The 144,179-nt window shown below is 42.0% G+C and overlaps 3 protein-coding genes and 2 long non-coding RNA genes across 21 annotated transcripts in view; 3 read left to right on the forward strand and 2 right to left on the reverse strand.

Moving 5' to 3' along the window:
* Positions 1 to 6,070: 6,070 nt before the first annotated feature.
* On the forward strand, positions 6,071 to 31,666 carry si:ch211-71n6.4 (para-nitrobenzyl esterase). 2 transcript variants are annotated; one of them, XM_061758282.1, is made up of 10 exons: positions 6,071 to 6,197; positions 7,803 to 8,073; positions 11,442 to 11,862; positions 12,176 to 12,283; positions 15,808 to 16,004; positions 16,362 to 16,561; positions 16,634 to 16,692; positions 22,293 to 22,460; positions 26,988 to 27,215; positions 27,428 to 31,666. In XM_061758282.1, the coding sequence occupies exons 2-10, from the start codon at positions 7,810 to 7,812 to the stop codon at positions 27,568 to 27,570; spliced, it is 1,788 nt and encodes a 595-aa protein (XP_061614266.1). In that variant the 5' UTR covers positions 6,071 to 6,197; positions 7,803 to 7,809; the 3' UTR covers positions 27,571 to 31,666. The 2 variants fall into 2 exon arrangements, with proteins under 2 accessions (XP_061614266.1, XP_061614257.1); XM_061758273.1 differs by having other exon boundaries at positions 6,087 to 6,197; positions 7,778 to 8,073.
* Positions 31,667 to 36,287: 4,621 nt separating this feature from the next.
* LOC133470207 (USP6 N-terminal-like protein) lies at positions 36,288 to 63,579 on the forward strand. 4 transcript variants are annotated; one of them, XM_061758316.1, is made up of 15 exons: positions 36,289 to 36,515; positions 43,273 to 43,346; positions 47,863 to 48,067; positions 48,265 to 48,350; positions 48,434 to 48,473; positions 48,866 to 48,946; positions 49,351 to 49,458; positions 50,254 to 50,363; positions 53,486 to 53,534; positions 56,506 to 56,626; positions 56,865 to 56,959; positions 57,068 to 57,133; positions 57,832 to 57,931; positions 60,324 to 60,476; positions 60,713 to 63,579. In XM_061758316.1, exons 4-15 carry the CDS (start codon positions 48,346 to 48,348, stop codon positions 61,315 to 61,317), a joined length of 1,533 nt encoding a protein of 510 aa, XP_061614300.1. In that variant the 5' UTR covers positions 36,289 to 36,515; positions 43,273 to 43,346; positions 47,863 to 48,067; positions 48,265 to 48,345; the 3' UTR covers positions 61,318 to 63,579. The 4 variants fall into 4 exon arrangements, with proteins under 4 accessions (XP_061614279.1, XP_061614300.1, XP_061614292.1 ...); XM_061758308.1 differs by having other exon boundaries at positions 47,863 to 48,061; XM_061758295.1 differs by lacking the exon at positions 47,863 to 48,067 and having other exon boundaries at positions 36,288 to 36,515.
* Positions 63,580 to 64,640: 1,061 nt separating this feature from the next.
* On the reverse strand, positions 64,641 to 69,269 carry LOC133470225 (uncharacterized). The gene is made up of 3 exons (XR_009785913.1): positions 69,133 to 69,269; positions 66,883 to 67,211; positions 64,641 to 64,769 (listed from the first exon to the last, which is right to left on the reverse strand). It is a non-coding gene; the product is annotated as an uncharacterized LOC133470225 (long non-coding RNA).
* Positions 69,270 to 87,069: 17,800 nt separating this feature from the next.
* LOC133470229 (serine/threonine-protein kinase BRSK2-like) overlaps positions 87,070 to 144,179 on the reverse strand; it is a 145,363-nt gene continuing 88,253 nt past the window's right edge. For 2 of the 12 annotated variants that reach the window (XM_061758333.1, XM_061758430.1), the window contains 12 exons: positions 139,778 to 139,924; positions 133,425 to 133,456; positions 133,137 to 133,301; positions 132,900 to 132,997; positions 129,901 to 130,054; positions 123,026 to 123,086; positions 112,822 to 113,479; positions 109,089 to 109,137; positions 108,729 to 108,852; positions 106,823 to 107,003; positions 101,522 to 101,614; positions 87,070 to 89,511 (listed from right to left, as the gene is read on the reverse strand). In XM_061758333.1, the coding sequence (XP_061614317.1) occupies positions 89,291 to 89,511; positions 101,522 to 101,614; positions 106,823 to 107,003; positions 108,729 to 108,852; positions 109,089 to 109,137; positions 112,822 to 113,479; positions 123,026 to 123,086; positions 129,901 to 130,054; positions 132,900 to 132,997; positions 133,137 to 133,301; positions 133,425 to 133,456; positions 139,778 to 139,924 (1,983 nt within the window). In that variant the 3' untranslated portion in view covers positions 87,070 to 89,290. The other 10 variants (XM_061758338.1, XM_061758358.1, XM_061758387.1 and 7 more) reach the window with 10 other exon arrangements.
* LOC133470268 (uncharacterized) overlaps positions 131,765 to 144,179 on the forward strand; it is a 61,448-nt gene continuing 49,033 nt past the window's right edge. Inside the window, exons 1-2 of one of the 2 annotated variants that reach the window (XR_009785934.1) lie at positions 131,765 to 132,080; positions 144,003 to 144,137. This is a non-coding gene — a long non-coding RNA (uncharacterized LOC133470268). The remainder of the gene's footprint in view (positions 132,081 to 144,002; positions 144,138 to 144,179) is intronic. The other variant, XR_009785933.1, reaches the window with a different exon arrangement.

The raw sequence follows: 144,179 nt of genomic DNA on the forward strand, positions 1-144,179 counted from the left end.
AAATCTATGGTGATATGATTGGCTTTCCACTTATGTTTTATGGCCCCAACCGTGCTCACTTAGATATGCGCCTGTAAAGTTATGTTTTGCAACAATTACTTTGCGATAGTCTTGAGACAGCTCTTTGCTCATGAGATGTGTCTTGACACACACCTTGGCAATGAGACCTTTTTGTAGGCCATCAACTGGGACTGAACCAGTTGATATTCATTTGCACTGACAAGAGGCTGGATTGCTGTTTGATTATTGATAGATTTTAGGTGTTGTCTTGGCATTCCCTGCCTTTTTGTACCTCCCTTTCTTCATATGTTCAATACTTTTTCCCTGTGTCATTTCACATTATTACACACAATTTAATTTCTGATCTTATTTGCTCTACTTTCTTTGAATGTATGGATTACTTGGATTGTTCCCAACACCTGGTGAAAATTTCATGTCAATAGCACCTTTGTAAATATTCTTCGTGAGAAAAAGGGTGACGTGTTAAATACTTATTTCGGCCGCTGAACATAACACATGGTGACAATAAAACCTCATTTATGTGACAATCAATCACCCTCATTCCTGTATCTGGAAGAAATATTTTTTTATAGGTGTTTTTTGAATGTATGTGTGTGTGTGTATGTATATATATATCCATCCATTTTCTGAGCCGCTTCCCCTTACTAGGGTCGCGGGCGTGCTGGAGCCTATCCTAGCTGTCATCGGGCAGGAGGCGGGGTACACCCTGAACTGGTTGCCAGCCAATCGGAGGTCACATACAAACAAACAACCATTCGCACTCACATTTACACCTACGGGCTAATTAGCTATATATATATATATCCTATATGTTTCCGACTCGGTAAAAGGTCTCATATATATGTATATCACAGGGCACCAGTTTAATATTTGTTGCGTTCGGCAAGAGAAAATACAAAATATGAATACTTCTCAGTCCAATCCCCCTGGAATTTTCAACATCCACTTTATGTTTTTTACCTTTAAGAGAGACATTTTGAAGCCCGTCTTGTTTCTTAATGTTTGTAGCGAAAAGAGATGTAGTCTAATTTTGTTTAGTTCATTTTTTTATGTTTGAATTTTGGTGAGAGTCAGTAGATCCTTTGTGATGACAATGTGCAAGCAGCTATTTACAGCAAGTCCACTTGGAAGAACTTGTCATCATATGGCTTTTTGTGTCGCCATGATTTTATTAATCACTGCAAACACACACGTGACAACACGTTACATGAAATTAAAATAGTAAAGTCTGGCAGGCAGAAGTTGTGGAGTGTGTGGTGTGTACGCAGAGCGGATACATAAGCACCACATGTGCTGCTGCATACCTCTCGCAGTCAGATGCACGTGCTACTATTGATTCTCACAAAACACTCGTGTGTAGTAGTACCTTTCTTTCGCCCCGTACTAGTTGGTACAATACTGCAGCGGGAGTATAAGTTTTGTTAGACATGTCCAAATGAAACGATAGTTTATAGTTAGGAAGTGCCAAAGCAATGTGAGGCGCAGAAAATGGCATTTTGAACCAAGGCAATAAATCCGTCTGTCATGAACGAAACAGAGGATAGGACCCACAAATGCACGAATCCAAAACAAATGGACAGTTTCAAAAAGAGAGGTTTAATATACGGGCAGAGGTCGGTACACAGGTAGGCAATCCAAAAAAGGCAACAGTATCCAAAAACGTGAGGCAAAAAGGTGAGGTCGATAATCGGAACAGGGTCTAGTCCGACTGTGAGTCTGTGACGTGGAAACAAGGAATGCCGGAACGCGATGACAAGGTACAACGTACGGGCGACTAGAAAGAATGAGACATGAGGTTAAATGCAAGGGTTAATTAGGGTGAACGAGGCACAGGTGGTGAAGATGCTCTCAGGAGCAGGTGTGTATGAGACAGGGGGAAGACAACAACCGGAACACACGCCCACTGGCTGCATGTAAACAATTTGCGCAACAGAAAGCACTCCAAGGCTCGAGCTTAGAGATGTCCCAATAAATGTGGGGGTTATGCATCTTTATTCACGTAAGAGCCAACCTACCGGTGCCAAACCGGATGACATAATGAGAAAACGTATTGTCTTGTAATGGTTCCTCGACAATTTCAAAGACATTGCATCACTGAAGTGTGTCACAGTAGCTAACAGTCCCCCATTGAGATTCTGCACCTCCCTCGGCTCATCTAACTGAATAATGGCACCGTTCAACGACTTGACCATGGAAGAGTCCACAAAACAGTCATCTGCCTGCGAGTCAATCAACCAGTTACTTCCACACTTCCTCTATTGTACAAAATGACCCCTGGAAGCGCCATTCTTTTTTTTTTTTTTTACCAAGGACAGTTCTTTCACAGGTGTAGCTCCTCATGGCTCAGATGAGCACTCACAGATATGGGAACCTCCAGCCAGTGTAGCTATGCAGGCTCTTTGTGGGTTGATGCTCACAAGGGTAGACGGTTATGATGTACCAGAAGACTTAAAACAGTTGTTCACCTGATGCCCTGGCAAACCGCAGTAGAGGCATCCTCCTAGTGCGTTCGGCTGTGGTAAGTGGGATACCGCCCCACTTGCATCTGCCCGTTCTAGACTGCAACCTCGTAGAAGATGCGTGCTCCAGGCCCATCCACGAAGACGATTTCACTGCCCCAGCTCCTCCAACAGGAACACCTTGCTGCTCAGCTGCTTGCGCTCGGTCCCGCAGATGGTTGTCCACTCGTATGGCGAGTCCGATTAGTTTTTCCTAGATTGAGTGTCTCGTCATGTGCAGGCAGTTCACATTTTGTCCTTTCCAAAAAATACTCCGTAACGCAGCATCATCCACCCTGCTCTCGGTAGCCAGGATGCGAAAAGTAAGAATAATCTGCCACCGAGAGTCTATATTTGGGGAAAAATATCCAGTAGGCGGCTGCCCGCTTCCTGACCTTTAATAGGATGATCAAAAACCTTTCATCTCCGCGAGAAAGGTAGACAAAGACGTATGCACAGCTGGACACCGGTTGCTTATTGTCATAGCCCATGCCATTTTGTCGTTTAGCAGGCTCATTATAAACATAATTTTAGAAGAATCATGCACGTAAGTAAGGGATTGCTGATCAAAAACGAGTGAGCACTGGTGCAAACATTGTGCACACCTACCCTCTTCGCTGGAATTACGAGCGGGATGAAGATAATTGGTCTCACGCACCCCTGACTGTGTGGCAGACAAAGGTACACTATTCATCATGATACGAGTAATTATTTCATTTGTGTTAGAGAACGCCGAACCCTGATCAAGACGCAACCCGATGTTATCAACACGAGAGGCCTCCGAATTAATGGCTTTCATGAAAAGAGCGGTCATTCTGACCTACTAGGGTCAAAACAAAAATCTATCATTACAAAAACTCCCTACTGAAAATCACAGAAGTACTGAAAGAGAAAACCAATTAAAGTACTTCTGGTAAACCAAATATACTTTACAAAACGGAAACACAAAATCACAGTAGTTCTTACACAAACCTTAAGTACCACTAGAAACTGTGAGACTGGACGCGACAGAAACAGAGCAGGAGACTCAATTATGGCAGATAAGCAAAACAACAGCACAAGTAATTCCTCCAGCATGGGCCACCCTTGAATACACCCGATAGCAAGTTGCTGGCATGTGGACCTGGTGACTCTGCCCACATCTCCTTCCTAGGCAACGCTGCATGCAGCGAAATGAACCCAGGTAGCAAAATCTAACTGGCCCCGGATGTGGGGCGGATGTGCTTCAAAATTCGGGCCAAATCCGCATCCAGTGTGTTTTTGAACAATGGGCCGGATGCGGTATAGACTCATTTCCTGGATCTTGGCTAACTTTGGGCCAGAACTGGCCCCGGAGCAAGAACAAAAATCTTCATGTATGGCCCAAATACGGCCCACATGCGTTACCCAGAAATTAGATCCTGATCAGCTCTGAAAACACAGTGGAGTCTGGTATGTACGGTCCCACAACGAGCATGTGGCATTGTTGAATTGAGCTTCATAGAGCTCCAGACGTCACGTGACTAGTCAGTACCTCACCAATCATGAACCTCATGTCACAATATATATATATATATATATATATATACATTGCACACATTATCATGATAATTATTTATATATATATATATATATATCCCGGCCCCGCCTGTGTGGAGTTTGCATGTTCTCACCGTGCCTGCGTGGGTTTTCTGCGGTCACTCCGGTTTCCTCCCACACCCCCAAAACATGGTAGGTTAATTGAAGACTCTAAATTGCCCATAGGTGTGAATGTGCGTGCGAATGGTTGTTTATTTTCTATGTGTCCTGCAATTGGCTGGCGACCAGTTCAGGGTGTACCCCGCCTCTCGCCCGAAGATAGCTGGGATAGGCTCCAGCACGCCCGCGACCCTCGTGAGGATAAGCGGTACAGAAAATGGATGGATGGAGGATGGATATATTGCAATATTAGTCTTTCAAACTGCTCTAAGTGCTAGAGGACTCTGCATCTTTTTGCACAATTGTAAAAAAAAAATATGTATATATATATATACCGGCATTACCAGATAACTAGCAACCCTTTATTGCTCAGTGACTGTTTTTTGTCAATGTCTTTATGTCTCAAAAGTGTTCTCTGTCAATTGACTGTCTGTTGTCGTACTAGAGCGGCTCCAACTACCGGAGACAAATTCCCTGTGTGTTTTTGGACATACTTGGCAAATAAAGATGATTCTGATATGTGTGTGTGAGTGTGCCATACTTTAATATATCTAGTCAATATATTCAAACAGTAACAATACTTCATTGAAGTTTCATTAAAGTGACATTTATTTACAACAGTATCATTACATTGCACACATTATCATGATAAATGCTAAAACCTGTATACAGCAAATTTGAAGAATACGATATTTTAATAGTAACAAAAGGTTGAACATTTTAATTTGTAAACATGAAAAGTGGTTAAAGTAAGCTCAATTTTGCATGCACTCATTGCAAAAACTAAAATCTTGCCAAGAATATTTGTCCTTGTTCCGTTGGGCAAGTGTTTTTTTGTTGTTATTCCAAGCAAAGACTAAAATAAAAATAAAATAAAAAAACACCACAGGTTTTATGTCTTAAGTAAAAACTTGCCTGAGACAAGTGAAATTAATCATGAAAACAGGTTTTTAGATAGTAATGAATCTTATTTTAAATGTAATGAGAAAACTTTCTTGGAATGAGACTTTTAGACTATAAAACAAATATTCCCCCCAGAAATAACGCACTTGCGTTAAAATTAAAATGGACTGTTCCCAAACAAGACAGACACACCATTTTTGAATCATGTGAACAACGAGCCTTTTATTGTTAGCAAGGGCGTAAATGTCATGATTTAGCTTCCGCGAGCGAGCAATGCTAAATACGCCCAACATTTTAGATAACTGAGCCCAAACACTACTCCGAATGAAAGTTAACTGTAAAACGTGCCGATAACTATTTATAGCAAGAGTATTGTATTAAATAAAGCAATTTTAAGATATGCTGCTTCCCGATGCTCTAATGTCGCCAAAAGTCGAGTGCTTGTATTTACTGAACCGACTCGTACTTGCGACTTCATGCGACGAACGAAGTGCTAATGCCATTAGCAACGCCGTCAATTTGTGTGGAGTATTTACTTTTCAGGTTAGTTTACGTGAGCAATGCTTAATCGTAGGCCCGGCATTTTAGATAACTGAGCCGAAAAGTCTACTCCGAATGAAAATTACCCGTATTTTGTTTTTTATATGGACCTCTTTGTTATCTATCACAGAACCAATTTTGTATGTCACTTGCCAGCCGTAATTACATGATTACATGGACTTTTGTTTTGAAATGAAACATCCGCTCTTAATGAGACCATTCTGCTATAATCAAGTAGCCTATCTTTCAGAAGTGGAATGGTTGTATAATAACAGATGGAGTTTTTTTTCATCATTATTTTCACTCTACGGAGGCTCCATGAATTTTATTTTTCTCATACATTGGCACCAGGGGGGCTCCGTATAAATCAAAGGCATCAATGTTTATTTTTATTTATTTTTTAGCTTTTATTTTGAAATTGGCCCTTGTACCGCGTTGGCAACGCAGAGTGTAAACAGATTTAGACAATGGCTTGACTTTTCTTTTCAAGTGGAAGCTTGCCTGACCGAGTCTTTATTTGGAGTTTACTTGTGTTTGTCTTGTCTTTTTCAGCACATGGTAAGCAACAGAAACCGCAGATTCAAATGTTTTTCTTTCGTGAACTAATGTTAGACGTAGCTACATGCGCTGGAAGTTGATGCTTACGATATGAAGTGGCGACTTAATAAACATGGGTTCACGTGATATAGCTGTGACTGTCTAGCTCTACGCACACATTATATCTAATATCTACTGGACACGTTAGTTGTCTTTTTTTTACGCCATATATTGTGACATAAAGGTGTTTGACAATATGTGCAGAAACTGTGCGTTTACACGACGTATCACAAACAACTATTGTGCCCTTTTTTTTTTTCAGATAGTGCGCACATGCGCGTGCAATTATACTATAGCGTAATTTTCACATCTGTGAACAATATTCCATAGTTTTGGTTCATCGGTAACCATACTTAGTTTGCACTTTTTCCAGTCCTCCAGGAAATTACTGTCAGTGTGCAGAACAAGCCATAAATGGGATCGCACTGTCGCACAACAGTTTCAGTTCACAATCTGCCTGACACAGCAGAGAATGAATACTGCACTTAGTTTGCAAGAATGCACTTTGTTGACAGTGGTGCGTAGTAAGATGCTTATGTGACCTCTCTCCATACAAGCAGACACTGGATCTTAATATTTTATGTATCGTATTATTTATCATATTGTTTGTTTTTAATTACTTAACCACACAACAAGTGACTACATCCTATTCCATCCTGCTTTAACATTTCTTGACCGATTCAAACCATTACAACTACTAAATAGTTTTCTGATTCCCCAAATTTCCACATTACTCAAATTCCAGTTTTCACCCACATTTTAAACTTGCTCACTATAAAATACCCACATTTTTCCCATATTAAGACAAATTCTACATTTTTCATTCCTTCCACATTTTTTGTCCTCTTTTAATGGTCTGTTTTTTTGTTCCAGTTTTTATTTACATAATTGTTTTACTTTGTTTGTCTTAATTTCGTTTTACATGTTGGTATTGTACCTGTTCTGTTTACTTATCCGTACAACACTTTTTTTGAAAGTACTCTATAAATAATAATAATTGTTGTTGTTATTATTATTATTATTTCCTAAAAAGTGTGATTCTATAATCATGCAGATTTATTTATATATTTATTTTATTTTGTGCAAAACCAGGTCAAGTGTCTTTGATATATGTCTGAATTAGTTTTGGATCAAGTTGACTGCAAAAGGAGCTCTGTAAATATTCCCAAATGTTAGTGTCATATATTGGGAACATTTATCCAATGAAAGAAATCTCTACCTGGTTGATCTAAAGAGAGCTGATATCCTGGCTGAATGATGAAAGTTAGAAGCTCAAATTTGACTGTTCTCATTGTAAATGTTTAAAGTTGTGTCAATTGGGCTTAAAAAAAAAATGTTCGCTGGACCAATAAAAGTGGAACTGGACATTTCCTAATGTACTCTGATATCTCGTAAGGTATGCAAAAACTGTAGTACTTTTGAAGATATATCCAGGCCATGTTACTAAATTTAAGATATTAATGCACAAACCCAACTCCCTTGACCTTTATCAAGCCATTGTAAGCCATAGTACGTTATATGGAATGTAACATATTGCACAGTTTTGTTTTATGTGTCTCCTCCTAGATAGAAGATGAGCGAGGACGCATTTGAGGTCCCAGAAAGGACAGAGTACCGTTACCTGGTACAGGAGGAGGAGGAAGAGGAGGTGCAGTATGTTCGACACAGACATTACATCAGCCCCTTCCTGGTGCTCTCCAGGCGCTGCATTTTGCTCATCTGCCTTGGGGTGCTCGCTCTCCTTGTTTTGGCCACTTACCTGGGCTATGTAGCCCAGACACTCCCACCCGGCCTTGTCCAAGTGACCACTGACTGTGGCGAATACAGAGGAAGACATGTGAGTTTCAGTTATTTGATGATTACTTTATTAATGGAATTATTAATATAAAACAAATATTTGATCTATCCTCTTAACCTGGCGATCATATCAATAAATCAAACCTCTATTTGTATAGCAACTTTCATATTTAAAAAGCAACACAAAGTGCTTCAGAAGGCAAATCATAAGACACAAACAAAGCTTTCACTCACCCGCAGTCTCTTGAGGCCCTGCGACACCAAACATCCGTGAGTAAAAATAGTTACAGTAAGAAAAGATTATTAAATACATAACATAGCTATTAAAACATGGTTCAGCACAGAGTGGAGTGAAGAAGCACCGTCTTCGGGGGCTGTCAGCAAGCAATAACATACTGTATATCCATTGGTGGGTAGTAACATGCTACATTTACTCCATTACATTTACTCAAGTAACATTTTGGATAAATTGTACTTGTCAGAGTAGTTTGAATGTACCATCGACGTCCCGTTCGCTACTTTTATTTATCCATTATTGCGTGTGCAATCTTTTTTTAGACTTCTTGTACGACTTGTGCATAGGCCCCCGTTGCGCCAATCCAAAGTAATCACTAGTGTCATTTGACTACAATTCACCAGTCAGACAGCACAAGGCCCATGACACATGACCACACACTATGCATTTGCAGGCTAATCAAAATGACTCCTTTTGGGAAATGAAACAGGCGCGCGAGCTGTTTACTCTACAGACTCCGAAAAACAACAGCTTTAGTCTTGCGTCCGCTGAAACGTGGACATTTCAGCCCACTTCTAACAAAAACCTTGCAGTAAGTTGCAGATGTTTCTATTGTTTTGGCAGTGCATTTAGCAACATTAGCCCTATTGTATTTATTTATTCATAAGACACTAAAACATGCATTTTGGGGATATGTACCATGCTGTAATCTTAATCTCTCTCTCTCTCTCTCTCTCTCTCTCTCACACACACACAGACACGCACACACACACTATCAATAAGTCAGTAAACAGCTTCTTCATGAAGTCTTCATGAAGTCGTTTATGCGAATAAAGCAAATACTGTTTATGTGGGGCCCAATGCATGTGTTGTTGGTTTCTGGGCACTTAAAAATTGAAATGGTGGCAGGCGTCTGTGGACTCCAATATATTATTGATTTTTATTTTATTTGAAAACTGTGCTCTGATTTAAAAAAATAAAATTAAAATAAATAAATAAATAGCTTTACTAGTTACAAATCAGTTACTCTTGACTTGAATAGTTTCTTCACTGGGTACTTTCTTACTCACACTCAAGTAAATATTTGGAGGACTACTTTTTACTTGAGTTATATTATATTAAAGTAAAAGTACTCTTACTTCAGTACCATATTTGGCTACTCTACCCACCTCTGCATATAACATCTCACACATAAAATCAGGGCACAGTAGCTGCTTCCAAAGGAACATACTGGGAAAAGCATTTTCCCACAGGTACAGTGGGTACGGAAAGTATTCAGACCCCATTTGGTGAAATTTTCATGTCAGTAGCACCTTTGGACATATATTTAGTGAGAAAATGGTGACGTGTGAAATACTTATTTCAGCCGCTGTAAATAGCACCTACACAATGGGTACGGAAAGTTTTCAGACCCCCTTAAATTTTGCACTTTTTTATATTGCAGCCATTTGCTAAAATCATTTAAGTTCATTTTTTTCCACATTAATGTACACACAGCACCCCATATTGACAAAAAAAACTGAATTGTTGAAATGTTTGCAGATTTATTAAAAAAGAAATCTGACACAGCCGTAATTATTCAGACCATTTTCTCAGTATTTAGTAGAAGCACCCTTTTGAGCTAATGCAGCCATGATTCTTTTTGGGAATGATGCAACAAGTTTTTCCACACCTGGATTTAGGAATCATTTGCCATTCCTCCTTGCAGATCCTCTCCAGTTCTGTCAGGTTGGATGGCCAACGTTGGTAGGCAGCCATTTTCAGGTGTTTCCAGTGATGCTCAATTGGGTTTAAATCAGGGCTCTGTCTGGGCCATTCATAAACAGTCACATAGTTGTTCTGAAGCCATTCCTTTGTTATTTTAGCTGTGTGCTTTGGGTCATTGTCTTGTTGGAAGGTGAACCTTCGGCCCAGTCTGAGCTCCTGAGCACTCTGGAGAATATATATATATATATATATATATATATATGAGACGGGAGAAACATCTAGAAAGTCAACCATAACTGCAGCCCTCCACCAGTCGGGGCTTTATGGCAGAGTGGCCTGACGGAAGCCACTCCTCAATGCAAGACACACGAAAGCCCGCATGGAGTTTGCAAAAAAAAACACCTGAAGGACTCCAAGATGGTGGGAAATAAGATTCTCCGGTCTGATGAGACCAAGATAGAACTTTTTGGCCTTAATTCGAAGTAGCCTGTGTGGAGAAATCCAGGCAAAAAAAAAAAAAAACCTTCTCCAGAGTGCTCAGGAGCTCAGACTAGGCCGAAGGTTCACCTTCCAACAAGGTATATATATATATATATATACATACATACATATATGTATATATATATATAATCACATGATATATATGTATATATATATATAATCACATGATAAATCGCAATATTTGTTTCAAAGGCTCACATCGTGTATGTGTGTATGTGTATGTGTATAGGTGGCACGGTGGGCGACTGGTGAGAGCGTCAACCTCACAGTTCTGATGACCCGGGTTCAATCCCTGGCCCCGCCTGTGTGGAGTTTGCATGTTCTCCCCGTGCCTGCGTGGGTTTTCTCCGGGCACTCCGGTTTCCTCCCACATCCCAAAAACATGCAAGAATTGGAGACTCTAAATTGCCCGTAGGCATGACTGTGAGTGCGAATGGTTGTTTGTTCCTATGTGCCCTGCGATTGGCTGGCAACCAGTTCAGGGTGTACCCCGCCTCCTGCCCGATGACAGCTGGGATAGGCTCCAGCACGCCCGCGACCCTAAGTGAGGAGAAGCGGCTCAGAAAATGGATGGATGGATATATATATATTATGTATATATAAATTGTCTTTTTTTAATATTTTATTTGCGGGCTCATATCCGGCCTTCTTGTGTGGAGTTTTCATGTTCTCCCCCGTGCCTATGTGGGTTTTCTCCAGGTACTCCGGTTTCCTCCCACATCCCAAAAACATGCATGGTGGGTTTCCTCCAGCCTACCCCCAGTATTCAATTTACATTTAGGGTTACATGTAGGGTTTATAAAGCTTGCACTTGATGAAGTGATACGATTATACAGTCTTAAAATGTAAGTAATTTACAATTAATGCAATTGGGACATGCTTCCTCTGCCAAAATATCCTCAATAAACTGTTTTGGGACCATAAATTCACAATGACATACTGTAAATGTAATTCTCACTTTACAGAAAAATGGGGCCTACTCCTTTAAGGGTATGCCATATGCTGCTCCGCCAGTTGGTAACCTGCGTTGGGCACCTCCTGCCGACCCAGTGTGTCGGGAGGGGGTTACCGATGCTAGCCACTTCCGCAGCATGTGTCCTCAAGTGCGACCGTTGTCAAGTACAGGCAAGCTGATGGGCCAAGAGGACTGCCTCTTTGTCAACGTGTGGACACCAACGCTCAAGACCAACTCAAAGCTGCCCGTCATGGTCTGGATCCATGGAGGCTACCTACACATGTTCAGTGGTGGAGAGCAAGGCTACTCACCCACAGAGAAGCTTGCCGCAGAAACTGGGATGGTGTACGTCAGCTTCAACTACAGACTAAATGCATTTGGCTTCATGGCTCTGGAGATACTAAGGGAAGGCTCTCTCAAAAACACTTCAGGTCAGTTTTGTTTATTTTATTTAAAGTATGGGTTTCTGATTCCATGCACATAGTTTGAAAGATGTCTTGTCAGAAAGCCTTCAATATTGTATGTCACTATTTTACATTGTGTTGGATTAATGAAGCAATGTAATTGTCAGGCATTTTACATTAAAAACATAATATAAATATGCACTTGTGTATGGTGTTGACAGAGAAATTCTTGTCTGAGCCACTCTTAGCTTGAAAGGAACAGCTAAATTTTGTTCAAAATGATTTTTATTTCTGACTTGAAAAATGGGACACTGGAAAGAATCTGCCTCTTTCTCAATAGGGAATTATGGCTTCATGGATCAGATTGCTGCATTAAAATGGGTACAAAGAAACATCCACATTTTTGGAGGAGATCCTGGAAAAGTTACCATCTTTGGGCAGAGTTCAGGTATGAAAACAATACATTTAGATTTTTTTTTCATTGACCAGTCTTATTGATTTATTGTCCAAAAAAGATGCACAATGTCTTGAAAAATATTTTGCCCCTTCCTGATTTCAGATTTTATTTTAGTTTTTGTTTTGGACATTTATCGAATTTATCAGTGTTTCGGATCATCAATTTTAATATCTCACAAAGACAACTCAAGTAAATACAAAATGCAGTTTCTAAAAAAAAATTTTTATTTATTAAAGGTGAAATAATCCAAACCTATCTGTCCTCATGTGAAAAGGTGATTGCCCCCACCCCTTTGTTTTAAGATAAGATAATTGTGATTAACCACAGTTTTGGAAAAGCTGAATTAAATTTCTTTGGCCACACTTTGGCCTAATTACCGGAAGATTTGTTGAATGAAGAAGTTACTTAATTCAATAGTACATGTCAGACAAAGTGCCCTAGGCTAATGGTCAAGATCTAAAAAAGAAATGCATCATGCCACAAACCAAAGAAGTTCATGAACAAATGAGAATGCTTTTGGAGTCCAGTGAACCACGATCAGAGCCCTAATCCACAATAGAAGAAAACTGGGCGCGGTGGTGCACTCACAACCATTAAAGAGACCAGAAGTCATAGACAGCGAAGAAGGATGATTATCATCAATGAATCATCGATTATCATCAATGAATCATCAATCCTCATCAATCATCAATAAATGTGTCAAGCACTGTGTATACAGTAAAAACATGAGCACACACTGCAAACACCACACAGAAATGATTGAATACAATTGGATGAAACTAGATTAATATAATAGGATAACAGACGTACACTATATTGTCAAAAGTATTTGCTCACCGACCTTGACACATATATCAATGTAAGTGACATCCCATTCCTAATCCATAAGGTTCAATGTGACGTCGCTTCACCCTTTGCAGCTATAACAGCTTCAACTCTTCTGGGAAGGCTGTCCACAAGGTTTAAGAGTGTCTTTATGGGAATTTTTGACCATTCTTCCAGAAGCGCATTTGTGAGGTCACACCCTGATGTTGGATGAGAAGGCCTGCCTCACAGTCTCCACTCTAATTCATCCCAAAGGTGTCCTATCGGGTTGAGGTCAGGAATCTGTGCAGGCCAGCCAAGTTCATCAACAACAGACTCTGTCATTCATTTCTTTATGGACCTTGCTCTGTGCACTGGTGCACAGTCCTGTTGGAAGAGGAAGTGGCCAGCTCCAAACTCTTCCCACAAAGTTGGGAGGATGGAATTGTCCAAAATTTCTTGTGATGCTGGAGCATTCAGAGTTCCTTTCACTGAAACTAAGGGCCCAAGCCCAGCTCCGGAAAAGCAACCCCACACCATAATACCCCCTCCACCAAACTTTACACTTGACACAATGCAGTCAGACAAAGACTGCATTGCTCCTGAGAGCGACGCATTCTTTCACAAATGTTTGTAAAAACAGTCTGAATGCCTTGGTGCTTGATTTTATACACCTGTGGCCATGGAAGTGATTGGAACACCTGATTCCGATTATTTGGATGGGTGAGCAAATACTTTTGGCAATATAGTGTAAGTGCTTTCTTAAATATTATGTGTAAGGTTCCTGATTCCAAACACATTACACAACTCTCCACCAAGGCTGAAAAATCTTACATATGTTCATCTGACATGACCATAATATCCCACTCAAGTCTTATCTGGTCTACCATAACGTCTGGTGGATCTCTGCCATGGAACATCACTTACGCAAGCATGCGGCATTGGGAAATGTTGAAATCTTTGATCTGCACCTTTATCCTCGTCAGCAAATTTAGTTAATTGTTATTTGCTCATGCACCACTGTCTCTAGCAGGTTTTTTTGGAACTTGGTCATGTAGTTTGATTTTGAGCGTAAAAACAAACTAAATGTGACAATCAAGACTCATAGTAGGGCCGATTTAGAGTTTGATTCTATCCATCCAAAGTCAACAAAGGTCAGATTATCTGACGATTTCTAAAATATTATCTATACTCCAACCATTTAGGAACGGTTGGGGCAGACAATCTTAAATGTTTTTTTTTGGTTTTTTTAACCTGTCCTGTTCAGCTGCATGGCCTTGCAGAATGGTGGATCTGGATGCCTTTTGTGCTGGAACAGTTTTGCCGTGCAACAGGGGAGTTTGAAATACTCCCTCTGCTTATTTTGTTTTAATTATTCTAATGTTTATTTAAAACACAGACAGACAGCCAGAAAACGGTTTAACTAGGGGACAGACAGAGGGACAAGGGGACTAGTGGTGAGAACCACAGCAGAACAATAGTTAGACCGTCTAGATATTTGAGCACATGTAACTTTACAACAGTCAAATCGTGTTCTTATTTGTGGATGGGGGTGGGACACCCGGTGAGGACATGCAATAACTAACCAAGAGAACAAGATGAGAGAGGATGAAAAAGGGCAGGACAGGATGTGGGAAATAAGCAAGGCAGTGCTACTGACGAGTGGTGCTGTGGGATTCTTATTAGTGTTTATACATCTGTAAGAACCTTTGAGTTAATAACATATATAATTAATATAACGTTATTAACATTATTATTGAATAACGTGTTGTTATTAGTGGTCCCAGCCCAAGCAATTAAAAGCTATAGCTGGTCTATTATTAGTGAATGAACACCATCTCACATGCATGTTAGTCAACTGGTGTATGGAATTGCTGAGCCGGCACATTAAAGGAAGGCTGGGCCCGGCCCGCTCCACCCAAAAGGGGGGGCCAAGCCAGCGAGCCCGTCCAGCGGGGGACCCAACCAGGGGGACTCCACCTACTCCGCAGGACCCAGGGCGGTCCGCAGCCCAACCGAAGCGGCCCGACCAGTCACAAAGGGAGGGGCACAGACAGCGGACCACCGCCCCCCACGCCCAATCTCCCCCGACGTAGTGCGCCCCCACCAGTCCGGAGAGCATGGTGGCAATCTTAAATGTTAAGCATCCTTAATAGTTACTATTGAAAATCCTTCTGTGTGGTCGGCACAGAGGTCAGCCGATCCGCAGACTCTGTGATTGTCACGTGAAAGGGAACCGCAGCCAATTATGAAAGGACCTGAAGCTGGTGCTGTTTCTGTAATTTACAAATGGAGGAGCATATGCTTGTGTCTCCCAAGTCATTCACCACAATCAAAATGACAGGAAGAGTTTTCCTCTGAAATGTAGTCACCAGATAAGTTAACAGCCTAGTTGTTCCCATTTCTTCTTCTTCTACTTTTTCTTCTTCTTCTTTGTATTTTCTGTCAGTCTGGCTGCACCAAGCTTCCCCTCACAGGTCAGTGCAGGTATCACGCCAGATTTCTAGTTTGGGTGAGGAGACTCGTGATCGTCAGGGGAATATTATTATGTGTGTGGGTCTCGAGTACCCCTTGTACACACTATAGGAGCAGTTTCAGCATCATAAATGAACCCTTGTCACTGTATTTTATCAGTTTTTAACAAATTTCCTCCCGAAAACCAACCACTCAATTCAGGTTTACTGTTATGACATGTTTTTCTTCTCTGTAAGGTGGAACCTCTGTATGGACCTTGATGATGTCACCTCTTGCAAAGGATCTCTTCCGTGCGGCAGTGGATATGAGTGGCTCATATGTATATAATGCCACGCTGGAACAGGCTGAGTCGGGCAATCTGGTCTTTCTGAAAAACACAGGCTGCAAGGACCTTTCATGCCTTAGAAGTCTCTCGATTAAACAGATATTACAGGTAGAATTTTTGTTTTATTATTTTCTAAATTTAGCAGGTGACAGACATTCAGCGAGAAGCATTTTTTAAATTATTTCTTAGTACCATAGCTTTTGTATCTGATATTAAATAACGTGGTCTACTCGTTTCTTTTAAATGTTTGAAAAAATAAAAGTAAAGTAAGTAAAATAAGGTCATACGGTATGTCCGTATGTATGTCCATGACTGAACATACAGTATGTAAATCTCTCTCTGGGTAACAAATGTTTGACTGAAATTGAAAATGTGAAAATCCATTTACATCCAGCCACAAATTACCAGATGCAATTATCTCTTAACACTGTAAAAATAAAAGTGTACTACTCACTTTTTTGACAGGCTGTCCCATGGCAGCAATACCCGTCTTGGGGTGCCGATGAGCTGACTGACCTTCCAACCAGGGGGCACTTCTGTGGCCCTGTTGCAGTGGTGGACGGGTATGTCCTTGAAGCGGCACCCTTTGAGATATGGGAAAAGAAAGGAGCCTACAATGATGTTGCCTTTGTCATTGGGACAACAGAGCAAGAAGTGGACTTCAGGTGAAGTTTAATCTTGTTGAGGTTCAGCATTTGTCTCTTGTAACTGTGATCAAACTACTGTTTCCTCTGCAGTCCGCCAGCAGAAAACATCTCCATGTGGACATGGGGCGACTACACGTGGTTTGTGACAGGTAACTACACCCACAGAGCAGCTTGCTAGCTTGAATATGCAGTCAGTATCGTAATTTCTTGTGGATAATAGACTGTTAGGTATAATGCGCATCCCCACAGTTGACCCCAGAAATCAAGAAAAGTCTTCTGGCAATACATAATGTGCACAAAGACTTTCTATCCAATCATATCAAATTAGTGTTTATCCTCTTTTGCTTTAGATGTCTAATGAACATTTCAATATGCATTCAGTTGTGAGAATAGTAATAAAGTTATGATTCATTTACATCTAAATATTGTGTTCAATATTGAGGCGGTGGAGCACCTGAATTTTATATTACCGTAATTTCTCGTGTATAATGCGCACCCATGTACAACCCCAATTCCAATGACGTTGTGTTAAACATAAATAAAAACAGAATACAAAGATTTGCAAATCATGTTCAACCTATATTTAATTGAATACACTACAAAGACAAGATAGAACTGATAAACTTGATTGTTTTTAGCAAATAATCATTAACATAGAATTTTATGGCAGCAACACGTTCCAAAAAAGCTGGGACAGGTGGCAAAAAAGACTGAGAAAGTTGAGGAATGCTCATCAAATACCTGTTTGGAACATCCCAGGTGAACAGGCTAATTGGGAACAGGTGGGTGCCATGATTGGGTATAAAAGGAGCTTCCCTGAATTGCTCAGTCATTCACAAGCAAAGATGGGGCGAGGTTCAACTCTTTGTTAACAAGTGTGTGAGGAAATAGTCGAACAATTTAAGGACAATGTTCCTCAACGTACAATTGCAAGGAATTTATGGATTTCATCATCTACGGTCCATAATATCATCAAAAGGTTCAGAGAATCTGAAGAAATCGCTGTATGTAAGCGGCAAGGCCGAAAACCAAAATTAAATGCCCGTGACCTTCGATCCCTCAGGCGGCACTGCAGAAAAGGTGATGAAACACAGTGGTAAGCATGACCCTGTCCCAGCTTTTTTGGAACGTGTTGCAGCCATAACATTCTAAGTTAATGATTATTTGCTAAAATTTTAAATTTAATTTTAAGTAAGCGACCGGGGAAGACTAGCGATTAGTGGAGGACCCGTTGACGTTGAATGTGCAGAGGAGCTAATAAAGGCATTAACGCAGCAAATCGTTGCTTCGTGCCTTTATTGTTGCCGCCACCCAGCTCAGCTGTGCAACAAGAGAAGGGAGTTAACCCCTGCGTCTCCCGAGCAGGTGACGCAGGTGCGTCAGGGTGCGTCAGGTGACCGTAGCAGGAAAGTTTAACACTTCGTATAAAGAAACTAAAATACATTAAAATAAAAAAATAAGATGCTGTACTTACCATTACTGCTGAGAGTGTGAAAAAAGGAGGGCGAAAAAGGCAAAGATAGTCCCGGCGCACAAACATAGTCAAGCACTATGCACTAGCTAAGCAGAAACACAAGGGTGCTGGGACAAAATGGGGGACCAGGCACGGGCGTCGTAAGGTTGAAGCGTCGTAGGTCGAGTGCGTCGTAACTCGAGGACTTCCTGTATTCAATTAAATATAGATTGAACATGATTTGCAAATCATTGTATTTTGTTTTTATTTATGTTTAACACAACGTCCCAACTTCATTGGAATTGGGGTTGTATAATGCGCACCCACAAAGTTTACCTCAAAATTCTGGAAAATCCTTCTACCTATGTATAATGTATTTTTACAATGCATGATTTTACTTCTACCCATATGATCAAAACATGAAGTATTATCTGTATTTTGTTAGTTTTTTCAAATAATTATTCTGAAGGTAAACACCTTATTTGAACACACAATACTTTCTTTTATTTACTTGCTCTTATTTTGAAATTCACAGCCCTATTTTTTTTTCGTAAATGAGAAAACACACAGTTGTTCTCTTATGTTTGATTACCCAGGCAGGATTTTTAAGATGTGTCCAATTCTTTTAAGAAAACATGAAGGACCAGGCAAAACACATTTAATTTTATTTTAATGGGTTTCAAATTAAACTGTTAAGCATTTCAGAAAAGCATTCTCATTAAACAAAACATAACCATAAAGAAATTAATGATGGTTGTTGTTCATTCATCAGTCGTATTAAAAAACAAAAACAAAACAATAATATTTCACAAATTCTGCCAGGGTATGTAAAGTTATGAGCACAACTGTACAAATATGCAGTCATACGTACCCCTGTCATATTGGAATGAAAGTGTAGGCTACACCTTTTTCATAACCACTAGGTGGCATACTCGAATGAAGGTGTACAACTTTTTCATAACCTCTAGGGAGCGCTGTCATAGTGGAATGAAAGTGTACAGCTTTTTCATAACCTCTAGATGGCGGCATACATTGATAAAGTGTTAGTCTTTTTCCTTTTCTCCTATACCCATGTATAATGTGCACTATTGACTTTTGACAATTTTTGGGGGGTGAAAAATGCGCATTATACACTTAATACGGACATACAGGCAAGAACTTAAATGTGCAAAGCCTACAGTGAAAACAGTGAAAAAGTGGACCAATGAAGCAAAGATGGAACTTCAAAGCTGTTCAGACTGCACAGACTGGAATGTCTTTGAAAATTCAGCTGGCAGCCTGGATGAATATACGGACAGTGTCACATCCTTTATCAGTTTCTGTGAAGAGGTTTGTGTACCAACAAAGTCATTTCGCACTTTCAACAACAACAAGCCGTTGTTCACTGCCAAACTTAATTAACTTCGCCAAGCTAAGGATGACGCATATCAAAGCGGGGACAGGGCCCTATATAATCGAGCTAGAAACCAGCTGAGTAAAGAAATTAACATTGCAAAGAGGAACTATGCAGCAAAGTTGGAAAAACAGTTTAGCGCTAACGACTCTAAATCAGTCTGGCATGCATTCCAAAAGCTGACAAATTACAAGCGACGATCCCCCCAAACTGAGAACAATGGCACACTAGCCAACGACTTCAATACCTTCTACTGTAGATTTGAAAAGGACACTTTCACACCCCACATCCACCCCACCTCACCACCGACCACAATCACACCTCTGACTTCTGCGTTAACCATCCACGAACAGGATGTGAGATGCATCTTCAAACAAGAAAAGATTAATAAAGCGGCAGGCCCAGACCATGTGTCCCCATCCTGCTTCAAAGTCTGTGCGGACCAGCTCGCTCCAGTCATCACTCAGATCTTCAATGGATCTCTGGAACTGTGCGAAGTACCATCCTGTTTCAAATGCTCCACCATCATTCCAGTCCCCAAGAAACCTACAATCTCGGGTCTAAATCAGAATCAGAATCAGAGTCATCTTTATTTGCCAATTATATCCAAAACAACACACAAGGAATTTGTGTGTTGTCACAGGTTGTAGACTGCTTTTTGCCTGTACTCAGATGGGATAGGCTCTGGCATCCCGTGACCCTGAACAGGATAAAGCGGTATTGAGAATGGAAGGATGGCTCATACCAACAGTCAAACATGGTGGTGGTAGTGTGATGGTCTGGGGCTGCTTTGCTACTTGACATGGAAGTAGGCCTGGTGGATATATCGATTGCAACAAAAGATACTGTAGCAGCACAGCAAACCTATTCCTGCATCGAAAACATCCGCATCCAGCCGAGTGGGAGAAATGTCAATGTCTTAACAAGGGGAATGGAAACGCTACAACGAACAAACTCCCGCTAAAAAGCAGCTTACTTTGGTGGAATCATTTATCGAAGGCATCGCGTATGATATGAAAATGGGCACGGTGAGCGCAATCACTCAAGCAACCGCTTTGCACAAAGTTATGGCCCACATCTACGACAGCGGAAAGACTGTGTTTTTCCACTTGCTGAAAACTGTAGATCCCAGGTATGTCCTAAAAAACTATTCACGCTGACCTGCATATTTTTTTGCTCTTTAGTTTAAGGTCCCAAGATGCCACCCAAATGCTACAAGTGGCACTCAAAAAAGTTGTTACTTTGCACATTATGAATTAGTGTTGGAGTGGATTTATTATTTCTTTGCATAAAATGTGCTATGCTACATTTATGTTTTCAGAAGTATTTTATTCAAAGACAGATGTTTTGCACTTTAATTCCAGAAGAGAAATAGGGTTTAGTTTTTCATGAAATAAAAGCAAAACATTTAGGGTCATTTGCACTTACTGCTTTCTTAACAAAAAGTAAACTCGGGAGGAAAAATAAGTCACAAAAAAGTTAGCAAATCACAATTGGAAAAAAACATGAATCGAATTTTTGGGGAAAAAAAGTATGAGATTTTATTTTTACCCTTCCTGGACTTGGACTACCTGGACAGACTTGCTGTGATTATTGGAACCATGAATTCTGCTCTTTGCTCAGAAAATCATGAAGGAGAATGTTCCACCACCAGTTCTTGACCTCAAGCTGAAGTGCACTGTGTGTTCTGCAGCTGGACAACGATCCAAACCACACCAGCAATTCAACTTCTGAATGGCTTTCAAAAACAAAATGAAGGCTTTAGGGTGGCCTAGTCAAATCCCGGACTTGAATATGATTGAAATGCTGCGGCATGACCTTAAAAGGCTGTTCATGCTCGAAAAACCTGTAGTGTTGCTGAATTAAAACAGTTCTGCGAGGAAAAGTAGGCCATAATACCTCCACAGAGAGGTGAGACTCATTGCCATTTATAGAAAACGCTTTATTTCAGTTGATGCTGCTGCGTGTGGCCCAACCAGTTATTAGGTTTACGGGGCAATTGCTTTTTCACACAGGGCCAGGTAGCTTTGGAATATTTTTTCCCCGTAATAATTAAAATCACCATTTAAAAACTGCATTGCATGTTTACTTGGGTTATCTTCATCTGACATTTACATTTGTTTAATGATCTTAAACATTGAAGGGGAGATATTTTGCCAAACGAACTTTTTATAGTATTTGGGATGTAATATTGTCTTTATAGTACCTCAGTAAACATGTGAAACATGAATCCATATCGTCCACGCATTCCTGAGTCCCAGACGTTTTATTGACGATAGGCCTGAAATCAGGTCACTTGAATTTCTCGAGCTTATCTACGTCACAAGAGAAAATGTCCACCTAGCTCTCTACTCCCGAGCCAGCACTGTCAACATGACAAACACTTGTACTCTCACAAGTGGGTCGTCTACACGGAGGCAACCAATCAGAGTAAAGGGGGTGGTCTGAGCCAAATATTGACAAAGCGGATACAAAACTGGGTTAAACAGAAGTAGCTGTCCGAGAGGCCTTTTCTGGACACACGTATGACAAAACCAGTGTTTTTTAAAATGAAATTGACACTTATACTAAGTCCATGTTCGAGAGTCACTCTATGGAGGTCTAAATAGCCAAAATACGGGAGGGACATTTAAAGTAGAATGTATGGCAAAAATGTATGTAAAAAAAATAATTTGAGAAGGGAACACATAATTTTTCACAGCTCTGTAGTTTTGAGTCACACATTCTATACACCATCGCCTCTGAAATGTACAACATACATGGCAAAACATTATCTTTTACTATTTGTGTTGACTGCTTTCTTTTGTTTCAGTGAAGGGTGGAGGATACCTCAATTTGAGTAGGAACTAGAACTGAGTCGGAAATTGAGTTATTTGTTATGTGTATTACATGTCTCCTTTCAGAGAAACTGAAGTCTTTTAGTGAGAATCTTCCGAAAGCGGCATTGGCGCTTTATCCCTCCTCCGACCCCTGCCCCACCACAGACCGCTGTCCAGAGAGAGCATACACGACCATGGTTTCTGACATCAGAGTGACATGCCCCAACAATGATCTAGCCCAGAGGGCTGCAGGTAAATTCTCTTCCTTGAAAATTGGTCTTCAAACTAAACTTAAAAGCATAAATATTGAGGCCATCCAAGATGGCGCCTACCCGTGTGGACGCCTCGGTTACGTGCTCTCTAGTATTGTCTATGTTTTTGTGTTTTTCGTTCGTATTTGGAGACATTACGTGACTCACTTACACAAGGGAAGACTTGTTAATCATCAGGAAGTCTACCCTGGACTTTCTTTCACAAACGTTCGCAAATCCGCTCAGTTTTTTCCCCGAGTTACTCACCGGGGCAGCTACTGCGGTCTTTGGCGCATGGAGGCGAAGGCGACACCACAGAGGGAAACGACCCAGCATCCAAGTTAAGCTCCGCAAGAGAGAATACAGATTGGCGTTCCCGTCGATCCACCTCGCGAATCTACCCTCCCAACCCAACAAAATCGATGAGCTTCATCTTCTGATAAAGACCAGTAAAAACTTTAGACGTTCCACCGCCCTGTAGTTTACGGAGACTTGGCTTTGTGAGGCTGTCCCCGACGGCGCCGTAATGCTTCCCGGCTTTCATCTTCACCGGGCAGACCGCGTCATGGAGTTGTCGGGGAAAACAAAAGGCGGCGAGATATGGTTCTATATCAATAAAAAATGGTGTACGGACATCACGGAGCTCAGCACACACTGCAGCCCACATATAGAGTTGCTGTGTTTGAACTGTAAGACATTCTACTCGCCGCGTGAATTTGCATCTTTCATTCTCGCCGGTGTTTACATTCCACTTCAGGCTAACACGAACGCCACACTGCTGACGCTCGCTGAACAAGTAAACGAAATTGGAAAAAAAACACCCAGACTCACCCCTCATTATTCTCGGGGACTTTTAACAAATCTAAACTCAACCACAAACTCCAGAAATACAAGCAGCACATTGACTGTCCTACCAGGGAAAATAACATTTTAAACCACTGCTATGCCATGGTAAATAACGCATACCGTGCCATACCTCGTGCAGCCCTGGGCTCCTCTGATCACTGCTTAATTCACTTAACACCAACATACAGGAAAGAACTTAAATGTGCAAAGCCTACAGTGAAAACAGTGAAAAAGTGGACCAATGAAGCAGTGATAGAACTTCAAAGCTGTTTAGACTGCACAGACTGGATTGTCTTTTGAAAAGTCCGCTGGCAGCCTGGATGAATATACGGACACTGTCACATCCTATATCAGTTTCTGTGAAGAGGTCTGTGTACCAATAAAATCTTTTCGCACATTCAATAACAACAAACCGTGGTTCACTGCCAAACTTAAGCAACTTCGCCAGGCTAAAGAGGACGCATATCAAAGTGGGGACAGAAACCAGTTGACTAAAGAAATTAACATTGCAAAGAGAAACTATGCAGTAATATTCGAAGAAGAGTTTAGAGCTAACGACTCTAAATCAGTCTGGTATGCATTACAATCGCTAACCAATTACAAGCGACAGTCCCCCCCAAGCTGAGAACAATAGTAGACTACCCGACGACTTGAACTCCTTCTCCTGCATATTTGAAAAGGACACTGTCACACCCCACACCCAGACAGCCGCACCACCGACCACAATCACTCCTGCGTTGACCATCCACGAACAGGATTTAGGGTTAACAAAAGATTAACAAAGTGGCAGGCCCAGACCTTGTGTCCCCATCCTGCCTCAAAGGTCTGCACGGACCACCTCGCTCAAGTCTTCACACAGATCTTCAATAGATCTCTGGAACTGTGCGAAGTACCATCCTGTTTCAAACGCTCCACCATCATCCCAGTCCCCAAGAAACCTGCAACCTCGGGTCTGAATGACTACAGGCCTGTCACCTTGACATCTGTGGTCATGAAGTCCTTTGAACGCCTCGTGCTGGACCACCTCAAACTGCAGGGGGTCCAGCACGAGGCGTTCAAATGACTTCATGACCACAGATGTCAAGGTGATAGGCCTGTAGTCATTTAGACCCGAGATTGTAGGTTTTTTGGGGCACTGGAATGATAGTGGAGCGTTTGAAACGGGATGGTACTTTGCACAGTTCCAGAGATCTATTGAAGATCTCTGAAGACTTAAGCGAGCTGGTCCGCGCAGACTTTGAGGCAGGATGGGGACACATGGTCTGGGCCTGCCACTTTGTTAATCTTTTGTTGTTTGAAGATGTGTCTCACATCCTGTTCCTGGATGGTTAACGCAGAAGTCAGAGGTGTGATTGTGGTCGGTGGTGCGGCTGGGTGGGTGTGGGGTGTGAAAGTGTCCTTTTCAAATCTGCAGTGGTCGGTATTCAAGTTGTTGGCTAGTGTGCTATTGTTCTCAGCTTGGGGTCCTCGTCGCTTGTAATTGGTCAGCGATTGGAATGCATGCCAGACTGATTTAGAGTCGTTAGCCCTAAACTGTTTTTCGAACATTACTGCATAGTTTCTCTTTGCGATGTTAATTTCTTTAGTCAACTGGTTTCTAGTGCGATTATACAGGGCCCTGTCCCCGCTCTGATATGCGCCCTCCTCAGCTTGGCGAATTTGCTTCGGTTTGGCAGTGAACCACGTCTTGTTGTTATTGAATCTGGCACACACACATCTTTACCGAAAGTAATATAAGATGTGACAGTATCCGTATAATAATCCAGACTGCCAGCTGAATTTTCAAAGACACTCCAGTCTGTGCAGTCTAAAGAGCTTTGAAGTTCTTTGCTTCATTGGTCCACTTTTTCACTGTAGGCTTTGCACATTTAAGTTGTTGTATGTTGGTATTAAGTGAATTAAGCAGTGATCAGACGAGCCCAGAGCTGCACGAGGTATGGCACGGTATGTGTTATTTAGCGTAGTATAGCGGTGGTCTAAAATGTTATTTTCCCTGGTAGGACAGTCGATGTGCTGCTTGTATTTCGGGAGTTTGTGGTTGAGTTCAGATTTGTTAAAAGTCCCCAAGAATAATGAGGGGGTGAGTCTGGGTGTTTTTTTTCCAATTTCGTTTACTTGTTCAGCGAGCGTCAGCAGTGCGGCGTTCGTGTTAGCCTGAAGTGGAATGTAAACACCGGCGAGACTGAAAGTTGCAAATTCACGCGTAGATTCGCGAGGTGGATCGACGGAAACACCAATCTGTATCCTCTCTTGCGGAGCTTCAATTAGATGCCGGCTCGCTTCCCTCTGTGGCGCCGCCTCCGTCTCCATGCCCCAAAAACCGGGGTGGCTGCTCTGGTGAGTAACTCAGGGAAAAAAACTGAGCGGATTTGCGAAAGTTGGTGAAAGATGGTTTCCTTGATGGTTAGCAAGTCTCCCCTTGTGTAGTGAGTCATGTAATGTCTCCAAAGACGAACGAAAAACACAAAAACAATACTAGAGCACGCATAACCGAGGCGTCCACACAGGTAGGCGCCATCTTGAATTAAATAAATGAATCAATAAATAAAACAGAAGTAATGTTTGGTATATATGAAACAAACATTTTACAACTCAATTATTTTTCCACACAGACTGTTACTGCTGACTCGCATAGCATAAGCGTGAGCTAGGAGTAAAAGAATGCTTTAAAGACAGACAAAGTTTGGAATAATTTCACACAATAAGCTAAAGTGCAATGTGCCAATTCCAAAGTACAACTGGCTTAAGCTACACAACTGCAGGTCTGCGGGAAAGTAAACATCATGAGCCAATTGAATATGGCCTACCACTGCTAGTTAGAATACATTGTAATCCATAACAGGTGGTTTGGATAGAGGGATGATGGAAACAGCGCTCTTTCAATTGCTTGACTGAACAAACGGTAACAAAATACAGTAAACACAAGCATATTCTTTGCCGACCTGTGACGGCCACAACTGAGGCCGTCAACCTGTGACGGCCACAACTGAGGCTGTCAATCTGCAAACAAAGTGGCTAAGGCTAAAGATAGTAAACAGCCGACCATCTGTATGTCCTCATACGCTCATTTTCACGTCACTCAACAGGCCAGGCCCGCCTCTTAAAGGCAGGTACACACTGAACCTAAATGTAGTGTAAATGATTGGTCGCTACGTCGTGGATTTCGTCTGTTGTGGGTGTGGTCTGGAATGTGACCCCCACGATAAATGTGGGATTACTGTAGTCATAATTTGGCAGCATCTTTTACCACACTTTAAGGAGCTCTTGGCCTCTGAAATACTTTTAAACATTTGAATTTCCACAGGTACCTGACAAATTTAGAGGAAAGCATACAAAAAGTCTGAAAGTCCTCCGTTTTATACATTTCACTGCAAATACCTTGTCTTTTGATTAGTTTATTTATCAACAAATTATCTAATGGAACATCATTTAAACTTAAAAAGCCAGTATGCATCCAATGTCACAAAGTAGAATAATTATAATTATAATAACTATAATTTTTAGAATAGTTTTGATTTTGTGTTTATGAAACTAGTATTCTCTGGAGTGCATAATTTATCATTATCATGTGAACTCTGTAAAGACTATCATTTTTTGGGTCGGTGTATCACTTAATAATGGCATTTTTTGGTGTAGGATTCTTGTCTCGCATTAACTCTTAGATGAATTATGGTTTCTGCAGATGCCCTTCAGAGTCCCGTGTATCGCTATGTGGTGACACACACACCTTCTGGAGCCGTCAACACGACAAGTTCTCAGATGCCGTTTCACAGCCGCTTCTCTTTCCACTGTTTGGATATCATGGCTTTCTTTGGGGGACTGGAGCTACTTTTGGAGGGACCACTCTCTGATCAGGACAAGAGTTTCCAGGATCTCCTAACACAACATCTTGTGTACTTTGCCAAAACAGGTCAATGTTATTCTTTGTCAATGTCTTAAACCAGAATCACATTATTCACGGTGTAGAGTAGATCACCATTACCAAGGACAAGAGAATAAGCGATTTAAACATTTTATGGAGTTTTATGGAAATATGGATTCGGAAATCGATTGTAGATAATACTGTATGTTTATTCTTTCATGGAGACTGGGAAATAATGTTCAAATGTGTGTTTCTTACAGGTAAGATGGTGGAGGAGTGGTCACCTTACCCATCATCCATTGCCCTCCTGTCCAGCAAGCTTTTGGTTGTCAACAAATACTCATCTGCTCGCTGCCAGTTGTGGAAAGAGAACGGCCTACATGCCTATGCATGGATAAACTGATCATACGTTAGCATTCATTTGACCAAAGACTTTTGAAAAGCCGTTCAGCTGTCATTTGCTTGGCCATGGGTTTAAAAACTTGCTGTGAAGGGAATATACTGTATTGTATTTGATTTACACTTAAGATATGTCGCTATATTTTTTTTGTTAACATCTATTTTTGGGCATCTATCCATTCTCTCCGTGGTGTTGGAGCCGATCCCAGCTTACTTCAGGTGAAGGGCGAAGTCCACCCTGAGCTGGTTGTCGCAGGGCACATATAGACAGACAACCATTCAGATGTGTTGAATGTCTTACACTTTGAAACAGGTTGCTAAAACAACAAGAAAACATCAAATTTAGGATTAACCCAACGTTTTCAGCCCCAGACCCAAATTGGAAAATGTCTTTTGTCAATGTGGTTGTCATGTCTGCCTCTGGCATCAGATATCGACTCCAGCCTTTCTGTGGCTTTTCGGTGGAACTCTGGCATTCAATAAACTTACCTGCTAAGTTAATTGAAGGCTCTAAATTGCCGTTAAGTTTGAATGTGAGTGTAAATTGTTGCTTGTCTATGTGTATCCTGTGATTGACTTGACAAATCAAGGGTATACCCTGTCTATTACCCAAAAGTCAATTGGGTTGGGCTTCAGTTTTTCATGGCTCTAAGTAGGATAAATTGTATAGAAAATGGGTGGATGGATGGTCCCAAAAATGTAAAAAATAAAAAAATAATGTATATTGCTCAGACCATGTCTAAGTCCAGTCGCAAGGGTGACCGCTGGTCTGACACGATTTTGGTGAATTTGAAGGGGGCACAGGCAGACAGATACTGAGGTCAGAGGTTATATTTATTTCGCCAGTGTTTATCACCAGCTCATTGTGTATTTAATAAGGGTATTGTCTGTTGCTACACCATGGCCAGAGCCGTGACAATCTTCCACTCATGCACGGATTGCTGCATCGTCCTCTTACGCACAGTATCAATGTATCCATGCGAGAATGTCATTGCGTCGCATTTAAAGGGAATAAGAGGGCTGTAGACAAACCCACAGCGGTGCAGCCCACCCACTCCCAGATCCGCCGGGGTGCGCTGGTGTGCAAAATGGCCAACACTGGTCTAACCCGCCGCTGGCACACAGTTGTGCCGCCCGCCGTTCCGGATTTATGCCATTCATGAAAATAGGGCCCTGTATGTTTATTATGCTGCGATCGGCTGGCGACCGGTTCAGGGTGTACCCCGTCTCCCGCCCGAAGATAGCTGGGATAGGCTCCAGCAGCCCACGACTCTAGTGAGGATAAGCGGTCAAGAAAATGGTTGGATGGATGTTTATTATTTCATGAAGACAAAGTTGAAATGTCTGTCTCTTACAGGTAAGATGGTGGATGAGTGGTCATCTTACCCATCAGCCTCCATATATATAAATTCAGAGCTAACCCAGCACACTTCAAGCGAAAAGTCAGCTGAGTTAGTCTCCGTTTTTCATGGCTCCAAGCAGGATAATTTAATAGAAAATGAGTGAATGGATGGTCCCTAAAATGTAAAAAAATAATATTTCTTTCCATACATTGACTTTCCTGCAATATCTTGACACATAGCATTTTATTCTGGGTTCCCACCTTAGTTTGAGATCGGCAGACAGGTAGGCAGGTAGTTGTATACATATAGTATTTTTCCTTCCCCCTCATAACGTACTTTAAAGTAGCGGTCCCTGCCTTTTTTTTTTTTGCCCCAGAGACCGGTTTCATGTAAAGACCTATTTTGACGGAACGGCGTAGAAAAAACAAATAATGTCATTAAATATGCAGGATCACGCGGAATGTCGTATTTAGTGTGAATCCTGCGCTTGTTTCTTTTCAATGAGCTGGTCCCATCTTGGGATAACCTTTTTTCCTCTCTCAGTAAACTTCCACAGGGGTTGTCTTTTAATGCCAGGTGTTTGGGCTCCATGTGCCGAGGCAGTTTCGATGGCTTCATTGCCTCAAGTTACATAGAGCAGGTTTGGTGCAAGAGTCAACTGGGTCAACTAGTAATAAACCCGTACCTGCCAATTTTGTCTCCGAATTCCAGCATTTTTTCCTATTGGAAGTTGCTGGCTTTTCTTCTGTCTCATTATTTGGCCTGTTTCCCTTTTCGAATAAGTTTTTCAAAATCCATCCATCCATTTTCTGTACCGCTTATCATCTCTAGGGTCGCGGGCGTACTGGTGCCTATCCCAGCTATCTTTGGGCGAGAGGCGGGGTACGCCCTGAACTGGTCGCCAGCCAATCACAGGGCACACACAAAACAATTTTTTTAAACTATTTTTGCTATCGTATCACGTGACCGAGATGAGCGATTTGATGGCGGCACAGGCAGAGTTTCAAATTATCATTTCTTTAAGACTCTGTTGAAAAATAAAAGATTTGTTTTCTATTTATTGTGCAGCCTGGTAGTAGGAGACTCCTGGCTTAATATTCAAAGACGGCCAAAGAGGGGTCTCGCAGATCACAGAGATCATGTAAATTCCACACCGGAATGGCAACATAGAGTTGAGCGGAGAACCTTCTTATTGAAATGCACTAAATTCAACTGATAATCAATCAATTTTCTATGCTGCTTATCCTCTTCAGCGTTGCGGCAAGCTGGAGTTTATCCCAGCTGACTTTGGGCAAAAGGTTGACTACACTCTGAAGTGGTTGCCAGTCAGTAGTCGGCCATAAAAACACAACTATTCACTCTCAGGATCATCTTTATTTGCCAAGTATGTCAAAAACACAAAATGAATTTTTCGTTGGTAGTTGGAGCCGCTCTAGTATGACTAAAGACACCCATTTGACAGAAAATACTTTTGAGACATAAAAACACTGAGCAATGAAAGGTTACCGGTAACATTTAAACCGTCAATGAGTGGGAACTGAACCCATGCTACCTGCGTTGAATTCAGGCAAATGGGACACTACACCATCAGTGACTCAACTGAGAATATGTGGTGTAACTAATTCCTTAAGGGAATTTGGCACTTGAGGTTGGGTTTATGATTGTGGATTTTTATTTAAAAAAAAATTTTTTACAGTTGTATATAAAAATTGGATCTACAATTTTTTTTTTTGTTACAATATTGCCCTCATTAACAAATGTCCATGTAACAAGAACAAGACCACTGAGACGCTTTAAACTTTTTTCCACGCGCTTGCATTTTTTTTTCTTTTTTCTTTTTGTTTTACATTTTCTGTGATGTGTTGTTTTTGTAGACGTGATATGTTTTCACAGATTGGGTGATTTGCTGATAGAGCATGGGGGATTTTGAGTGGCACTAACCATGTATCCCCTTATATAACCAGTCTCTATTGACGAGAAGTGAGGAATTTTAACGTTTTATGCTTAAATCTTAATTGTTTCGGAGTTTAAAATTACTGCATCAAATGAAGGATTTGTGCTGACGGGGAAATCATAAGATTGCAGGTTTCATTTTATTTTTCCATTTTAAATGAGACATGCATTTTTTTCACAATTGAAAACAGATTCCAGGTTGAAAACAGATCCCAGGTGTCGTCACTGTTTTTTTTTTTTTGAAGCAATGACCCTCCTCATACACGAAATAAAAATCAACCACACCCGACATGAGCACTTGGCAATGGAGGCAAGCAAAAGCTCCCTCTCAAGAAGTTAAGCCAGGTCTTTTTTTTGTGTGTGTTTGCATTTGAGTGTGTATTTTCACTGGTGACGTCAGCACTTCATCACCAAGCTCAGATGTTATATGGCAGATGCTGTAGACTCATATGGCAGATGCTGTAGACTCATTCTCAATCGTTTAGTCAGGACTTTTTCATCAAGCTCTGATGTATCCGGCACATGGTGCAGACACGTTGCCAAACGCTACCGAGACCCAATTACATTAGCATATAAGAAACGAAAAAGTACAATTTTCAAAATATGTCCCCTTTAAAGAAATGATTGACCCACGAGACAACACAAAGCTGTTTGCACTAATTCCTAACTTTGTTTCTTGTGTATCATTCTTTGCACTTTCCTGTGAATAGATGTCATTGTACATGTATTGGATTCTATTAGCATAAACAAGTGAGTGAAGTGTGCTATGAAGCTGTTATTACCAAATAAAACAATTTCATAGTATATGGTGTATTTTTTCATGGAAACAGGGATTTAATTGTATTGATGCTATTCCACAGGTATACATCATATCTGATTTTCAGTTCACTGATAAGTGCTATTGCAGTGTTTGACAATGAATACTAAATGTGAGATGTACTCAATTTTCATCCACACAGATTGACATAAAGAAAATATTGCACTGCACAAAAAACAACCTGTAGAATTTACCCAGTAAATGTACAACCCCAATTCCAATGAAGTTGGGACGTTGTGTTAAACATAAATAAAAACAGAATACAATGATTTCCAAATCATATTTGACCTATATTTAATTGAATACACTACAAAGACAAGATATTTCATGTTCAAACTGATAAACTTGATTGTTTTTAGCAAATAATCATTAACTTGGAATTATATGGCTGCAACACGTTCCAAAAAAGCTGGGACAGGGTATTGTTTACCACTGCTACATCACCTTTTATTTTAACAACATTCAATAAACATTTATGAACTGAGGACACTAATTGTTGAAGCTTTGTAGGGGGAATTCTTTCCGATCCTTGCTTGATGTACAGCTTCAGCTGTTCAACAGTCCGGGGTCTCCGTTGTCATATTTTACGCTTCATAATGCGCCACACATTTTCATTGGGAGACAGGTCTAGACTGCAGGCAGGCCAGTCTAGTACCAGCATTCTTTTACTACGAACCCACGCTGTTGTAACACATGGAGAATGTGGTTTGGCATTGTCTTGCTGAAATAAACAGGGGCGTCCATGAAAAAGACGTTGCTTGGATGGCAGCATATGTTTCTCCAAAACCTGTACATACCTTTCAGCATTAATGGTGCCTTCACAGATGTGTAAGTTACCCATGTCATTGGCACTAACACAGCCCCATACCATCACAGATGCTGGCTTTTGAACTTTGCGTCCATAACAGTCCGGATGGTTTCCAAAAACAATTTGAAATGTGGACTCGTCGGACCACAGAACACTTTTCGACTTTGCATCAGTTCATCTTAGATGAGCTCGGGCCCAGAGAAGCCGGCGGCGTTTCTGGGTGTTGTTGATAAATGTCTTTTGCTTTGCATAGTAGAGTTTCAAGTTGCACTTACGGATGTAGAGCCGAACTGTATTTACTGACATTGGTTTTCTGAAGTGTTCCTAGGCCTATGTGGTGATATCCTTTAAACATTGATCTCGGTTTTTGATGCAGTGCCACCTGAGGGAGCGAAGGTCACGGGCATTCAATGTTGGTTTTCGGCGTTGCCGCTTACATGCAGTGATTTCTCCAGATTCTCTGAACCTTTTGCTGATATTATGAACCGTAGATGATGAAATCCCTAAATTCCTTGCAATTGTACGTTGAGGAACATTGTCCTTAAACTGTTCGACCATTTTCTCACGCACTTGTTCACAAAGTGGTGAACCTCGCCCCATCTTTGCTTGTGAATGACTGAGCAATTCAGAGAAGCTCCTGTTATACCCACTCATGGCACCCACCTGTTCTCAATTAGCCTGTTCACCTGTGGGATGTTCCAAACAGGTGTTTGATGAGCATTCCTCAACTTTCTTAGTCTTTTTTGCCACCTGTCCCAGCTGTTTTGGAACGTGTTGCAGCCATAAAATTTTAAGTTAATGATTATTTCCTAAAAACAATAAAGTTTATCAGTTTGAACATTAAATATCTTATATTTATAGTGTATTCAATTAAATATAGTTCAAACATGATTTGCAAATCATTGTATTCTGTTTTTATTTATGTTTAACACAACGTCCCAACTTCATTGGAATTGGGGTTGTCGTATAACAATTTGCAGCCACTTTAATTGGATAAATTGAAATAGTATCTTAAGTCAACAGCTGTGAAATACTGACATAAATTGGATAATGTTTACCTTATATTTCTGATTACATCACTGTCCAAAACCCAATTTTACAGTGATGTCGAGTGGTCACCCCTGACCATGCAATTGTCTGTAAGGCACGAAATGCTTTTAGGGTATTTTTAGGACAACATTTTGTGCAGTAACGCACTACTAATTAAAGATAATTATATAATGTCTAGTACAGCTAAATGTGCTTTGGAGTTGCTTATCACTGACCTTGAATGTGACTCCACCACTAACTAATACAGTGGAACACAATCTGTTCCATTTTCCAGTCAATCACAGATTTGATACAAAACTATAATGTAACAAGGTATTATGTAAGTTGAAAATTTCTGTCCCGTTGGGGGGGGGGTTCTTCGTGGTGGAGTGGCAAAATGCAGGTGGATCCAGTGATGCTTTTCCATTACAAGTTCCAGAACAGCCTGGCCAATCTCTGCCCAGGCCTCGCTTGGCCTGGCCTCGCCTGGCCTGGCCTGGCCTCCGTTGCTTTTCCATTACAACAGCCACCACATTTGATGCTGTGTATTCAGTATCTTGTACTTCATCACATTTCATAAAAAGATAGATTACTAGTTAAGGAAGAAGCAGGTTGCTAAAGAGAGAGGGTGTTGGCGAGAATAAAAGCGAGAGTGTGGCTATTTGAAAGGAGGTTTGTTGGCTCCATTCATTTGAACATACCAAGCGTGTATGTAGGTTCGCGTACATTCCGGTCACCAGCTTTGCTTTTTCATCCACAGGCACATTATACATTATGAATATAGTTTTATATATATATATATATATATATATGTTTCTCTTAGTGAATTTTGTGCATCATCTGTCCCCTTTTTGGTGGGGTACACCCTGAACGGGTCGCCAGCCAATCACAGGGCACATATAGACAAACAACCATTCGCACTCACATTCACACCCACGGGCAATTTAGAGTCTCCAATTAATGCATGTTTTTGGGATGTGGGAGGAAACCGGAGTGCCCGGAGAAAACCCACGCAGGCACGGGGAGAACTATTAAATACATAATATAAAAAATATTTTCTGCTCATTAACTTCAACTAAGGAGGGGAAAGAGAAGGAGGATTATAACTACTCGTTGAAGAAGAGCCTTCTTCCACAGTAACACGGGGGAAGTCTGATCCAGGTGTTTTCTCTGAACCGCTTTCTTTTCTAATTCATTGGTTGATTGTGGAACAACAAACCGATCCAGGGGAACTTTTTTTTCTGTTCAGAAAAAAATAAGAAAGTGGGGTGTCATAATGTCATTTAAAAGATTACTTGCTGTTTTGTCCAATTTGCTTTTGATATTTTTTTTTTATTATTATTGCCTCGCTCACGCTATCACCAGGAAACGCCTTCTCTTTTTTTGTCAGTCTAATAAAGAGCAGAGCAAAACAACAACAACAATAACAAAGCTACAGTGGTTATATTAGTTGCATTGCGGGACGCACTGTCAATGACGGTTGCAAAGCGCACAGATCGTTCTGCTCATCTATGAAAGGTTCTTCATAACACTATCTTTAGCAGTTTCCCTTTTTATCTTGGGTACCATTCTGATTGTTTAGCCCTTTGATTACTTTTCCAAGAAAATGTTCCGCGCAATGTGAGCACACCTCGTTCAGTCGTCATTCATAATGTGGCAGCTCCTGCTCGCATCTGATTGGCTGAATGTGCGTATAGGCGGAACTTCCGCCGAGTGAACGCCTCGGTCGAGAGCTATTTTGGCGTGATTACGCCAACGCTGTATGCCCTGCGACTGACTGGCGACCAGTGCAGGGTGTAGTCCGCTGGAATAGGCTCCAGCGTCCCGCGACCCTAACCGGGATAAGCGGTGTTGAACATGGGTGGATGGACGCCAACACTAACCGCTTGTTGGTTTAATTAAAGAGATGCTACAATTCAATAAATAACATACATTCTGTGAATTGCATTTTTGATGAAAATAAAATGATTTCCAGACTTTTTTTTTTTTTTTGCCACGTTATAATATTAAAGAGCAATAAGAACATGTAAATACATTAACTATTTAATGCTAAACAAAAAAAGTTAATACAACAGTGACAGCCTTACTTGATGTGGAGACAATTGAAAATTGAATACATCTAAGGCTAGAGCTTGATGTTATAGAACTGACAAATGTGTCCATTATGTTTCATGTTTTACTATGAAACATATTTTTCTTAAAAAAGTAAGGAAACTTTTTGATGAACTGTCAAACTACTGAATGCTCAAATCAAATGAGACAAAAGGCAAATGCTGCTTGGTCATTGAGTAAAATCCAGATGAAATCTTCCGTCGCTAAATCAATCTCTTTCAAGAGGCGAAGCGGCACATATTTGCAATAACTTACTAACTTTAACATGGAAAACAGATTCAAATTTAAAGAAATGCACAGTTAATATTATTACAAATGAGAATACCAAGTACTCCCAACCCTTGATACTGTTGCGGGAGGGGCAAATGTATTGATGTGACTCCAGAGAACACTGGAAAATGTCAAAACGACCAAATCTGGAAAAAACGAGGAAAATGGGAGAATGGGAGATGAAATTGTTGCTACTTTTGGTTTGTCCCATTAGGTGTCGGCAGTGACGATCTCAAATGAAGAAAATGAAAATGTTCTATTTTAGATTTGAAATGGTGTGGCATGTTATTTTACAAAAGACAGGCGATGTTTAAAACTACTGCTAAAGGAAATCTGGATTTGGACGGCTCCCGCGCAATGTCCAATGGTGCCAGGCGGCGGCGCTGTTCTCAGCACCTTTCCTTTTTCTCGTTTGTTCGCCTATGGCGCGCGTGTGTGTGTGACAATGCGCCTGTGCTGTCGATCGAAACCTATGGTTTGAAAAAAAAAAAAAAAAAAGACGCGAGGCTATTGTTGTCAGCCACTCAGCCAGGTGCTCACTCTCATCGAAGAATGCCCAGAGAAGTCGGAGTTGTGTTGTTTGCACGGATAGCGCAGAATTCCAACACAAAAAGACGGTAATGACTCCACTCGTTTTCTCCCCCTGTGTATATCTACAAATGTTATTAAACTACTCCCGACAAGATTGAAAGGATACGTTTTCCATCGCTCCGGTTTGCATCGGATGCTGCGGGTTTGTTTACCATCAGAATGCTCTGCATGCTCGTACGTAGCTGACTATAGGAATCTATTTTAAACCAAGCATCAAGAAGATGTGAGAGAAAATGAAGGGGGGGGGGGGGGGGGGGGGGGGGGAATCTAATCACAATCAAAAAAAATGTGGCAAACTGGATGTTAATGTTTATTCTTACTGAAAGGGTGAAGCTGCTGCTGGGCCTGCTGTGCTGTTATGTTATGTTACAGTACTGTACAGTACAGTCGCTCATATATGTCAAGATGGGAGAGGTTACAGTATCTTCAATTTTTGGTCAGTTTTGTTTGTAAAAAGGATGGGGTGGGAAAGACGTTCTACTGATTTATTCACGATTTGATTGTTTACAATTGTGTTGTGTGGCCACTTAAAAATCTAAATCGGTAGCTTGAACAAAGGGAAGATAGGAATGTTTTAGACTACAAAAAAAAAATCAGAGAATGTGCATCTGCATCGAGAGTTCCATCATGTATGTTTTGTGTTATTCCTCAAATCCTTTAAAAATGATCAGATGATGAAATGCGGGCTGACGTTCAAGATGTGGTCTTAAGCAGTGTTGTGAGGTCCCCAGAAAGTGGGTAGATTCTGTCCTGATCTTGACAGACACTGAGCCTCCACACACATTCCACTAACCGCTCTCCATTGCACACATTTCTGTCTGTCAAAGTCAGAAAGGTTAACCGAGAAGTAATATTAAGTAAACCTCGGCCTTTTGTCCAAAACGTGGAAATGCATTGGTAGGAAACTATATTTGTGGATGAAAAATGTTTATTGCAGTCAGCAGTCTCAGTTTCTCAATTCAGTCTCAGCTGGTTCCACCTAAACGAAGAACAACATGACCTGAGCTAGCGTATATCCACACTGACTGACACTATGGCATCTCCTGCGGGCAGCATTATTCCGCTCAATGCAAAAAACTGGCACCAAAACAGGAGTTCAGAACATCCTGACGGCAATCCTTCCAACACCAACCATCCAGCCATTTTCTGTACCGCTTATCCTCACGAGGGTCGCGGGCTGCTGGAGCCTATTCCAGCTATCTTCGGGCGGGAGGCGAGTTACACCCTGAACCGGTCGCCAGCCAAGATATTTAATGTTCAAACTGATCAACTTGATGGTTTTTAGAAAATAATAATTCACTTAGAATTTTATGGCTGCAACACATTCCAAAAAAGCTGGGACAGGTAACAAAAAAGACTGAGAAAGTTGAGGAATGCTCATCAAACGCCTGTTTGGAACATCCCACAGGTGGACAGGCTAATTGGGAACAGGTGGGTGCCATGATTGGGTATAACAGGAGCTTCCCTGAATTGCTCAGTCATTCACAAGCAAAGATGGGGCGAGGTTCACCTCTTTGTGAACAAGTGCGTGAGAAAATAGTCCAACAGTTTAAGGACAATGTTCCTCAACGTACAATTGCAAGGAATTTAGGGATTTCATCATCTACGGTCCATAATATCATCAAAAATTTCAGAGAATCTGGAGAAATCACTACATCTAAGCGGCAATGCCGTAAACCAACATTGAATGCCCGTGACCTTCGATCCGTCAGGCGGCGCTGCATCGAAAACCGACATCAATGTGAAAAGGATATCACCACATGGGCTCAGGAACACTTCAGAAAACCAATGTCAGTGAATACAGTTCGATGCTACATCCGTAAGTGCAACTTGAAACTCTACTATGCAAAGCAAAAGCCATTTATCAACAACACCCAGAAAGGCCGCCGGCTTCTCTGGGCCCGAGCTCATCTAAGATGGACTGATGCAAAGTGGAAACATTTCCACATTTCAAATTGTTTTGGGAAATTGTGGACGTCGTGTCCTCCGGGCCAAAGAGAAAAGAACCATCCGGACTGTTGTGGACGCAAAGTTCAAAAGCCAGCATCTGTGATGGTATGGGGCTGTGTTAGTGCCAATGGCATGGGTAACTTACACATCTGTGAAGGCACCAATAATGCTGAAAGGTACATACAGGTTTTGGAGAAACATATGCTGCCATCCAAGCAACGTCTTTTTCATGGACGCCCCTGCTTATTTCAGCAAGACAATGCCAAACCACATTCTGCAAATGTTACAGCAACGTGGCTTCGTAGTAAAAGTGTGGGGGTACTAGACTGGCCTGCCTGGAGTCCAGACCTGTCTCCCATTGAAAATGTGTGGCGCATTAAGAAGCGTAAAATATGACAGCGGAGACCCTGGACTGTTGAACAGCTGAAGCTGTACATCAAGCAAGAAAGCTTCAACAATTTGTGTCCTCAGTTCCCAAAAGTTTATTGAATGTTGTTAAAAGAAAAGGTGATGTAACACAGTGTTAAACATCACCCTGTCCCAGCTTTTTGGGAACGTGTTGCAGCCATAAAATTATAAGTTAATGATTATTTGCTAAAAACAATAAAGTTTATCACTTTGAAGATTAGATATCTTGTATTTGTAGTGTATTCAATTAAATATAGGTGGAACATGATTTGCAAATCATTGTATTTTGTTTTTATTTATGTTTAACACAACGTCCCAACTTCATTGGAATTGGGGTTGTACAAATCAGGATGGCTGAAAATCCTTTTAGATATTTGGTAATTATGTGAGGGAGTTTGACGTGTCAAATTCTATGATAATGCAGATTAACTTCAGATTTTATATAGTCACGTTAAAATATCTTGCACAATTGGTCAAACCCACAGACAAGGAAAAGATGAGCAATGGAGTTCATGCAAACATTATGAATATGTGATGCAAGAGAAAAGAAAAATTAAATGCTACAACATTGCATGCAAATGTGTGCAACAAATAACAAAGAAGCTGAAGCAAATTTGAGAGAACAAGGCAGGCGAATGAGGTAACTGAACAATGAACAAAGCATCTGACAGGCTTGAACAATGGATAAAGAACAAAGTGTTGAGAAGTAAACGTAAGTACACATAATAAATAATATAAATAAAAATAATATGAATACAAATAATAAATTATAATAATACGAATAAAAATAAATTGGAGACTCTAATTTGCCCATAGGTGTGAATGTGAGTGCGGATGGTTGTTTGTTTGTGTGTGCCCTGCGATTGGCTGGCAACCAGTTCAGGGTGTACCCCGCCTCCTGCCCGATGATAGCTGGGATAGGCTCCAGCACGCCCGCGACCCGAGTGAGGAGAAGCGGCTCGGAAAATGGATGGATGGATAATAAAAATAATAAACAAAGCAAGTAAACAAAATACAAATATAACCAAACATGTTAATAATCTAACCCTAACCCTAATATACAGTATTGGGCAAAACCAAAGTTTTCAAGAAATCTCTTCTGTATCCCATAGGAATGTTACAATTTTCATAACAAACAAATAACACCCATGTTTAAGTAGACATCAGGAAAACAGCACCTCGAGAGTAGCCAGGATGTAGACCAGCATTTCTCCGACTCCATCCACGAGTATCCATTTATTTTTTTGTCCTCAGCGTGTTTACAAAGATAAGTAATCAAACTGAAAGACAGTGCGTGAAGACATTTCTGTGCAGATTTTTTTCAACCCCTGAATTTTTATTCAGAGAACTTTCCAGCTGGTGACTGAATTATGTAGTTGTTTTTTTTTTGTGTGTGTCAGTTGTAAAGCCAGCGTTTCACTGAAATTCATAAGTGTTAATGTCAAACTGCTGTCTTCTGCTCTCTCTCAAAGTGGGCGTCCACCCTTTTTCGTGGAATTAATGCCAGAGTTCTGCTCTGATTTAGTGCTTATACCGAATGCAGATGGTTCTAATATATGCTTCAGAAGAAAGCTACAGCATCATTTTAAAGTTGGTGGAAGATTGGCCTGCTTTAAGTTGTTTTATATACAGTACTATGTTCAGTTGATTTTCTTTAACATATGAGGAGTATGCTTCCGGACCTGCTCATATGGCTGGGCCGTCGGATAAGGGCCTTTAGTGAATTAGTTTCATGTATGTAAGTAACATTTAATTTAATGTAATGTGAGCAGGATTGGAACGTGCCAAATGTGAGCTGAATCAAAACATTACCCATAATTAAAAATAAATGTTTGTCAGGTTTCTGCAGTTTTTCTCTTGGGTTCCAATCCCAGTTCGGCAACTGAGCAAAACCTTCTGAATTCCAGGTGCTAACCAAATCCAGTAAAAACTGGTAAACGGTCTGTCCCAATAAACGCACCCAGACTAATACAAGGGTGAAAAGAAAAATGAATAACACCCCAATGTTTTTAACATTTAGGTTACCTTCCTTAACTGTAGGTAATGAGCAACAAACAACACAGTTGACTATGATGGAATGTGATTGTATAGCTCTGTAAACAACCACCATAAACAAAATTAAAAATATGTACAGGTAATAGATGAGTACCCCTGGCAGAACCGTATCCGCAGTGCTTTTCACAGCCAGTCTGCCAATGCCCCCTCTGCCAGTCAGTCACGGCCACCTATTCAGAGTTTTGCTGATGACTCACTCATTCCCCGATTGTTAGTTACGTGCCAATGCAAGCCTCTCTGACACTTTTCCCTGGATTGTACTTCTATTCCCGACCCTGTCTGCCATTGACCCTCAAACCTCGTTGTTTTTCCAGAAATTCCGTTAGTCATTTTCCTGTCCCTGTGATTGTTTGGCGTTTTGCTACAATGACAACGAATTGTGAGTTTCCTCATCTTGTGGATTATGGAGCCTTACGTGACCTGTCTCCAAACCCCTTACCAAATTTTGGAAACTTTGTCAGGGCTTTGAAGTTTACTGCCTCCAAAAACCCTTCCCAATCTTCTTCTGGACATTGACATTAACTACTTGCTCTTTATCTGGACTTTGAAGTTAACTGCATTGCGACTTACCCATTTGTTGCTGGACTAGTTGCAGTGATTATTTGGATAAGTTTGGATTCAGCACATCAAAATTGTCCTCAATCGGCTAAAAAAAAATCTTAGACAACAATTTGTCATAGACCAGTATAATAAATTCCGATTAAGTTTCTATTCAGTTTCCATGGCGAAATGCATTTTGATAACTTACAAATCATACCATTGACCATTCTGTTTCATCACAGAAATGTGATTGTTTTTCAGAAAAATCAACTGTTATTTCACTTTCACACACAAATATATCTATATAGATATCTATATCTATATCTATATCTATCTATATATATATATAGATGTGCGCGTATGTGATCTGTATATATAGATAGATATATATATATATTTTTTTTTTGTCCTGTGTTGTTGCATGTCAAGATTGGCACTGATGGTACTGCCATAAGTGGAAAGCTGCACACAGAATGCAGATTAAGCAGGGTTAATACCCTGATTCTATTGTTTGGGGATGATTTTGCATGATCCATTTGGTTGTGGCTGGGATTTGTTTGATCGGGAAAGTGGGCCCCAGATAGATGTTGAGCTTTCAGCTTTCACATCACGCTATGAATGGCTGTTTTCTTTGCTGGGGACCAACAACGCAGCTAATTCGCAGCCCATTTTTCTTGTCTGTTCCATTCCCTACTCTATGCCAAGAAAACAATTACCGGCTCTTCTTATTGTTCTGAGTAAAACAACTGCCAACATGCTACATCTAACTGTTTTGAAGAACATATGGTAGTGAGATTTTTGAGGGCTTTTTCAAGGGTGTGTGTGTGTGTGTGGGGGGGGGGGGTACTATAATGTATTGTTATTTTCCTTAAAATGCATAATAGACTATTATAAGACAACCCACATGTACAGCCAGAACTCTTCTGCAAACACAGTTACATTCGAGGTGTCTCAGAAAAGTTCCACGACTAGCGTCACATAATAAATATTTCAAACCCAAACTACATTTGACCCTTCACTGTGGGCCAGATGATCAAACATCACATCTCCAAAGAGATTCTGTGGCATTTGCTTCATTCAGTGTGTGAGGAAAGGGCAGAGTTGTGGCAAGACAACTCATGGTTGCTTCACAATGGCAACACGCCGGCTCACATTGCCCTGAGCATTCGACAGTTCCTGGCCGAGAAGAATATTGCCATGCTGGAGCAACCCTCCAACTCACCCGACCTTGCTCCATGTGATATTTTTTCTTTCCCAAGCTCAAGGGGGTCAACATGCTGACCCGTTTTGGGGACATGGACAACATTAAGGTGATCGTGATCATGGATGAAGAATCCTTCCAGGAGTGCATGAAGGCATGGCAGGAAATGCTTAGGGGATTGATTCGACTCTAGGGATTGCTTCGAAGGGGAAAACTTGTAGTTTGTATTTGAAATTTGTCTTTCCCCTGGTATGTTTGTTTCTACTTAGAAATAAACTGACACACTCAAGAGTATGGGCCCAAAGTGCTTTTCATTGTTTAAATGTGGTCTTAGGTGTCTTAAGTGCTGTTAAAATTGGTAGATCCAAATTTAGTTCACTGATAAAGCTGAAACACTTTTCAAATGACAGGCATGGTGCCCTTTCTTTGGTTTAGTGAGTCATAATACAGTATGTAGAATAATAATGCTAAACGCCTTAAACCACCAAAGTTACTCTGAAAGACAAAATTGACAGTTATAGAATAATTGCTTTTGAGCTTTTTCTCTTAATACATGGAGTCTAATACTCTAAGGTTTTGCTTTCGCTTTTTATGTCTGTCTCTTACTGATTTTGCTCTCTTCTTTACAGATATTGACATGAGGAAAGACATTGAGACATTAATAGCTGAGGAAAGAGCTGACATCATTTTGAAATATGCTACGGTGAGTCGATGCCTTAAAGCATAACATAAATTCAATTCTGTATTTGGTTCACATGAAATACAGATCTAACCCAACATTTTCTATAGTATTTCACTTAAGACCATTTTAAAGTTATGGATAAACTACAGTGGAACCCTTCCTTGAGCCGTCATCTCATTGTGGTGGAGGGATTTGTGCGTCCCAATGATCCTTGGAGCTAAGTTGTTAGGGGCTTTATGCCTCGGGAAGGGTCACCCAGGGCAAACAGGTCCTAGGTGGGGGACCAGAAAAAGAATGCTCAAAAACCCTCTATGACAATGACAATAAATGGACGTGGTTTTCCTCTGGAGCCAGGCCTGGAGGTGGGGCTCGATGGAGAGCGCCTATTGTCCGGGCCTGCACCCATGGCGCCCGGCCTGGCAAAGCCCGAAGAGGTAACGTGGGTCCACCCTCTCATGGGCTCACCACCTGTGGGAGGGGCCAAGGGGATTGGGTGTGGATAGAGCTGGGTGGCAGCCGAAGGCAGGGAGCTTGGCGATCCGATTCCCGGCAACAAAAACCGGCTCTCGAGACATGGAATGTCACCATTTGCACACACATTCACACCTACGGACAATTTACTCTTCAATTAACCTACCATGCATGTTTTTGGAATGTGGGAGGAAACCAGACTACCTGGCGAAAACCCACACAGGCACGGGGAGAACATGCAAACTCTACACAGGAAGGCCGGATTTTAACCCGGATCCTCAATACTGTGAGGCAGATTTGCTAACTGGTCATCCACCGTATTTGCAAAGGATTCCGCTGTGAACAAGAAGTTTGTCCGCAACAAGCAGTGGCAGACAAAACAGGTCAAAGGAATAAAAAAAACCCAAAACAAAGGCTTTACTGAGAGTATATTTGATAATTTGTTCAACTCAGAGGGGCCAGCAGCCAGCTTTTATAGTGAGGGCTTCTAACCTTCTTCCCCTGGGAAAACCACTTATTTGTTAGCGTTACCACAACCAAATGATTGACATACATATAAAAACACTGGAATAAGTCTACCACCACCATACAAAAGTATCGTTTATGATTATTCACACTCTTTTTCTAATCATTTACTAGCAAAACAAATCAATTTACCGATTTAAAATCATAGTCCAAAACAGAACATGAATAAATAATTACTACTGCAATTACTGCACTTTATTTTAATGATAGTTTGTTTTCCTAGGCGGAACGGTGCCCGACTGGTTAGAGCCTCTGCCTCACAGTTCTGCGGACCGGGGTTCAAATCCCAGCCCCGCCTGTGTGGAGTTTGCATGTTCTCCCCGTGCCTGGGTGGGTTTTCTCTGGGCACTCTGGTTTCCACCCACATCTCAAAAACTTGCGTGGTAGGTTAATTGAAGACTCTAAATTGCCCATCGGTTTGAATGTGAGTGCGAATGGTTGTTTGAGTCTATGTGCCCTGCGATTGGCTGGCAACCAGTTCAGGGTGTACCCCGCCTCCTGCCCGAAGATAGCTGGGATAGGCTCCGGCACTCCCGTGACCCTACTGAGGAGAAGCGGCTCAGGAAATGGATGGAAGGATTTTTTCCTATACAATACTCTTTAGATAGATAGATAGATAGATAGATAGATAGATAGGTAGAATGTTGTGTATAAAAATAATAGCTGGAGCGGGAGGCGTTTACGGGCTTGCTGGTCTTCAAAAGGTAGGTCCGGGCTAGCTAGCTTGCTGCCTCCAGATGAGTTCACAATTGTCATTTAAAATGAATAAGTGGCGGGCCAGCGTTAATATACTGTAGGTACGTAGTGGCCACTCCACTGGCCAGACACAATGTCGTACTAGCCTGTCTATGATGCGCGTATGTGATCTGTATGTACGCAATGGTGTTGTTGATAATAGCGTCTCCTATCTGGAAGAAGCAGTCAATTATGTTGCAGCAGGCAGCCAATCACATTGCAGTGGGTCGCTTTTAACTCCAAATGGAATTCATAACAATGATTGAGACGCTTGTGACGCTTGGATGAGATGAGAACAAACTAGTGTGGGCGTGCGCAGGTGGATGCATTTGTTTCCAGAAGGCATTTACAGTAGTTGTATAATATGTTGTGCATCTGATGGGAGAATGAGGACCAAGAGTATTAGTTAAAATGACATATGAAACAGATAAAAAATAAATGATTAGGCTATATGTGACTATTCAACGAGGTAAAACAACCTTCTTTATGTGTTCAGATGATGCTGGTCCTGCACCAATGTTTCAACAAACTGAACAATGGTCAATCAGCCATAAATCACATCAACGCTCATTTTTATCCTCAGTATACTAGAGTGACAACAGTATCCTCTCGTATTTGTTTCAGAACAAATAGATAGATACAGTAAGCAGACAGACAGACAAGCTTAGAGATGAATAGATCAATTAGTAACTATTTTAAAAAAAAAAAGTTGGATTGCTCATCAGGGTGCTTGGTGGTTTTACAGAAGCTAATGTAGAGATGAAAGATGGGGAGTGAGGTTAAATTTAGCTCAATGTCTGACTTGTGAGGGGGGTGTGGTGGAGGGCTCTGCTCTGTCTAGCCATAGCAACAGCTGTGACACACTTTACACTGATTGACTTTCACAGATTTCTGGCTAAATTCCCAGTGAGAGAGATTTATACATTCTAATGCAGGTATCCAGTTGGAGCACAGCTGGAACAAAATAAAGCTCACAGCATGTGACTGTGTTCGTCTAAACTAACTGCTAACCTTCTTTTGCATGTCTCCCTCTGATACATCCCGCTCAATAGATACTTCTATCCATCCATCCGTTCTCAATACCGCTTATCATGCTCAGGGTCGCGGGGCGCTGGAGCCTATCCCAGCTGACTCCGAGTGAAAGGCAGACTACACCCTGAGCTGGTCGCCAGTCAGTGGCAGGGCACATATAGACACGGAGAACCATTCGCACTCACATTCACATCATCACTGAGTCGGAACTGAACCCATGCTGCCCACACAAAAGTCAGGTGAATGTACCACTACACCATCAGACACTTAGATATCTGTAATGCCATAAAAATACTCCTGACAAAACTAAAAATGAATATATTTTAATTCATCCACCATGAGTGTTGACTGCATAATATCAGAATATAATTGCAAGAAAAACCCTATTCCTTTTTGCATTTTTACAGAATGTGTTTGACCTTTATTTTGTTTTTTTTCAGAAAATTAGGCCTGGGATGCACAGAAATGTAAATTAACATTGTAAATATGACTGACACAACTTCTTACTTGGATGGACATTGGCTTCTTCACGTGATATGTATTACTGGATATATTACATGTATGTTCTTTATTAACCTTTTGAGGTAAATTAAGGCAAATTTGTATCCTGGTATTAGTCAACATGGCTATTTTAAGGTTGCCAGCACAAATTTCTTTATTTCTTTATTTTAAACCAAAACAGACAATTCCACTGTGTGACAGACCTGGAGAGTGCTTGTGAATAGAGTTGACATAGTTTCATTTTGGCAATTTATTGTTGAAAGTAGCGATTGTAAATGTAATTTACTATAGTAAAGCCCTCGGCCGAAATGCCCGAAATCACTCATTAACCACTATATATTGCACTGTACAGTGGTTACGCCATTTTATAGAGGTGTCCGAATGCTGAGTGATCAAATTCAGAGCACTATGTGTAGCGCACTCAACATTTCCCACAAAGCATCGCAAAAAGTAGTGACCAACCGATGGTCCCTCACCATAATGCATTGCCTCTTCAGAGAAGAAGTAGAAGAATGGCAGGACTAGATGCGTCGCAGACGGAAGGAGTGAAGTGAATTTTTCGTATTAATGTAACTTTTCAACAAGGCTTCGATTGTTGGGATTTTTATAGCAACGTACAGTAACAGTTCGTTTTAATAATGTGCAGCAATCTTGTTTTTTTTTTTTACCCACCGCAACAGCCTACTACTTTGTTATTGTGTGACAGCTGTAACATCTTTAACTGAGCGTCGCGTAGTGTCCAAAACTTTTATGAGAGGGAATCAGATTTGTGAGCTCACTACATAGTCCACAATATAGTAGAACAGGTTCTAGGTGAGGGACCAGACAAAGCACGGCTCAAATAACCCCTTATGATGATAAAAATAAATGGACCTAGTTTTCAGCTGGGATGAAAATCAGCACCTCCAAAGACCTGAGACCTGAGGCCATGGTCCTCAGTTAGAAAAGGGTGGAGTCCCCTCTCCGGCTCAGGGAGGAGAGCCTGCCCCAAGTGGAGGAGTTCAAGTATCTCGGGGTCTTGCTAGGGAAAAATGGAGCGGGAGATTGACAGGCAGATCGGTGCAGTGTCTGCAGTTATGCAGACTCGGTAACTATCTGTCGTGGTAAAGAAAGAGCTGAGCCGAAAGTCAAAGAACTCGATTTACCTGTCGATCTACTTTCCCACCCTCGCCTATTGTCAGGAGCTGTGGGTCATGACCGAAAGAACAAAATTGGGGATACAAGGGGCCGAAATTAGTTTCCTCCAATGAGGCCTGTCCGGTCTCTCCCTTAGAGATAGGGTAAGACGGGGACGACGCAGAACACGCCGGAGAGACGACGTATCTTGGCTGGCCTGGGAACACCTCGGGATCGCCCCGGAAGAGCTCGATGAAGTGGATTGGCAGAGGGAAGTCTGGGCTTCCCTGCCTAAGCTGCTGCCTCCATAACCCGACCTTGGATAAGCAGAGGAAAATGGATGGATTGATCGAGATGTACATGTATATATGTGTGTGTGTGTGTGTGTGTATATATCCATCCATCTGAGCCGCTTCTCCTCACTATATATGCACACACACACCAAAATATATATTTTTGATTCCATGTGACATGAATCAAGTAATAATACATATATTTTTTTTCAGGCTTAGTTTGATATATGACATAAACCTGGAGGTATGCATGTTTGTGTCTCTAGGGCAGACGGGGTGGGGTCGAGATTGACCCCTGGGAAGATGCTGACTACAACCTCTATAAAGTTATCGATCGCCTCGGCTTCATGCAGTAAGTCCATTTTTAATGGATTTTTAATATCTTTCTGTTACATGGTTGAAATAATCTCTTCCTCCTATTTCTTTTTTTCACAGTGAAGATGAGCTCCCCGCACCAACTGCAAATGAAGAAAAGGTACAATGTTGTGCAAGTTATCATGTATCAAGTTGAAGTCGCCCTGTGAAATATCGAGCTTCTGACATAGTATCAGAGGCAGGTACCAGAGGCAGAAGGGTGTCTGTGTGTAAGGAATGTGCGAAGTTTAACCCCCGAGACTCACTGCTTTGTGTTGATAGTTGGCACCGATGTCCCCACCCATCGAATTATCTGAATGTGCAAATCCGCAATGGGTGTGTGAACATGCACATACTGTAGCTCTTTGGTCAGTTGTGTCTGCAAATAAAAGCTAGCTTTACTGTTATAACCCCCCTGCTGTGGAAATTTACTGGCGAAAGGCAGTTTGAGTAGTACCAGAAAAAGTCATTCCTTATGTTGAGTTGTTTATTGTATTGGGGTTTTTTTCACAGGTGAAGCAACTGGAGGTAGAGAGAGCAAAGAAATGGCTGAAGATGGTAAAGAAGTGGGATAAATACAAAACCAGTGACAGGGTGAGTAGCAATGAACACGTCCAAAAGAGGAATGATGAGAGAAAAGTATGTCTAACCCTGAAAGACAATGGGCTCACATTATAGACTGAATATACATAAAAACTAGCGCTAAATGCTGATTATCATGGTAAGACATAGTTTATTTAGAGATGCTTTGTGCTATGTTCAGCAGGTTGTTTCTCTTTTAATATTTTTGACATGATCCATGAGTTATTTACTCTTGTCTGGTAATCTTGGCTAATCACAGATCCCTTAATACAGTACATCTGTTAAGATTGCTTAACTTTATTGCTGTGGACCCTTTCAAAACATTGACAGTTCAGTTATGAAGTTATTCATGTCTCACTAGAACTTTTGGCTTTGTATTTGCTATATTTTTACGATCCTCACCTCCATGCTGTCAGATGGTGAAACGGGTGTACAAAGGCATTCCTGTGCAGCTTAGAGGTCGTGTCTGGTCTCTGATGTTGGATGTGGAGAAGACTAAAAAGGACAATGAGGGCAAATATGAGGTAAACGTAATCATAATGTGAATATGCAAAAGTGTGCGTGTGCGGTCTATATATTGGTAATACACTCCACAAAAGAGGACACAAATATTTCTTTATTGTTGGCAATGACTGTAGTAGTGAAAGCAACAGCAGAACATTTTACCTTTTTAAAATTATGGAAAAAAATAGGCATTGATACGTTAAAGAAAACAATTATTTAGTGGATCAATAGATCGTAAACACCAGTAGGACACCTGTCTTTTTTTGTTTCATCAATATTTATCTGTTCCCCATAAGAGACATTCAATAGGTGCTGTACTGTGACAATGTTTGGACATTTCATTTGTGTGGATGCCTATATTCAAGCCAGTATTGTTTCTGTAAATATTATGCTTAATGTTTAGGTCACAATTAAATAGGATGCAGTCAAGGCTGTTCACCATTTTATAGGAATTACTGGCTCTTGCATAATCAAACTGGAACGACTTAGAGGTGTGGCATTCATGTACAGTGTCATTACTTGATTCATATCACATGGAATCCCAAACATACAGGTATGAACATTTTCCCAATGGTGTTGACAACGAATTTGTGGGCTTGCAGTGCTTGCGCAAGATTTCGTCTGATTGCAAAATCACTCATTCACCATGCCAGCATTATTTGTCAGGGACTTGCTTGTCTAAGGCTTGTCATAAATTAGCAACAATTTGGACAATACAATGTCCGTTGTCTATGCTGAAAAGGTGTGATGGAACAGTTTGTAAACATTTGAGTATTTTAACCTACCCGGAATGTCCTAACTGCTTGTTATCCCAGAAAATGAAGGAGCAAGCAAAACAGTACTCATCGGAGATCAAACAGATTGACCTTGACATCAACAGGACCTTTCGCAATCATATCATGTTCATGGATCGCTTTGGAGTCAAGTAAGTGTCAAAATTACTTTAATTAACAAACAGATAAATCAACAAAAGGATAACCTAAAAAGACAACTCATCACAAAATGTTAAAGTAAATAGTCTGCCATATTTGTTGCGTTTGTTTTTAATTTGACCATCATCAGAACTTATTTTTCAAAGATATACCTTTATTGTAATATTCTTTCACACTTACTAGCTTTAGATGCATGATTTCATGCAGTTTCATGTGTTATTATTATTATTATTATGTGGAATTACAGGCACTCAATGTGTCTAGCGAGTGATCCCGAGTGCTACTTCGGTGGTACAAACTTTCAGGTCATCCAGTGTTGCAGGAAGTGGGAGTCCACAACGCTTGTATCTAGAAAGGAAGACGTCACAAGCCATTAGGTCCGCTGACATTGCAGGCCACTTACACAACACCTGATTGTTTTACCCAGCACAGCCCATCCATCTGTTTGCCAGGTGCTCATTGAGAAATCTCCTTACAGGAATGTGTGTGGCAGTGCGTCATCTCGCAGAAAAAGGTAGTTGCCACCACCAGCAGGTAGTTGTGAAAACGTCCAATTGATTAGCATCTCTCAGTAACTTACGTTTTCTTTTCATTTCAACGCTATATAAGGAACCGATGCTACAACAGACAATTGAGGAACAAATCTCTAATGTACAGCATCACAGTATTTATAGCTAATGCTAATTTCCAATGCCTGTCCCTAGAAGGGCTTTTAAAGTCATATCAAAACTGTTGGAACAGTCAAATTAGAAGTATACACATTTAAACTTGGCCAGTTCATTCCTCAAATAAGAAGAGGCCATAAATTGTATCAAGGTCTGATAGACTAAAAATAAAAAGTAAAGAAGCAGGAGTTGAGACGGCATCGAGGGACTCCATATTTACCAATTCATTTGAATTTGTTTAGATATCATTGCGGTCTGTGACTCTTTTGGTAATTGTATATAACGTTTGAAGACATATCATAAAAAAAACCAAAAAAAAACCCACTGGCTATTTGATTTGCGGTTTAAAATAAAAATAACAAAATAGAAAAACATTTCATTTCTAAAACGAAAATAGCATATAGCATGGGACACAAATAGAAAAATGACCTGTATATTTGTTTTGGATTGGCAGTGCTCATGCTAGCTTGGGTGACAGCGTGGTACCTGCACATGCCAACCGTTAAAAAACAATGAAAAAGAACGAGGGGGCGCAATTATCTTTGTGGAGCAGTTGTGGAATGAATCAAATTAGTGGTGGAGATGGAACATATTGTCTTCATTTGACTTACCGTATTTTCACGACCACAAGGCGCACTTAAAAGTCATAAATTTTCTCCAAAATGGACGTGGGCGCCTTATAATGCGGCGCGCCTTATGTGTGCCCCGAGTTCCAAAATGTGTAAATGTTGTTGTGTGACTTTGATGAGCGCTCCGCTTGACTGACTGGGAGCATTTCCTGCCGACACGCTGCTTATAAAGAGGAAGGCGGACGTGACTGACGACAGCATGCGGACGTTAAAGGGGGAATTTAAAATTGAAAATCAATCCCTTATTCAACTTTTCCTTACTCGCTTCAGACAGGTTTTTCTATTTTAAAACAAAAATCAAATAACCAGTTGTTTTTCCATTTTTATTATCTGTCTCCAAAAGTTATATCCAATTTCCAAAAGAGACACGGTCCCATTCCATCATGAAATCAGGGAGTGGTTTTTTTTGTTGTTTTTTTTTTTTTGTGGTCACCTTGTACATTTGAAACCTCACCATGAGCTAAGACGGAGAGCGAAAAGCAGGCTATGTTTTGCACAGCAGGTTTGAGTGGAATCTGTTGCTCTAACAAAGTGCAGTCATTGTAATAGATCGCAGCCCTATTTGGAAGAGGCACTGGAAAATAAGGAGCAGCAAATAGTCACTGTATTTAACTGTGTAATGTACATTTCAATCATAAAAGTGCAGTGTTAGAGAGCGAAGGCTTGTCCTCTGTGGCCACTTTGTAGTTCATCGATTAAGGTCGCCTCACTGTAGGTTTGGGCGGCGAGGGTTAGTCTGATGTCCCAATTTATGGTTTAGAATCTCTATATTGCAGATACAGATGTCATCTGTTCTGCAATAAAATGAATTCCACAGTGAAGTAAGTGCGAAAGAAGGAGCAGTGGTTTGCAGCCTTGAGGTATTTCTGATTGTGAAATTACAAAGTACCTGAAAGGAAACAAGTACAAAGAAAAGCAGAAGCTGTTACTGAGAGCTCACCTTGCCATCTTGCCTTGCTCTTTTTAAAAAAATTTTTTTTTAATGCTTTGCTCAGATTGGCTGGGTTACCGACTTGCACAGTCTTTTGAGGTTGAACACAATGTTTCTGGGATGTGGTCAACCTCCCATATGTTTGCACTTTAAAGCATTTTTTAAAATTTAGCATTGATTTATCCATGTAAGACAATTGAGAACAGATTCTCATTTGCAATGCTGACCTGGCAGTAGAAGGCAGAGTAAAACAAAGCAAAATTGTGAATTTATCTGAGAAATCTATACATCTCTTTATTAATATATATATATATATATATATATATATATATATATATATATTAATTGGAAAAAAGTTATCAGCTGTATAATAACATTAAAAAAAGGAAAGGTTGCTCAAAGTGAGGCGACCTCAGGCAGTTGTCATACAAATGTCAAAAATACTGCTGAATAATAAACATAAAAACAATAAATTGTGTTCTTATCCCTTAATTTGATGACATGAGGCAGGAGGTGAGGTTCATGTGTAGAGGGTCGTTAGTGTTTGACATAATACATTTGGTCGAATTCCAGATTTTATGACTGTACAAGGCTCCACTGGACTGTAACACTAATTGCGGAGATTGCTCTGAAATGTGCCGATTCATCATTTGGAAGACTTCATTCTAAGTCAGCCATCATCATAACTTCTTAGCAAAGAATAATGATGCCAGTTGTTATTGCTGTTTGTATGTTTGAATCTGAAAGGAGGATTTAGGTGTGCAGTTTTGGCTTCCAGGCAATGGGCACAAGCTTATTATGTGCACAGAACAATACAAGGTAAAAGTACTGGTAACTGACATTTTTCTATCCCGATTCTTCCTTTGCACTTGTCTTCCTTTTTTTTGCAGACAGCAGTCTCTCTTCAATGTTCTGTCAGCATATTCAGCCTACAACACAGTAAGTGGCCGCTTTGCCTACTATACATCACAAAAACCACTCATGTAGAAGTTGAACTCATTAAACTTGAAATAAGATGATTAAAATCTCTATGAATTTCATATCGACAGTATTTCCTGAGTGGGATTATTAGACACACACTGAAATTGTATGTAACCCGAAAATGACGAGATACATTACAGTAGTATATCACCACATAAGACAAACTTGATGTTGGACTTTCCTAAAAAACAATGACGGTGCTACACATTATTCAACATTTCATTATTATAGTGTTTGCATTATTTTGCTGTCCTGAGAATGTTTCCATCCATTTTCTGAGCCGCTTCTCCTCACTAGGGTCGCGGGCGTGCTGGAGCCTATCCCAGCTGTCATCGGGCAGGAGGCGGGGTACACCCTGAACTGCTTGCCAGCCAATCGCAGGGCACATAGAAACAAACAACCATCCGCACTCACAGTCACGCCGACGGGAAATTTAGAGTCTCCAATTAATGCATGTTTTTGGGATGTGGGAGGAAACCGGAGTGCCCGGAGAAAACCCACGCAGGCACGGGGAGAACATGCAAACTCCACACAGGCGGGGACGGGGATTGAACCCCGCACCTCAGAACTGTGAGGCTGACGCTCCAACCAGCCGGCCACCGCGCCGCCCTGAGAATGTTGAATTCATAGTAAAAATTTACAGCTGGCTGTTTACAGTTATGTTTATTTTTAAAATAATTAAATTGATTTATTTTTATAAAAGAAAAGCAGGTTTATTATGTTTTTAACATTCATTTACGGTGGAAACTTTAGCCACATGCTTTGGAGGTCTTTAAAACACAGAGAAGAAAAATGTGCACCCAGACTGCATGGCCATGGTTATACACATAAATGTTTGAAGTCTTCAATGAAAAAAAAATCTCTTTTTTTATAACCACTCTTTTTCTGGAAGGCTGTCGGGTGGTATACAGTAACGGGGCTGGCTGAAGGAGTAATGGACCTATAAGGGATGTCAAGAAATGTGAAAATTTAGCTTGATGAACAGAGAAAGGCGGTACGGTGAACGACTGGTTAGAGCGTTTGCCTCACAGTTCTGAGGACCAGGGTTTAATCCCTGGCCATGCCTGTGTGGAGTTTCCATGTTCTCCCCGTACCTGCGTGGGTTTTCTCCGGGCACTCCGGTTTCCTCCCACATCCCAAAAACATGCATGGTAGGTTAATTGACAACTCTAAATTACCCATAGGTGTGAATGTGAGTGCAATGGTTGTTTGTTTATATGTGCCCTGCGATTGGCTGGCAACCAGTTCAGGGTGTACCCCGCTTCCTGCCCGATGACGGCTGGGATAGGCTCCAGCACGCCTGTGACCCTAGTGAGGAGAAGCGGCTCAGAAAATGGATGGATGGATGGATGAACAGAGAAAATTGATAGAGTAAATTATACACAGTAAATGTTATTCTATCCCACACTTTCACAATGAAATTTGCAAATTACAAGGTATTTTACCTCCTGTCACATTTCTTCATCAATCCATACTAGACTTTAGATACTAGACTAGATCGGCTTCATCTGTATCGGTAATTAGCATTTTATGCTGATCGACCGATCGGCTTTAATGTCATAATTCACCATTCATAATTTGATCGGCTCTGCGGCCGATAATTAGCATTTTATGATGATCGACTGATCGGCTTTAATGTCATAATTCACCATCCTAATTTGATTGGCTCCGCAAAAGACATTTACTCCGCGTCGCCATCGTGTACAGTATATTTGAATCCAAAAGCTAGTATATTTTTAGCCTTGTCACGTCTCTTTTGATGTACTACTGTAAAAATCTGACAGCGAATAAAGTTATTATTTATACAACACGTCTGAGACAGACAACATGTAATGCGTGGATTAGACTACAAGACAAATTTGGTGTTACATGATTGTACTATGTAAGACTACTGCAGGCATGCACTGGAAAGGAGAGGAATGAAGATTAGCCAAAGTAAAACAGAATATATGTGCATTAATGAGAGACGTGGAGGGGGAAGAGTGAGGCTACATGGAGAAGAGATAGCGAGGGTGGAGGACTTTAAACACTTGGGGTCAACAGTCCAGAGCAATGGTGAGTGTGGTCAGGAAGTGAAGAAACGAGTCCAACCAGGTTGGAACGGGTGGTGCAAGGTGTCACGTGTGTTATGTGACAGAAGTGTCTCTGCTAGGATGAAGGGCACAGTTTATAAGACAGTTGTGAGATGATGTACGGAGTAGAGACAGTGGCACTGAAGAGACAACAGGAACCAGAGCTGGAGGTGGCAGAAATGAAGATGTTGAGGTTCTCTCTAGGAGTGACCAGGTTGGATAAAATTAGAAATGAGCTCATCAGAGGGACAGCCAAGGTTCGATGTTTTGGAGACAAAGTTAGAGAGAGCAGACTTGGATGGTTTGGACACATCCAGAGGAGAGACAGTGAGTATATTGGTAGAAGGGTGATGAGGATGGAGCTGCCAGGCAAGAGAGCTCGAGGAAGACCAAAGAGAAGGTTGATGGATGTAGTGAGGGCAGTTGGTGTTAGAGAGGAGGATGCAGGAGATGGAAAAGGATGACACAGGGGACAACGGGACAAGCCGAAAGGAAAAGAAGAAGAAAGACTGAATTATGAGTTTCAGTTCATTGTTCATTTCTCCAGACATTTCATTATCTAGTTATTTTATTATTATTATTATTATTATGAAGGGGGGTTTGTAAGCATTGTTATGATGCCATTCCTGTATAGTGTAAATTAGTAACAGATGTTGGAAAGTGTAAGCAAGGAAGGAGAGGGGATGTTTGAAATTAGGTTCACTTCAGCTGTTGGCTGCAACTACTGTGCGCAATGCCACAAAAACACGTTGGATTTGGTCATCCTGAAGCTGTGCTGCACCATCAGGCTTGTCATGAGCCAAAAGCTGTGGAAAGCCCACTATGTAATTGTTTTCACTTTGTCCTCTGGTCTGCAGGAAGTGAGCTATTGCCAGGGCATGAGTCAGATCGCTGCACTGCTGCTCATGTACATGAATGAGGAAGATGCCTTCTGGGCTCTGACACAGTTGCTGACCAACCAGAAACATGCCATGCATGGTGAGACGATGTTTTGACGTTGACGCATGCGTGTTGTGATGATGTGCTCCCAAGAATAATAGGAAATAGTCATTTTGAAGTCTGTTGTATGTTGCTCTTGAGGTGTGCAGGGCAGTGCAACTTCCTGCCGGGTGTGCTGCTATTGCTCTTTCAAACATGGTTGGATGTAATTAAACAGTTTCTCTACTGTCTTGCCTTACCCACAACTCACCCCATCCCCATTACCCTCTTCGTCAAGGATTTTTTGTTCCCGGGTTCCCCAAACTTCAGCGATTCCAGGCACATCATGATCAGATCATTTCCAAACTGATTCCCAAACTAAAGAAACATATGGTGAGATGTGAGAGTGTTATGTAACAGTACAGACACAGTGGAGTGTACAATGTTTCCATGCTATAAATGATAAGATTACTGGTTTAACATTCGCGTGTTTCTCTGCAGGATAAGGAACAGATGTCTGCAGGAATTTACAGTACTAAATGGTTCTTACAATGTTTCATTGACAGGGTGAGTAAACTGACCAAAATACGTTATAGTGAAGAAATTATCCAGACAAGCTTAATTAACCCATTCATTCATCAAACAAGAGTTTGTCTTTACCCTTTTTCCTCCCCATAATCTTAATACTTGAGTCTTTTTGAATTCTTCAAGATGTTTTGGACAATTTGATGCTTACATCATTGTGGGAACAGTTTGGGCAAGACCTTTTTCTGTTCCAGCATGACAGCAAAATTTGTCCATAACCTTGACCTCAAGCCCATCAAATACCTTTAGTTGAATTACATCTTCTGATTCTGAACAAGAACAGAGATAGTGAGACATCTGGCACTTTTCACCTATTAATTGATAAGTGTACATTTTCCAGTGGTCCATTGCAAATCCGTAGTCAGAGTAGCTTTTAAAAAGGTGGTATCCTTACAGCAAAACCCCGGTGATTAGTTTTTTTTAAATCTCTGGAATATTGCATCATAAGCAATATGAACTGTTCAACTAGCCCAAACCAATTCAGGCCCAGAATCCTGCGGTGGTGGTTTGGCACCGTTGGGCCACTGTCAGCACTTCTCTTTCCCACTGAGTCGTCTCTCTGCTTAGATTGAGTCTGCGGGCCTCTGAGGTTTGAAGCAAAACCAAAGAAATCGCCTGATTTTGGCCAGAAGGAGAACCCACAAATTCAATAACTCTTAGTGATGATGTGATTTTTGCAGACACCGTTTACTTTGACCCTTCGCCTATGGGATGTTTTCATACTGGAGGGAGAGAGGCTCCTCACTGCCATGTCTTACGCCATCTTGAAGATACACAAGAGTAAGATGTCAAACAGCTTGCCATTATTATTGTCAGCATTTTACCACACCCTTAAATGTAGCTGATTATTTTATCTTCACCTCTTATTTATTTCTCTAACTACAGTATTTTAAGAAAATAACTTTAACTAATTAACAGTATGACGAATTGAGATATTATTAGCCAAATAAAGCAGCATAATAAACAGCTTCGTATTTGATTGCACATACTGTAGCAGCCAATCACCAGGATTAGTTTGGATTATTATCACAAAATGAAGATGTGATGGAGTTTAGGAAGAAAGTTGTAATCACATTGTAACCTGAGTACAGATTTGACTTTAATGATAATAATGAAATTAGAAGTTATTCATATGCAGTCCAATATATTCTAGGTATTCAAAAATACAGTTCCATGTAAGTGAATCACAACAGTCACGCTAACATAGCCAAGCTTCATTATTACAAACATGCAAACACCAAAGGCATGACAAAGGTGACAAATAAAAAATACATTTTAGGGCGGGGGTCTGGGGGGGGGATCCCATTTTCTTTTTTCTTTTTTTTTCTTTTTTACATAAGCAATCTGGAAGACTGAAGAGTACAATAAGGCAAAAAAAGAATCACGCAGAAAAACTTATTTACACCGCTGAAGTCCATGTTGATAGCATCCTCCTCTTTAAGCACTCTCATTCTGGAAAAGGAATGACAAAAATCATTGTCTGTTTCACTTCATTTTTCACTATTACCAACTTCAAAGGCTAATCCCAAATGCATCCTCCAGGAAAATATTAAGTACAATATGTTTCTGTTTTTATTGGCCATTTCTGAATTTGATGTTAATTCATTCAGTGTTGTGACATAATCCTTAACATCGCTCCGTCGCTTAATACATTTAACATTAACATCCGTAAACTAATTCGATAATTGTAGGCGCGTTTCCGAATTAATACAAGATGTACTAGCGGATCAAATCTTGTCGCAGATGTTACGTGTGTTTCGCAGTTCTGCTGGGACCCCAACCACGGCCACGACCCGCAGCACCTCAACGCAAAAATGCAAAAGACTAGTGCAACAAATACGACACTGGCTGATCTGATGAGCAAAAATGTTGCTTAAACATAAAATTAGCAACAGAGGATGTCCAGTCCAGGGGGCGGTAGAGTAGCCAAATATTGTACTCAAGTAAGAGTACTGTTACTTGACAATAATGTAACTCAAGCAAAAGTAAATAGTAGTCCTGCAACAAATTACTTGAGTAAGAGTAAAGGGTACACAGTGAAATTATTACTCAAGTACGGAGTAAATAGTGAGTAACTTCTTTTTTTTACCACAGCAAGAAAATCAATTAAAAAAAAAAAAAAAAATAAAAAAAAACAAAAGTGAATGTACAAATTCTGATGTTGTTGTGTGTGTGTGTGTGTGTATATGCACAGTCAAAACTACAACAACATAATCTGCAATTTACTGCATGGTGTTTTCTAAAGTTATAAGTGAGCTGAAATATCCACGTTTGGCCAGACAGTGCCAGACAAATACTACAATACATGGAAGCTTTTTGTTGTTGTTCGTCTAAATGTAAACAAGAGTAGCGTGCCGTTGCCTTCATGGTGACGATGACCTTTCCAACATGGCCGCCACGTACGCACGACAGTCAGCGGGGCAGGCTTATCTAGTGTTAACATATGCACGGGAAGCCCAATGGAAGACGCTGTGTGCGGTCATGTGACTTTCTTGTGTCGTTTGATTGGTGAACTAGACTTAAATAATTCTGATGGCTTTTTTGTCGCTTAAAGGTTGGGTAAGTGTTGGTTTTACACGTGTTGCCCCATATTTCCACACAATGAATCATATTTGGCAGTAACAGTGTACAATGTGTATAATGACTTCTTATTCAAGACATCCTTGGTTTTATGAAGAATAACTATGGTTTTTGACATGTTGGATTTCATGTTACATACATGAGACTTCCAACGTAGTTAGTTTATCAGCAATTATTACTCCAAAGAATTTATTTTCAACGCAATTTCGGTTTTCTTGCATACATTTTTTCAAAAGACAATTTTAGGTGTAGTTTACAGACATATGGAATATATGTTTAATTGTCATGTAATATTGTATTTAGCAAGGGACACATTTGGACTTTTGGTGCTTTAGCCGTTGCAAGTTGTTCAAGTGTTTTATCTGAAAATAGAGACAGAATCAGCTCAAACCGTTAAGTGGCAAATGACTTTGAACTAAATCTTTTTCGTAAAGCTAAGGTGAACTGTAGCAGAGACAATTTTTTTCTGGGCTTATCCATTTAAAAGGGGTCTGAAACAAATGCAAAATGATCGCATTTGATAATAAGCGTAAACCATTTGTGTTTCGTAATGAATAAACTTCACATAAACTTAGTGTGTATATTTTCACAGAGCGTCTCTTGAAGATGTCTTTGGAGGAGCTCCGAGAGTTCCTGCTGGACGGAATTGCTCAGACCTTTTTTTACAGCGACGACATAGTCATTGAGCAGCTGCAGGCCTCTATGACTGAATTACGGAAGATGAAGCTGGATCTTCCTCCACCAGGTACATAACTGCTCAACTCAATGCTGACTGATTGTGTCTTGTTTTAGTGCAGCAACAACTTATGCACTGAGCATTAAAGCATGTCGTTAACCTACCCAAACTAAGCTGTCATGCAAGCTCCACACAGAAAGACCTGAGGCAACACATATTCGACCTGAATTTTTTTTTTTTTTTTAGTTCTAACCAGTCCAGATGTGCTCCCCTCACAATATACTGTATTCCACTTGTTTTCTCAGGGAAGCCTGAAGAGTTGCCACGTAAGCCTTTGGGCCAGGAGCTGCCGGTGCTGCCGAGTCCACTGGAGCCCTCCAGAGGAAAGGGCTCCTCAGCCAGTGGTTGTCCCAAAGCAGGACTCGGCCTCCACATCATACCCAACCAGCCAGATTCCATATCTCCAGACCAGAGCCCCTCCAAAGACATCAATGATCTACATCCTGTTGATGATGAAGAGGTCCCTCTTCCTTCCCCAGACCCCATCATTATCCATAGTCAGGCCCTGTATACCTCAGATGACTTCCCACTTACTGGGCCACCACCTTACGAGCCCCCAGGGTTCCAGGCACCCAGAACTGCTGATCGCCTCTCACAGTCTTATGAGTGGAGGGTTGAGGTGCAACCTGATGACTCAGGACGCCCTGATATCCACTCGACTGACAACCACACTCTTGCGACCGTTAGCACTGAGGGATCCTCCAGCAGAGTCCTGAGGACTCTATCAGCCCCCATAGTTCTTGCTCAGTCAGAAAGTGAGATGACAGCAGAGATAGGGGAGGGTAGTTCCCTGTTCCAACTGTCGGATTCTCTCTCCTCCAATAGGACTCTGAACCAGGATCGGCCTTGAACACTTTATGCCCATTGTCTGACACCAGCTCATTATTGGTACTCTCCATGTACATACAATTTTACCTGCCTTGTACACATGCTTTGCTGTGTGAAAAGGCTAGCACTAGGTATGTTCGCATCACATTCTGCGGTGGTGTTCCCCATACAGTACTATTATCGCATACAGTATCTTAAAACCTCAGCTATTTACTATGAAGCAGAAGGAATACATTAGGTTATTTCAGGTTCAACCCTAATTTCTCAGGGCCACACCCATGGTTCACACTTAAGAGACATTGATGCTTAGGTGTTGTAAACATGAAAATAACATTGACTTGCTGATGAGTAAACAATATATTTTGCACATATGCGCACACACACACAGGCACACACGCACAACTACAAATGACTATGCGTGCCGGTCATTTTTACAGTGTCAGGTTTGCAGCTTAATGATATGTGGTAGAGAAAAGCTTATTATCAGCCCCACAAAATTATGGGGCTTTGAAGAGGCCCTCTGGTTGTAATGCACTTGCTTTTTCATGCAAGCCTCTGGGATATATGATGCGCTTGACCCAGATTTGGTCTTTGTCCTTCAGGATTCAAAGTGTTTATTGTCATATGAACTTTGTAGTAATAGATGAATCAGAGGTCAAGGGGATGCCCCAAACCTTTTGAATTGCAAAAACATGGGGGGGGAAAAAATGTTCTTGTATATGATGCTGATCAAGATCAAAGACAGATTGCTAATGTTCATGTAAACATACTCATATCCTGTTTAGCTCAGTCTGATTGATTTGTCAGATTATCAGTGTCGGGCAATTATTTAAAAGGTGGCATTTCCAGTTGCAGGACCAATCATTTTCAAAATCATTTGACCAAATCAAAGGGTGATTTCATTATTTTTTATTAACATTTGATGAATGAAAATACTGTAAAATTAATTTCTGTTATTAAGCTCACTTATCAGTTGAAAAAATGGAACACTTGTGATATGATATCTGCATGAACAGCTAGGGTATAATGGTATGGGGCTTCCTGGAGGCAGCATCTGTTTTCTTGCTGATCTACATTGTACACCTACAGTCAACCACAAAAATGTATGTAATGTGACTTCACTTCAAGTTAACATGAGGTACTCAATATGGGAAGATTAGTTTGAACAAGTTAAATCGTGGTTTGGGTAGGTCTTTGAAATTCTTCAATTACTGCAATTAATACATCCATCCATCCATCCATTCTCCGTACCGCTTGCTTATCCTCACTCGGGTTGAGGGTGTGCCAGCAATTGAAAGTTGTGTTAATCAAAAATGTCAATTTAGAACTCATTTTTGAACCTAGTCAGTTACAGGTAGAAGATTCTTGAAAGGTGTGCTCATATGGGAGTTTTTTTTTTTTTTTTTAAAAAGACGCTTTTAGAGTGACTAGTTCCGCATTTAAGAAGAGATACCTATTTTTAATGATTTATTTGGCTTAACTTAACTGACAGACAACCTAAAAATACCTTCTTCCCCATGTATTCATAAGAAATTAGGATAATTTTTCATATCCCATTGTGAACTTAAGAACCACATTAAGCTTTATGTCATGCTTTTTCAAGGGGAGAAGAACTCAAACAGAGGCATAGCCCTTATTAAATTAAAAAAGAATAAAAAAAAGGGAAAGGGTTTGCTTGCCCTTTTAATTTCTTGTACTGATATCTTGATGCCTTATTTGGAGCGATATTGCTTCTTCTGTGGTCATGATGAATGAAACACAGTAACAGAAGAGGATGCACAATAAGACAACAACAACGTTGAACTTGAGGTCTCTGCCATGCTAAGATGGCTCACTGTTAAAGTTGCACCCAGTGAAACTTTTTACTCACTAAAATATTGTTTTACTCTTTAATTACCTGATTCCATCAATACTCGGAATATTTAAATGGGGAGCACTCATTTCCATTTTTTAAGCTGATTCTTTTATTATTATTATTTATTTATTTATTTTACATTGCGTGACACGCCTTTGCTCGTAACAAGGATGTTTAGATTATTAGTGGACATGTTAAATATATAGGACTAGCAGGCCTTCAACTGTTTTCATAGAAAAACGTTAAAAAGCTGACATCTTGTGCTTGTTTTTGCTTACGCGCAGTTTTAGCGAAGCGGCGGAATAGAACTCTGCTGGCCATAATTGTCTTTCCATTTCATATCATGTATGTTGAAATATCAAGCGCATTTTTATTACACGTATAATGTTGTTAAACTCTGATTCTTAAATATTAAAACGTTTGCGTACAGTCTGTGTGTGGTGGTATTGTCTACTAAATACTGACTTATGCACTGACGGGAGAATGTGGCCCACAGTGAAGATGAAGTCAAATTAAACTGGAACTGTTTTTATCCTGGATAGGGGTACACTTCTGTTGTGACTCAGATGACCAAAAAAAACAAAAAAAAAAACAACCTGCTTCCTAGCTACTGTAGATGTGTACACACATTTTGGACATCATTAGATAAAGAAGAAAGTATATAGTTGGCGTCCTGTTGCAGCTTTCACGTTTTTAGATAGCTAGATAGAGAGAGAGAGAGAGATAGAGAGAGACGAGCTAAAAAGCAATTCAGATTCTTTATTCATACACAATGGAAATTCACTGTTCCTGAAGGCAAGTTTCCACAATGAGAACAACACAAGGCTGGGCATCATCCTGGTTGGCTTGTGCCAGTCACACTTTTCACGTAGCTCCTACCGCTCTTTGGTATTTTTTGTTTTGTTTTTAATGGTTTAATAGTTTTTAATCCATCAAGGACGAGACTTCAGAGTATGCGGGGCAAGACTGAAAGACAGTTTTATTTATCAGGCTGTCAGGAATCTGAACTCTGCCCGCTCTGCCCCCTCTACCTCTTCTGTCCTCTGTCCACCTGAACTCTGAACTCTGACGCCCCACATACATACACATGCACACACACACGTACACACATGCACACACACACACACACACACACTAGATTCAGGGTCGCACCAGCCACTTTAGCAGCATTGGGGTTTAGTCATTTAATTTATAAATGTCTTATTTGCCTTGATTCTCTGACCTTAACTATGTTGCACACGTCACCTGATCATTGATATTGCACATTCAATTAATACGTTTTATACCATATATACCATAGTTTTATTTAGATTTTTATATAGATATTATTTGTACTGTCTTTGTAGCCCCGCGGGCCCTTGAGTACCCTAATTTCAATCCACTCTTTCGTATATTGAAGAACTGACAATAAAAGCATCTTGACCTTGATTTACTGTATATACTGTCACATGTGGGGAGTAGCTGGACCCAAGAGCAGGCGGAGGCAGATGTAAAATGATGAACAGTTTATTGAGGAAAGGTTATGGAGGTGGTCCTGGATGTGTTGGCAGGCGGCGGCGTGGACAGGTGGCAGGCAGTGGACAGAACAGAATGACGTGGGTCAGGAACACAGGGGAGCACTGGGAACGAGGAGACACAAGAGTTAACAAGGCAAACGAGGAACAGTATAAGTTACTTGACGTAAGGTGGGCCGTGGTACCGCTACGAGAAGCTGCAATACTTTGGCGAGGATTTCCAGGAACAGGAAAATGATCTATAATAGTTAAGACACCAGATCCAGAAATATAAAAGTGGTTATTTACTGATTAGCATGCCATGTTGAGGCTAATTGCTCAGAAGCAAGTTATCAAGCAAGTACACAGTGCTAAATAACCGGAGGCAGGGCAACTATTTATAGAGGTAGGAACAAGTCACTATATGAGAGTTGCAAGCTTCAAGTTTCAAGCAAGTCCCAAGTTACTGTGGTAAAAATTAAGCAAATCCAAACCGACGAAGTTTAAAGCATGTTAAGTCATGTCGTTACTTGATTTAGGCAAGCTGTAAGTCAAATCAATCGCAAAATTGAACACAACATACAGTATATTGGAGTGAAAATGAAATGTTTTTTCTTCAGTCGGCTAGTAATCAGTGTAAGGTTTAACCCAGTTAATCAGGAGGATGTGCGTCTGAGTGCTGGCCCTCCCTGCCTCTTTGCTCTGTTAGGCCTGCCGCACACCACGTGAAGTGCGCAACCCGATTGGACCAGCCCAACACAAAAAATTGACAGTTGGTGACTCACACCTGTACATACAGCAATTTTTGATATATTGACGCCCTGCGACATTACACGGCGAGTCTTTATAGGCTTTTGAGGCTGCCCACTCAATGTATTGTACTTTATCACATTTATTAAACCATAAAAAGATAGAGTGTTAGTTAAGGAAGAAGTGGGTTGCTATAGAGAAAGGATGTGGGTGAAAATAAAAGAGTGCGATACAGTGGGAGGAAAAAGTAAAAAGTATTTGAACCATTTCTTAAATTTCTGCATAAATTGGTCATAAAATGTGGTCAGATTATCTAAAAGAGTCTACTTAAACTAATACCAACCAAACAATTATGTTTTCATATTTTTATTGAAAATAATATGAATGTGAGTGCGAATGGTTGTTTGTTTCTACGTGCCCTGCGATTGACTGGCGACCGGTTCAGGGCCCGAAGATAGCTCCAGCAGCCCGCGACCCTAGTGCGTAAAGAAAATGGATGGATGGATGGATGGATGGATGGATAATATGTAAACATTCACAGGACAAGGAGCTAAACGTAAGTGAACCCGTGGATTTAATAATTGGTTGACCCTCCTTTGCCAGCAATAACCTCAAGACTTGTCCACAGAAATGTTTATATGAAGATCAGACCACATTTTATGGCCAACTTATGCAGAAATTTAAGAAATTCCAAAGTGTTCACATATTTTTTCATCTCACTATATATTGGGAGGCTCAGCACCACTCCCATTCATTGAATATAATGGCACGGTACGTACCGCTCGCATAAATTTTGGCAACAGAGACTGCAAGCTTCGCTCTTTAATCCACAGGCACATATGCAATTATAAGTATAGTTAAGCATTGTTGTAAAACACAGCATACTTTATATAATGTATATTAATAACTCGGTTCTCGGTCGCTTAAAACCCAGAAATGTATTTTTAGCGTATATGAGAGCTTATGTGCATTTTGATTGGCTGTAATCTGCGATGCTGACATTGCACAACACCAATTAAAATTTTGAATTGCCGGAAAGCTAGTGGCCAAGTGACCGGCCACTCATAAAAATCGTTGCAGGGCCCTGTACACTGTGTGAGAGTCAGTCAGGTTGGGCCGCAGTCTGTGGCAGGCTTGAGTCAACATCTCCTTCTTAAACTTGAATGACTTTATGCCATTTTTTAAAATCATATTACATCTTAAATGCCAAATTTGAGTGTATACAGCAGATGCCCTGGAAGGAGAGATAATGCACATTATGAACTTTTACCCGACTGCCAAAACAATCAAAGAGGGCAGTGAAACCTTCCACTTTGTTGTTGTAATCGTCTAACAGTCTATTGTACCAACAATAATAAGGTTATAGGAATGTAATAATCTTTATTAACATGATAAAACCTGTAAATGTATGTTACATACTGTATGAGGTGTGTCAGAAAAGACTCACGACTGATGTCGCAATATAATATCTGAAAACCACACTACAAACCTTTTCCACTTCAAAGTCATCACCCTGGATCTCTTTGTAGATGTGCTGGTTGATTGTTAGGCCCCACCCATGGCAAGAACTCGCAATGGACAATGCTGCTCATATTGAAGAATGTGATCAATATGACTTTGACTGTCTTGTTTTCTTCGGCCTTGACGACGTCGGACTCTTCCACTGAAACCTCTGGCATTTCATCTCCGGCTCGTACTGGAAGATCCATGACTCTTTACCTGTGTGATGACTCTCCCTAGCCCTAGCAAGTCTTGTCTCATTGGTCGCATCATCTCTTATTCTGCTCATTGCTTGACGACCTGACACAGAGGATATACCTGACACAGAGGATACGTGGAAAAAGGTTCAATGGCTCCAGAGAGCTGAGTTCACAATTATACAAACTCCAGAGCATTTATACTGAAGGGGAGAACCCCAAACACGAGTCCTCGAACTTTTCTGACACACCTTGTATGTGTGTAGCTAAAGAAGAAAGAAAAACACTGATTTAAAAGCCTCACTTGTGGAAACTATTTAACCTTATGTTATTGGAACATATGACGAATCTGTGAAGCAACACATTTTTTTAATGGGACTCTTAACAGATTATAGGTGTCCATTTATAACCATGCATTACTAGGTAGACTGTATTCTTAATTTTGATCTATTTTTTTCATAGTAAAAGCTCATAGAGATTTGTTTTTATTTATCTATTCCAGATCAAACACTAAGTAAGAAAACTCATTAAAATACACAACTCTGTGTGTGTGTGTGTCAGTGCGTGCGTGCATGCCCATGTGTTTCTAGGGAATGACTCCTCTGATGTACGCTGCTTCTGCAGGAGATGAGCCTCTGGTGCAGATGCTCATAGATGCTGGAGCTAACCTGGATCTGCAGGTAGAAAAGAGCTGCTGCTCTGTTCCTACACATTCTTACTGTGCAAGTGGAGTAATGTCTGAGAGGTCTGCACTGTGGCTGTTGTACAGGTCCCCAATTGCTCTGCCAGACACCCATCTATTCACCCCAGCAGTCGACACTGGGTGACTGTTAACTTGCTTTGCTCCACGGTCACCTGTCTGTCACTCAATCTAATCGATTGAATTGGGTTATCTACTGTATAAAAAAATCACAGTTCACCAATTGCCAATTCAGTACATCCCAGATATTTCTTATAGGTCAGTTTAGTGCAGTTACCTTCCAGTGTAATCTCAACTCATACAGTTGGTAAGTCATCAAAATGTTTGAGGATACGACGAACATGCCCGTGAAGACACTTTTTGTAACACAGGCCACAGTCAGAGTTATATGAAATAAATTTAAAAATACCAACCATAACCCAACTAATAGCTAATGCACACATTCGTAACAATATCGACAGGAACAAATGCAAGTAAAGAGCAACATTTACCTTGTTTTCTACAACTACAGTATTCTAGTTAAAACATCACCACAATGCATTCAGGGTTCCCATAATGCTTTTCACTGAATACATTGCCAGTACCGTCAGTGTGAAGAACGGGGTCAATGCTTAAGGCAGGAAAACACCTCACGTCATTCAAGCAGCGCACACTTGCCTTCAGTAAGCATGAGCTTGTGTAGAGTGTGTGGATGGCGAGCTCAAGTGGACAAAATAAATATCTGCACCTTTCTAAAGCATCAGATAATGCCATTAATTTGCAAATATGAAATATTTAAGTATATACAATATATAATAACTAATTGGTTGCACTCTAATTGTGTGCATTCTGGGTGGAGTAACCTTGAAGTGTTGGCATCCCCTACTAACGGCCTAGCGCATATTCTGCCTTCAGCTTAAGCACCTTTCTTTTGCCGCACTCTGGAGGCTGTAGTAAGTCAAGTGTCAAGTAAGTCTTGCCTATCTCCATTCTGCCAAGCGTCTTAACCCTCGGCAAGCTCGTTGGGCCCTTTTTCTCAGTCGTTTCAACTTCAGCCGCTCCTTCCGCCCTGGTTCATGTTCAACAACACTTCTGGTGGCCCAGTCTGGCTAAAGACACCCGAGAGTTCATCCTAGCCTGCTCCGTCTGTGCCCAAGGTAAGGCTTCGCATCAACCCCCTGCTTGTCTGCTACGCCCCTTACCCATTCCGAGCCGCCCTTGGTCTCACATTTCCCTGGACTTCGTTACCGGCCTACCCCTCTCTGAAGGTAACACCATCATCCTTACCATCATCAATAGTTTCTCCGAGTGTGTCCATTATGTACCCCTTCCCAAGTTGCCCTCTGCTTTTGAGACCACTAACCTTTTCGTCCTTCATGTATTCAGACTTCACGGCATTCCTATTGACATTGTCTCGGACCGAGGCCCTCAGTTTTCCTCCCAGGTCTGGAAGGAGTTCTCCAAGCCGGTGGGCGCAGCAGCCAGCCTGTCTTTCGGTTCCTTGTGGACTGGGAGGAGTATGGTCTGGAAGAACTCTCCTGGATATCTCGCAAGCTGATTTCGGATGACTCACTTATTAGGGACTTTTATGCTGCTCACCCTGTGAAGCCTGGTAGGACGCCAGGAGGTGTCCCTTTGGGGGCAGGCGGTACTGTCATGATCTGTGCCCTGCAGTTTCTGGTTTGGGGCTAGGGTGGCGCTTTGCGCCCCACCCTCCCCGCTCTCTCTTGTTCTCCCCAGCTCATTTGTTCCCAGTCAGCCCTCATCACTGCCTGCGCACCTGTTCCCAATCAGCACTCTTCATTGCCTGTATTTAAGCCTGCCTGACCCAGGGATCTAGCGCCAGGGTATTCACATTTGTCCATGTTACACACGCCAACTCTCGAAACTACTCTTCGTGTTTGTAAGTTGATTACCTGGCTATCCGCACTTGTATTGATCCGCTTCCAGTATTCCTTCCGTGCTGCTCCACTGCCCGCTTCAACCATGGCGTCAAGCCAGGTCTTCAGACAGTTCCTTGCTCCTTTGGACCACTCTCACACATTGGAAATACTACCTGGAGCAACTCCTTATTAAACTATTCTCCTCTACTCCTTCCACCTCCATCTGCTTTTGGGTCCAGTCCTGTGTTTTGCAATTACTTATCGTGACAAGCGCCCTGTGAAGATGAAATAAAATATCATATTGCACTTGATGTTTGGAGGCAGTTACAAAATATGCCATACTGTGTGAGCTATCAAACATATTAAAACTGTCACAATGTTTTTTGTTTGTTTTTTTTTTAACCACCAACATCCACTTAGATGTAATTTATTAGAGAAGGAAATTTATATGATAACAGGATGGCCACACTAACCCCTGTGCAGGGGACAAGAGCACAAGTACGCTAAAGTGATTGTCAATCGGCATTTGCAGATGTTCACAACTTTACACCACTTAAAGGCAGGACACGGTCACCACAGAATGTTTGTTTTATTAATATAAAGTTCCATAATTTTTTGCAGCCCTTGTCTCACATTGCAGTGTTTAAGTGCGCCCCGTGGTGTGTGCTGCAGTTGGTGCGCTGGTTGAGCAGCTCCTAAACGAGCGTCGTTTAGTGACACACTGATGCTTAAATTTTTGACACACTAATGTCAAAAATAGCAACCTGCAATATGCCGGTGAGTGACGGCGTATCACCGGCGCCGATGCGTGCAATCATGAGCACAGTATCGCTTATTATGAGTGAAGCGGTGCACACGTCATCAACAAATCTGGATATCTGCCAGTGCTGCTGCAGCCTAAAAGGACATAATGTCATATACTGCCCTGCAGTTCCATTACAGGAGCCGGGAGGGCGCTTTGCTCTCTCTCTCCCCACTCCCCTCTCTGTTTTCAGCACCTGTCTCCAATCAGCCTCATCATCACTGGTATATAAGCCTGCCTGTTCCAGGAAATGCTCACCAAAGTATTGCAGAAGAAACTGCAATACTTTGGTGAGCATTTCCTGGAACAGCGGTACCACAGCCCATTTACCTCTCATAAGCTGCTCTATTCCTCATTCCTTTTTTGACTCTTGTGTCTCTCCTTATTCTCAGTTTCTCCCCGTGTTCCTGATCCACATCATTCCTGCCACCAAGCCAGCCTTCTGTCCGCGCCACTGCCTGGCAAACCACCTAGGACCACCTCCATTACCTTTCCTCAATAAACTGTTACGCATTTTATATCTGCCTCTGCCTGCTCTTGGGTCCAGCTACTCCCCATACATGACACATAACGGCTCGAGCACATCATTGCAAGCCTGACATAATTGAAAGATAGCAATTTGATGGTGTAGAATATGTGCGTCTCCACTAACAACACAGGGAGGCCAAATGTCAAAGAGTTGCTAACAATGTCCTCGCTCCATTCTGGTAGCTATTGCTGGAGGCCGGATCGGATGTGGAGGGTGGAGTCCTGTTGGATGGGAGGGAGAGCTCTGCTGAGACCGCTACAGCTGGTTGCTGCTGCGGGTACTGCATTCATTTAGTGTAGGACTTTATGTCCTAAAACGGGATATAAATGTTCTTCTCATTAGTACAGTGGCAAGGATGTTTTTAATTTGAAGACACATTGGAAAACAAAATGCTGTGGATAATTACAATATGTACATGCAATTTCCTAGCTTTTATTTTTTTTAAGAAATAAAAAAAGTTTATTATCACCACATTAGAATCACATGAATGATGCAATTAATGGTTTTATTCATGGAATTCCACTGCACATCTTGAAGCCACTGATGACTCTGATAGATATCTGTACTGCAATTATGATCAGTACAAATAATCTATGTGACGATATAAATGCTGTTGCGACTGTCTTGCTGGGAACTAATTAGTATTGGCTCTGTACCAAATATTGATGGTTACGTCTTGCTAGGTTACTACGAGATGGTGAGCAGTAAGCAGATCCTTTGCTTAAAGTGCATCATGGGATCTCTTTAACGTCACTTTATGATGACATTAACTGTTTCAGCTATGCGGCTGCACACGGACACCCTTGAGACATTTATCTTTTTTTATATACCCTTGTATCAAAATCAAAATGGCGCTACTTAAGTGACTTACCACCACATGGTTTCCATGTGAAACTAAAAGCAATACATCACACCTGATGTCTATAATAAATGAATGAAAGGATTAACTCCCCAACTACAGCAAAGGAAGGAGGATATCCTTTATCTGGAGAAGATCCTGGCTGAAGGAGTGGAGGATGGGGTCTCCTGTTTCCGAGTGCCCAAACGCCATCCCAAGACTTTGTGAGGCCAGGATGAAAGCCCTTCAGCAAGCAGCATATTACAGCGCTGAGCATGGCTACCTGGACATTACCATAGAGCTACGAGAGATGGGTGAGCATATGAAGTTAAACTCTGGAGGCTAAAGACCTGAAAGTTTTTTTTTGTAATTTACTTTTACTCATTTGTCCTGTACATAATAAATCATTTCTACATTTCTAGACAATGATCTCTAAAATAGTTGTTCTATCCACCAGTAAATGGGTCAATATCACTAAAAAGAGCATTTCATGTTCTCATCAGTCACTCAGTCATGATGAAAATGTAGCACAATAATGAAACGAGTCTGAGGTCTTATTATGAGTGGCCAAACATTTGCATCAATGTCTCTTAAAATATATTTTTCATTTTACTATATATATACACAGACACACACACACACACACACACACACAGGCACGGTGATGGACTGGATAGCACATCTGCCTCACAGTTCTGAGAACCGGGGTTCAACCCCACCTGTGTGGAATTTGCATGTTCTCCCCGTGCCTGTGTCGGTTTTCGCGGGGCACTCAGGTTTCCTCCCACATCCCCGAAACATGGATGGTAGGTTGACTGAAGACTCTAAATTGCCCGTAGTTGTGAATGTCAGTGCGACTGCTTGTTTGTTTCTATGTGCCCTGCGATTGGCTGGCGATCAGTTCAGAGTGTACCCCGCCTCTCGCCCGAAAATAGCTGGGATAGGTTCCAGCACGCCCTCGCGACCCTGGTGAGGATAACCGGTACAGAAAATGGATGTATATATATATATATTATGTTCTTTTATCAGGTTTGCAAGATAATTTGGATTGAAATTGCCCAGGATGCCCTTTTTCGAGCTATTCTAGTTGGTCTTTCATGGCTGGCATTTGAAAAAGGCCGGATTTCTCATTGACATTAACCATGTAAATAAAGCTTTGTATCCCTGATCTTCTCAATTTAAAATATGGAATACAGCTTTGCTCTGATTGGCCGCTGGCAATATTTTGGCGGGCAAGGGTTAATAGTGACGGATCCTTCGATGTGGGGTTTTACTGTCATTGTCAAGCAGAATTCACCAACCGTTGGCTTACTCTCCCACTCATTCGGAACATCAGCGGAAATGACAGTTAGTGACTCACAACCCCACAGAGGAGGGGAAATGGGTAAGATAAAAGAGAGGAGGATATTTTGAGAAGCTGGTCCTGTGCCCCATTCACTCTCTTGCGCACATTTTGGCGACATTGACCGCAAGCTTTGCTATTTAATCCACAGTTACATTATAAATTATAATTATAGTTAAGTATTGTTGTAAAACACAACACATGTATGCTTTTATATACTGTATTTGCACGGCTTTGCGGCTGGTGCCCGGTTGCTCGCTCCAAACCCGAAACTGCACTTCCAGCATTGTGTGAAAGCTTAATTTACAAAGTCATCCTCCACGAAAAGGGACCGAACACAGCATAATTTTGGTTCCAAAATGCTTAGTAATTTCTCCCCAAATAAATTTAAGCCATTTGTTCCTCAACTCCTCTTGAGTTTGACAGTTGACGCAGTTTAAGCCTTGCACAACACGCAGCTGTGTTGTCACTCAGCCATTTTTCCTGAGATGATTGGGCATGTGGCAACCACGAAGTGGGCAGGTACTTGAACATTGGCGAAACAGCAACCCGTCAGCAATTTCAAATCCTGTCGTTTGCAAGCAAAAAAGAGGTCACAGACTCATTTTGACCTATGTTATAAAAAAGTAGAAGAAAAATTGGATTTTGATGGCATGGGACCTTGAACTGAAAATTTATTTAAAGTTAAATGGAATTTCTGCTCGGCGTATTTCCTCGCCACACCTGCAATATTAAATATGCTCAGTTTTTCCCTTTATTAAAGATTGCAAAACATCTAGATCTCAAACAGCAGTTTGTGGTAGAAGTCGATGCGTCTGATGCCGGAATAGGAGCAGTGCTCTCCCAGAAGTCTCTCAAGGATGAGAAGTTACATCCTTGTGCGTTTCTCTCCAAAAAATTGACCCCAGCTGAAAAAAATTATGACATTGGCGACCGTGAACTGTTGGCAGTCAAGGTGGCTTTGATGGAGTGGAGGCACTGGCTAGAGGGGGCACATACTCCGTTTTTAGTATGGACAGATCACAAGAACCTTGAATATATTAAAACTGCCAAAAGATTAAATGCGAGGCAGGCTAGATGGGCTCTTTTCTTCTCTAGATTTAATTTTACGTTATCATACCGACCGGGTTCTAAAAATGGTAAGCCAGATGCTTTGTCACGCATTTTCTCCGAGGAGAGTTCTTTGTCCGACCCTAAGACTATTTTGCCTAAGTCATGCTTCATTTCCGCTTTTGTTTGGGACATTGAGACTGCGGTTGAAGGGGCTCTGAAAGACACTTCTAGCCCTGAAGATTGCCCCGAGAACGGGCTTTATGTGGTTCCGACCTTAAGGGGAAAAGTCATCCACTGGGCTCACACGAACCGAACGGTATGTCACCCAGGCATTGCCAAGACTCTATCAGTGGTCGAACAGCGCTTTTGGTGGCCTAATGTTAGGAGGGATGTTAGCGATTACGTCAATGCTTGCCAGGTATGTGCTGCTAACAAGGCCTCTCATCAACGTCCTTCTGGGGAGTTGCGACTCCTGCCAATACCACAACATCCTTGGTCAGACATTTCCGTAGACTTTGTTACAGGATTACCGGCCTCTAAAGGCAATACCACCATTCTTACAGTTGTTGATAGGTTCTCTAAGATGGCGCACTTCATTGCACTTCCAAAACTCCCCTCAGCTAAAGACACTGCCGAGCTAATGATTAATCAGGTTTTTAAGTTCCATGGTTTCCCCAAGAATGTGGTGTCTGACAGGGGTCCCCAATTCATTTCGCAATTTTGGAAGGAGTTTTGTAAACTCATAGGTGCTACCGTCAGTCTGTCATCCGGGTTTCATCCTGAAACCAACGGCCAAACCGAGAGGCTGAACCAGGACCTGGAGACGGGGCTCCGATGTCTCGCTTCACAGGAGCCGCGATCCTGGTCTCAGAAACTGGTTTGGGTTGAATTCTCCCACAATTCCCTCCCCTCTGCATCCACTGGTCTATCGCCTTTTCACGTTGTGCATGGTTACCAACCATCTCTGTTTCCTGCCATAGCCCCAGAATCCACAGTTCCAGCGGCATTAACCTTGGTGAGACGCTGCAGGAGGACCTGGGAGCGAGCCCGCCAGATGCTGCTGCGCCAGGGACGGTCCTACAAAGCCGCTGCTGACCGTCGGAGGACACCGGCCCCGAACTACAAAGTGGGTCAGCGAGTTTGGCTTTCGACCAAACATATTCCACTCCGGGTGGAGTCCAAGAAGCTCGCTCCCAGGTTCGTTGGGCCCTTCCCCATCACAAAAATCATCAACCCTGTCACCGTGAAGCTGAGGCTCCCAAGGTCTATGCGGGTCCACCCTACTTTTCACGTCAGCCTACTCAAGCTAGCCCGGGAGTCCCCTCTGGTCCCGCCTTCCAGGCCCCCTCCTCCCCCCCGGTTTGTGGATGGGGGCCCTGTCTTCTCTGTGAAGCGGCTGTTGTCATCTCGTCGGAGGGGCAGGGGGTTTCAATATCTGGTGGACTGGGAGGGCTATGGGCCTGAGGAGCGTTCCTGGGTACCGTCTGCATTTATCGTGGATGATTCGCTCATCCGGGACTTCCACGTTGCGCATCCAGGGGCCCCAGGGCCGTCTGGGGCCGGCCGTTAAGGGGGGGGGGGGGGGGGGGGGGGGTACTGTCATATGTGTGTGTTTCGGGTTTTGTCTCCCCCCCCTGTTTCACACACACCTGCTCCTGTGAGCATCTTCATCACCTGTGCCTCATTCACCCTAATTACCCCTTGTATATAACCTCGTGTCTCATTTCCTCTCGTTGCCAGTTCGTTGTACCTTGTCGTCGCGTTCCAGCATTCCTTGTTTCCACGTCATAGATTCACAGTAAGACCTGACCCTGTTACGATTATCGACCTTGTCTCTTTGCCTCATGTTTTTGGATACTGTTGCCTCTCTTGGATTGCCTGCCTGTGTACCGACCTATGCCCGTCTATTAAACCTCTCTTTTTGGAAACTGTCAATTTGTTTTGGAGTCGTGCATTTTTGGGTCCTATCCTCTGTTCCGTTCATGACAGCAACAAGTTTTTCACACCTGGATATGGGGATCCTCTGCCATTTCTCCTTGCAGATCCTCTCCAGTTTTGTCAGGATGGTGAACGTTTTCAGGTCTTTCCAGAGATGTTAAATTGGGTTTAAGTCAGGGCTCTGGCTGGGCCATTCAAGAACAGTCACAGAGTTGTTCTGAAGCCACTCCTTCGGTATGTTCGCTGTGTGCTTCGGGTCATTTTGAATGTGACCCTTCGGCCCAGTCTGAGGTTCTGAGCACTCTGGAGAAGGTTTTCGTCCAGGATATCCCTATACTTGGCAGCATTCATCTTTTCTTCGACTGCAAGCAGTCTCCTTGTTCCTGCAGGTGAAAAACACCCCCACAGCATGATGCTTCCACCACCATGCTTCACTGTTGGAACTGCATTGGACAGGTGATGGGCAGTGCCTGGTTTTCTCCACACATACCACTTAGAATTAAGGCCAAAAAGTGCTATCTTGGTCTGATCAGACCAGAGAATCTTATTACTCACCATCTTGGAGTCCTTCAGGTGTTTGTTTTTTTAACAAACTACATGCGGGCTTTCATGTGTCTTGCACTGAGGAGAGGCTTCCGTCGGGCCACTCTATCATAAAGCCCGACTGGTTGAGGGCTGCAGTGATGGTTGACTTTCTAGAACTTTTCCCATCTCCCGACTACATCTCTGGAGCTCAGCAACGGTGATCTGTGGGTTCTTCTTTACCTCTCTTACCAAAGCGCTTCTCCCCCGATTTCTCAGTTTGGCCGGACGACCAGCTCGAGGAAGGGTTCTGATCGTCCCAAACGTCTTCCATTTCAGGATTATGGAGGCCACTGTGCTCTTAGGAACCTTAAATTCAGCATAAATGTTTTTGTAACCTTGGCCAGATCTGCGCCTTGCCACAATTCTGTCTCTGAGCTCTTCAGGCAGTTCCTTTGACCTCATGATTCTTATTTGCTCTGACATGCACTGTGAGCTGTAAGGTTGTGAGCTGTAAGGTCTTATATAGACAGGTGTGTGGCTTTCCTAGTCAAGTCCAATCAGTATAATCAAACACAGATGGACTCCAATGAAGGTGTAGAACCATCTCAAGGATTATCAGAAGAAATGGACAGCACCCGAGTTAAATATATGAGTGTCACAGCAAAGGGTCTCAATACTTATGGCTGTGTGATATTTCAGTTTTTCTTTTTTAATAAGCCAGCAAACATTTCAACAATTATGTTTTTTTTCCTGTCAATACAGGGTGCCGGCGGCACGGTGGGCGACTGGTTAGAGCGTCTGCCTCACAGTTCTGAGGACCGGGGTTCAATCCCCGGCCCCGCCTGCGTGGAGTTTGCATGTTCTCCCCGTGCCTGCGTGGGTTTTCTCTCCAGTTTCCTCCCACATCCCAAAAACATGCATGCTAGGTTAATTTAAGTCTCTAAATTGCCCCTAGGTGTGAATGTGAGTATGAATGGTTGTTTGTACCCCGCCTCCTGCCCGCAGTTAGCTGGGATGGGCTCCAGCACACCCGCGACCCTTGTGAGGATAAGCGGCTTGGAAAATGGATGGATGGATGGATGGATGGATGGATGGATGGATTTACCATACGATCTTGTATTTGTTTTCTGAAAAGTTCATTAGTTCAGTTAACAACATTCCACTGTTACATTACACTATTTTTACAGTACATTCGGTACATTTTCATCCACTCTGGCATGCAGTGAGGTATAAAATGTTGCCAATCATTTTTTTAAATATTTGATATTATAAAGTAAGTACAGGTTATTAATGTGAAAATTTCTCCCATGTCTGAGGGAAGGGTTGTAAAATATTGTGTAAAAGCATACAATGGATTGATTCCCAACATAATAAGCAAACATACGCTTCTGTTTCATGAAGCCAGGGATGAACTAATCTAAAGGCACAAAGCAACACAAATGGATGAAAGGTCACCTTAGCGTAAGCATGGTTTCTTCTTCTTCTCTTTTATACTTTTGCAAGAGACAATTATATGTCTTTATATGTCTGCTTAGCTAAATGTTTCATGTTTTGCAACTGAATCTGAGTGTAGTATATGTTGTAAATTTGAAAGTTCTTATTTATTTCAGATTATTTATCTTGGTGCCGTTGCCTTGACAATATAACTGGAAGGTATAAACTTTTTATATCGATTATAAAACATCGATAATTTGTTGAATTTTCATGGACTGATAACTTAATACAGAAAACTCACGGTGGACAGTTTTGTCACGTCAGGTTCCGACACATGCTCAACAACTCCCTTGACATCATCCACATCAGTCACATGACCGACAGCACTTTTCAGGTAGACAGTGATTTGCTTTTGTGTTTAGTCATTGATTGTTATTGACTTACTGTACCTGACTAGCCAGATAACATGCAAAAGAGTTGTGTGTACTGTATCTCCACAGACGATAATGACATCTTTCTATTATGGGGGGACGGAAGGACTGATTGTCTCACTTTCTGAAGCCAGTCGCTGAGCATTTAGCCACTTCATTATTGCCACGCAAATGTGTTTTCTGATGGTAGAATTAAACTGACAAAAATTATAATAATGCTATCTATTGAAACCCCCCAAATTTGTTTAAAAAAATTTAATTCCTTTATCAAAACAAAAACGGAAGTGTTACATATTGTCAGCTTTTGTATCCTCGTGTGTATATATATATATATATATATATATATATATATATACTGTATATAGCGCATTTCATACACTAGATAACTCACTGTGCTTTACATGATTAAAAGCATTTAAAAACAAAGAAAAAATACAGCTTATAAACACTTTAAACAGAAAGAAAAAGAAAAATACAATTAAAACAGCGTACAGTCCAAGAAATATCATTTAAAAGTGGAAATGGTCTAATAAGCATGAGGAAAAAAAGAGTTTTTAACTTGGACCTAAAAATATTCACACTCGGGGCTCACGTCACTAGTAGTAATATTCCACGATTGTCCGGCTTTAGCAGAGGTGTATGATTTACTGTGTGCTATGGATGTCATTGCAATTACAAACAATTTACTGTGACAACACTTTTAATTTTTAGCTGTTGCCTGCTACCAGTTTCTTCCAGCTGAAAGCTCTGCAGAGATGTTGAGAGATAAAGCTGTCACAAAGTGTGACTCTGGATAATGTCGTTGACATCTATCGCACCAGTAAGGTACAAAGCACTATCAATCCAACAAATTGACAAAAGTCTTTTATAAAGCATATCTCTCATTGAGTGGGTCATCCTTCAGAAGCTACACCACACTCCACAAAATCCCTATTTACAACATCAAAAACCATGGATACAGTTAGGGTTTAGAGGTGAAGGAAGATATCCTGAGTGATAAAATAGGTAGTAAAACCTTAGTGTATGTATTCATATACAGACGTCACCATCAGTATAATGAATGTGTGTTTGTCTTTACAGCACCACAGAGCAGCTGACCTCGGCAGGTTTTGTGAAGGATTCTTCCTAAAGAACATGGATCAGCTACTGGGCAGGGAGGGCTTCCATCGCCTGCTTCTTTGAGACGGAGGTCAGGAGCAGTTCACTACAAGGACACTGTCAAACAAGTGTAAAAAGATGTTAATAGTTGAATGGGAACACAACATAACGTGATGCATGAGGTGATGCTGGAGTCTTACTGCTTGTGAATGTGAATGTGATTCTGCTTACTCATGTAATTAGCGATGTGTGTTCCTCTCATTCTACACACTTTTTTCTCTTGACATTTACTGTTGGTCCCTTTCAGGCTTGTCCTTCATTAGGAATAAAAAGTCGATAAAAAAAACAAGTCATTTCTTGCTTGCGGGTACGCAGACGTCTTGCCTAAATTGAATAGTGGTTGGACTGAAAAAGTTTTTAACATTTTTCACCCTCAAATCTGGTCTAATTCAGAATTGTACAAGCTCAGGGGTGATTGACTTGAGAGGCTACTTCCACTGTACAGTTACATTTTTGTTTTTAATTAACATGTATGACACGTCTTTATTGTTTGCACTTTTGTATAATGGACTTTGAATTGATTCTCAAATCTCACACTTTTAAATGAACAAATAAGCCTACATTATACAATTAAGGCTGGGTGTGTTCTTAACGTGAGCTAACAAGACTATACGGACATCTACAAAAAGTTAGTCCCTGTAATGTGAAAATAAATAGGTCTTCTGAATATGACACACCACAGAAGTGTTGTTAACAACCTTGTCAAGTTTGAATGATCAAAAAAATCAAGTACATGAAAGGATGCTCCAAAATCGTGAAAAATCAAGCTGTTCACAGATGGTGTGGGCGTGTCCATTGAATACAGTGAAACCTCACCTTGCTCATCTGTCAATGAAATACCACTGCTACGACCCAGAAAAAAAACGATGCTTTTTCGTCTAGCATCTTTCTTAGGCCTACACATAACTACATGTTTGAGCTGTGGCAATATCCGCTTAAAGCCTCCAGTGGCTGGAATGTAACCCACCTGTCATGCAGCTTTTCCACGTCACACCTTTCAAAGCGGTCATGCCAGCACAAAGCCCCTGACCACACGCTGGCTCTCATGTCACTTTTTTTTCCCCCTCACTCTTTTTCCATCTCTCCATGCATGCACTCATTGCCGAGAACGAGGCACTCTAAAGCGGCCACGCAAGCCCGAAGCCCCGATCAACATGTTTGCTGTCAAGTCCGACTTTTTTCTTTTTTGCCCTTGGTCTTCCACCTTCTCTCTGCAATGTGACAATGACGCACTCTACAGTGGTCATGGCATCCAGAACCCCTGGTCCACAGGCTGGCTGAAAAGTCTTACTTTCCCCCCCCCCCCTCGCTCTTCCAGCTTCTCTCCATGACATGCTTGTACTCAAGGCTGATGTGATGGTCAAAAGTGGCCACGCCAGCACACTATCTGAAAGGAAGATGCATTTTTCGGGGTGTGGGCACAGCTTGCTGGATCATAGTCGTAATTTACAGGGGGTACACGGGGGGACATGTCCAATACACTTTTTAAGAGGGCTGTTTTGGTACCCTGCAGTTTTTTACCATCCAAAAACAATGTAACACGATAAATAACAGAGACAGGACAAGCAGAAGGACCAGACGGAAAACTTACAGCAGTGTGAATGACACTTGGCTGGGCCAATCACGTCGCGTAGAAGCATTAACACTTTGACATCAGATGATACATTTGCCCTGCCAAGCAAGCAGTGCACTGTGCAATCAATGTGTGCGTGTGGCCTCCTCCTAAGAGAGGCACATTTCCCAATCCCTGTAGAACTCCTCCCCCCCGATATGTTTGCAATGCAGCCACCGCCACAATACTGAGGCCACCAAACCGGACCCCCTCTACGCCTCGGCTGCGCCTAGAAATTCTGTCCATAAAAGTAATAAACAGAATCGGTGACAAAAGGCAGCCTTGGCGGAGTCCAACCCTCACCGGAAACGAGTTCGACTTACTGCCAGCAATGCAGACCAAACTCTCACACTGGTCGTACAGGGACCGAATAGCCCGTATCAGTGGGTTCGGTACCCCATACTCTCGAAGCACCCCCAACAGAACTCCCCGAAGGACACGGTCGAACACCGTCTCCTAGTCCACAAAACACATGTAGACTGGTTGGTCATTAAGAGTCCAACCCACACTCAAGGTCACATCTTAGACCTGGTCATCTCTAAGGATGTTGAAATTCTATCAATTGACATTAAGGATATGGCTATTTCTGACCATTTTTGTGTATTCTTTGAATTATAGATTCTTCCAAAAGTTCAGAGAACCTCTATGTCTATTAATAAACGGTACATAAATGAGAGTACCGCCACTAAGGAGGCCATTGCTGCGCCACAAACTGTGAATGCTGAGATAGTTGATGAACTTTTGGATAATTTCACTTGTAAAATCTCAAATGTCATGAATGCTGTCACTCTTATTAAAACTAAGACAATCTTGAGGTGACCTCGAACACCGTGGAGGAGCACAATGATGGTAAAGACCTCTAAATCAAAGTGTAGGAAAGCAGAATGTAAGTGGAGAAAAACTAAACTCCAAATTGACTAAGACCTCTACAGACAAAGTCTTTGTAATTTTAACCAAGAGTTAGTCAGGGGTAGACAGCAACACTTTTCTGAAATCATCAGTAAGAACTTCAACAATACTCGCACTCTGTTTGCTGTGGTTGACAAGCTCACAACCCCCCCGAATCAAATATCTCCAGAAATCCTAACAGCAGATAATTGCAATCAATTTGCTTGTTATTTTAGTGAAAAAAATACAATAATTCAGGTAAAATATTAACACAAATCAGCAAAATGATAAAATTATACTACATACATCTGAAGCCACAGAGGAAAAACTCTATTACCATGTCAGAATTTGATAAAGTTGACCAAAAAACTAGAGAAAACAGTTCAGTAGCTGAACCCATAAACGAGCTGTCTTGACTCAATACCATCTGACTTATTCAAAGCTATTGAAAAGTCTGTGCTAGCTGATTTGCAGCAAATAATCAATTGCTCACTTCAGTCAGGCGAGTTTTCTAAAGCTAGTACAGTAGCTAAAAAATAGAACGCTGGACGCTTCCATGTTAGCAAGCTACAGACCCATCTAAAATCTCCTTTTCATAGCCAAGATTGTTGAGAAAGTTATTTTTAATCAACTCAGCAATTTCTTGAACTTAAATTGACTTTTTGACATATTTCAAGGTTCAGGTTTCCGAACTCATCACAGTACAGAATCTGCTCTTATCAAAGTGCCAAATGATATAAAGTTGAATACTGACTCAGGAAAGGTGTCAATTCTGGTCTTGTTGGACCTCAGTGCAGCTTTTGATACGGTAGATCATAATATACTGCTGAACAGGTTGGAAACGTGGGTATGACTAAATGGAACAGTCCTTAAATGGTTCAGGTCCTACCTGGAGGAAAGGAGTTATTTTGTAACCATTGGAAGTGTTCAATCTCATCGCATGGCAATGACTTATGGGCTCCCTCAAGGCTCAGTTCTTGGACCCCTCCTGTTCAGCCTGTATATGCTACCCTTGAGTAAAATTTTTCAGAACTTTAACTTTGACTATCATAGCTATGCAGATGTCTCCAGATGACTACAGTTCAATTGAGGTGTTGTGTCACTGTCTAAAACAGATAAATATCTGGATGAGCCAAAATTTTCTTCAATTAAACCACAACAAAACTGAGATAATTGTTTTTGGCAATAAAGAAAAGAGGATTGCTGTTAGTAAATACCTGGAGTCACTCTCTTTAAAAACCAAAGACCAAGTCCAAAACCTTGGCGTACTGATAGATTCCGACCTGACTTTCAACAGTCATATCAAATCAATTACTAAAACTGCCTTCGACCATCTGAAGAGCATATCCAGAGTGAAGGCTTGCATGTGTCAAGCAGACCAGGAGAAGCTCATCCATGCTGTTATCTCAAGTAGACTTGACTATTGTAATGGTCTTCTGACTGGACTCCCTAAAAAGAGCATTAAACAGCTGCAGCTCATTCAGAATGCTGCGGCTTGGGTTCTGACCAGAACAAAGAGGTCAGAGCATATTACTCCAATTCTAAAGTCTTTACACTGGCTTCCAGTCCCTTTAGAATAGATTTTAAAGTTCTGCTACTGGTCTATAAATCACTAAACGGTTTAGGTCCTGAAAACATGAATGAAATGCTAATGGATATAAACACAGTAGGGCTCTGAGATCGACAGACTCAGGTCAAATAGTGGAGCACAGAGTCCAAAGCAAACATGGTGAACCAGCATTTAGCGATTATACTGCACACAATTGGAATAAGTTGCCAACAGAAGTGACGTCAGCCCCAAGTGTCCATGTTTTTAAGTCCAGGTTAAAAACTCTTCTTTTTTCCCATGCTTTTTAGAGCATTTATAAAGGCTCTGGATGTTGTGGTTGACACGCCTCTGCAACATCCCATGGACATCGGGGACAGTGCCTCTGGATTGGCAGGGAAGGAGCCCAAGTTGCTGTGTGAGGTTGAGAAGTTCCGACTAGATATAGCCGGGCTCGCCTCCACACAAGGCTTGGGCTCTGGTACCAGTCCTCTTGAGAGCGGTTGGACAATCTTCCACTCTGGAGATGCCCACGGTGAGAGGCCCCGGGCAGGTGTGGATGTACTTATTGGCCCCTGGCTCGGCACCTGTATATTGGGGTTCACCATGGTGGACGAGAGGGTAGCCCCCCTCTGCCTTCGGGTGGGGGGACGGGTCATGACTGTTGTTTGTGCCTATGCACCAAACAGCAGTTCAGAGTACCCACCCTTTTTGAAGTCCTTGCAGGGGGTGCTGGAGAGCGCTCCTGCTAGGGACTACACCGTTCTGCTGGGGGACTTCAATGCTGACATTGACAACGACAGTGAGACCTGGAAGGGCGTGATTGGGAGGAACGGCCCCCCCGATCAGAGATTCTTAAATAAATCTCCCAAGCAATTTTTTTTCAAAAGCATGTATATGAGCATTTGAGTATGGTGTGTGAACGGATTTGACATATGTTTATGCGTGCTTATTCGACCTGTATGTGTGCACGACATATGAGCGTGCCTTTATATGAGTTGAAAAGGAAGTGGTTTTTGGCTATTTCAAAATAAAATATGGCATTGACCAACAGCCATAAAGTACAATCTTAAGCCCAACTTAAGCAGTAGTGTTACATAGCATTATACTGTACAGTATATTCATATATATTTATACATAGCATTATACTGTACAGTATATTCATATATATTTATAATTGATCTGTCGTATAGTTGTTGATTATTGTGTTACAATAACGCTTTTTATTTAGTATGGCTGCTTTTAATGTGTAAGTGCTGTTGGATATGACGTAATGGTCGGCCAATCAGAAGCTGTGTCGTGTATGACGAATGGTTAGGGTGGCTCGTCTACCCAGAGCGAGACGCCATTAACCGAACGCGGGTGCTGCCGAATAAATGTGCCTTTGGGGCTAAAGCAAGTGGAAGTGTGTTTAGTTCTTAACTCAAGACAGAGTTTCAACACCGCAGAAATGTATACGGTTCGTTGCAGACAGGATGGCCGGATAGTCGCATATAAGCTTCTTATCACAAATTTCTTCCATCCATCCATCCATCCATTCATTTTCTACTGCTTATCCGAGGTCGGGTCGCGGGGGAAGTAGCTTCAGTAGGGACGCCCCGACTTCCCTCTCCCCAGCCACCTCATCCAGCTCTTCCGGGGGGATCCCGAGGCATTCCCAGGCCAGCCATAGTCTCTCCAGCGTGTCCTGGGTCGTCCCCGGGGTCTCCTCCCGAATCCGAATCAGATGCCCCGGCCACCTCATCTGGCTCCTCTCGATGTGGAGGAGCAGCAGCTTTACTCTGAGATCCTCCCGGATGACCGAGCTTCTCACCCTATCTCTAAGGGAGAGCCCGGACACCCTGCGGAGGAAATTAACGTCCATCGGGAAGACAAATCTCAGATTCAGGAGGAGCAGTGTGGTTTTTGTCGTGGCCGTGGAACAGTGGACCAGCTCTACACTCTCGGCAGGGTCCTCAAGTGTGCATTGGAGCTCGCCCAAGCAGTCTACATGTGTTTTACGGACTTGGGTAAGGCTGTGTCCTTCGGGGAGTCCTGTGGGCGGTGCTTCGGGAGTATGGGGTACCGAACACCCTGATACGGGCTGTTCGATCCCTGTATGACTGGTGTCAGAGTTTGGTCCGCATTGCCGGCAATAAGTCGGACTCGTTTCCAGTGAGGGTTAGACTCCGCCAAGGCTGCCCTTTGTCACCAATTCTGTTCATTAGTTTTATGGACAGAATTTCTAGGCGCAGCTGAGGCGTAGAGTGGGACGGGTTGATGGCCTTAGTATTGCATCTTTGCTTTTTGCAGATGATGTGGTTCTTGTTGGCTTCATCAGGCCGTGATCTCCAACTCTCACTGGAGCAGTTCGCAGCCGAGTGTGAAGCGGCTGGGATGAGAATCAGCACCTCCAAATCTGAGACCATGGTCCTCAGTCGGAAAAGGGTGGCGTGCCCTCTCCAGGTCGGGGATGAGATCCTACCCCAAGTGGAGGAGTTCAAGTATCTTGGGGTCTTGTTCACGAGTGAGGGAAGAATGGAACGGGAGATCGACAGGCGGATCGGTGCAGCATCTGCAGTGATGCTGACTTTGTATCAGTCCGTTGTGGTGAAGAAGGAGCTAAGACGAAAGGCGAAGCTCTCCATCTACTCGTTGATCTACGTTCGACCCTCACTTATGGTCACGAGCTGTGGGTCGTGACCGAAAGAACAAGATCCCGGACACAAGCGGCTTGAGTTTCCTCCGCAGGGTGTCCGAGCTTTCCCTTAGAGATAAGGCGAGACACGCGGTCATACAGGAAGGGCTCAGAGTTGAGCCGCTGCTCCTCCGCATTGAGAGGAGCCAGATGAGGTGGCTCAGGCATGAGAGGAGCCAAATGGGGTTGCTCGGGCATCTGTTTAGGATGCCTCCTGGACGCCTCCCTGGTGAGGTGTTCCGGGCATGTCCCACCGGGAGGAGACCCCGGGGACGACCCAGGACACGCTGCTGAGACTGAGTCTCTCGGCTTGCCCGGGGACGCCTCAGAATCCCCTCGGAAGAGCTGGAGGAAGTGCCTGGGGAGAGCGAAGTCTGGGCTGGCGACCCGACCTCGGATAAGCGGAAGAAAATGGATAGATGGATTATTACTATTATTATTATTATTATCTATTTGTGGCGAGGCTAGCCCTATTTTGTGTCATCCACCAAATGTTTTTTATTCAAGGTCTAAAAAGTTTGATAAAATTTCAAAAGGGTACTTTCCAAAATTAGGTTATGGGCTCAGCCAATGCAAAGTACTCGACCGAGACACACCCCGTGTCCACTCAAATCAAACAGTTTTAATAAAAGTTCACCCAGCTCCAAAGTCAACAGATTTATTTCCTTTAGCACTGAAGTTGTTCACAGTAACGTCACAAGGGAAAACATTGCCAGTGGAGCTCCTGCTCAGTAATGTTCCGAGTCCATTTGGTGTGCTCTGGATTCCCAATGTAGAAAAGGAGGAAAGCGGACAATGAAAGATATTGCTTTAAAATTCTCTCTGATTCGACAAACAGCCACAGAGCTGACTGTGTCACCTGGTCATCAGCGAGGTCCCACGTGGAGAGACATAAGTAAGGAAGATGAATTGTGTGCTAATGGTTTGCACAGTCAACCAAAAGGTTCAAGGACAGTGAGAAAGTATGAATAAATAAAACAAAAGTACATTAACAACATAAATAAGTTAAAAGAGAAGCGGCAACAGGAGAACAAGTCCTATAACGACATGCAAAGAAAAGATAAATGCTGAACATGCAAACAACCTCAGGAGGTCAAAGCTAACAAGTAATCCTCCTGAATGTGTAAACAAGTTTGTAAGTAAACATGTCCTATTTACAGGATGATAGGTTGGTAAGATTTGAGTCATCATACACACTGACAATTAGCAACAAAGGGAATGTTCCTTTCAAAGAGCTACATCTACATTCTTGAATTATTTCCCCTGAATATATATTACAAGGTTTCTTTCACCCAAAAACAGAAGAAGAATGAATCTCTGCGACCAAATAAATTAAACAAATAAATATGGCAAAAGCAAATAATTTGACAAAACAGTTTCTACATATTACATATAAATAAGTGAAAATAAATTAATAACAAAAATAAATTACAAAAATAGACACACCGGTTCAATCTTGTCTTAATCTTGCAGTAGATAATTAAAAAAAAAACTAAATGTTTAAATGCAGGGCTGAAATGTTCTGATACACTCAATAAAAGTGCTAAAAAAATGCAATGTGTCGTCAGTGAGGCCCAGTCACACCAGGTCAAGGCAAACAAACAATGCATTACAATTCCCGTCTCATTTCACAAAGTATGTGCAAAATAATACATAATTGAATGCTCATAAATGATAATCAAAATCTGTAGTCTTCTGTTTTTTAATTACTGATTTTAGAGTGCTGATCTTAAAAGCTCCCAATTGAAAAATAGTAGTGGGGTTGCAAAACCAGATCTATAAGCCAACTGGAAAATTGTAGTGCAAATGTTGTTTAACCGCTTTGACAGCTGATTGAATATGTTTCAAAATCATCTTTTTATCCTCAAACACCATCTTTCTAATAATCGGTCAAATAATGCTTCAATGCTTTATTGTTATTGTTTTGTGTTTTTTTTTTTTTTTTTTTTAAGTTTCCGATATGGCCAGGCCTTTACTAGAGAGAACAGAATGTTTCCGAATAAATCTAAAACATGTCACAACAACAGTTTATGTAACTACAAAACAACATTTAGTCTGTACAACAGAAGAACATTCTTTTATGCAACATCTGTAGCCCCGTACATGTTTGGGGCTACATTTTAAACAAATGACCCAAAGCTTAAAAATCCTGTCATTCACAAAGAAAGAGAACTCGATCAAGAATCGCAGCCCGCATAGTTGTTCATCTCTCCATTTGTCTCTGCTTCCTTGCTATCATTGTGTGCAAGTCATTACATCCCGCATGTTATGTGTACATAGGCGTGTTTTTATGTAGGTATACACATGGAAGGAACTGAAGCAAAAATAATGTAGAAGAAGTGTGCGAATTGACAAACATCACTGTCTTAAGGCTTTTTTTTTTCTTTTTACAACTCTTCTAGGAAGAGTTTGGTCTGGTGTGACGAAATGGACTGAGAAAGGGCTTGAAGAGAGGAAAGTGGAGTGAAGTGAGGGAGGGTGCTCAAGTCTTTTCATCAGACGCTCGTGGTGATGGAGGGCCGCAATCAGGCCGGCCGCTGTAGGCCGGTCTCAAGGAGGCGCCGAGGTTAATAGTTATTGTGGATGATCCCTGGTGGCAGAGACAAGTCAAGCCATCAAACATGGGAGAAGCAGACAAACCCAATGAAGACCCCCCGAGATAGAGATCGTGACAGAAGGCTGAGCCAACATAGCTACAGTACATTTACTAAGAATTAAGTGAAATAGCCATTCCCGTTATGCTGTATAAAATCTATAGGCAAAGAAGTAGTAGTTAAGTTGTGTGTCCCAGGGAAATGGCAACATAAGCAGCTCTCCATCTTGTTTCTGGCTTGTTAACCACCTTTTTCATCTAGACATGCACAGCTACTGCTCCTGTGTCCTGTTGCTGGTGGCCATCTTTGTTTTGTCTTTGCCAGCAGGGCATTTTGAGTCATTGGGCGGGGGCTGGTGGGGCCTGCTGCCAGAAGCATGCTTGGTGGGGGAGCTAGACTCGACAGGAGCACCAGGGGTGTGGGACGCTTGGGTGTTCTTGTCGTCTGTAAAAAGCTGTTTAATTACGTCAAAGAAGTTACTCAACGGGCTGCCTACACAGACGGATAAAGAAAAGAAAAAACAGAGAGAGAGAGAGAAAACAATAAAAGAAACAGATGAGCAATGGGGTTAACACGAGGAGAGGGATGAGAGGGAGAGTGGAGCTTGAGAAAACGAGACTCTTGTACATGGGGACATCTTGGAGGAAGTTGGAAGTTTGTCTGAGCTGACACACTCTTTACGATCACACATTATCTGCTCTGACTTAAAGCATCCTTCTGTTTTTACTGGGTATGCCTGGATCAGACTATAAGACACGTTTGGTCTCTTTCAATGGTACTAAGGCTGACTACTGCAGTGTCTAGGTCAGAACACTGGCAAGTGTATTCTGTTTTTTACGACCACTGGGCTAATCTTGTCAAATCAATCTGTCGGAGGAGGCAAATGATTGCAAGTATTTTATTTATTTAGTTGTTTACATAATTTGGGCTTCCAGCTCATAAACCCCACAAAATCAAGAATTAAAAAAATTAGAATACTGTGAAGAAATTAGCCCAAATTTTGCAGGCCATAAATGTTTTAAACTGAGTGTCACACACTAATCATCTACTTAACTCAAAGCAGATGGTATCATTAAATTGTTTTAGTTTGGTTCAATTGTCTCAGTTGGGTTCAATATGGGGAAGACTGCAGACTTGACAACTGGCCAGAAGACCATCATTGATACCCTTCATACGATGGGTAAGCCACAAAGTTTAGTGGAAGGACAAAATGTGGCAGGAGAAGATGCATCAGGAAAAGAGATGAGAAGTTTCAAGAATCTAGCACGGATCCAGGAGTGGAATGAGGCCGGAGTCACAGCTTAAAAAAACATCACATTCCGACACATCCGGAAGATGGGCTACAACTGTCGGGTTCCTCTGGTCAAGCCGCTTCCGAGCCTGAGCCAACGTAGGAAGTGTCTCAACTGGGCCAAGGAGAACAAGGACTGGACTGTTGGCCAGTGGTCCAAGGTCCTCTATTCCAATGAAACTGTGCCTTTCATTTGGAAATCAAGGTCCAAGGGTTTGGAGGAAGACAAGTGAAGAACAGAACCCAAGCTGCTTGAGGTCCAGTGTGAAATATCCACAGTCAGTCATGATTTGGGGTGCAATGTCCAGTGCAGGTGTTGGTGAACTCTGCTTTATTGAATCCAAGGTCACCGCAACAGTCTATACCAGAATGTTTTAGAGGACGTCATGATTCCTTCTGCTGAGAATCTGTATGGAGATGAATATTTCATCTTCCAGCAGGACCTGGAACCTGCCCATACCACCAGAAGCACCAAAACCTGGTTTGATGCCAATGCCATCACAGTGCTTGACTGGCCAGCCAACTTGCCTGATCTAAAACCCATGGAGAATCTAAAGGGTATTATCAAGAGGAAAATGAGGGGCACCAGACCCCAAAACAAAGAAGAACTGACAGCAAGCATCAAGGAAATCTGGGCTTCCATAACTCCCAGGCAATGCCACAAGCTGGTTGACTCAAGGCCACGGCGCATCGAGGCAGTAATGAGAGCAAAGGGATTCCCAACCAAGTATTGAAGATTAAAGGCCTCTTTATAGTCCTGACAATGCCAGCATTGCATCACGTGACCGACGCATTGGCCCGCGCGGCCCCCTATGTGGCCCCTCTGCGTCACTTGACGCGCACACGGCAAAAATTGTTGCTACGCGTAGAATGCCGCGGAGATCTCTTGTGATTTGTCCGTTTTAGTCGCATGCTGTGATGACGTACTCAGCCTTCCTCTATGTTCCACATACCACCGACGCTGCCACCTTTTTTGATAGATCTTGTAGCATAATTAAACATATCATCTGGTCATCTGGGTCCATTTGTTCTAGCAGACACTGTTCCACGGTCGCCATCGTTGCTGCTTTGTTCCTTGTTATGGAAAGGAAATTAAAAACGGCTACCGGAAATGGCAACAAAATGCAGAGGAAAATCCACCCTGTGGTGTTCTAGCCAATACCAGCCGTAGCGACACCCCCGACTTGGAGGTGAACTGCAGTACATTTTCAAAACTACGCGTGTGAGTTGAGCTATAAAGTATAAAGGCAAGCGAGGGATAGCCGCAGTGACGTCAGCGCGGTCGCCGCCCGCGTGAGTATAAAGAAGCCTTTATACATCGTTTTGAAAGTAACATATTTTGATTACTTTAATGTGACCCAACTAAGAAGTAAATGGTGATTTGATGAGAGTATTCTAATTTTTGGAATTCCTGATTTTGTGGCTTTTATGAGCCAGAAGCCCAAATTTGTAAAAATAAATAAATAAATACTTGAACTGTTTAAATTGTGTGCCTCGTATCTATAATCTATGAAAGTTTAACTTTTTTAATGGAATTATGGAAATAAATAAACTTTTCCATTATATTAAATTTTTTGGGAAAGGGTCTGTAGTGTTAAGATTATATCTTTTTTGTCCTTCAGTAGTCAAACAATCAAACCTTTATTTTTATAGTACAACCCCAATTCCAATGAAGTTGGGACGTTGTGTGAAACATAAATAAAAACAATACAATGATTTGCAAATCATGTTCAACCAATATTTAATTGAATACACTACAAACACAAGACATGTAATGTTCAAACTGATAAACTTGATTGTTTTTAGCAAATAATCATTAACTTAGAATTTTATGGCTGCAACACGTTCCAAAAAAGCTGGGACAGGTGGCAAAAAAGACTGAGAAAGTTGTGGAATGGTCATCAAACACCTGTTTGGAACATCCCACTGGTGAACAGGCTAATTGGGAAGAGGTGGGCGCCATGATTGGGTATAAAAGGAGCTCCCCATTACTTCCCATTCACAAGCAAAGATGGGGGGAGGTTCACCTCTGCAATTACAACCCCAATTCCAATGAAGTTGGGATGTTGTGTTAAACATAAATAAAACAGAAACGGAACACTTCAGAAAACCAATGTCAGTAAATACAGTTCTGCGCTAACAAAAAACAAAAGCCATTTATCAACGACACCCAGAAACGCCGTCGGCTTCTCTGGGCCTGAGCTCATCTAAGATGGACTGATGCAAAGTGCAAAAGTGTTCTGTGGTCCAATGAGTCCACATTTCAAATTGTTTTTGGAAATTGTGGATGTCGTGTCCTCCGGGCCAAAGAGGAAAAGAACCATCCTGACTGTTATGGAAGCAAAGTTCATAAGCCAGCATCTGTGATGGTATGGGGCTGTGTTAGTGCCAATGGCATGGGTAACTTACACAACTGTGAAGGCACCATTAACGCTGAAAAGTACATACAGGTTTTGGAGACACATATGCTGCCATCCAAGCAACGTCTTTTTCATGGACGCCCCTGCTTATTTCAGCAAGACAATGCCAAGCCACATTCTGTACGTGTTACAACAGCGTGGCTTCGTAGTAAGAGAGTGCGGGTACTCGATTGGCCTGTCTGCAGTCCAGACCTGTCTCCCATTGAAATTGTGTGGCGCATTATGAAGCATAAACTACGACAACTTAGACCCCAGACTGTTGAACAGCTGAAGCTGTACATCAAGCAAGAATGGGAACGAATTTCACTTAAAAAGCTTCAACAATTAGTGTCCTCAGTTCCCAAACGTTTATTGAATGTTGTTAAAAGAAAAGGTCATGCAACACAGTGGTAAACATGACCCTGTCCCAGCTTTTTTGGAACGTGTTGCAGCCATAAAATTCTAAGTTAATGATTATTTGCTAAAAACAATAAAGTTGATCAGTTTGAACATTAAATAGCTAAATTACCCGTAGGTGTGAATGTGAGTGCGAATGGTTGTTTGTTTGTATGTGCCCTGCGATTGGCTGGCAACCAGTTCAGGGTGTACCCCGCCTCCTCCCCGATGATAGCTGGGATAGGCTCCAGCACGCCCGCGACCCTAGTGAGGAGAAGCGGCTCAGAAAATGGATGGATGGATGGATGGGCCAACTCAATAACAAAGTAAGATGTGCGTTCACTTGCTTTTCTTGCTTTCTTTCATCCAACTCATTTGAAAGGTTTGTAAACTTGGTCAGTGTCCCCCATAGTTTGGTGAATGTTCCAGCGGTTAAAAAAAAAAATAAAAAATCGACATGAATCAAAATGCATCACAACTAACCATATTGTCCACATCATTGATTGGTCAGTAGCGTGTGCAAGAATGCTGCACAAATTAGTTAATGAAACAATATGATGACCATAATAATGAAACACAATGCAAATTTGTTTTCTTAATCGTTTAAAAGATTTATGGCTATTCTACCACGCACACCAGCAAACAGCTGAGTGGATGTCACAAGCAATTTCATCTAACTTCACATGGTGAAAAGATGAGTTGCTTTAACATGTATGATTACTGTATATGCAAACCGCATACATGCTAAATCAAAGATATTTTTTCAGTCAGTCGTGGGTTTTATCTGTTTACCACCTGTAAAGTCACCATTATGTTGTTTGAGGTAAAAAATGAGTGGTTGATTGGTCTTTTGGATGAGCTTGAGGTAGGATCACGATTTCATTAAAGCTGAACTGCGGCAAACGATTGTACATGGTCTCAATAGGTTGATTTGATCCATATCTGAGTGTAGTTACTATGTTGAAACCAGACCAAACAAACCGCACCAAGTGTTTGTAATGTACAAACACTGGTGAGGGATGCATGAGTGTCAAATTAATAGCAATCTTTGCATCAGAGTCTCATTTTCCTTTGCTGAGATGGAGAGCTAATTGGCACAGTGGAAGACAATTCATGACAGTGGCACAGAAAAGAACCACAGAACCCATCCTTCTCTATATCTACCTAAACAAATAGCACATTTATAAATTCATCAGTCATGCACAGTTGGTCCATTTTGATTTATTAAAAATATCTGTACTTATATATTGTAGTAAATATAGCCATAATTCGGAATTCTTTGATGAAATTGTCTGCAATTACAACCCCAATTCCAATGAAGTTGGGATGTTGTGTTAAACATAAATAAAAACAGAATACAATGATTTGCAAATCATATTCAACCTATATTTAATTGAATACACTACAAAGACAAGATATTTAATTTTCAAACTGATAAACTTTATTGTTTTTTGCAAATAACCATTAACTTAGAATTTTATGGTTGCAACTGTTCCAAAAATGCTGGGACAGGTGGCAAAAAAGTTGAGGAATACTCATCAAACACCTGTTTGGAACATCCCACAGGTGAACAGGCTAATTGGGAAGAGGTGGGTGCCATGATTGGGTATAAAAGGAGCTTGCTCAGTCATTTACGAGCAAAGATGGGGCGAGGTTCACCTCCTTGTGAACAAGGGCGTGAGAAAATAGTCAAAACAGTTTAAGGACAATGTTCCTCAACGTACAATTGCAAGGAATTTAGGGATTTCATCATCTACGGTCCATAATATCATCAAAAGTTTCAGAGAATCTGGAGTAATCACTGCATGTAAAACCAACATTGAATGCCCATGACCTTCGATCCCTCAGGCGACACTGCATCAAAAACCGACAGAAAACCAATGTCAGTAAATACAGTTCAGCGCTACATCCGCAAATGCAACTTGAAACTCTACTATCCAAAGCAAAGGCCATTTATCAACAACACCCACGAACGCCGCCGGCTTCTCTGGGCCCGAGCTCTTTTAAGATGGACTGATGCAAAGTGGAAAAGTGTTCTGTGGTCCGACGAGTCCACATTTTAAATTGTTTTTGGAAATTGTGGACGTCGTGTCCTCCGGGCCAAAGAGGAAAAGAACTATCTGGACTGTTATGGACACAAAGTTAATCTGTGATGCAGCTGTGATGGTATAGGGCTGTGTTAGTGCCAATGGCATGGGTAACTTACACATCTGTGAAGGCACCATTAATGCTGAAAGGTACGTACAAGTTTTGGAGAAGCATATGCTGCCATCCAAGCAACGTCTTTTTCATGGACGCCTCTGCTTATTTCAGCAAGACAATGCCAAACCACATTCTGCACGTGTTACAACAGCGTGGGTTCGTAGTAAGAGTGCGGGTACTAGACTGGCCTGTCTGCAGTCTAGACCTGTCTCCCATTGAAAATGTGTCGCCCATTATGAAGCGTAAAATACGACAACGTAGACCCCGGACTGTTGAACAGCAGAATCTGTACATCAAGCAAGAATGGGAAAGAATTCCACCTACAAAGATTCATCAATTAGTGTCCTCAGTTCCCAAACGTTTATTGAATGTTGTTAAAAGAAAACGTGATGTAACACAGTGGTAAACATGCCCCTGTCCCAGCTTTTTTGGAATGTGTTGCAGCCATAAAATTCCAAGTTCATGATTATTTGCTAAAAACAATTAAGTTTATCAGTTTGAACATTAAATATCTTGTCTTTGTATTTAATTAAATATAGGTTTAACATGATTTGCAAATTTGCCACCTTCAGCTTGCAGCTTTGTTTGTGGATGTTCTTGCCTTCAACTTTGTCTCTAGTGAGAAAAAAACATGCTCATTTGGTTGAGATCAGATGAAAGACTTGGCAATTGAAAATATTTATTTGCAGCAACCGTTCACTAAGTCACAGTTTTTGGGGCATGAAATGGCTTGGCAAAACATATCCTGTATCCCATGGCCATTGTTTCACACTTTGACTTACTCTCTACTGTAAGTGTAAGAGTATCAATTTGCAAGGAGAGGGACGAGAGCCAGCGCAGTGAATCGAGAGCGAGGAATAAATGGGACAGAGTATTTGGACAATTCCTTCTGTATCTGTGTTACCAATGGAAGATGTAATGACTGTTACAAAACTGCTGTTGTTTGTTTACATTCAAACTTCAGCTCCTGCAACGTGAGTGAAATCTGTGACATCGATATTACAATTCCATCATCTCGGCACCCTCATTCTGGTCAGTGGAGACTTCCATCATGTTCCTCTCTCTCTCTCTCTCTCATTGACGAACAAATTCACACAACATGTAGAGTGTCAGCACTCATTTTTTTCGCGGGCCACATTGTAGTTCCACTTTCCCTTGGAGGGCTGTTATGACTGTAAAACCATATGAATGTTTACGCGCCTCCTGATGTTATTACAAAGACACAACAAATTGATGGATAACTACTTTTGAAATCAGAAGTCAAAGATAGTTTGTTCAACTATTGTTCAAGTTACTGTAAAGGGGTTTGGTAACCAAAAACAAATCTATGCAATATCTCAACCTTATGATTTATTACATATGACAATTTGAAATTTTTGTACAGATTTTAGCACGAATCATAGAATTTCACACATGATTTGGTTTCGTGGGCCACATAAAATGACATGGGGGATCTGGCCCTGTAGTGTACTGTGCAAAAAAAGAGAAAAATTATGGACCTCCTGTATGCCGAATGCCATTGTGAAAGGGAGCTCTTCTTGTCTATTTTAATGAGAATTGAATATCTATTTATACATTGTTATTCTTAATGGTGTTATATTTATTGTGTTTTATGTTCGATCCTATGTCCAGCACTTTGTTACAGCTGGGGCTGTTTTCTCCAGTGCTCCATAAATAAGGTTGAGCTGAGCTGAGATGCACTGGCGATATCGTTCTATCGAGCATGGCAAAGATCTGTCTTTCATTGTAGAAAAGTCTTTCAAAGCTCCTTTTAGCTCTCCATCTTACTTCCATCACAACTACATCCACCCAATAAGACAAAGGCAGTTGGTAAGTGCAATAAAACAGTCAAGAGTGGATAAAACATGCATCAGTACAGCAGACAAATAAATGCTCATTTACTTATGCTTAAAGTTAGTGTCCAAATGTTGCTCCATCTTGTTGCCCTGTTTGTCGTGATTAACTTACCATGCTTTACTCTCCAGAAACACAGAGACTTGCATTCATGATACATCATGTGTTACTGTGGGGAATTTTTTAAATGGAAAGCTGATGAGGAGGGTTGTACAACACAGTGTTAACAAATACCATGCAAAGTTTTGCAGAGGTACACATATACAAGCACAAACACATTAACACAATTTTTTCAATTTAATTAAAATTTAACAAATCAGACTTTTTATATGCATGTAGCAACATTTTCATGCAGTACATTATATTTATATTATGCTTTTTTTTTTGTTATCAAGGACCATGTTTAGTTACAATGCCATTGACGTGCTTCTTTAGAAATAATGCCTCTGCAGTGTGGCTGCTAGATGCAAGCTGGTTGCAGCAAGGTTCATTCCGATTCCGAATGCAGCCGGCAAACTACTTCAACCTAAATCAACTGGATCCTCTGCTGTTCACTGCAAAGTAGCCAGCATAAATTTGGCCTCCATCCTAAACAAACTATACTAACTAGGTCGTCAAAAGTAACCGCTAATCAACTTAAATTCATTTTTAAGTGAGTCTGCTGTAAACGCACAATTATTTGTATAGCTTACTCACACACTTTCAGGTACACATGTTAGTGCAAACAGGGTGTGATGGTGACTGCTTCCAGGATGTTGCCAGTGTGGGTCAAAGCCAGACGTAAGGTATTTTGCCTTGATATTCTAGCCACTCTGGGTCTTACCACGCTTGGAGGTTTTACTTGGAAAAGGGGCCGAGCATTGACAGCCATCTGAGAGCAAAGGACACTGTCAATACAGCTGCTGTATGTCATCAAAAAAAAAAAAAAAAAGGTTTAAAACTATACATAATTAGCTGTATGTCTTGGCATGTGGTGTGCTCCATAATACAACTGATAATTGAAAGAAAGGTAAGAAAACTAGAAAGAAAATCCAATGTAGCCTCCAAGTTTTGAATACCAATTAGGAAAAAAAGTGTCTCACTCTAACAGCAATTAGTGCATATTTTAACAGAGTATAATTCCTCTAAAAAGGCACAGGAAACTCCTTCCACACATCCAACTCAACATTGTGTTAAAACACACTGGTCATCATAATTTTTTGTTGCAGAACTGGTCATTTCATCAAACACTGAATGGATTGAAATATTGAGGGCAATCGTGATCTGTGTTGTTCACTCACTACAACACACATAACAGTATTAAACATCAGGCACGTGCACACACAGACCCAAAGTGGTGTGCAAGCTCCTACCCTTTTCCCCTCGATGCAAAAAGTGCTCCTTTTGCTGAAGCCCTTTTGTTTTTCTTCATTCATCAATATTTCAAAGAAAAAAAAATAGCCTCTCTGTCATCAATATGACCCAAGGTGTTTTGATATTTGAGTCCTTGGGAGAATTGTATATATGCTCCGACCTTAATTGATTTGGGGTTAATCAGAGGCACTTTAAAGAGTGCGTGCTGACTACCATTAAACATGAATTTGAATGTGATTGCTTAATTCTAAACACAGCCACATCCACATTTACTGTATAAGAGGGTCTGTGCACTTGTGTAACCATGTTATCTCAGTTAGTTATTTTTACTTCCCCCTCGCTATTTTTTTGAATTAAGTTCAACAGGTTATAGGTTTTAAAATAGTGATTTTATTTTTTTTTTGTCTCATTTTTGCACATCACAAAAAACTACTATTTGAACAGGGGTGTGCAGACACCACAGTGTACACTATCCCTTCACCTCCTTTGCAAACAGTTGTATTATTGTCAGTGTTGATTGTGTTAACAGAAATAAATCCATAAGTTACATATATAATGTAATTTCTCGTGTATAATGCACATTTGCCCCCCCCCAAAAAAATTGTCAGAAGTCAATAGTGCGCATTATACATAGGTATAGGGGCAAATGGGGAAACAAAAACTTTCACATTTTATAAATGTATGCCGCCATCAAGTGGTTATGAAAAAGCTGTGCACTTTAATTCCAAAATACAACCATCACCTAGAGGTTATGAGAAAGGTGTACATTTTCATTCTAATAATGCCACCGCCACCTAGTGGTTTTAAAAAAGGTGTAGCCTACACTTTCAGCCTACACAATATGACAGGGGTCCATATGACTGCATATATGTACACTTGTGCCACTAAGTTTACATACCCTGGCAGAATTTGTGAAATATATATATATATATATATATATATATATATATATATTTATTTATTTATTTTTAAATATGACTGATGACTGAACAACAACCATCATTAATTTATTTATTGTTATGTTTTGTTTAATGATAATGCTTTTCTGAAATGCTTGACCGTTTAATTTGAATCCCATTAAAATTTAATTAAACGTGTTTCGCCTGGTCCTTCATATTTTCTTTTAAGAATTGTACCCAACTTACAAATTCTCCATGGCTAATCAAGCATATGAGAACAACAGTTTGTTTTCTAATTTATTAAATAAAAGTAGGGCTGTGAATTTCGAAATAAGAGCAAGTTAATAAAAACAAGTATTACGTGTTCAAATAAAGTGCTTAACTTCAGAATAATTATTTGAAAAAAAAAATAAAAAATACAGATAATACTTCATGTTTTGATCACATGGGTAGAACCAAAATCTTGCATTGTAAAAATGCATTATACATAGGTAGAAGGGTTTTCCAGAATTTTGAGGTCAACATTATTTACACACGAGAAATGACGGTACTACTGTTTTTTTCTTAATTGTATGATTAATTTTGGCTATGGGTGCGTGCCTTGTTTTGGGCTTGAGCACATGCCACCCAAAATATCTGTGCACGTGCCTGTTAAACATGCTGTCATTCAGAAAACTGCATCATATGGCAACCAGCACATCCAGAACCAACCGCACACACACTTTGGCACAGGTAGAGCTGCCCATGCTACTGTTTACTATGCCAAACTCTATGTGTAAAAAGCTCTATGTTAGCATTTAATTCAGCATGCATGTTGTTCATTTCTTCCAAGTGAGATCAGGGACAAGCTGTGGATGATAAGAAGCAAGTGTGCATGCACAAGAAAAGTGACAGAAAGCTAGATTGAGATGTGAGATTCCACATCCACATGGACTGCTTTTGTGTATACAATTACAGATAAAAGTGAATCACTGGCAATAGCAAGTCACTCCTGTAATGATCCAACTCAAACATTTTGGACAATCAGCAGTATTTTGCCATTCATATTATATTGTTATGTGTTGTAATGAGGTATGGTCCCTAATTTTCCTCTTGTAATTCAATTATTACATTTTACTATAATATACATGGGGCCACAGCTAAGTCTAGAATCTGTCGATCAGTACTCATTTTGGCTACAGAGAGGCTCTAATAGGAGCCTGCGACCAATCCGATTCTCTTCTACATCTCTCTTCTCTTTAAAATATGAGCTATTATTATATATGTTAAGATTCTTGAAATTTGTGAATAATATTTCACAGAAAATGTTTCATTTTATAAGCATATTAGTTGTTTGGCCACGTAATAACCTAAATATTTGGCAGTATTTTTTGTTTGCAGTCCAACTGTGGTATTAAGTAAAATATGACCATGCTTTGACATGTCTGCCAGTATTACATGTGTCCTGATGGCAGCATTGTATGCAACACATTAAGAGAAAGCAGTGTGATTACATGTAGGTGGGTTGTTACTCTGCTTCGCCACCAGAAGGGGTCACTATCAACTCAATAACCACAGAAAAATGAAGGTAATGCTACAGCGTAACACTAAGACATAAAACGTGAAATCACACTTTATTTTTATTTTTTCTTTTGAAAAATCCATCTATCAATAGGCAGCCCCAAAACATCGTCCATTCAAAAATATGATTATGTACCATCATTTCTGATTCAAGGGTTCAGGTCGGTCCACGATTAGCAAACTGATAAGTTCTCTAAATAAGCAGAGGGTAATGTAAATTCAAAGCCAATCATCAACTGTTTTCTTCTTTAAATATCTGTGTGTTTTCTTCTCAAAGGGGATGAATTATAGTGGGGATGGATGGCCATTTACACATCTAGAGGCCTGTGACTACCTCATACTGAGTGTGTGTGTTGCAGGACATGGTATGCCGGTGAGGACATGCACGTTGGGATGCTGTGTGCAAAAGCAGTTGCTGAGCGGGCCAAAGCGAAGTGTGGCTGTGATCAGTGCCAGGATGCCGAGTGAGGCAGGAGGGAGCTGTGAGGAAAAGGTTTGGGGCGTATAAAGGTGTCGTCGGGGGATGGGTGGTCGGGTTTTCAACTTACCAGAGATCTGGGGCTGTATGCCGGGCTGGTCATTGGAGCTGAGCAATTGGGTCTGAATAATCTCCACTACCCGCTTGAAACGTCGGCTGGGACCTGATGATTGAGCAAAATATTGTTATAACACTTGAAATCTCATAAAAGACACCCAGGGAGGAAAATACTATTTACGTTACACCTTTGATTTGAATCTGGTCAGACTGAATTACAATATGATCTTAGTGTGATATTGTCTTCTTGTAAGCATTGTGTCATCCTGTCTATCCATTATGATAACCGCACACTCACATTTTTACTGACCGCCAATTTTACACTCCTTAAAATGAAAACTTTTGGGCGGGATTGCAGAAGGAAACACTAGTATCTGAACCCACACAAGGAAGGGGAGAAAAGGCAAGCTCCACACACGACCTTCTTGCTCTAAGGTATTTTTTGTAGCAAACAGGGATTGCAGATTGTAGATGACTGGCCCTCCTTTAGGGCTGTTCCAATTTGCTGAGGATGGGCAGCCTTAATCTTAATGGGGAAGGCGCCATCCCTCTTTTTAGAAACAAACATACATACATGTTTGAGCTCACCATGACAATTTACTTTTGAGCAGAATCGGACACAAGTGATTAGAGACAGCCTGCTAGGATTGGTGTGGAGTCTATCAGGTTACCCAGCACTATGCTGGACACGATCAACACACATATAGGAAGAACAGAGACTCAGGCTTGACATACTGATCTACTACTGACTGTTCTATTGCAGACTGACGTGTTATTACCTAATGTAATACTGTACTGTGTGATAAATTTAAGCACCCTTCCTCTGTTGGTCTTACCTGTGTCATGGTTTTACCTCCTAATCACAGTACCTTGAGCATTAACTACCAGATCCCCACAGCATCAGTAATACAAAGTATTAGAAACCCAAATCAGGCTCTCTACAAGGTAATCTTATTACAAACGTCATGTTAATGCTCAGAATGGATCGGCAGCACAGCCCACTCTAATAAAAATAGGACTCATGGATATCAGATCAATCCCCTTTAACGCCTCGCTTAAGACCATAATTTTAATATGATAGGTCTTTGTGAAACCAAATTAATTTTGACCATTGAACAAAGCTCCTCCAAACTTTCTAAGATCACGTCGGGCTTCCATCCAATAGGGTTGGTGGCATCGCCCATATCTCTGAATATACCATATTTTCACGACCATAAGGCGCACCGTATTAAAAGGCGCAGTCTCAGTTACGGGGTCTATTTCTGTATTTAACACATACATAAGGCGCACCGTATTATTGGGCGCAGGCATGGTAAAACATACGCTAGCATGCATGCTAGCGTATGTTTTTAAAAAGGCAGCGGGAGCAAAACCGAGTTCGGTTGTACTTTATTGAAGTATTTAACAATGTACTCATGTTATTTTTTTTATCAATCCTCATCCACAAATCCATCAAAGATCTCATCTTCTGTATCAGAAATGAACAGCTGGGCAAGTTCTCCATCAAACATGCCGGGTTCCCTCTCGTCATTGTCGGAGTCAGTCTCATTGCCGGGTGGCTGTTCACCAATGATGCCGGCTTTCGTGAAAGCTCGGACAACAGTCAAAGCAGATACCTTAGCCCAGGCATCCACAATCCATTCACATATGATGGCGTAACTCGCCCGGCGTTGCCTCCTTGTCTTAGTAAAACTGTGTTCGCCATCTGTCATCCATCGCTCCCAAGCCGCTCGCAACTATACTTTGAACGCCCTGTTTACACCGATGTCCAGCGGTTGGAGTTCCTTCGTCAAGCCTCCCGGAATGATGGCAAGCTCTGTGTTCATTTGCTGCACTTAGTTTTTTACAGCGGCTGTGAGATGGGCGTGCATGGAGTCACAGATCAACAGGGACGGTGACGCGTGGAAAAAAACATCCGGTCTCTTTACGTACACCTCACTCAGCCACTCTCTCATTTTCTCCTCGTCCATCCAGCCCTTTTGATTGGCCTTAACGATGACTTCGGCTGGAAACCTTTCTTTAGGCAGCGTCTTCCTCTTAAAAATCACCATCGGTGGCAGTTTCTGTCCATTACCATGGCACCAAGCACAACAGTAAAAACCGACTTCTCGTGCCCCGCTGTGCGTATCGCTACCGTGCTGGTCCCCTTCTTCTCTGCAGTGTGGTTCACCGGGATGTCGAAAGTGAGCGAAAGCACCTCGAAAGCAGCTCGTCTATGTCGGTGATGTGGTTGAGCTGGATGTATTTGTCGGCAATCTTTTTACTGCAGAAGGAGCGGAAGTCTGTTAAGTGCGCCTTATGGCCGTGAAAATATGGTAATCTGAACTTCAGTCTTAAATTAAACAGTGACTTCTAACCGTTTGAGGTTTTCATTGTGTGAACCCTAGCACCACTGTTGATTTAGCTAGCAGTTATCTACCGTCCTCCTGACCCATACTCGAGTTTAATGAATTCTCTGAATTTGTGAACTGGTGTTCCACACAGATAACATTTTAATCATGGCTGATTTTAGCCTCTTTACTTCCTATTCACTCATCCATCCATCCATTTTCTGTACCGCTTATCCTCACGAGGGTCGTGGGCTGCTGGAGCCTATCCCAGCTATCTTCGGGCGAGAGATGGGGTACACCCTGAACTGGTCGCCAGCCAATCGCAGGGCACATAGAAACAAACAAACATTCACACTCACATTCACACCTACGGGCAATTTAGAGTCTTCAATCAACCTACCATGCATGTTTTTGGGATGTGGGAGGAAACCAGACTACCTGTAGAAAACCCACCCAGGCACGGGGAGAACATGCAAACTCTACACAGGCGGGACCAGGATTCGAATCTCGGTCCTCAGAACTGTTAGGAAGATGTGCTAACCAGTTGGTCACCGTGCCGTGTGACTTTAATAATAGAAAATGTAACCATCTTTTAGCAGGGCGTTTCAGACATTGATTGACTTTTAGTTTCATGTACTGTAACTATTACGTACATGAACTAACATATACTAATGGAAATATAATCACGTCAACCAATGTAATGGTTCTCCCATATACATCTGCTATGTCTAACCACTACTTCATAAAATTTGAGGTTTTCAGCTAGCATCAGTCTGACCATGCCCATATATTAGCTGTAATAATATTGCTTTAACTACTACTGCGCTGTCTGAAAAATGAAATATTACCCACAGCTATTATATTGCTTCCTTTCCTTCTCATCTTGGTCCTATTAATACAACCCCAATTCCAATGAAGTTGGGACGTTGTGTTAAACCTAAATGAAAACAGAATACAATGATTTGCAAATCGTGTTCAACCTATATTTAATTGAATTCACTACAAAGACAAGATATTTAATGTTCAAACTGATAAACCTTATTGTTTTTAGCAAATAATCATTAACTTAGTATTTTATGTCTTCCCAAAAAAGCTGGGACAGGGTCATGTTTACCACTGTGTTACATCACCTTTTCTTTTAACAACATTCAATAAACGTTTTGGAACTCAGGACACTAATTGTAGCTTTGTAGGTGGAATTCTTTCCCATTCTTGCTTGATGTACAGCTTCAGCTGTTCAACAGTCAAAGCACCTGTCCCAGCTTTTTTGGAATGATTATTTGCTAAAATCAATAAAGTTTATCAGTTTGAACATTAAATATATTTTCTTTGTAGTGTATTCAACTAAATATAGGTGAAACATGATTTGCAAATCATTATATTGTGTTTTTATTTATGTTTAACACAACGTCCCAACTTCATTGCAATTGGGGTTGTAATTCTACAAACAATTTTAACGTTCTCTCCATTCTCTATTTGGGCTCTACTACTCTGGAATGCTGCGATTGGCTGGCGACCAGTTCAGGCAGTGACGTGCGGTCAGGGTAGGCAAGTGAGGCCGAGCCGCATTGCCCACTGGTGGTCTTTCCTTACCACTGCATGTGAATAGTAAAAAACAAAAAACTTTATGATTACATTAAATTGTTCCATTTTAGTTCTATGGTCTGTGCTTTACATTGATTTTCTTTTTCAATCCAATAATTTCCATGATTTAATCATTAAAATCGCGGAATTTTCATATTTCCTGTTCAAATGCATAGGACGCGCAGTTACGAGTCACGCTGAGTCCTCGCTCGCATGCTGCTTCAAGAGACCGCGCACACATCCATTCAGGCAGGCTGTGATTGGTCCGTGGCTTAACACAAGAGACATTGGTGTTTCCTCATTACTTCGCCAATAATATACGTTTTGTCACACATTTACTGCACTTACTGATGTTGAACAGACAGTGTAATATCCGCATGTCACTGAGTTCAGGGTATACTCCGCGTCTCGCCCGACGATAGCTGGGATAGGCTCCAGCATGACCGCGACCCTAGTGAGGATAAGCGGTACAGAAAATGGAAGGATGGATAATGTGGAATGCCCTACCCGTGGAAATTAAAGCGGCCACCTCTGCAGAAATGTTTAACTCTCGATTTAAGACTTAGTTTTGCACCTTGCTTTTGGTTTAACCACACGTAGTCTGCAAATAGTCTCTCGCCCTGCCTCACTCCCTAGCATTTTGGATTTTGGCCTGGAGTACTCGATAAGCAAAGTGAGGTTGTCGCTGTTGCTCGAGAGGATGCCGCCTCGACTGACAGGGACAGGACCTGCGGAAGACCATTTCGCCGGAACAGTCTACCTGCTGCGCTTCATTTCATCAATTTGACTCTGACGCTGTTTAAATATTGTAGAGCAATTTATCAATCATCTTATGAGGTCAATGCCGCCCACTGCGTCTATTGTAGCCTGATCATCCTGGATAAGAGATTCCTGCATCGGTGATCCCTTCTCAAGGTTTCTTCCTTTTTTCTGAAATGGGTTTTCTGGGAGTTTTTGCTTGATCTCTGTGAACTGCGAGCTTGTAAAGAGACTTTATTCATTGTGGTGCTATATGAATAAATTTGACTCGACTTGGCTGTACAACAACGCTAATCTTCTATTACATTGCCCATCTTTACCCAACACATACATGAAAACCCTTACCCTTCTGTGTGCCCACCTTCAGGCATTAGTCTAACAAAAGGGAAAATCAAAAGACCTCTTGACGGATCCTGGATTTTCTCATTAATTAAGAGGCTAATTTCAACCTGAATTAAAAATACATTTCACGCAAGTTTAAGGCAGTCAATAATTATCATAATACGAAGAGGACTATAATATTTTACAGCACATTTGTGAACTAAATGTAATTTTCTTTTGAATTATAATTTTCACTTTCATTATTTTTTTTCTTTTGAAGCGTGATAAAATAGTGGTGTCCAGTACACTATGTGGTTGACCTGAGAGCAGTGTGAAGGTGACAGAGTAGATGCCGTTCTCCTTGGTGGCACTGACACTCTCTGAGTAGGTGATGTCCACCTGGAACTTCACAGGCTTCTGGAAAACTGTTGGACCAGCTGTGGACTTATACTCAGCTCGAAAACTTGTCTGGGATATGACACTGTGGCTCAGACTGGGTATCTGAGGAGGAGAGCAGACCACTTTTGCATCACTGAAGCAAATTTGATTGCAGCATGGAGCAAAAAAAAAAAAAAAAAAAAAAAAGACGAGATGAAGTAACAAAAGACTTGATGTTACATGAAAACACACTGTGACAGTTTCAGTAAGGGATGTCCCGATCCGTTCTTTGAGATTGTAAATTGGTCCGATGTCAATAAAACCGAGTACCGGATCAGATCAGACTGGATGTAAAATCTCAGATTTTAACCACTTTTATACACAATGAATTAAAAACTCCAATGACGAGCTACCGAAGATTATCATCGAACACACAGCACTTTTATCTCTCAAAATAATTAATATTGGTACACAAATTTTATATAAACACATAGAAACAGGCAATATAACAATACTCTCAGGCATATATTCTTCAAACTCTATGAAAAACACGTTTTATGAAGAATATTTGATCATGTCTTCTACTTTCTTTGTTACCGCGTGTGTATCACATTGCGTGCACCACACTGCCCCTCAAAGGTCAAGACGTGCACAGCAGTTACTTTATGTAACCCATTGGTTATTAATAAATCGGTCAATTTTTCCTCATGCCAACTGTTGAAGATTATTGTTCTCTGTTTGAGTAATATCACTTGATCAAGCCTTTACTATCATTCCATACAACTAAATAAGTAAATTATGTATGATTATTGCTTAAATCGAATCGGACCGATATCGGTATCGGCCAAAACATAAGGCTGCAATATTGGTATTGGATCAGAAGTAAATAAGTTGGAACGGGACATCCCTAGTGTCTGTGTTGACAGGAAGATAGGAACATAGGCACTGAAAGTCTGGGGCACATAGTGCTGTGTTTTTGAACTGGAGGAAAAGCAGACTGCAACACAGCTAAACACTCCATTCAGAGGCATAGTTTACATTTGAGAGATTTGAACATTTTTATGAATGTAGAATGTAAATCAACACGCCAAAGTAATGACCAGTCTTATTTTGATATAGTTTTGTGAAGAGTTTGTTTGGTAATGTGATGAAGTTTTCAGTATACTGTAAAGATATTTAGTTATCTATAAATATATACTCCCCTCCAAAAGTATTGGAACACCTGACATTTTTGCTGTAGACTGATACATTGGGATTTGCATCACCTTGGTAAAGGTTCTTCGTATCGTCAGTGAATAAAAAAATCTCTCAGAGTTTCTTTTCTCTGTACTTTTTAAAAATTTCAGCCCGGCCTTTCCTATTCCTCAAAGATTGGTTTGCATGTTTTGGTATAGTCTCTATACTATTGTTCACTTCTAGATCCACTTCTAGAAAAAGTGGATCGTTATACATTCAGTACTACCCTGTTTTGGAGCCGTTACAGCTCACACATTTCTGACATTATCAGCGGGTATTTTTCTTTCCTGTTTTGGTCTTCCAATAAGACATCTGTAAGACTTAGTAAACCAGTAGTATCTTCCTTCTTTAGGGCAATCCACATAGTTGTATTACGGCTCTGATTGATTTTACATCTTTTCATCAGCGTCACCATTGCCTTTTTTAACTCATTAGACAGCTTTATGGTTTGTTACACCTCTAATTAGTGAACTCAAACAACAGGTATCATCTTTTAAGTTGTGGATTATATCCAGATGTAAATACCCAGATATAAAAGATAAAATGTTGATCTATAATGCTAATACTTTCCAAGGGGGTTGTATCAAGAAGAGTAAAAAAAAAAAGACCTACAGAGAGGAAAGCATGGACAATGTCTGCCTTTATGGAGCTGAGAGGTTTGTCTTTGATTACGATGAAGATCTGCTCCTCCTTCTCCAGGGTGATGAAGTTCCCGAACCAGGACTTTTTTGCAAGTCTGCATTAAAAAAAAAACAGATGACATCAAAACCTAAACTTACAAAGTAGGTATCGCAATAATCTTGCACTTATGTGGCTAATACTACTTTTTGAAAAGACTGTGTAATAAACAATCAATATAGTAAGTTTCATTATTTGCATCAATTTACCAAACAAGTCCAAAAATGGCCAACAAGTACATTTACAAATACTTACAAAATAAATTCTCATAATGTGTACTGCTGTGCTACTCACTCTGGAGACGAGTCTGGGGTGAGACTGGACATGTCCTCTTGTGTGGGAACTGCACATGTAAGAACTTGGTCAGTACACACAGTGTGTGTGTGTGTGTGTGTGTGTGTGTATATTGAGAGCTAATTTCCAAAACACGATAAAAGGTATTTTATTTTTGTTTTATATTGATATGCCTGGTTTTTGATGGAATGCATCACATCCGTTTCAATTAATCAGCGTTCAATCAGCATTGTAAACAGCGAGAGTGCACACACAATAGGAAACAATGTTTTTGTTGCCTCTCTGAGTAGTACAGTCCTTGCTCGTGTGGGTTAATTTGGTTTTCTTGTGAAAATGTGTGTTCCTGTATCAGAAGTTCAAGTCCTACTCCACATATAAAGTGCCTTGAGATAACGTCTATTGTTCTTTTTCATTTTTGAACAGGTTCAGACTGAACCAGTCAAATGATTTAACAGCATAAAATTACGATTTGTAAAATTTATATGTCTGGGAAAATACATTTAGTTTTTCTCAAAATAATAAAAAATATTTTTTATGCTTTGGAAACGAGCCGCATAATTTATGTATTGCAACAGCATGTTATGTTGTGTTGCATCATCACCAAGTGTGTCTATTTTATTCAATTAACAGTATGCTAGACAGCAGATTGTGAAGACGACTTTCTGAAAGTTATTAGAGATGATCGAGTTTGATAACAATCTCACCCAATCACATCTCAGCTTTTATCCACAGATTTGTTTAGAAAATGTTACCTTTTGGTAACCACGAGGGGCGGTCAAAAGTCTTCTTTTCCTTTCGGCTTGTCCCTTTAGGGGTCGCCACAGCGTGTCATCCTTTTCCATGAGAGCCTATCTCCTGCATCCTCCTCTCGAACACCAACTGTCCTCATGTCTTCCCTCACGACAACCATCAACCATCTCTTTGGTCTTCCTCTAGCTGTCTTGCCTGGCAGCTCCATCCTCATCATCCTTCTACCAATATACTCACTCTCTCTCCTCAGGACGTGTCCAAACCATCGAAGTCTGCTCTCTCTAACTTTGTCTCTAAAACATCGAACCTTGGCTGTTCTCTGATGAGCTCATTTCTAATTTTATCCAACCTGGTCACTGCGAGAGCGAACCTCAACATCTTCATTTCTGCCACCTCCAGCTCTGCTTCCTGTTGTCTCTTCAGTGCCACTGTCTCTAATCCGTACATCATGGCTGGCCTCACCACTGTTTTATAAACTTTGACCTTCATCCTAGCAGAGACTCTTCTGCCACATAACACACCTGACACCTTCCTCCACCCGTTCCGACCTGCTTTGACCCGTTTCTTCACTTCCTGACCACACTCACCATTGCTCTGGACGGTTGAATCCAAGTATTTAAAGTCCACCACCCTCGGTATCTCTTTTCCCTGTAGCCTCACTCTCCCCCCACTACGCCTCTCATTCATGTACATATATTCTGTCTTACTTCGGCTAATCTTCATTCCTCTGCTTTCCAGTGCATGCCTCCATCTTTCTAACTGTTCCTCCACCTGCTCCCTGCTTTCACTGCAGATCACAATGTCAACTGCAAACATCATGGTCCACGGGGATTCCAGTCTAACTTTATCTGTCAGCCTATCCATCACCACTGCAAACAGGAAGGGGCTCAGGGCTGATCCCTGATGCAGTCCCACCTCCACCTTAAATTCGTCTGTCACACCTACAGCACACCTCACCGCTGTTCTGCTGCCCTCGTACATGTCCTGTATTATTCTAACATACTTCTTTGCCACTCCAGACTTCCGCATGCAGTACCACAGTTCCTCTCTGCGTACTCTGTCATAGGTTTTCTCCAGATCTACAAAGACACAATATAGCTCCTTCTGACCTTCTCTGTACTTTTCCATCAACATCTTCAAGGCAAATAATGCATCTGTGGTACTCTTTCTAGGCATTAAACCATACTGTTGCTCGCAAATACTCACTTCTGTCCTGAGTCTAGCCTCTACTACTCTTTCCCATAACTTCATTGTGTGGCTCATCAACTTTATTCCTCAATAGTTCCCACAGCTCTGCACATCACCCTTGTTCTTAAAAATGCGCACCAGCACACTTTTCCTCCATTCCTCAGGCATCAGGCACATGCTAGAATTCTATTGAACAAGCTGGTCAAAAACTCCACAGCCACCTCTCCTAGATGCTTCCATACCTCCACAGGAATGTCATCAGGACCAACTGCCTTTCCATTTTTCATCCTCATTAATGCCTTTCTAACTTCCCCCTACTAATCATTGCCACTTCAGGGTCCACCACACTTGCCTCATCTACTCTCCCTTCTCTCTCATTTTCCTCATTCATCAACTCCTCGAAGTATTCTTTCCATCTATCTAGCACACTACTGGCACCAGTCAACATATATCCATCTCTATCCTTAATCACCCTAACCTGCTGCACATCCTTCCCATCTCTATCCCTCTGTCTGGCCAACCTGTATAGATCCTTTTCTCCTTCTTTAGTGTCCAACCTGGCATACATGTCATCATATGCCTCTTGTTTGGCCTTTGCCACCTCTACCTTTGCCCTATGTCGCATCTCAATGTATTCCTTTCTCCTCTCCTCGGTTCTCTCAGTGTCCCACTTCTTCTTAGCTAACCTTTTTCCTTGTATGATTTCCTGTACTGTGAGGTTCCACCACCAAATACTCTCCTGCCTGCCTCTCTGATCACCTTGGCTGCAGTGGTCCAGTCTTCTGGAAGCTCCTCCTGTCCACCGAGAGCCTGTCTCACCTATTCCCGAAAAGATGCACAACACACATCCTGTCTCAGCTTCTACCATATGGTTCTCTGCTCTGCCTTTGTCTTCCTAATCTTCCTCCCCACCACCAGAGTCATTTTACAAACCACCATCCTATGCTGTCTAGCCACACTCTCCCCTACCTCTACTTTACAGTCGGTAACCTCATTCAGATGACATCGTCTGCAAAAGATGTAATCCACATGCGTGCTTCTACCTCCGCTCTTGTAGGTCACCCTATGTTCCTGCCTCTTCTGGAAAAAAGTGTTCACTACAGCCATTTGCATCCTTTTTGTGAAGTCTACCACCATCTGTCCCTCCAAGTTCCTTTCCTGGATGCCGTACTTACCCATCACTTCTTCATCACCCCTATTTCCTTCACCAACATGTCCATTACAATCTGCACCAATCACGACACCTCTCTCTCTGTCTGGGATGCTCATAGGGTTGCATTAGGGGCGGTCAAAAGTAATTAGCCCAATTTAATTTGACTTACTAATACTGTAGTTTTTCTTCATAAATGTTCAGGGTTTGAAATTTTAATACTTGTTTTAAGGTTTATTTTCAAGCTTTTTATTTCTCTCTTGTAAAATGTTTAATGGTGGTTCCCCTTCTAAAGCAATAAATGTAATGACAGCTCCCTGCTTCTGACGGGCATCCAACAATGACCTCAATTCCAAAATGGCTGACATGAAGAGGAAAGGCTTAAACGAAACTTTTTGTATTTAAACTATAAACCGTGAAAATTTTCTGAAAAAAATAAATACTTACTTCGGCTAATCTTCATTCCTCTGCTTGACTTCCCCTCATATATATATGGATATCATTGTGTTCAATGTACTATATGGGTTACATAGATTGTTGGCTCAATAACTTGTTTTGTTGTCTCACAAACTATGAGATAGCTACTGAACATAGATGAAAATGGCAACTCAGTCTCCATATGTCAATCCTCCACTCCAACACTACCTTGCATTTTCCTGCGATGGAAACGAGGTGAGCCCAGGAAGCTGTTCTTGATGGAGTTGAGGCGCGTCCTCCAGGGCATGCCCCCAATCGAGGGGCTGGGTGGAGGTGTTGGGCTAGGTGTTCCAGTTGGGCTGTCCATTGGTGTGTGCACCGGGGTGTCTTTGGGAGTGGGGAGAGGGCTTCCTCTAGGGGAAGGATGGGGGGTAACCTGCGAGTTGGGGAAAGATTTGCCATTGTGGTCAGGGTGCAGGTGGTGGCGGCGCAGGGGTGACATAGGAGGCACGGGAGACAGAGGGATGGAAAGCTTTGGGGGGACAGTAAGGGGAGGGTGGTGCATCACACGGGGGCTGTCGGGGATGCAGGGTGCTAAAGGCTGGATGGGTGTGGAGGGCTCAGACTTGGGGGTGGAGGCAGTCTTAGCTGTGTTGGGGAGTGGGTTGGACCTGGTAGTCAGCAGAGGCTTTGCAGACACTTTGGGCTTGGCAGGGAGGGTCTGGGTGCGAGGGTGCATAAGGGGAGACCCCATCTTGGGCTGGAAGGAGTTGGGTGTGCGGGGTCCCACCCCATTAAGGCGGACCTCAAGGGAGTGGGTGGGGCTCCAATTGGGGGACTGACACAAGTCTGAGGACTGGGGTGGAATGAAAAAACGCCGGTTGGGCTGTGATTTGTCATGCACCGGTAAACATGACAACAAAGTCAGCCAAGAGAAAGTGCGGCACCCAAGGAAACACCATGGCCCAATAAAAGTTCATTCCCATGAATAAAACACAGCAGGAAAAGCAAAAAAAAAAAAGCGTGTGGGAGATGGGTTGAGAAGTGGAGCAGGCAGGAGGAAGTGAGAGTGCAAGAAAGAAAGAAAAACAGAACATGCGATTAGCAAAGTGATTATCAGCCAACCATGAGGCAGCAGGATTCATGATGCATTAAAAGCAGAGATGCACTGAGATCAAAACAGCTGACCTGAGTTCTTGCCACTTTGAAACACAATGTTACATATTTATGTCAGTTCTACAAGTAACAAGTTTTATTTACAGGTACAGATATTTTTTTCCCTAAGAGTTTTTTCCTTTTTTAACTACAACCCCATTCCAATGAAGTTGGGACGTTGTGTTAAACATAAATAAAAACAGAATACAATGATTTGCAAATCATGTTCAACCTATATTTAATTGAATACACTATAAAGACACAGTATTTAATGTTCAAACTGATAAACTTTATTGTTTTCAGCAAATCATCATTAACTTAGAATTTTATGGCTGTAACACGTTCCAAAAAAGCTGGGACAGGTGGCAAAAAAGATTGAAAAAGTTGAGGAATGCTTATCAAACACGTTTGGAACATCCCACAGGTGAACAGGCTAATCGGGAACAGGTGGGTGCCATGATTGGGTATAAAAGGAGCTTCCCTGAATTGCTCAGTCCTTCACAAGCAAAGATGGGGCGAGGTTCTGTGTTTTTGGAAAATGTGGACGTTGTGTCCTCCGGGCCAAAGTGGAAAAGAACCATCCATGTAAGTGGCAAGGCCAAAAATCAACATTGAAAAGCCATTTATCAACAATACCTTGAAACGCCGCTGACTTATCTGGGCCCGAGCTCATCTAAGATGGACTGATGCAAAGTGGAAAAGTGTTCTGTGGTCCGACGAGTCCACATTTTAAATTGTTTTTGGAAATTATGGACGTCGTGTCCTCCGGGCCAAGGAGGAAAAGAACCATCCGGACTGTTATGGACGCAAAGTTCATAAGCCAGCATCTGTGATGGTATGGGGCTGTGTTAGTGCCAATGACATGGGTAACTTACACATCTGTGAAGGCACCATTAATGCTGAAAGGTACATACAGGTTTTGGAGAAACATATGCTGCCATCCAAACAACAACAGCAAGACAATGCCAAACCACATTCTGCACGTGTTACAATAGCGTGGCTTCGTAGTAAAAGAGTGCAGGTACTAGACTGGCCTGCCCGCAGTCCAGACCTGTCTCCCATTGAAAATGTGTGGCGCATTATGAAGCGTAAAATACGACAACGGAGACCCCGGATTGTTGAACAGCTGAAGCTGTACATCAAGCAAGAATGGGAAAGAATTCCACCTACAAAGCTTCAACAATTAATGTCCTCAGTTCCCAAATGTTTATTGAATGTTGTTAAAAGTAAAGGTGATGTAACACAGTGGTAAACATGACCGCGTCCCAGCTTTTTTGGCACGTGTTTCAGCCATAAAATTCCAAGTTAATGATTATTTGCTAAAAACAATCAAGTTTATCAGTTTGAAAATTAAATATCTTGTCTTTGTCGTGTATTCAATTAAATATAGGTCGAACATGATTTGCAAATCATTGTATTCTGTTTTTATTTATGTTTAACACAACGTCCCAACTTCATTGTAATTGGGGTTGTACATCAATGTTCAATCAATTGATTTGTCCTCATATAACAGTCAGTCGGGTAGTTTGGATTTTTTTTTCCCCGCTCGGGTCCAACTAAGCAATCCAAGCCAGAAATATCGGTGCATCTCTGAACCACTAGCGAGTGAACCAGTTGAAAGCTAACAAAGCTTAATCCTCCACCCGAGATAGCAGAGTGCATGCATTGTAGTGCTGTAGATACGCAAGGCTGTGGAATGAGTGACCAGGCCAAAACAGTGTATAACCCACAGCTGAACAAACTGCAGCAGCTCCAGTCTGACATGACCATCCACTTTGTTCTTATGGTAACATTATCAAGCATGTGTGACAACTGCTTCACCACAAATGGTATTTCACAGACTATGTATCTGTGTATGTGAAAATGGCATAAAACAATCAGCCTCATGAAGAAACCTTGTAACTTAATGACTGCATGTGCCACACACAAAGATCAGCACATGGTCACTTGGGGCATTTGTTTGACGAAACAAAGTGGTTTGGTTGAACATTTTGATGCTTACCTATACTGTACAAAGTTGAATTGTCTTTATAGATAAATGCTATGAATTTGCTTATTTTAGTGAAAAAATACAATCCATCAGGTTAAATATCAGCACAAATCAGCAAAATGATATAATGATACTCCATCTGTAGCCAACCAGGAAAAACTCTATTACCATGTCAGAATTTGATACAGTTGACCAAAAAACTGTCGCGAAAACAGTTCAGCAACTGAAATTATCAACGAGTTGTCAGTACCATCTGACTTTTGTGAAGTCTGTGCTCGCTGATTTGCAGCAAATAATCAATTGCTCACTTCAGTCAGGCGAGTTTCCTAAAGCATTTAGCTATTATGCTGCACACAAATGGAATAAGTTGCCAACAGAAGTGACGTCAGCCCCAAGTGTGAATGTTTTAAAATTCCAGGTTAAAAACTCTTCTTTTTTCGCATGCTTTTTAGAGCATTTCCACTTTTAAATTATATTTCTTGCACTGTACGCTGTTTTAATTGTACTTTTATTTTTTTGGTTTGTTTTAAATGTTTATTAGCTGTTTTTTTCTTTCTTTTCAAATGCTTTTAATCATGTAAAGCATATTGCGTTACCTTGTGTATGAAATGCGCTATCTAAATAAATTTGCTCTGCTTTGCTTTGCTTTTCTTTATTTGAGGTGTCAAGATTCATTCATTCATTCATTCATTTTCCATACCGCTTATCCTCACTGGGGTCCCGGGCGTGCTGGATCCTATCCCAGCTGCCTCTGGGCGAGAGGCAGGGTACAACCTGAACTGGTTGCCAGCCAATCGCAGGGGGTGTCAAGATTCATACAATAAACTTCAACCAGGATTTGTAACATACTATGCATTAGACTTTCGTCTTCCATATCTTCTTTAGTTAATGTCCCATGTGTTAGCGGTACTCTTATTGTGTGGCGCTCTGGAGGCTGAATAAAGTTTGTTACAGTCAATATCAGCGTGTTCGTCTGGCTTTTTTTCTTTCTACACACAAATACTCAACATATTCTATAGTAATAAACAGATTGACGCAAGCACGCTTGACCTCTTTTTTGGAAAACTGCTTGCTATCTACCAAATTGTACAGAAGTACTAGAACTAAAAATATAAGACATTATTTCATGCTTGACGGTGAGGTATCACAGTACTTTTTTAATATTGTGAAACCCTTTTTCTATTGATGATAACAATGTGTCCAGGCCCTTTGGTGGCAAGGCAGCCTCAGATGCAAGATGGCGCCTACCAGTGTGGTCGCCTCGGTAACGCGCTCTCTAGTATTGTCTTTGTTTTTGTGTTTTTCGTCCGTCTTTGGAGACCTTACACGACTCACTTACACAAGGGGAGACCTGCTAACCATCAAGGAGTCTACTCCAGACTTTCTGTCACCAACTTTCGAATATACGCTCAGTTTTTTCCCAGAGTTACTCACCGGAGCGGCGTCCGCGGTTTTCGGCGCATGGAGACGGAAGCGGCGCCACAGAGGGAAGCGAGCCGGCATTCAGGTGAAACTCCGCAAGAGAGGACACAGATTGGCGTTCCCGTCGATCCACCTCGCGAACGTACGCTCCCTACCCAACAAAATGGACGAGCTTCATCTTCTGTTAAAGACAAGTAAAGACTTCGGACGTTCCGCGGCCATGTGCTTCACGGAGACCTGGCTCTGCGACGCTGTACCTGATGCCGGCATTATGCTTCCCGGTTTCCACATTCATCGAGCGGACCGCGACATGGAATCATCGGGGAAAACAAAGGGCGGCGGGATATGCCTCTATATCAACGAAAAATGGTGTACGGACGTCACGGTGATCAGCACACACTGCAGCCCGCATTTGGAGTCGCTATTCTTAAATTGTAAACCATTCTACTCGCCACGTGAGTTCGCATCATTCATTCTCGCTGCCGTCTATATTCCGCCTCAAGCTAACACGAACGCCGCATTGCTAACGCTCGCCGATCAAGTCAACGAAATTGAAAAAAAACACCCCGACTCACCCCTCATTATTCTCGGGGACTTTAACAAAGCTAAACTCAACCACGAACTCCCTAAATACAATCAGCACATCGACTGTCCTACCAGGGAAAATAATACTTTAGACCACTGCTACACCACGGTAAAAAACGCATACCGTGCTATACCTCGTGCAGCCTTGGGCTCGTCTGATCACTGCTTAATTCACTTAATACCGACGTACAGGCAAGAACTTAAATGTGCGAAGCCTACAGTGAAAACAGTCAAAAAGTGGACAAATGAAGCCAAGATGGAACTTCAAAGCTGCTTAGACTGCACAGACTGGAGTGTCTTTGAAAATTCAGCTGGCAGCCTGGATGAATATACGGACACTGTTACATCCTATATCAGTTTCTGTGAAGAGGTCTGTGTTCCAACAAAATCATTTCGCACATTCAACAACAATAAGCCGTGGTTCACTGCTAAACTTAAGCAGCTTCGCCAAGCTAAGGAGGACGCATATCAGAGCGGGGACAGGGCCCTGTATAATCGAGCTAGAAACCAGCTGACCAAAGAAATTAACATTGCAAAGAGGATCTATACAGCAAAGTTGGAAAAACAGTTTAGCGCAAACGACTCTAAATCAGTCTGGCATGCATTCCAGTCGCTGACTAATTACAAGCGACGATCCCCCCAAGCTGAGAACAATAGCACACTAGCCAACGACTTGAATACCTTCTACTGCAGATTTGAAAAGGACAGTTTCACACCACACACCAACCCGGCCCCACCCGCGACCACAATCACACCTCTGACCTCTGCGTTAACCATCCATGAACAGGATGTGAGACGCATCTTCAAACAACAAAAGATTAACAAAGCGGCAGGCCCGGACCACGTGTCTCCATCCTGCCTCAAAGTCTGCGCGGACCAGCTCGCGCCAGTCTTCACTCAGATCTTCAACAGATCACTGGAAATGTGCGAAGTTCCATCCTGCTTCAAACGCTCCACCATCATCCCAGTCCCCAAGAAACCTGCAATCTCGGGTCTGAATGACTACAGGCCTGTCGCTTTGACATCTGTGGTCATGAAGTCCTTTGAACGTCTTGTGCTGGACCACCTCAAGAGTGTCACAGGTCCCCTGCTGGACCCCCTGCAGTTTGCCTACCAAGCGAACAGATCTGCGGATGATGCAGTCAACATGGGACTGCACTTCATCCTAGAACACCTCGACAGTGCAGGGACCTACGCGAGGATCCTGTTCGTGGACTTCAGCTCAGCGTTCAACACCATCATCCCTGAACTCCTTTCATCCAAGCTTCTCCAGCTCAGCGTCTCACCTGCCATCTGCCAGTGGATCTACAGCTTTCTGACGGGCAGGACACAGCAGGTCAGGCTGGGGGAGGCCACCTCATCCACACGCAGCATCAGCACTGGGGCGCCCCAAGGTTGTGTCCTCTCTCCGCTGCTCTTCTCTCTCTACACGAACGACTGCACCTCAGCGAACCCGACTGTCAAACTCCTGAAGTTTGCAGATGACACCACTGTCATCGGCCTCATCAAGGACGGTGACGAGTCTGCATATCGACAGGAAGCGGAGCGGCTGGAGCTGTGGTGCGGCCGACACAACCTGGAGCTGAACACGCTCAAGACTGTAGAGATGATCGTGGACTTCAGGAGGCATCCTTCGCCACAGCTGCCCCTCACGCTGTCCAGCTGCCTTGTGTCAACCGTCGAGACCTTCAAGTTCCTGGGAATTACAATCTCCCAGGACCTGAAGTGGACGACCAACATCAACTCCGTCCTCAAAAAGGCCCAGCAGAGGATGTACTTCCTGCGGCTTCTGAGAAAGCATGGCCTGCCACCGGAGCTGCTGAGACAGTTCTACACAGCGGTCATCGAATCAGTCCTGTGTTCTTCCATCACAGTCTGGTTTGGTGCTGCTACAAAAAAGGACAAACTCCGACTGCAACGGACAATCAAAACTGCTGAAAGGATTGTCGGTACCCCCCCTACCCACCCTTGAGGACTTGCACGCTGCCAGAACTAAGACAAGGGCGTGCAAAATCCTCTCGGACCCTCCCCACCCCGGTCACCAGCTCTTCCAGCTCCTTCCCTCAGGTAGGCGCTACCGATCAATGCAAACTAGAACTAGTAGACATTCCAACAGCTTCTTCCCTCTTGCAATCAACTTCTTGAACAGCTAACTTACAATTCCATTACAACAAGCTGGCAATTTTTTGACTTGAGTTCGTTGTCACATTTCTGTATTCTGTATTATGTATTACTCGTGCACTCACTGTAGTTGTCTCGCCGTGCTGCACTATTTGCATATAGTGGCCACTCATGCCAGAGTAGCATCTGCTCCATTTGCACACTGATTGAGGAGTATCTGTAACATTTGCACAACCATTGTCCCAGATTATCGCAGTACTCGTCACTTTAAACCGCATACACTCCTTGAAGTCTCAGTGCCCTTTGCACAATGGTCATTGCACCGGACTATTGCGTCATTAGCCATTCGAACTGAGGACTCTGCATCTTTTTGCACAATTGTTGTTTGTTGCTGTTTTTTGTCAATGTCTTTATGTCTCCAAAGTGTTCTGTAAATTGACTGTCTGTTGTACTAGAGCGGCTCCAACTACCGGAGACAAATTCCTTGTGTGTTTTGGACATACTTGGCAAATAAAGATGATTCTGATTCTGATTCTGATTCTGATTCTGAAGTCATTTGACTAAGGGTTCACATACCTTTTCCACCCTGCACTGTAATTGCATACATGGTTCAGTCAAAAACATGATTGATGATATTGTTCGTGTGGAAATAGGTGTCTATTGTTGTGACTCAGATGAAGAAAAGATCACATCTAATTCATGCAGAAAATCAGGTAATTATATAGCGTTCACATACTTTACCTTGCCACTGTACTGTATATTAAATGAATTATATAATTTAAATACATTGATTTAACTAGACACCAGTACTGCAGAATGCTTCATGTCATGTTAGCTGCAATCAGCTTTTTTTTAACAACAGCAAGAGACACACAGTGTAATTTGATTGTCTCAACATCCAAGGACAAATCTGACTATTTAGTTGCTAAATGCTTCAATGCTAAATGCTTCAAAATTTGCTTGTTTCATCATGAGTCGATTTTTTTTTACAGGAGTTTTTTTCTTAGAACATTGCCATGCTAAGGGGAAATTTACACCATCTCACACTGTGACACAGCATATAAAGTCAGCTGGTATAAAAACAAAGCAAGGTTACTATATAGTAATGTAAAGCCAAGGAAAGCTGCATGGTGACAATTGGCCATTTTTGTTTGTAGTCATGGTGTGGTGCAAATCATGGAATTACATCACAACAAGTGAAAAGTCCATTGTCAACGTTCTCATGAAAAGATGAAAATCATAAATGAAATCTGATATTTTCTTCCTGAGTCATTGAACTGCACTGATGTTCAACAACTATAAATACACAGCTCCAAGCGCATACAAACACCTTCGTCACCACAAACACACTCTCACTGTTGTTCCTTTCGACCTAATCCCACCCCCACACTCCAACCCGCTAGAGGCTAAAAATATGTCTAAAACATCACACACGGAAAGCTGTATTTGTTCTTTTTATAGTTCGGAATGCTGTTATTTTAGGAAATAAAACTTTTCTGTCTAGACAATGACTGATATTAAGTCGTTGACAACATGGACATCAGAAAATATCGTGGGATAATTAGTAGGGATGCGACGAATACCGTTCGGTACGCTCTGCTCGGGACGATCCGCCCTTTTGGACTGTTTTTTTTTGGTTTTACAGTTCATTTTGCATTGATACCACATTTTACTGTGTTTGTGCTCCTGCAGAGGCAGACGATCCCTTACAAAGTAATATCCAATCACTGTTGTGCATTTACCCACTCACAGTTGTAACTGTAGGTTGAGGGTAAAATATAAAACATGTATACGAGCATGAACGGAGGAGTTGAGAGACAAACCTTTGGAGCAGCACTGGCTTCAATTGATTAAGTTCGGTTTCACCGTTGAGTAAAACGGCGAGGAAGTGAAGTGTTGACAGATATTTTACTGCCTACAAGCAGTGCTTGAAACTCATTCCATACATTTGAGGGTTAGCTACTTTACTTTTTTAGTTAGTTATTTCTCCTTTGTATGTATCCTTCTGTAAGGCTTGCTGGACACAAGACATTCGAGCGACTCGAAAAGGTAACACTAGTGAAACAACGAGTGTCGATTTGGATCCTTTTGAACACACCTGGGCGGCACGGTGGGGACGGGTTCGAGCGTCTGCCTCACAGTTCTGAGGCCCGGGGTTCAAATCCCGGCCCCGCCTGTGTGGAGTTTGCATGTTCTCCCCGTGCCTGAGTTGGTTTTCTCTGGGCACTCCGGTTTCCTCCCACATCCCAAAAACATGCACGGTAGGTTAATTGAAGACTCTAAAGTGTCTGTAGGTGTGAATGTGAGTGCAAATGGTTGTTTGTTTGTATGTGCCCTGTGATTGGCTGGCAACCAGTTCAGGGTGTACCCCGCCTCCTGCCCGATGATAGCTGGGATAGGCTCCAGCACTCCCGCGACCCTTGTGAGGATAAGCAGCTCAACGAATGGATGGATGGATGGATGAACATACCTGTTGTGCCACTTATGATAAACATAAGAAAATAACCCGTGCAGTGGGGGCATTTGTTGCTGTAGCTTTGCAGCCCTTTTCTGTGGTCAAAGATGTGTTTGGCTAAGTCGATGAAAATGTTAGACCTACATCATTTTGTGCCCTGCCGTGCACATTGCAGCGACGTTTTACCTCATGACCTCTATCATTATGAAAGTGTAACAATTGGATTGAATGTGGGTCAACTGGTCTTGCCTGCAGAATGGGGTGCAGGCATGACCCGCGCTTAATCTAATTATTACACAAGCATTTTATTTTGTATACATTTTTGTATGTTTTCATTTGTTATACTGCACATATTTTATACTACTGCATTGTCAAGTGTATACAATTAGTCAAGGAAGAAGAGTCAGTTTGATAGTCGTAATTTTAAGGGGGAAAAAAGTTCTCTTGATGCACGAAACGGTGTACAGAAACGCGGCTCAAATTACCATGTACTGTCCCATCCCTAACAATTAGAGATTTTTGGTGTTTTAACGACAAATCATTCAATAACAGGCTGATGATCGAGAGTGTCACATATAAGCCGGTAAAGAGAAGCCAAAATACAGAACAGTTTCTGCATTTGTGTGTGTGCGTTATGACGTTGCAGCATAGCAAGTCAGTGACGCTGCATTGAAGGAAGGTAGCATGGACAGATAGACGCTTACCCTCGGACTGCTGAGCGGACTGATGGACAGACCGGAGGACGCTCCACTGATCGACCGTGACCTACACGCACACACACAAAACAGAGAAAGTCAGCAGTCATGAATTATTCAGTAAAGTAAGACACTGCCCACATATAAAATGGTAGCAATCACACAACATGTAGATATTAAGAAAGGCCAGACACCACAACTGTTTTCTTGTTTTTGTTTTGATAAACAACTGATGGCTTGAGTGACATCTGATCCAGAAAACTTTGGAGCAGTGACTGTAATCGGAATCTATCTATTCTAATTCTAATCTATTGTTCAAATGTTGCTACTGTCTTTATTCAATCGATTGTAACTGTTAAGTGATCACTGATATTAATCATATTCTTATCAGACTTTAAAGAGAGAAGGGCATGGTCTAAGAAATAAACCATTACATATTGGGTTTAGCTCCAGATGAAGGTGCATAGCTACCAATTTTTTTGCGTTGTTAATATTCCATAGTTACTTTCTCTCTTTTTTACCTTCATTTTATCCAGTGCGAGAATTTCACTCCCCTTTTAAAAAAGGATTGGAGCAGTGAGGAAAAAATTCCATATTATTTTGCAGCAGACGGAAAGCATTTAAGTTTGATCACAAAAACTGAAAATGCAACAAAATGTCAAAATTTCATCTTTTATTTTCAGGTATTTACATCTGTATTTGAGACACAATTTAGAAGACAGCATAATCTGCAACGAAATGCCACATTTGTAGGTGATCTTAAGTACTGGAACTGATAGACTTAAAATAGATTAAAGTGGTGTTTTTTTCCAGGCTTTCACAGTAGCCTCTTTTGTTTTTCAATTATTTTGGGTTTTAGTCTCATTAACAGGTAAATGCATGCACTTCTGGGTCTACAGTAAATCGGGAGACAGTCTAAACCCTGAAACCACTTGCTTTTGAGGAACTCGTTGTTTTGCTGTTTGTGTTTGAGTCTTTCCTTTCTGCATGGCAAAGGATCACGCAATGTATTCTGTTGCATCTTTAATTTGACAGACAAAATGTTTTTGTGCACTTCTGAGTTCATTTTTCTGCTGCAATCATGTGTTACATCATTCAGTTAAATTCAATCCAAATCAATTCCATACCTTAGATCAAATGAAAAATTAGTGGGTTTAAACAAAATGCGCCATCTTCTGGATTGATCAGATCCTTGAATTAAAGCCTGGAATGTTTATCTCTTGTGTCTTATTCATATTTTGAAAAAATAGTGGAACTGGCCTCACTGTTCCAGTGCTTTTGGAGGGAAGTGAATATATCATGATAAAATAAATCCAGGTTAGGCAAAGATTTACAAATTAGCGCCACAGCCATTAATTGCTTTGGACGTAACCTTGAGTACATGTGAAAAAATAAGAATACAAATAAATAAATAATCTCAATGTAATCTAAATACTGCAAAGACAGAGTGGGCAAACATTGAAACAACAACCAATGAAACAGATTATGGATTCATAATTTATAATAAAAGGGCATACAGATGCACACAATCTTTACAAGCTTTATATCCATTGTCCACCCCCCACACACCCTTTCATAAGCTTTTCAATTTTTATTCATGTGTCATTAACTTTTCATTTTCCTCCTTCTCTTCTTCCCTTCATTGACAAGACAATGCCATGCTGACGTCTTCGAAGAATTTTACATTTAACTGCCCATGGACAATTTGGCTTTATTTGGAGTGAAAATGAAAAACACTATATCATGATTAAATATCCTGGAGAACACACAAAAACACACACGTGTGCGCACACACAGACATGCATCATCAGTGAACAAAAAAACTGCTAAACCTAATTTGTCATGGCCCTTGTTTATCTCTTTATCGCCTTGGACCTGGAGGTTTTCAGCTTTTTATGATGTCTGTTTATCTCTTCGTAGACTACATAACAATTGCTATACTCATTTTAATTTTTTTGGTTGCAGGACTGAAGCACAGTAAAAAAAAAACAGGAAAATACAGCAACGATGAATAATAAGTAACAATAATTATCATTTTGAAAAACTAATATGCAACACATACACATATTTTAATAAGCTTTTATTCACAGAAAAAAATAATAATGAAATACAGATTGATAGATGTTAAGTTGACACCACATACACTAATTAAATTAGAAGTAAAGATTATGAACAGAATGGACCAATACCTTTCTTCCTTGCTGCAGTTAGCGTTTGTGATATCCAAGCTTTTACTAAAAACAGATTTTCTAAAAAGGGGATAGACAAAAAAATAATAATAAAAAAAGAACAATAAATAATATAAATAAAATAGACTCAGGGTTTGTTCACAAACATTGCACTAAAAAAATATTATACATTTGGCACAGAGGTATAAACAGTCATGAATGCCTTAACAGACACTCAAGTTTCCAGTTCGTGAAGAAAAAGTGCAAAGTAGCAAAATTAATAACAACAACAAAATTAGATCAAAGCAACCTATTTTGATTCAAGATCGGTACTACTTTTTCAAGGTCTGCAGCCTTTCTTTAAATGCTGCTTTGTCAACATGTTCAATGGCTACATCTCTTACAATAGTGAGTAAAGCTATACTGTATATAATGTAAGTATACGTGCACCATATACACTGTCACATTTGTATTTGCAGTGTTGGGCAAAGGGTTCCATAATTGCAAGCTGATGGAAAACTGGAAATGTTCCACCGTTTGAACATGTTTTGTTCCCCGCTGAAGAGATTGGGTGGAATAGTTGTGTTTAAAATGGATTTTGTCCCTTTGAGGTTTTAAATTGTGTTGTCTTTGTTGCGACTTCATACATATCCAACATAGATCCCTGAATAATAATAATAATAATAATTTACTGAATTAGTTAAGAATGAGGAAAGTTTTAAAATAGCAACGACAACAACTGCTGACCTATCAAATCACGAAATGTGTACCATATTTTCATGACCATAAGGCGTACTTAAAAGTCTTAAATTTTCTCCAAAATGGACGGGGCGCCTTATAATGCGACGTGCCTTATGTGTGCACCGAGTTCCAAAATCTGTAAATGTTGTTGTGTGACTTTAATGAGCGCTCCGCTTGACTGACTGGGAGCATTTCCTGCCGACACGCTGCTTATATAGAGGAAGGCGGACATGACTGAGGACAGCATGCGGAAGTAAAGGGGGAAGGGTGCGCGTGACAGAGGACGCTAAAGACACGCCCCCAGTAGGTATATAGCGCCGGTATGTGCATCGGTTTGGCTAAGGACCCCGAAAATGGCATCTACGAAGAGACACACTTACGAAGCACAGTTTAAACTGCAATCTATCATTTATGTGGAGGAATATGGCAATCGAGCAGCCGCGAGAGAATTCAAGATCACCGAATCCATGGTTCGCAAGTGGAGGAAGCAGGAAAACGAGCTTCGCCAAGTCAAGAAGATGAAGCTGAGTTTCCGCGGAAACAAGGCGAGGTGGCCCGAGTTGGAAGACCAACTCAAGCAATGGATTAATGATCAAAGAATAGGCAGGAGAAGCGTCTCTCCATCATTCCGGGAGGCTTGACGAAGGAACTCCAACCGCTGGACATCGGTGTAAACAGGGCGTTCAAAGTGAAGTTGCGAGCGGCTTGGGAGCCATGGATGACAGATGGCGAACACAGCTTTACTAAGACAAGGAGGCAGCGTCGGGCGAGTTAAGCCACAATTTGTGAATGGATTGTGGATGCTTGGGCTAACGTGTCTGCTTGCACTGTTGGTTGAGCTTTTGTAAAAGCCAGCATCATTACTGAGGAGACGAACGGCAACGAGACTGTCTCTGACAATGACGAGAGGGAACCTGGTGTGTTTGATTGAGAACTTGCCCAGCTGTTCATTTCGGATACAGAAGATGAGGACTTTGATGGGTTTGTGGATGAGGATTGATAAAAAAATAACGTGAGTACATTGTTAAATACTTCAATAAAGTCCAACCGAACTCAGTTTTGCTCCCGCTGCCTTTTTAAAAACATTGTTTTAGCGTGCATGGATGCTACCGTATGTTTTACCATGCCTGCACCCAATAATATGGTGCGCCTTATGTATGTGTTAAATACAGAAATAGACCCCGTAACTGAGACTGCACCTTTTAATACGGTGCGCCTTATGGTCGTGAAAATACGGTACTTTCTACTTTACTTTACTACTGAACAACGATTGGAAGGCAAACAGAAAGGTCAAACTATTTCAATGTAGAATACATTATTGTATTATTTTATATTGGATTTAATCTCATACATTTGGGTATACATTTCAGAAACTTGTCTTAACAATAGTATTAATTTTAATATATCCATGGCACGGTGGGTGACTGGTTAGCCCATCTGCCTCACAGTTCTGAGGACTGGGGTTCAAATCCCGGGCCCGCCTGTGTGGAGTTTGCATGTTCTCCCTGTGCCTGGGTGGGTTTTCTCCGGGCACTCCAGTTTCCTCCCACATCCCAAAAACATGTGTGGTAGGTTGATTGAAGAATCTAAATTCCCCGTAGGTGTGAATGTGAATGCAAATGTTTTTTTGTTTCTGTGTGCCCTGCGATTGGCTGGCAACCAGTTCAGGATGTAGCCCGACCCTAGTGAGGATAAGCGTTAAAGAAAATGGATGGATGGATTAATATATCCATCCATCCATCCATTTTCCTCCGGTTATCCGAGGTTGGGTCGCGGGGACAGCAGCCTCAGCAGGAAAGCCCAGACTTCCCTCTACCCAGGAACTTCCTCCAGCTCTTCCGAGGGGATCCCAAGGCATTCCCAAACCAGCCGAGAGACATAGTCTATCCAGCGTGTCCTGGGTCGTCCCCGGGGTCTCCTCCCGGTGGAACGTGCCCGGAACACCTCACGAGGGAGGCGTCCGGGAGGCATCCAAATCAGATGCCCAAACCACCTCATCTAGCTCCTCTCAATGCTGAGGAGCAGCGGCTCTACTCTGAGCCCCTCCCGGATGACCGAGCTTCTCACCCTATCTCTAAGAGAGAGCCCGGACACCCTGTGGAGGAAACTCATTTCGGCCGCTTGTATCCGGGATCTCGTTCTTTCGGTCACGACCCACAGCTCGTGACCATAGGTGAGGGTAGGAACGTAGATCGATCGGTAAATAGAGAGCTTTGCCTTTCGGGTTAGCTCCTTCTTCACCACAACGGACCGATACACAGTCCGCATCACTGCAGACGCTGCACCGATCCGCCTGTCGATCTCCCGTTCGATTCTTCCCTCACTCTTGAAGACCCCAAGATATTTGAACTCCTCCGCTTGGGGCAGGATGTCATCCCCGACCTGGAGAGGGGACTCCGCCCTTTTCCGACTGAGCACCATGGTATCAAATTTGGAGGTGCTGATTCTCTTCCCAGCCGCTTCACACTCGGCTCCAAAGCGCTCCAGTGAGAGTTGGAGATCACGGGTTGATGAAGCCAACAGAACCACATCATCTGCAAAAAGCAAACATGCAATTCTGAGTTCACCAAACCGGACTCCCTCTACGCCTCAGCTGCTGCGAGAAATTCTGTCCATAAAAGTTATGAACAGAATCGGTGACAAAGGGCAGCCTTGGCGGAGTCCAACCCTCACCAGAAACGAGGCCGACTTACTGCCGGCAATGCGGACCAAACTCTGACACTGGTCATACTGGGACCAAACAGCCCGTATCAGGGGGTTTGGCACCCCATACTCCCGAAGCACCCCCCACAGAACTCCCTGAGGGACACGGTCGAACACCTTCTCCAAGTCCACAAAATTCATGAAGACTGGTTGGGACCTCAACCCCAGAGATAGGAGAGCCCACCTCAGAGACCCCAGACTCTGCTTCCTCATGGGAAGACGTGTCGGTGGAATTGAGGTTGGGCGAACTCCCATGCACCCTCGAGGACACTGCCGAGGGTGTAGAGCTGGTTCACTGTTCCACAGCCAGGAGGAAAACCACACTCCTCCTCCTGAATCTGAGATTCGACTTCCCGATGGACCCTCCTCTCCAGGACCCCTGAATACACCTTACCAGGGAGGCTGAGGAGTGTGATCCCCCTGTAGTTGGAACACACCCTTCGGTCCCCCTTGTTAAAAAGGGGGACCACCACTCCGGTCTGCCAGTCCAGAGGCACTGACCCTGATGTCCACCGACTCACAACATCCCGAGTTGAAGTCAGTAGTGCCCCACAGTGTTGATGGTGCACTCCTTCAAACAGGGGATTCAGTTGACAGCTCTGCCTCTCTCTTCACCCGAGTGTCCAAGACATGTGGCCGCAAGTCCGATGGCACGACCACAAACTCGATCATTGAACTACGACCTAGGGTGTCCTGGAGCCAAGTGCACGTGTGGACACCCTGACTCCTGGGGGGGGGGTTACTGACCCGCATCTGGGCAAGGGAAAATGCGATCGAATAATTTTTCTCATCATAGGGGTCTTTGGAGCCGTGCTTTGTCTGGTCCCTCACCTAGGAACTGTTTGCCATGGGTGACCCTACCAGGCGCGTGAAGCCCGAGACAACTTAGCTGCTAGGATCATTGGGACACACAAACCCCTTCACCACGATAAGGTGACGACTCAAGGATAGTATATATAAATATAAATAGTTAGTTTTAAATAATCTTGGTTTGACTGACAAGCTCAGTCTCTGGCCTGCTGAGTGAACATAATCATGTACTTGATCAGAGATTTGAGTAAGTTCCCACTAAGCTATAGTATAACTATCAATGAATTGAATCAATATAAGCCTTATGTATGAGTGTCAAATGTGTATCATATTGTAGAACAATACCTTGCAAGCAAAACTATTATGTACAGTAGCTATTTTTATCATCCAGGACTAGATAACTTAAATAATGATAATGTTAAAAACTTTCTTGGAAGACTATGAAGGTGCTCAGTCACTTACCTTTGACCATGCTTTGCCATGTCGATGGCTCGCCGTACTGGGACAGGCGATCCTCCCTCTGTGACGCTAAGCACTTCCATCGACTTCCTCTCTGGTCTCCGCTTCCCGTGACGACTCAGCATGGGGGAGTCCACACGCTTCCTGGGAGGGTCTGCTGAGCAGAATTCCGAGTTCAATGAGTGAATAGGGCGGCACGGTGGACGACTGGTTAGCACATCTGCCTCACAGTTCTGAGAACCCGGGTTCAAATCCAGCCTCACCTGTGTGGAGTTTGCATGTTCTTCCCATGCCTGCGTGAGTTTTCTCCGGGCATTCCGGTTTCCTCCCACATCCCAAAAACATGCATGGTAGAATAATTGAAGACTCTAAATTGTGAGTAGGTGTGAATGTGAGTGCAAATGATTGTTTGTTTATATGTGCCTGAAGATAGCTGGGATAGGCTCCAGCATGGCCACGACCCTAGTGAGGATAAGCAGTATGGAAAATGGATGGATGGATGAGTGAATAGGAAGTAAAGAGTTAGGTAATTAGTAGATGTAACGGATGTCGAGCAACACAAATACAAAGACTGGCCTATTCTTTGAATAAGACCCACATGTTACAGGATGTCTGTGTCAAATCAAATGAACACTTAAACCAAATAAAGCTCATTCTTTTCCCCTCGTAAAACCTCAACTTGACAAAGGCTTCATTGTGGAAGACCCCTGGATGGCCAGGAGACCTACAGGTCCCACCATGATCGTCACACTGCAACTGGGGGGAGGAAGTGATTGCTAAATGGGCAGAACAATGAAACAGGCCTTCTTTTATTAGCCCACAAGTCTCTGGTCAGCAGTTTCAGAAAACTGGCATCTGGTGTTACCTCGGGGTCACTTCACTCCTCACCACAGACACTGCAAGTTGGACTCCACGTGACTGAGTGTGTTGAACATGGATAATTAAATTACAGAAATCCCCCGTCTGCATTCGGAGACAAACCTGCATTAATATTCTAAATGTATAACTTGATTTCTGTCATTTTAATGTGTTGATTCTACAGATTTGACGATGAGACTGCTCGTGAAGAACTGTACAATTGTGTTTTTAGCCAAACGTATGAAATGACCTTGTGTTGATGAACATTATTAGATATAACGGAACTAAGATTGAAACAATCATTTTGTATGCTTAGTCTCTGCGTGAGACAGTTTCAAAGTTGGGACTCGTTTATTTGAAAATGTGCTGAGAAAATGTGCTGAGTTTCAACCCGTGCGTGACTCACGCATATAGAAGGAAAATGTAGAATGGAAATCCGAGTCGGCACGGTGAACGACTGGTAAGCACATCTGCCTCACAGTTCTGGGAACTGGGGTTCAAATCCCGGCCCCGCCTGTGTGGAGTTTGCATGTTCTCCCCGTGCATGCGTGGGTTTTCTACGGGCACTCCGGTTTCCTCCCACATCCCAAAAACATGCATGGTAGGTTAATTGGAAACTCTAAATTGCCCGTAGGTATGAATGTGAGCGTGAATGATAGTTTGTTTATATGTGCCCTGTGATTGGCTGGCGACCGGTTCAGGGTGTAACATGCCTCTCGCCCGAAGATAGCTGGGATAAGTGCCAGCAGCCCGCGTCCCTAGTGAGGATAAGCGGTGAAGAAAATGGATGGATGGATGGATGGATGGAAATCCGAGTCTATGGGTGTGGTCTCCTCCTTCTCAGAAGTACAAAAAAAGCCTCAACGTCTCGCTTCCTCTCTCTCGGCTCCTGTTCTCGTTTCTGCTGCTTCCTGGTGCAGTTTTCCAAGCTTGCGGCTCTGGCCGACCCCTCCTCCTTTTCCTTTGTTGTTGCCATGCGGCGCACGAAGGATTGACTCCGAGCAAGCCTCGGTCTGACGCCAAGCCTGTGGTGCGACTCATCTCCTAGCCCCCTTTATCCTCCCCAGGTAATCACAGAAGCCTCTGGTCCACTCACCAGTTATACTCCCAGCCAAGCATAAACATTGTGGGCCACCTGCGAGACCAAACAGCAGGAGAAGTCACGAGCGCAATTTTTCGCAAACCGCGTGAACATCAACTTTCCTTATGTAGTCCTTTTCTGTTTTCATTTTTTTCATCTTTTTCCTCGACTCAACCTGCCTCCTTTTCTCCTGGGACAACAGAGACAGATCATGCCCGGACTGGTAACCACATGATCAATGATTGTGAGTAAACATTGCAGTCACTACTAGAATAAGTACGAATTGGTGCATAGTAGTTTGGGGTTAGGTTAACGATCTCACACGAGTCCCACTTTATTCTCTCTCAACACGCATCAATTCATTCACTTTCATCTCAAGAGTTCAGCCATTCACGCTATATCCTGTTGTGTTACATATGCATGTCTTTAATTTTGTAGGAAAGTCCTTCTGTATTTGTCCCCAAATTTCCCTGGAGTTGATTAAATGTTCTCTATATTAAACATTCTTTTGTGTACTGTGTCAGAAACAGTGGCCTCTGTAATTGGGAACTAATTCTACATCACTGTGGCAACCCTTTTAGAAAAAGATTGATCCACAAAGTTTTTTATCATTTTGTCCTGCTGTAAGCTAATCAACGACGTGGTGCCCCATTTTTAGACAGACACCCGGGTGACGAAGGTGAATGCAAACATTATTCTCTGACCCCATAACACATAATTGCGTTTTTCTTTGACATTCAATATACCCTACATAGAATTTTATTAAACCTTGATTGTTGACACATCTTCAAAATGTAAACTGATTATATTACATTAAATAAGAAGTTAACAAACATAAATAACATACCATTTTTTTGTGAAATAATACCAGATAACAATAATAGATAATCCTTTAATGATAGGATGTGAACATCACAGTGGTACACACCAACTTAGACAGGGACAAACCGACAATGACACAGTGATGACGCTGGATGAAAGTTCAAAGATTATCAGAAATTTAAGCCACTATCTTCTGTGGACCATGAATGTCGTATTTCTGGTTCGGTTTGGATGAACCTACCAATCTCATTGCGTGGAGGAAGGTTCTGGTCCTCGTGGCTTGGATATCTTTCTTTGCGGTCAAGTAGAAGAAAGTAGATCATCTTTTCCTGATTGTCACTAAGGAGAGAGGAAACGCAAAGAGCTATGGGCACGCTGGTATAAAAGTTGGTCCACCAACACTAAACACGGGAATTTGTGTGACTGCTGCATCATTTATTCCTACACCAAGCAAGTTGTCTGTCTACTTCTCACTCACTCATCAGACAGTAGGTCTTTGGCGAGCTTGTCCTTATCCCTGAAGCAGCCCAGAGAGTGCATACTCTCCAGGACATCTGGGTCTATCTCTTCTGCTGTAGCCAGCATCCTGATGGCCACTTTTCTGGGGATGGGCTGTTCAGGCTCAGGCTCATTCTTTCCAGCTCTGCAACACAACACATGCAACTCAAAACTACAGTAAACAACTTAGTAACTAATATAAAAAGTAACACAAACTAGATACAAATTACATATGTTCATTAGATTTTGGCAAGGTTGGTTTACTTACAGGTACCATGTATGCTTCTGGATCTGCTCCAACTGCAACACAAGAGAGAAAACAAAGCTGAAGATGAAATAAACCAGAAAGCTATTTCAAATGTGTCATAGAAATGACTCAGGTTTTTGTTTCCATATAATGCAATCATACCCTGCTTGAGCCGTCACCTTATCGTGGTGGAGGGCTTTGTGTGTTCTAATGATCCTAGGAGCTAAGTTGTCTAGGGCTTCACTCCCCTGGTAGGGTCACCCATGGTAAACACCTCCTAGATGAGGGACCAGACTAAGCACGGCTCCAAAAACACCTATGACGAACAAAATAAATGGACATAGATTTCCCTTGCCCGAACGCGGGTCACCGGGGCCCCCCTCTGGAGCCAGCCCTGGAGGTGGGGCCCGGCCGGGCACAGCCCGAAAGGATAATGTGGGTCCCCCTTCCCCTGGGCTCACCACCTGTGGGAGGGGCCACAGGGGTCAGGTGCAGTGTGAGGTGGGCAGTGGCCGAAGGCGCAGACCTTGACTATCCGATACCCGGCTACAGAAACTGGACGTGGAATGTCACCACTTTGGTAGGGAGGGAGCCTGAGCTGGTGTGTAAGGTTGAGAAGTTCTGACTAGATATAGTTTGGCTCGCCTCCACACACGGCTTGGGCTCTGGTACCAGTGCTCTTGAGTGGGGTTGGACTCTCTTCCACTCTAGAGTTGCCCACAGGCGCCGAGCAGATGTGGGTATACTTATTGCCCCTCGGCTCGGTGCCTGTACATTGGGGTTCACCACGGTGGACGACAGGGAGCCTCCCGCCGCCTGAGGGTGGAGGGATGGGCGACTGTTGTTTGTGTCTATGCACTAAACAGCAGTTCAGAGTACCCACCCTTTTTGGAGTCCTTGGAGGGGGTGCTGGAGAGCGCTCCCACTGGGGACTCCATCGTTCTGCTGGGGGACTTCAATGCTCACCTGGGCAATGACAGTGAGATCTGATCGGGCGTGACTCGGAGCAACCCCCCCGTCAGAACCCAAGTGGTGTTCTGTTATTGGACTTCTGTGCTCACCACGGATTGTCCATAACGAACACCATGTTCAAGCATAAGGGTGTTCATGTGGGCACTTGGCACCAGGACACGCTAGCCAGCATTTCGATGATTGACTTTGTGGTCGTGTCATCGGACTTGCGGCCGATATGTCTTGGACACTCGGCTGAAGAGAGGGGCAGAGCTGTCAACTGATCACTACCTGGTGGTGAGTTGACACCGATGGTGGGGGAAGATGCCGGTCCGACCTGGCAGCCCCAAACGTATTGTGTGCGTCTCCTGAGAACCTCTGGCAGAATCCCCTCTCAGAAGGAGTTTAAATTCCCACCTCTGGCAGAACTTCACCCACGTCTCGGGGAGGTGGGGGACATTGAGTCAGAGTGGACCATGTTCTGCGCCTCCATTGCCGAGGCGGCCGACCGGAGCTGTGGCCATAAGGTAGTCGGTGCCTGTCGTGGCGGCAATCACAGAAAACGTTGGTGGACACCTTTGGTGAAAGATGCCGTCAAGCTGAAGAAGGAGTCCTATCGGGCCTTTTTGGGCTGTGGGACTCCTGAGGCAGCTGATGGGTACCGGCTGGCCAAGCGGAATGCAGCTTTGGTGGTCACTGAGGCAAAAACTCGGACGTAGGAGGAGTTTGGTGTGTCCATGGAGAACGAGATCCGAACGTCTTTGAGGAAATTCTTGGCCACCATCCTGCGTCTCAGGAGGGGGAAGCAGTACACCATCAACACTGTGTATAGTGAGGATGGGGCACAGCTGACCTCGACTTGGGACATTGTGAGTCGGTGGGGAGAATACTTCGAAGACCTCCTCAATTCCACCGACACATCTTCCCATGAGGAAGCAGAGTCTGGGGTCTCTGAGGTGGGCTCTCCACTCTTTGGGGTTGAGGTCCCAACCAGTCTACATCAGTTTTGTGGACTTGGAGATGGCGTTCGATCGTGTTGTTCTGGGAGTCCTGTGGGGGGTGCTTCGGGGGTATGGGGTGCTGAACCCCCTAATATGGGCTATTCGGTCCCTGTACGACCGATGTCAGAGTTTGGTCCGCATTGCCGGCAGTAAGTCGGACTCGTTTCCGGTTAGGGTTGGACTCCGCCAAGGATGCCCTTTGTCACCAATTCTGTTCATAACTTTTATGGAGAGAATTTCTAGGCAAAGCCGAGCCGTAAAAGGGGTCCGGTTTGGTGGCCTCAGTATTACATCTTTGCTTTTTGCAGATGATGTGGTTCTTGTTGATCTCCAACTCTCACTGGAGCGGTTCGCAGCCGTGTGTGAAGCGGCTGGGATGAGAATCAACACCTCCAAATCAGAGAAAATGATCCTCAGTCGGAAAAGGGTCGAGTTCCTTCTCCGGGTCGGGGATGAGATCCTGCCCCAAGTGGAGGAGTTCAAATATCTTGGGCTTTTGTTCACGAGTGAGGGAAGAATGGAACGGGAGATCTACAGGCGGATTGGTGCAGCGTCTGCAGTGATCCAGACTTTGTATCGGTCTGTTGTGGTGAAGAAGGAGCTAAGCCGGAAGGCGAAGCTCTCGATTTACCGGTCTATCTACGTTCCTAACCTCACCTATGGTCACGAGCTGTGGGTCGAAAGAACAAGATCCCGGATACAAGCGACTGAAATGAGTTTCATCCACAGGGTGTCCGGGCTCTCCCGTAGAGATAGGGTGAGAAGCTCGGTCATCCTGGAGGGGCTCAGTGTAGAGCCGCTGCTCCTACACATTGAGAGGAGCCAGATGAAGTGGCTTGGGCATCTGTTTAGGATGCCTCCTGGACGCCTCCGTGGTGAGGTGTTCCAGACACGTCCCACCGGGAGGAGACCCCAGGGACGACCCAGGACACGCTGGAGAGACTACGTCTCTCGGCTTGCCTCGGGATCCCCTCGGAAGAGCTGGAGGAAGTGGCTGGGGAGAGGGAAGTCTGGGCTTCCCTGCTAAAGCTACTGCCCCCGTGACCCGACCGAAATGGATGGATGGTTCATGCAATCATAGTATCCAATGGTTTACTTTGTGATCTAGTGTAGTTTCATATTTGATACTTTTGAATAACAAATTAATGATGCATTAGCTTTGTCTTTAAATGAAATAGTATAGTTACCCTAATAATCTAAATTACTAGCTGTATACAACATCTGAAGCTGTGCAATCTAGTTATTATTATTATGTGGGTGGTGTTGCACTTAGTGTAAGAGTAAGCCCTGATCCGGCGGATCGCTGATTCATACAGGTATCCCTGACAAGCTCATGTCATCGTTGTGTCCATGGGCAAGGCACTTAATGCCTGGATCAAACTTCAAGGCACATTTGGTCTTTCATGATTGCACTCTGTCAGACTAATGCCACACAATTTTGCTGTATCTCCAGCAGACAGTGGCAACATTATACGACATTTATTCCGATAGGATCGTATCCCGTCTTTTACGATCACTGGGCTTTATCTTGTCACAAAGACTGTCGCAGAGGTGGAACCAGAAAAGGGTCAACGTGAAAGTTACCATGGCAACGATAACAACAATAGATCGAGCCAATGTATTGTATTATGTTGGGGAAATAAAGAACAAAAAGAGGACAAGCGTGGTGTCGTCACCAGTGCTCAGTATGTAAACAAGCTGGTGTTCTGTTGAATCATGCTGTAAAGCTTCGGTAAACATTGGTTCGTGCGCGTGAATAAATGTTGACAACAATGACCAGCAGTGTGAACTTGAGTCACATGACTTGGACTCGATTCACAAATTTGATGACTTTAGACTTGACTTGACAAAATGTCCCAAGACTTTCAACTTGGCTTGGACTTGAACAGCAATGCCTCGTGACTTCGCTCGGACTTGAGCTCATTGACTTGAAATGACTTGTCACTTTTTCTCCTAAAATTTTGAGAAACAAACACTCTGTAGCTGTATCTCGATAGCGCAACATGCCAATGTTTATTTTATTATTGGAATTTTAGAATCATGCAATCATTAGTAATGGGCAAAATGAACAGAGACTTCGAAGAGTGTGTCGAGTAATTGGTGCAGCCACAAAGCGGTGTGGTTCGAAGTGTGGTTTGGTGATGTCAGCGATGACGCTTCAACTGTCCTGAAGCACCGCACCACGTGACTGATTCAGGAAGTGGTTCGCTGGTTTGGAGTAGAATACGTGTCATTTGAACCCTAAAAGGCGCGGCAAAACGTGAGGCAGTCCCCCGCACATCTTGTGTCGTTTGGTTGGCTGGCTGTACTTGCAAGTATTTGGAACACGAAGATGGAACGAGCAAAAAAGAGAAAGTATTCCCCGGTTTGGGAGTTCTTTGACCTCATCACTCCCAATAAGGTTTGTCTTATAAGAATCAATCATATAAATAAGATTCTATTCATTTCACAACGGAGAAATTCACTTTTGCTTAGCTCGTATAGACGCACAAGGGGTGCAAAAAAACACATCGTCTGCACACGTAGAATAAACATTTGTGCGTGGGTGTGTTGCCACAAGTGAAGTAGAGCAATTCCACATTTTTACCTTTAGATGGCATCATAGAGTAAATGACTCATTATGAAGTGTCGGCATATGTACTGGAACAGTTGGCTGAAAGTGTTAATTCTTCACGGGGCTTCATCTGAACATCACTAGCAATCATAAAGATGATGTTCTCAACAGATATCACTCATGTTGAAGTGTCCAACATGCTAAAGCTCAGTTAGAGGTTATTTCTTTTAATAGTTATTGCCCTATTGGGCACGTACAAGGAGAGGAATTGACCAAGAGGTCACTCTTTCAGACACTACCTAAAGTAATGGTTTATTAAAAATGAAACACAGTGCAACAAACATCAACAATAAATGTGGCGGTTACAAAAGGTACACATTCCACGAAGTACTGTTATCATACACAGAAACGACAATTATCATAACATTAAAGACGTTTTAATTGGAATATAAAATCCACATTCCATTGTGGGAATCGCGCGTCTTGACGTCACATATGCTTGGTTTTCGGTAGCATTAGCAGCTAGCTTTGTGAACAAACAAGCAAACAGTTACATGGCGGTCCGGCCGTGCGCTGTCTGGGCTTCCTGTTCATCACAGTCTGGTTTAGTCAGTGTAGTGTTCTCAAGAATAAGTCATTTCTTTTTTTAAATTCACTTTATTTATCGTTTTCTCCACACATACCGCTTAGAATTAAAGCCAAAAAGGTCTATCTTGGTCTTATCAGACCAGTGAATCTTATTTCTCACCATCTTGGAGTAATTCAGGTGTTTTTTTTTAGCAAACTCCATGCGGGCTTTCATGTGTCTTGCACTGAGGAGAGGCTTCCGTCGAGCTACTCTGCCATAAAGCCCCGACTGGTGGAGGACTGCAGTTGTGGTTGACTTTCTAGAACTTTCTCCCATCCCCTGACTGCATCTCTGGAGCTCAGCCTCAGTGATCTTTGGGTTCTTCTTTACTTCTCTCACCAAGGCTCTTCTCCCCCGATTGCTCAGTTTGGCCGGACGCCCAGCTATAGGAAGCGTTCTGTTCGTCCCAAACGTCTTCCATTAAAGGATTCTGGAGGCCACTGTGCTCTTAGGGACCTTAAGTGCAGCAGAAATCTTTTTGTAACCTTGGCCAGATCTGTGCTTTGCCATAATTCAGCCAGTTCCTTTGACCTCATGATTCTCATTTGCTCTGGCATGCACTGGGAGCTGTAAGGTCTTATATAGACAGGTGTGTGGCTTTCCTAATCAAGTCCAATCAGTATAATCAAACACAGCTGGACTCCAATGAAGGTGTAGAACCATCTCAAGGATGATCAGAAGAAATGGACAGCATCCTAGTTAAATATGAGCGTCACAGCAAAGGGTCTGAATACTTATGGCTGTGTGATATTTCAGTTTTTCTTTTTAATAAATCTGCTGGAGCCTATCCCAGGTACCTTCGGGCGCGAGGCGGGGTACACCCTGAACCGGTCGCCAGCCAATCGCAGGGCACGTAGAAACAAACAACCATTCACACTCACATTCACAAAGAGTGAAAGATTTAAGGGGGTTTGAATACTTTCCGTACCCACTGTGTGTGTATACACACACGTACACACACACACACACACGAGTGAAGTGAATGTACATCTCCAAACACTATTTTTAAGTGTATTATTGATTTTTTGGGGGGGGGGGGGGCAAAGACAAATAATTTCAATCATAAAAGACTTTATGATACACACGATACTTAATTAGGGCTAGGCAGTATGTTGGTTAAAGACCCTTGAGAATGAAATTGCTGATCTAAAAAAAGTCTGTTACTGCTGCTAAATATGACTTTTTAACCCGTATCAATCCAGCAGCCAGGCTTGATGATGAAGTTACATTCATGGCTTACCGTCAATCTCTTGGAAGCATCCACTTCAATCATGCCCTGAAGAAGGTTCTGGCATTCTGGAGGGATGAAGTGAGGCATGTGGAAAATTCCGAGTTTCACCTTCTCCAAAAGATTCCTCAAGTTGTCATCATCAAAAGGCAGAGCGCCCTGGTGATTAAAAGAGGGAAACTAAAATGTTCATTCACTATACAGTATATTACATGTATTTACTTTCATCTTTGACCAACATAATACAGCAGGATTCCCTGTGGGCAACCAAGTGATTTGGTTAGGTAGGTTATGTAGATTATGTATAAAATATTTCACAAGGAAATTTTCTGTGCTACTAATGTAGTGCACTGACAAACATGCTTGTACAAATGTGCAACACACAAAAATAGCCAGATCGCTTTAGAAAGGCATGTGCATAAATTAAATTCAATTGAAGTGGTGCTCAATCACCTGCCCTTTTGCCCATGAATGAAAAAAGTGGCCTTTTTGCTGCAGCCCATTTGCACTTTTCTTCATTCATCACTATTTAAAAATAATAATAAAAAATTACCCCCTGTGTTATCAATTCCACCCAGTGTTTTGATATCTGATGGGCCTTTATTTGAGTCCTTGGGAGTATTACATATGATATAATATGACATTGATACTTAGATTTTTTTGTTTTTTGGTACCCTTTTTCTGACTAAAATTTGCAAAACTTTCAACAATTCCGTTTTTTTTCTGTCAATATGGGGTGCTGTGTATTCATTAATGAGGAAAATAATTGAACTTAAATGATTTTCGCAAATGGCTGCAATATAGCAAGGAGTGAAAATTTTAATGGGGTCTGAAAACCTTCCGTACCCACTGTATTTGGAGCTTTTCTGCAACTTAAAAATTGGCTAGGTATCTCAACACTGTAAGTCAGGTATGGAGGCAGTAGTGAAGTGTAAAGTGAATATAATGATTTCCTATTCAGAACATCTTTGATTTTGTAATGGATGGCTATGATTTTCAACATTTTGTTTTTTACGTTGTCTGTATGTGGCTTGCAACAAAGCTTGTCATCAATAATCACTCCAAGAAATGTATGATACTCTTTCTATTTCAATGGAATGTACTGTGATTTTAACCGGTTTTATTTGTTTAGTGCAAAAACTAGCTCCAAAATTCACAACACAACATCAGCTAACATTATCGCATTATTTGAATTTCAATCCAGTGTGTGTGTGTGTGTCTGTGCATGTGTGTGTGTAGGTGTGTGTGTGTGTGTGTGTGTATATATTGCCAAAAGACAAAAATGAGAGATTTTGATGTGGATTAACTGGATTTGCCGGCACAATCCTGACCTGAACCACACAGAACACCTTTGGGAGACTAAGAGCCAGGCCTTCTCATCCAACATCAGTGTGTAACCGTCACAAATACGCTTCTGGAAAAATGGTCATAAATTCCCATAAACACTCTCCTAATTCTTGTGGCAAGCCTTTCCATAAGAGTTCAAGATGTTATAATTTCAGAGGGTAGACCAAAGTCATATGAAACCCAATGGATTAAGAATCGGATGTCATTTAAATTCATATCTGAATCAAGGCAGGTGTTGCCTCGAAGCTCCGCCAGCACCCAAAAACAGAAAAAAGATGAATATATATATATATATATATATATATATATATATATATATTGCAAATTCTGCCAGTGTATGGAAACAACAACAACCGTACATGTCGGCAGTCATAGGCATTTGTTTAGTTCTGTGTTACTTGTCAATGATAAATAACAAAAGGTTTTGGGATTGAACTGAGGTATTGATTACAAGCAGATGTAGCGATACAACAACTCGGCTACTTCAATAAATATCACAGTAAATGAACAATAAATGATCTTCGGGAGCTTTGCTTCAAGACATTTTCTCAATCTGGACCTTTTTAAATTTTAGTTGGATACCCCTGCAATATATGGTCATCGTTCAACGGAGAATTGCTCAGACACAGAAATTCACACTATTATTATCCTACTGTTATTATTCTTGTAGCTTGCCAGGAAGTAAATGATTCTGATTCTGATGTGTTATGAAGTTCATTGACAGTATGAGGGTTTACATGGAGCCTTCTATTTTGATTATAATCGGTTTAAAAGTCAAAACCAAATGAAAACGCTCCATATAAACACCTCAATCAGAATAAAAAGGCCGATTCCAAATGGAATTTCATTCGGTTTGACAGGGGTGGAATAGTTCTTTTGCCAAACCTATCGGAAGTAAACTTGATCATGTAAACCGTGAGTCATAATGGTGCTGCGCTGCGCTCTGTTGGCGCTTGCTCTGTCGTGACGTAAATGTGCCATGACGTCATTGTGTACGCACGTAAATATGGGAGGTTCCAACCACAGCTCGTACGCGACATTTTTAAGTACATATCATTTGTTTCTATCAAGCTGTTGTTTTAATAAAAGTGGGATAAAAGGGGATTTTAAAGGTGTAGTTGCAGTATAAAATCAATGGAGTTTCACATCCACCAGGAAAAACAATCCTTAGGTTGTCATGGAAATAGCCTGTCAGATGCTCACTGATGGATTAGCTAACTTTGACAAAGAGGATGCGTGTGTGTGTATAAGAGATATCAGTCATCGGGGCCAGTGATGATGAAGGCAGTCTATGACTCGGTGAACTCCAGCTGGGGAGATCACTCATTGACGTCACTAAAATGAGCAGGACAGAGCCAGATGGCCACTGACACTGCCTGCATAATCAAAATGAAGTGCACGGAGATGGTGATTTATGCAACATGCATCTCCCACAACTGAATTGTCACTGTAAAAGTTTATGTAGCTAATGTGGAAAAAACGTTGCTGTGATTTTTTCTTTTGTGATGCACCTGTTCTAATGGGTTTGCACTTCATTCAGTGTGAATAATGGCCAAAGCCTAATTCACCATGCATGACCACAATGACCCGTTAGGTATTTGAAATGCTAAGTGTCATTTAATAGGATGTATAATTAGAAACTTAGGCTGATGTTCACACCTGCTCTGGTCTATTGGCGGCGATGGAGAGGTCTTCTTTTTTTATTATTCTTGTAGCTTGCAAGGGTGTAGAACTAAACTGCACCTGATTGATTGGTGGTTATAATATATCTTTGTGAAAGCATTTTTTTTTTAAACGTGTCTTTTAGTCTTTTAATGTTTGATTGGTTAGTACGAGTTCCTCACAGCAAAAAGGGTCTGCATTCAAGTTTGTGGTCCTTTTTGACACCGGACATGTTTGCCTGATTATACGTGACTCCTTAGTATTGTACATAGTTCAATGTTTTATGGGAAATGTATCCACCATAACAGTGTTTTTAGGTTTCATTTGCATTAAGGGCTATACTTTCGTAGAAAGCGCATCTGCGGCAGGGTGCAAATGCCGACGGATCCTGACTTCGGTGCAAGCGCAAGGTTTGTTACACCATCCATCCATCCATCCATTTTCAGAGCCGCTTCTCCTCACTAGGGTCGCGGGCGTGCTGGAGCCTATCCCAGCTATCATCGGCAGGAGGCGGGGTACACCCCGAACTGGTTGACAGTCAATCGCAGGGCAGGTTTGTTACACGTGTTTGCCAATTTGGCAGACCGGTCTGCGCCAAGCTGGGCGTTCCGGCGCAGCGACGGTGTGTCTTTGGACATGCAAGTGACAATTATATGTAGGACATGGACATTTAGTGGTAGAAAGTCAATCTAAATTTACGCCTGCTCAGATGACGTCTAACTGGCACAGGCAGACAGACAGTCCCACAGGTATACTTAAGTCGCCAGCGATTACCACCAGCTCATTCTGGATACCCGCTCACATTGTCTGTTGGCACATTGGCAAGAGCATTGACAATGCTCCACTCACGCAACGATCGGTGCAATTGCGGATTGTCCTCTTCCGCACAGAGATGTCTCCGTCGAAATTGTCATTCCATTACATTTAAAGGGAATAAGAGGAGCCACTTTGATTGGCAGCGAATGAAGTCAGCAGTGAACACTCCCACAGTGGCCCAGCTGGTCTACGAATTTACCAACACCGGTCTAACCCACCTCTTGTGCACCGTTGCACCGCCACTCGTGCTGGATTTATGCCGGTTATGAAAATAGTGCTTTTTTTTGTAACAGTTGTTTTGAAAATATGCAGCTGCACATCAAAATGACTGTCAGAGCTTGACTGCGATAATATGGCCGCAGGGCGCTTGTTGTTTTGGGGATTTTTTAAATCAGCCCTGTATATTTTTAAGCGGAGAATCTCGACATTGTTGGACTCCCTGTGATGGTATGGCTGCGGAGAGCTGCAACCCCAAGGAGCGACCTCAAACGTGGAGACGAATGTGCCCCAGCGGAGATAAGGAAAGAAACGAGAGGGTAACACAGAGGTGCTTATGCATGCTTTTATCACGTGTCGTTTAGACTACTGC

The sequence above is a fragment of the Phyllopteryx taeniolatus genome, chromosome 2, assembly GCF_024500385.1.
Source record: "Phyllopteryx taeniolatus isolate TA_2022b chromosome 2, UOR_Ptae_1.2, whole genome shotgun sequence".
NCBI classification, from domain to species: Eukaryota; Metazoa; Chordata; class Actinopteri; order Syngnathiformes; family Syngnathidae; genus Phyllopteryx; species Phyllopteryx taeniolatus.

What these genes read in the sequence shown, in the direction of transcription:
- si:ch211-71n6.4 (XM_061758282.1), top strand. Translation starts at nt 7,810, where the DNA reads ATGAGCGAGGACGCATTTGAGGTCCCAGAAAGGACAGAGTACCGTTAC. An exon ending in GAGCAAGAAGTGGACTTCAG is followed by an intron (nt 16,562 to 16,633) that starts GTGAAGTTTAAT and finishes TTTCCTCTGCAG; the next exon opens with TCCGCCAGCAGAAAACATCT. An exon ending in TGTGTACTTTGCCAAAACAG is followed by an intron (nt 27,216 to 27,427) that starts GTCAATGTTATT and finishes TGTTTCTTACAG; the next exon opens with GTAAGATGGTGGAGGAGTGG.
- LOC133470207 (XM_061758295.1), top strand. Translation starts at nt 43,281, where the DNA reads ATGAGGAAAGACATTGAGACATTAATAGCTGAGGAAAGAGCTGACATC. An exon ending in ATGGATCGCTTTGGAGTCAA is followed by an intron (nt 50,364 to 53,485) that starts GTAAGTGTCAAA and finishes TTTTTTTTGCAG; the next exon opens with ACAGCAGTCTCTCTTCAATG. An exon ending in CCAAACTAAAGAAACATATG is followed by an intron (nt 56,960 to 57,067) that starts GTGAGATGTGAG and finishes GTTTCTCTGCAG; the next exon opens with GATAAGGAACAGATGTCTGC.